Source organism: Labeo rohita, chromosome 25 (assembly GCF_022985175.1).
Source record: "Labeo rohita strain BAU-BD-2019 chromosome 25, IGBB_LRoh.1.0, whole genome shotgun sequence".
In the NCBI taxonomy this organism is placed as follows: domain Eukaryota; kingdom Metazoa; phylum Chordata; class Actinopteri; order Cypriniformes; family Cyprinidae; genus Labeo; species Labeo rohita.
In genome coordinates this window covers 7,454,304-7,556,696 of record NC_066893.1, presented here as the reverse complement: position 1 = coordinate 7,556,696, position 102,393 = coordinate 7,454,304, and the positions used below count along the sequence as shown (strand labels likewise).

Sequence of the window (102,393 nt, the reverse complement as noted above, 5' to 3'; positions counted from 1 at the left end):
TTGCTAAGAACTTTATTTAAACAACTTTAAAGGTGATTTTGTCAATATTTTGGTTTTTTTGCACCCTCAGATTCCAGATTTTCAAATAGTTATATCTCAGCCAAATACTGACCTGTCCTAACAAACCATACATCAATAGAAAGTATAAAAAACCCGTATGACTGGCTTTGTGGTCCAGGGTCACATATAATAAAAAGAACAGTTGTCTCAATTTCTCAATATGCAATGAATCTTCAATATTTAGGAACGCAGCCAGTATTCAGTTAACAAATGTCACCACATAACAAATGTACTAAAGATTTAAATGCAATTTAATTGCTTTAGGTGATAATAAATAATAATGAAACAACAATTTCCCCATAAAAATGGTAGAACAGCTCCCAATTTTACTCCAGACCTGATCATTTTGTCAGTGTTCTAAAATTAGTCAAACTGTATTACGTTATGACAGGAAATCCTGTCACTTTGGCCAAACTATCAGTTTCAATAACCTGTTACGTTTTTATGGGCTTAATGTTTATCTATGAACTTCAGGTCCAAATAAGGAACTGTCTGTGTGAGCTGCCACCTTATAGGACAATGGCCAGGTTAAGCGTATCATAAAAGCCTTTGCCACAGTTGCTTTTCATTCAGAGCTTCCCAGCGATTCCAGTGTACATTTCTGCAGTATATAACATGGCAGAGGAGGGTCCTGTACTTTCTATTCAGCCTTTAAGCTGCTTGGTTGATGAAAAAACTGAGGTAGAAGTTAAGCTCTTACCTGCCGATTATAAAATCACTCTTCACGCTCTGATTCACTCTGAAGATGGAGTCGATTGGGAAGCGTTCGGCCGCTACACCAGTGACTCTTCGGGGACTGTTAAAGGTACATTGCTTTGTCTTAAACTTTAGTAAAATTAGGTTTTGTTAAGTGTTCTCAAATGATTTACTGAATTATTAATACACAGTTTCCAGAGATAAAAGTCTTGGCGGGACATTTGAGGGAGTTGAAGCCATGGGTCTGCTGTGGAGTATGAGACCAGTTCCTGAAAGTAAACCAGGTCGCCGGTAAGCAAATAAAGTGAGAGATAAGCAACCGCACTACCAGGTTCTTATTGCGTGCATGTTTTATGGAGTTCTAATGGGCATCTCATGTTCACCCTTCAAAATCACCCTATATCGCTGTTTTACCTTTTTTGTTGAGGGTGTTTGATCTTCTTTGCATGTTCACTTTGCAAAGACTGTGTCGGTACTTCTGCAGCGATGTAGAATGATTTTGAAATGATTTTTGAAGTTGAGGGAGAAAATACGATTGGAGTTTTTCGACATACCCTAACTGTCTTGAGTCAGTATACACAGAGTTCAGGCAGAGCAAGACAAGACAAGCATTTGAAATTAAAAAGTATTTAAGTTAAAATTTTTAAATAAAAATAACCGATCGTTTTACTAGATTAGACCCTTCTTCCTTGGCTGCGCTATAACAAAGACTATTAATACAATAGACCAATCGCAGTGTTGCCAAGTCTGGTTTTCCCACGGAACTGGGCTACTAAAAACTATTGTTGCGGGTCGTTTTTCATGTCCACGGGTTGATGCAACCCCAATAACCTGATATTTACCAGGGGAATCCTGCCAAAATACGTGTCTTACTCTTTGGAACGTGATTTTTACTGGGGGACCCTCCACTGAAATGCGATTGGGCTAGTTTTGAGTAGCAATTGAGCTAGTTCTGTTGTGAAAACCTGGCAACCCCACTGCTATCAAATTAGACGCCATTGAATTTAACGTGGATGAAAACGAAGCTGAGCAGTGTTGCCAAGTCTGCGGTTTTCCCGCGGGAAAGCGATTTTTACATGGGGACCCCCAACCAAAATATGATCGAGCTGGTTTTGGGCTAATTTCAAATAGCACATCGGCAGGTTTTGTTGTGAAAATATAGCAACCTAGAAAGTGCTGCTGTGGATAAAAGCGAACCCCAGAAATGTGATATTTAGCCCCTGGAATGCAAATTTTACCAGGGTAACCCCGCCAAAGCATGTGTACAAATCCCCCCCCCCAAAAACCCCCACTGAAATGTGATTGGGCTAGTTTTATTGTGAAAACCTGGCAACCCTGCTGGAATGCAACTTATACCACCAGAACTTCACCAAAAATGTGTATTTTACCCCGCGGAACACGATTTGTACCGGGGGACCCCCCACCAAAATGTGACTGGGCTAGTTTTGAGTAGCAATTGGGTGGATTTTTGTTGTGAAACTCTGGCAACCTTGTCTGTGAGGGACTGATTTACAGTTTGTACAAAGACACACACAATATAAAGGTCCTAGATCATGCAACTTTGCAACTTTTGTCAACCCACAGTTTTTAAAACTGTTTTTAGGAGTTTTTGTCTACTGTTTTTTTTTTTTTTCCCAGAAAGATGTTTGGTCCGCTGAACAAGTGGTATTGTCATTAAACAACGGTGCAGTCCACTGAACACTCCATACTTCAGTCCCTCACAGCCTCAATTTCATACCTGTCAAAAAAAATTAAATATGGTGCTACCCTGACTGAAGTCCATATGTCTTTGCAAAACTGTAAGCTTGTATTTCTTGTTAAAAATGAAATGAGAATTTTTTCTGAAAGTGTTACATTATCAATAGTGTCATGATGCATGAATCTCACACAGAAGTCACTTTCAAACAAGCAGCTTTCAGTTAGTCAATGCGGTGAATTCCTCTGACCAACTTGAACCTGATGTAAAATCTGCATTGGAAAATGTTTTACCCTCACGCGCTGACTTGACAGATGATTCTGATTTGAATTGACAGATTTCAGAAGAACGATGTCCAGACACCCATCAAAGTGGTCATTTCCGTGTATGAAGGACACCTTGCTAAGGGCTTCAAGCATCGCACACCCCTCACAACAGCTACTGCTGAACGCTGGTATTTAGCCCCTGAAGTCCAGAGGGTTGAAGTGACAAAGGGTGAGATAAAGGGGACACTCTTCATTCCTCCAGGTATGGATTAGTGATTAGATGCAGTCCTTGCCCATATATCATTAGTAGAAGTTACAATTATTTTTAATTTTAATTACATTAAATTACAATAATATAAATAACAATAATATACATTAAATAATAAGCAAATGTAATCATTTTTAAATTAATATATTTAATTATAATATAAATGTATTTGCCTTTAAAGGATTGGTTTACTTCCAGAATAAAAATTTCCTGATAATTTACTCACCCCCATGTTATCCAAGATGTTCATGTTTTTTTTTTTCTTCACTCGAAAAGAAATTAAGCTTTTTTGAGGAAAACATTTCGCCATTTTTCTCCATATAGTGGATTTCAATGAGGATCAACGGGTTGAAAGTCCAAATTGCAGTTTCAGCGCAGCTTCAAATGGCTCCACACGTTCCCAGCCAAGGAATAAGGGTCTTATCTAGCAAAACGAAGTTATTTTCTAAAAACAATTTTTCATTTATATACTTTTTAACCACAAATGCTCCTCTTGCACTAGCTCTGTGATTACTGTATTACGTAATCACACTGAAAAGGTCACGTTTTCCTTGAAAACCTTAATTTCTTTTCGACTGAAGAAAAAAGACATGAACATGGATGACATGGGGGTGAGTACAATTTTGTAGTCTGGAAGTGAACTAATATTTTAAAAGTTTGGGGTCAGTAAAGTTTTTCAGTACATGAAATATGTATTTTATTGTGCCTAGAGAGAAGCATTTATTTTAAAACTAGCCTACCCTGTAACCTTGTACATGTAGATGTATGTAAATCATTGTACATTCTGTCTACATTTATAGAGAGTTAAGGGACTCCCCATTTATATGCGCATGGTTTTGTAATGCAGGTTCTGGCCCCTTTCCTGCTGTGCTGGACCTCTGGGGAGGGCAGGGAGGTCGTGTTGAATACTGTTCAGCGCTCCTGGCGTCCCACGGCTATGTCTCACTGGCCCTGGAATATGTCGGGCTCCAGAATTCTGCAGGACAACTCCAACACATGGACAACACTTATTTTGAGGTACATGTGTGCTACAAACAACTGAAAATATAACTCTGATTAACAGATAGGTAAGTAATTAGGTCAAAAGTTTACATACACCTTGCAGAATCTGCAAAATGTTAAGTATTTTACCAAAATAAGAGGGATCATACAAAATGCATGTTATTTTAAATTTAATACTGACCTGAGGATATTTCACCTAAAATATGTTTGCATATAGTACACAGGAAAAAATAATAGTTGAATTAATAAAAATGACCCCGTTCAAAAGTTTACATACACTTGATTCTTAATACTGTGTTGTTACTTGAATGACAACAGCTGTGTTTTTTTATTAGTGATAGTTGCTCATGAGTTGTTCCTTTGAGATCCATCTTTTCACACTGAGGACAACTGAGTGACTCATATGCAACTATTACAGAAGGTTCTAACTAGGGCTGTAGCTATCGATTATTTTAGTTATCGAGTATTTCACCGATTAATCAAGTAATCTTTATTAAAGAGCAATACTAAATATATTGAACAAAACTTAATAAAAAAAATAATAAAGAACAAAACACTGTCATGTTGCTCAAAGACGCAAAACAGTGCTGTGGCTGTGTTTGGAATGGTTATTTGTTGGCAAAATAGAGCAAAAACAGGCAATATGCTGTCTAAAATGTAAATCTCTTAATACAAACTTCTTGTTTATTGATGAACTGTTGCAGTATCACATTTGTAATCATGCTGAGGCACTCTTAGTTTGATTTCACTAACTTTCTAACTTTCTGTGTGTCACAGAGAGAGAATGAGACAAGCAACATAAATGGCACTTAGTCTTTCACAAACCATAGTTAACTTAGGGACATCATAATTAACCACCATTAATTTACAGTCTTAAATATGTCCAGCGTTTATTGGTCTGTGCGTCAGTAATAATGGTCCGTGGGGAAACACAGTGTTCCGTATGTGAATTTGAGTTACTCAAGTTACTCGAGGAATCGTTTCAGCCCTAGAGCAAATGCTCTATGCTTCCAGAAGGAAACACAATGCATTAAGAGCTGGGGGGTGAAAACTTTTGGAATTTGAAGATTAGGATAAATGTAACTTATTTTGTCTTCTGGGAAAAATGTAAATATCTTCTGTAGCTTCTGAAGGGCAGTACTAAATGAAAATAAATATGATATTTAGGCAAAATAAGAAAAATATACACATCTTCATTCTTTTCAAAAGTTTTCACCCCCGGCTCTTAATGCATTGTGTTTCCTTCTGAATCGTTTGAACCTTATGTAAAAGTTGCTTATGAATCTCTCACTTGTCTTCAGTGTAAAAAGATGGATCTCGAAATCATAGTCATTGGAAAGGGTTCAAATACACAAAATGCTGAAACACCAAAGAACTTGCAGGACCAGTTAAAATTTTGGAATAGTTAAGATATTTTATTGTTTAAGTTGATGTTTTAAGTTGATGACAGTTTTTTTTTTTTTTTTTATTTTAGACTGCGTTCACATTTCTACAAAAACACCCGAAAGTTCGTCCTGACAGAGTGGCTGTGATGGGGATGTCATTCGGTGTCCCTGTAATGCTGAGTTTGGCGGCATACTCTGAATTTGTGAAGGTAAAATCATCTTAAGTTCTCATTTGCATTAATACAGTAGAGATTTGATGCAGATTCAGTCATGCAATGTATTTTTCTGTTCTATAATGACAACTTTTCAGCCCAAGTGTGTGGTTTGTGTGAGTGGGAGTCACATCATCCCGCTCAATGGATCTTTGGCAGATATCTATGCAGCACTGCAAGAGTGAGAAATACTGTTTTCCCATTACAGGCATGATTAAGATACATTATACATAAGTACACACCAGTCAAAAGTTTTCGAACAGTAAGATGTTTTTTAAAGAAGTCTCTCTCTCCTGCTCTCCAAGCCTGCATTTATTTGATCCAAAGTACAGCTAAATGTTGAAATATTTTTACTATTATAGTTTTCTATTTGAATATATTTAAAAATGTAATTTATTCCTGTGATCAAAGCTAAATTTTCAGCATCATTACTCCAGTCTTCAGTGTCACATGAAAAAAAAGTACTTTGTTTTCAACATAATAAAAATAATAAATATTTTTGAGCATCAAATCAGAATATTAGACTGATTTCTGAAGGACAATGTGACTGAAGTAATGATGCTAAGAATTTAGCTATGAAAGCACAGGAATAAATTACATTTTAAAATATATTCAAATAGAAAACAGTTATTTTAAATAGTAAAAATATTTCACTGTTTTTACTGTAATTTGGATCAAATAAATGCAGGCTTGTTGAGCAGAAGAGACTTCTTTAAAAAACATTCAAAAACTTTTGACTGGTATTGTATTTACCAATAACATCTGTCATTCTGTCAATATGAAGGAACATAGACAAAATCCGCTATGATGAAAAGATGAGAATAATTTGGCGGGATCTGTTGCTGCCAGTACCAGATGACCCTTCCATGAAAGTTAAGGTATGGAAATGATACATTTACTGTGTAACTGGTGCGGTTTTGTACTATAATAAATCATGTGTTTGCAATTAATGTTTTTACCAGATGGGTGAAATCAAATGTCCTATTTTATTAATCGCTGGTGAGGACGATCAAAACTGGCCGGCTCCAGAAGCTGCAGCGGATGTGAGTCGATTAGTTTAATACATTAAAGTGTCTAATCTCAGGTCAGTGATTTAACCAATCTCATTTCCTGCTCGGCAGATAAAGAAGATGATGGAGGAGGCCGGGAACAGTCATCTTCTAACGGTTCTCTCGTATCCTGGAACCGGTCATCTCATTGAGCCGCCCTACAGGCCTCACGTCCGATTCAGTGACTTCAAGCTGCTGGAGGCAAAGACCAAAGGTGAAAGTCTAATAGATACATATAGATAGATATAATCGAGCTAGTTGTTTTACTGTGTTTAAGTTGTTTATTGCCCTTGTGTTATATTTAAAAAAAAATCCTAAGTGTATATGACTTTCTTTTTTCAGACGAATACCATCAGAATTTTATTAAAAAATGTCCTGGGTCTTCCAAGTTTTATAATGGTAGTGAATGGGTGTTGAGATTTTGAAGTCCAATAAAATGCTTCCATCCATCATGGAAAGTACTCCACATGTTCTGGGGGGTTAATAAAGGAATATTGATGCTTTTGTGTAAGAAAAATATCCATATTTAAAACTTTATAAGCTGTAATCTCTTTTGTTTACAGCAAATGAAAACTAGTCTCTTGGCTTAAATCGAAATCCTCCAGCCTTTTTATTTCCTTTTACAAATCTTTGTTTTGTACTTCTAATTTGTGACCGGTGTTTTGTTTTGCTGTCTTCTCTGTGCTTCTGCATTCTTCACTTCTCACCAGAGCTTACATTGGACTTCAAAATCTCAACACCCATTCACTGCCATTATAAAGCTAAGAAGAGCCAGGACATTTTTTTAATATAACTCCGATTGTATTCATCTGAAAGAATAAAGTCAAATAAACCTAGGATGGCTTGATAATGTTTTAATAATTGATATGCTAAATATTATATAACATTAGTATGATTTTCAAAAGTCTATTCAACAACATTTTTTTATTTCCATTAGAGTTTAAAAACTGGTTTTATTTTGTATTATATCAAATATAACATTTTAGAATTTTACATGTAATAATAAATAATATGATAAATATTATATAAAAATTAGTATTTGGTTTTCACAAAAATGATAATAGTTTAAACAATATTTTATCTTTTTATTTAAATGTAAAATTGTGATATTTTAATTTGTTATTATTTTGTGCTTAAAGGAGGAGTCCACTTCCAAAACAAAGATTCACAGATAATGTATTTACCCCCTTGTCGTCCAAGATGTTCATGTCTTTCTGTGTTCAGTCGTAAAGAAATTATGTTTTTTGAGGAAAACATTTATGAATTTTTCTCCATCTAATGGACTGATATGGTGCCCCGATTTTGAACTTTCAAAATGCAGTTTAAATGCGGCTTTAAACAATCCCAAATGCAGTTGTAAATTATCCCAGCTGAGGAAGAAGGGTCTTATCTAGCAGAACGATTGGTTATTTTCATAAAAATAACACAATTTATATAATTTTTAATGTCAAACGCTCGTCTTGTCTTACTCTGCCTGAACTCTGTTTTGTTCCGGTTCATGACAGTTAGGGTATGTTGAAAAACTCCCATCTCATGTTCTACCTCAACTTCAAAATCGTCCTACATTGCTGTTTTACCTTTTTTGTTAAGGGTGTTTGATCTTATTTGCATATTCACTTTGCAAAGACTGGGTCAGAACTTCTGCAGCGATGTGGGATGATTTTGAAATGACTTTTGAAGTTCAGGGAGAGTAAGACAAGACGAGCGTTTGAGATTAAAAAGTATTTAAATTGTATTTTTTTAATTAAAATAAAAAACTGATCGTTTCGCTAGATAAGACTCTTCTTTCTCGGCTGGGATCATTTACAACCGCATTTGGGATCGTTTGAAGCCGGATTTAAACTACATTTTGGAAGTTCAAAATCGGGGCACCATATCAGTCCATTATATGAAGAAAAATCCTGAAATGTTTTCCTCAAAAAACATAATTTCTGTACGACTGAAGAAAGAAAGACATGAACATCTTGGATGACAAGGGGGTGAGTACATTATATGTGAATCTTTGATTTGGAAGTGGACTTCTCCTTTAACTGAAATTTAAACAGTAAAGCAACGCCAAGATCATGCGTTTGATTCCCAGCAAAATTCCCATTAAAATTCATCATATTACACCTTCAACACAGCATACATTTCTTCGGAAAAAAAAAATAAAAAAAGTGTCTGCTCTCAGAGAAAAGTGACATATTACAATTTTTTTTTTTTTGGGTCTGTGCTCCTTCCTTTAAAGCAGGGGTCACCAAACTTGTTCCTGGAGGGCCGGTGTCCTGCAGAGTTTACCTCCAACTTTCCTCAACACACCTGCCTGGAAGTTTCAAGTATACCTAATAAGATCTTGATTAGCTGGTTCAGGTGTGTTTGATTAGGGTTGGAGGTAAACTCTGCAGGGACACCGGCCCTCCAGGAACAAGTTTGGTGACCCCTGCTTTAAAGAGATAGTTCACCCAAAAATGAAAATTCTGTCATTAATTACTCACCCTCTTGTCGTTCTAAACCCATAAGACCTTCGTTCATCTTCAGAACACAAATTAATGTTTTTTTTTTTTTTTTTAAATAAAATCCAAGAGCTTTCTGACCCTGCATAGACAGCAACAAACTGACATGTTCAAGGCCCAGAAAGTAGTAAGGACATTGTTAAAATAGTCCAGTGGTTCAACTGTAATGTTATGCAAAGAAAACAAATATAACGACTTTATTCAACAATTTCTTCTCTTCTGTGTCAGTTTTTGACGCGCGTTAACAAGAGAAGCACAAGGGACTATTTTAATGATGTCCTTACTACCTTTCCGGGCCTTGAATGTGTCAGTTGTGTTGCTCTGTAAAGGGTCAGAAAGCTCTCGGATTTCATCAGAAATATCTTAATTTGTGTTCTGAAGATGAACAAAGATCTTACGGGTTTAGAACGACATGAGAGTGAGTAATTAACAACAGAATTTACATTTTTGGATGAACTATACCTTTAACCATGACATTTCTGAGTCAAATTGACCTGCTAACATCACAATAATAGTAGGAATTTCACAACATCTCAGATCGTTGAAACGTTGGAGGCATGTTCATGAACCTAAATGAGAAATCATTTCACAATTTAAAGAAAAACATCCTAGTTTAACCAGTATTTCCCGCAACTCAAAAATGTGTTGCGGGTCAAATTGACCCGGAACATAATATAAGGGCTAGTCTAAGGATCATCTGTCATTTTATTATTATTTTTCCACACCAGTATGCTTTTAAATGGGAAGTGAGATGTCATATACATAAATGGATAGTTGAATGTGTTGTTTTTGGCATGTGCGTTGTATTTCAGGAGGTTGAAATGACTTTGCTTTGTATTGTAGTGGTGGTGCTTTGGGGAGGAGAGACAATTCCTCACAGTCGAGCTCAGGAGGAGTCCTGGCAGAAAACTCTGGCTTTTCTTGAGGAGCATCTCTATGACAACAGCAGAGAAGATGCACACTGCTGATCCTGCATATACTGTATATTTAACTGCAAGACTAATTCATCTTCATTGTGCTTTTATACAGTAATACTGAATAGATTAATAGTATTATTTGTATTAATGTAATAAATTAATATTTAATTAATATAAGTATAATATATGTTGGGCAATAATAGTAATATTTCTTAATAATGAATAAATAATTAGGGCCAGGCACCTGTTTTGTATCTATTTTCTTCTTCTTCTTCTTCTTCCAATCAGTAAGTCTGCGGCAGCCCATAGAACTGCTTGCGGGAAAGTTATGAAATGTGGCACAGATAGGGGACAGTCTCAACATTAACCATAGCAAATTTGGAGTCTCTAACTCAAACTCTCTAGTGCCATCAACAGGTCAAATTTGCACTCATGTTTTTGCTCATTTTTGAAATGTGAGGTCTAGAAGCAAAATTCTTTATTCCTCTATGCCGAGTTAAAGGCATACCAAAATTTACATTTCTACAGGTCAAGATTTTTCGTCAATCTACTTTTTCGCAATTTTAAAGTCTACTTTTTCGATCTCATCCTAGACGGTTTGTCCGATTTTCACCAAAATTGGCTCAGATCATCTTGCTGGCAAAAAGTTATCAAAGCTTTTTGATATACCAAACTGTTTTCATAAGGCATGTTAACAAATTTGACAAAAAATGTGCAAAAATGGACATGAGGCTATGTCTTAGCAATGTTTTAGTGGATTCAGACTAAACTTGGTCCGTGTTATACCAAGTATGACGTAAGGGCACATGAGTAGTTTCTAAACAGTGCCACCTACTGATCAAAAGATATAAAAGTTCATCATTTTTGTTTATATTTTCTGAACAGTTTGACCAAAAATCATAAGAGTAAACTCTTTAGATTTGGAGCCACATACCGACTCAAACGCTACCAAACTTTCCTATGTCAGCCATAAAAAACCATTATACTCACTTCTGCTGTAAGTGAAGCTGGATCACGAATGATTTGCGTGAACACAGACAGATATATGTAGATCAGGAGGCACATTCCCTTCACAAACAAACGTAATCTACTGCATCTTCAGCAGCTCAGATGTCAGGAGTAAATGACGACCACTATGTTCATTATTACATCCAGTAACACAACACCTCAATCGCTCAATCAGAGATATTCTTGTCTAACTTACATCCCTGCTTCAGCATCAAAACAATGGAGGTCGGTCTGTTACAGCTGATTTAATGCGGGTCTGAGGTAAGACGTTCATGTCAATCAACTATCGTGTCACACCGACAGGCATCGGAGAATGGCTCGATTTGAAAAATAGGATATTATTTTTACAGATTAATTAAAAACCACTGCATGGATTTTTATCATTATAGGGTAGATTTGTACACACACTGGCAACACACATTAATGTTCAAACAACATGTAAAAGTGAACTTCGATCATCCGATGACCCCTTTAATAAAAACACAAATTTTATTCTTTTAATTATTAAAGATTTATTTTTACCATTTTCACATTTATTTTTGATAGGACAGTATAGTAGTGACAGGAAAGTGGGAGAGAGAGAGAGGGGGCGGGATCGGGAAAGGTCCACGAGCCAGGGCTCGAACTCGGGACGCCCAGAGCGCAATGGCGCTACATGTCGGCACACTGCCCAGAAGGCTATCGGCGCCAGCTGTTCTTTAATTTTGAATTACAGATACTGATCTATATTTTAAAATATTATAGTTAATTCATTATTTGATTTAAATAATTGTTAGAAATTACTTTTTTATGTACAAATATCTGATTTAAGTTGATGTTAATTTGTAAACCTTGGGATGTTAGAGAAAATAATCTTCTAATCATGAAATTAAAGTACAATTTACTACCCAAAACTAGGGGTGTAACAGTACACAGATATCACGGTTCAGTACGTACCCCGGTTCGAGGGTCACGGTTCGAAACGATTTCGGTACAACAGAAAAAAAAAATCATTTATTTTAAAAAGACAGTAGTACAAATTACAATTTTTTCCACTTACATGAGAAAATACTAAATATTATATCAAATTAATGTCATATATAGGCTATAAAATCTGCAGTACATATATACATACAAGGAATAAATACTTGAAATATATTTAATTTAGTTAACTGATAGACAAGGGAAAAAAACTGTGACACGTAACATAGCCTATATTTCAGTCTAGTTTTGGACAGAAAGGAAACTCAAATGGCAGAAAGCGACATTCTATTTGTTTTTTGTTTAAGTTGATTTTGCTAGTATGAGGAAAGTTGAAGTAATCGTGCCGGCGCACACAAACACAAAACATATCAGTTCCAGGCTTCTAGCATTGCTAACTTGACAGCGCAGTTGGTACTTTATCAAAATAAAACAGTGAACCAAACATGAGCGCACCCGCCTCACTGTCACCGTTAGAACACGACTGAAGTACAAAGTTTATAATTTACATAAATAATAGTTCAGCATTTGGATGCATCTCAAATATGGAAATATTATGGCATATTTGGATTTGTGCCGAATGAGAGAGGTAGGATACAAGAGCACAAATCTCCATTTCGCAAGCCTTTAAAGTAACGTTACACTCCTTTGTCAGTAAAAGGCACGTTCAGAATCAGCACATGGTCACTGTCTAGTGGTCTTTGTTTTCAAGTGTGCAACTCCTGGCATTCGCTGTTCTCAAACAACGTTGCATTACTGCGGGCGCCCCCTTCTGGATTAAGGGTGAATTGCCTGTATTCGTTGTAAAGCCTCATGCACCGAACTGAGATGCCTGTACTGTGACGGTTCGGTACGAATACATGTATGTTTACACCCCTACCCAAAACACAAGAACTATGTACATCTTACTTGCATTGATGTATAATATTAAAAACAATTTCTGTTTTCAGTGTGATGGTGTAATTAAAAATGTCAATAACTAGCCTACCCTTCAGTTTCTGTTAGTTGTCTCTTCGTTTTTTTAACTCATGAGCTTGAATATGGTGTCGCACACGAGCTTTTCAGTTATTAAACACACGTTGAGTAATTTATTGGCTGACTGGGCCTGAATCTCGCTTATGCTTGAATGAGTCTTTTTCCAGCCAGAAAGTGTGCTGTCTTGGTGGGCTCCTTGATCAGGGCAATCAATGAAATGTTTATGTGTTTTTATTTATTTTATTTTTGTCTAGCTTCAGTTGATAAGTTGTGTGTTTACTTCTTTTGATACCAAAAAACTGTCACAAGCTCCCGCTGCGTCTGGGATCAAAGAGCGACGTGTGACGCTGCCGTTGCTGCCGCCAGCTCCAGACAGCCTGCCAGAGTATCTTACATGAGCAGATCTGGGGCCGTTTCACCATGTGTAGCCATTGATGTTGACGCCAAACTGTGACGATAACATTTGTCTCATTTGTCAGTGTGCAGAATGAGGCTGATATCGGAAGTGACACATCTCATAATCACAGCTGTGCTTTTGTAGTCTGTTCTTTCTCGAAGTATTTTAACTTCCACAAAGGACAACAGTCACATAACAACTGATCAGAGGAAAAAACAACAAGAAGAACAACAACTGTGTTCCTAGGACTAGCCTCTTTGTTTATACATATTAGGTTTGGGCCACACAGCTGTGATTTCATTGCACCAGATTGCCACGAATTTTAAATGTTATATGTTTATACTGAATTACAATATTTATATATTACCATTTTACATTTATGCATACGTTGCATTTTATGAATTTCATAAATTGTACTGGTTAAATTTAACTCAGTAGCTTATGTAGTCACAATTTTTATGTTTATACAGAAACTGTTTTTTTGTTTTTTGTTTTTTTTTAAAAGAAGAGAAATTCACTCAAGTAAAAGTGTGACAACTATCCCCAGTCTGTTAACAGAAAAAAAGAAAATAAATAAATAAACAAACAAGTTATATTTTGTATTATATTGTTTTTAAAATATAAAATTTTAAATTGTAATAAATAAATACATTTTGATTCATTTTACTAAGAAATATTTGTATTATATAAAATATAACATTTTTAAAAATTAATTTAATACAGTTTAATATTATTATAAATATTGTATAATATTTTTCATCATATAAAGCAGACAGAAAAATATAATTTTAAATTTTATTAGGAAGTTATCTTTTGTTATATCAAATATAACACTTTAAAATGAACATTATTTTGCTAATGAATATGATAAATATTATATAACATTATTTTAATCATATAAAGCAGATCAAGTAATACATTTTTATTCATTTTACGAGTAAGTTATATTTTGTATTGTCATTTTAAAATGTAATGAATAATTTGTGAATTATTTTACAAAAATATTTTGTATCATATCAAATATAACATTTAATAATAATACATTTTAGTAATATTATTCATATTTTATAATATATATTTATATATATTGTAAATTAGATTTATTAGAAAGTTATATTTTGTATTACATTAAATATACAATTTAACAAAAAAGCAGACAATAAACATGTAATAAATATTTTTAAATCATTTTACTAAGAAGGTATATTTTGTATTATGTCATTTTAAAATGTAATAATTAAATATATATATTTTAATTTTACTGAAAATATAATGTATTATATCAATATAATGTTATACATTTTAAATGAATAAAATAATAAAAAATTAAATTTTAATAATATGATAAATAATGCTTATTATATAATAAATAATTATATAATATTGAAATCATATAAAGGTGACAGAAAATAATAAATCATTATATTATAAATATTTTATAGTATTTTTCTTATAAAGCAGACAGAAAAATGTATAATTTTTTATTTTATTAGTAAGTCATCTTTTGTTATATAAATTATAACATTTTAAAATGAAATGAATTTAAATAAAATGATAAATATTTTAATCATATGAAGCAGACAGTAAACATGTAATAAATTTTTTAATTAATTTATCTAGGAAGTTGTAATAAATAAATATTTTATTATTAATTATTTTATTTTACTAAAATATTTTGTATTGTATTAAATATAGTATTTATGTTTATTTAATACATTTTAATAATATGATAAACATTATATATATATATATATATATATATATATATATATATATATATATATATAAAATATTATCAACATTATAAATTCAAATTTACTACATGTTGATATGATAAATATTATTATATAACATTTTATATATACATAATATTTAAATCAGATAAAAGTAATTGAAAATAATTTAAAATTTAATTAGGAATTTAAATGTTATATAAAATGTATAAAATATATAAAACATTTTAAAACGTAATGCATTTTAATAATATGATAAATAATTCTATATAAATATATTAATCATATAAAATGGACAGTTAATGTAATAAATAATTTATGATTCATTTTACTAAAAAAAAAAATAATAATAAAAATTCCATTTAATACAATTTAATAATTACTATGATAAACAATGATAATTATTTTAATCATATAAAGCAGACAGTGAGGATTGTTAACTATGAACAATATATATATAAATATATATATATATTTTTTTTTATAATATTGAGCTTATTATTGATTTTGTTACTATTCATGTTCACAATCAAAGCGCTGATCAGATATTTGTCTGTCAGTCTTGTCAAAATGAACCCAAGCTCTGAATCAGACACACTATTTTTCTTCAACACAAGATGAGACACGTCTTCATACCCCGGCTTTGATTTGCTATGGAAGTGTGAGCTGCTAATCAAAAGTGCTTTTGCATTAAAAAGGATGAGAGAATCATGTCGCATAAAATCTCGAAAACCTTTTAACTTATTCCAAACGGCATCGCCAAATAATTGACTAACTGTGAGACGGCAAACAACAACAAAGCGGCGGTTTAAAGACTAATAAACTCACGGCACGTCGGATATGTAATCTGATTAATGATGTGTGATGATTTGCATTTCCACATTGGTCAACACTATCTTAAATGCATCGCACTGATCAAATGAACTGAACAGGACGAGGGCGTTTATTTAATACTTTAACTCGCATTCCAAACATGTCAGCCTTGGTGAAGGTTTGCTGCGAAGATTTTGATTGATACATTTGCATTTTGTCTGGGTCTGTAAATGTCTACAGATGCCAAAAACAGCCTCGAGGGAATGACAAATGTGTTGGCTTGGTTGGTATGCGGTTTCTAACCACAGCTGTTGACTCGGAGATCATAAAAAAAATCTGCCTTTGAAAAGTTTAAAAATGTATTTTTGTGATTTGTAGGCCAGATGCACTGTGTTTATCAGTATCTGTACCGCAGCCACTGGCGTAAATTATATTCGGGCAATAATTTGTAACAATAAAGAAGGTGATGTTTGAGAGATTCCTGTCCTAAATGTGCCTTAAAACTAGTTTTACCCTAAAGAAGTGAGCGGCGCTTTTGACAGAGATGTTTAAAAATGACGTACGCTCGCTTGAGATGAAGACACAATCATTGCAGTGGAAAATGAGGTATTTCTAAGACCATGTTTTATTGACATAGATAATCTTTCAGATGAGTATAAAAAATGTAAAGTTTGGAAAAGACACCTGTTAGTCATTTTCTCTTGCTCTGGGCTGACCATTAGACCTTTTGACCCTCATGAAAACCAAGAAAAAAACTTGCCTTTAAAATCACACGAAAACAATTTATTTTAGTTTCACTTTCAGGCATGAAAGCGTCAAATGTTGATGTCTTTTAAAGACTAGTTTACTCAAAAATGACTGAAAATGTACTCACCCTCAGGACATCCAAGATGCAAATTAGTTTGTTTGTTGATTTGGAGAAATGTTGCTCACCAATGGATCCTCTGCAGTGAATGGGTGCCGTCAGAATGAGAGTCCAAACAGCTGATAAAAAACATCACAATAATCCACAAGTAATCCACACAACTCCATTCCATCAGTTAACATCTTGTGAAGTGAAAAGCTGTGTGTTTATAAGAAACAAATCCATCATTAAGGCATTTTTAGCTTAAAATGGTCACTTCTAGCCAAAATACGACTCCATAATCCATAATAATGCTTCCTTCAGTGAAAAAGTCCATCATCTGTTGTCATCTCACGTCAGAATCCACCCACATATTTGTTTAGAGCTGTTGTGGACTGTTTTTGCTTGGAAACAGTGCTTGATCTGTACATATTTCTCTCCTGATTCAGACAAGACGACTTCCAGAAAGCAATATTATGAATACAGGACTCGTCAGAAGCAGTTTTCATAAACGGGGCCTATTAAATTTTTTTTTAACAAAATCAAAATGTTTGGTCTAAAATTAATGAAATATATAATTACAGTAAAATAACACTTTATATTCTTAAACTTCCTATTGGCTAAAATCACCCCACTCCTACTATTTTAACAAACTTGTATCATCCACTAGTTTAGAGCCTCATATTATAACCGTAATGTTATGAAGCAACTTTTTGTACGAAAAGAAAACAAAAAGAATGATTTTATTTAACAATTTTTGGTCTTCTGTGCAGGGTTGCCAGGTTTTCACAACACTCAAAACACCCAATTGCATTTCATATTGCAGGGGCTAAAATAGCACTTTATTGTGGTCACTTCAACCTGTGGACATGAAAACCAATCTGCAGCAACAGTGTTAAGGTGACAGTTCACCCAAAAATGAAAATTCTGTCATTAATTACTTATTAATTAAATTAAGATATTTTTGGTGAAATCCGAGAGCGGACTGAGCCTGGAAAGACAGTAACGCAACTACCGCACTCAAGGCCCAGAAAGGTAGTAAGGACATTGTTAATATACTCCATGTAATGTTGTGAAGCTACAAGAATACTTTCTGTGCGCAAAGAAAACAAAAATAATAACTTTATTCAACAATTTCTTCTCTTCTGTGCAGGGTTGCCAGGTTTTCACAATATAACTTGCCCAATCGCATTTCAGTGGGGGCGGGTCCCCCTGGTAAAATTCGCATTTCAGGGGCTACATATCCCATTATTGGGGTTCCTTCAACCCACAGACTTAAAAAAAACAACCTGTGACAACAGTGTTAAAGGGATAGTTCACCCAAAAATAAAAATTCTGTCATTAATTACTCACCCTCATGTCGTTCCAAACCTGTAATACCTTCATTAATCATCAGAACACAAATTAGGATATTTTTGATGAAAATTCTGTCATTAATTACTGACCCTGCATAAACCTGACATTAATCATCAGAACAAAATTAGGATATTTTTGATGAATCACTTTCTGACCCTGCATCAAGGCCCAAGGCCCAAGGTAGTAAGGACATTGATAAAATAGTCCATGTGACATCAGTGGATCAACCGTAATGTTATGAAGCTACGAGAATACTTTTTGTGTGCAAAGAAAACAAAAATAATGAGTTGATTCAACAATTTCTTCTCTTCCATGCAGGGTTGCCAGGTTTTCACAATAAAACCTGCCCAATTGTGTTTCGGTGGGGGCGGGTCCTCCGGTAAAATTTGCTTTCCAGAGGCTACATATCCCATTATTGGAGTCGCTTCAACCCACAGACTTGAAAACAACCTGTGACAACAGTGTTAAAGGGATAGTTCACCCAAAAATGAAAATTCTGTCATTAAGTAGTGGTTCAACCATAATGTTGTGAAGCTACCAGAATACTTTTTGTGCACGAAGAAAACAAAATTAACGATTTTATTCAACAACTTCTGGAAAGGATTCAAACACAGGACACCCGAAGCACAACTGTGCCATATGTCGGCACGAGACATGTTTTTTTAAAAACTGAAACATGCGGCTCTCTTATGCAAGATGCAAGTGCAACAGTGATAGATGTTTTTTTTGATGTAAACAAGATTTTCTCCACATTGATGATCTCTTTTACCACAATATTTTAAATGAACATCAAATTTTTATTTGACAGCCCATGGACATGACAAATAACCTGTGACAACAGTGTTAAAGTAGGCCAATTCTGCTGAAAAACCATAGACTTGGCAACACTGCTTCCATGTCAGTCTTCGACGCGTGTTTTTAATGCGTTTTAAAATGCGTATATTTTATCAATGTTCTTACTACCTTTCTGGGCCCTGAATGTGTCAGCTGCGTTGCTGTCTATGCAGGATCAGAAAGCTTATCAGAAATATCTTAATTTGTGTTCTGAAGATGAATGAAAGTCTTAAAGATTTGGAACAACATGAGGGTGAGTAATTAAAGGAGAAGTCCACTTCCAAAACAAATATTCACATATAATGTACTCACCCCCTTGTCATCCAAGATGTTCATGTCTTTATTTCTTCAGTCGTAAAGAAATGTTTTTTGAGGAAAACATTTCAGGACTTTTCTGATATGGTGCCCTGATTTTGAACTTCCAAAATGCAGTTTAAATGCAGCTTCAAACGATCCCAAATGCGGTTGAAAGAAGGGTCTTATCTAGCGTAACGATCTGTTATTTTAATAAAAATAATACAATTTACATACTTTTTAATGCCAAACGCTCATCTTGTTTTACTCTGCCTAAACTATTTTTTTCCGGTTCATGACAGTTAGGGTATGCTGAAAAACTCCCATCTCTTGTTCTTCCTCAACTTCGAAATTGTCCTATATTGCTGTTTTACTTTTTTTTTTTAAGGGTGTTTGATCTTCTTTGCATGTTCACTTTGCAAAGGCTGTGTCAGTACTTCTGAAGCGATGTAGGATGATTTTGAAATGATTTTTGAAGTTGAGGGAGAAAATACGATTGGAGTTTTTTGACATACTTGAGTCAGAATACACAGAGTTCAGGCAGAGTAAGACAAGACGAGCATACACTAGATAAGACCCTTCTTCCTCAGCTGGGATCGTTTACGACCGCATTTGGGATCGTTTGAAGCCGCATTTAAACTGCATTTTGGAAATTCAAACTCGGGGCACCATATCAGTCCATTAAATGGAGAAAAATTCATAAATGTTTTCCTCAAAAAAACATTTCTTTATGACTGAAGAAAGAAAGACATGAACATCTTGAATGACAAGGGGGTGAGTACATTATCTGTGAAACTTTGTTTTGGAAGTGGACTTCTCCTTTAATGACAGAATTTTCATTTTTGAGTGCACTGTCTCTTTAAATCTGCACATCTCTACTAGACTGACACGTCATTATTTGGTGCTTTTAGTGCAACAACTTCAGTCCAAGGACTCAAATTTTATAGTGGACATCAAGTGGGCACCCAAAACACTCTAGAATTGTTTATTTTATTATTTGGTGCTTTCAGTATAACATCTAAGCACCGCCATTAAAAAAGTAGACGCAATGACTCCCCTGTGCATTTTAAGTCCAGTACTTGCTTTATAGCTGCTTCTTACAGCTTGTTCTCAATGTACTTTTCATAATGATTCTTGGGAGACGTCCTGAAATATTCATTCCTACATAAAGTTCTCACTAACCAACATTCATTTCATTCTTCCAAAGCAAATGCTTTATTAGACACACCTTCAAAAGCAGTTAAATCCAAGCATGTAAACTCGTGTTGCTTCAGATATTTTCATGTCAAACAATTTCTATCTCTGATGTGACATTAACCGCGTTGACAAGAGCATGTCCCGTAATGAATCCAGCCATCATTCCCTCTCAAACAGAATGCTGTATTCTGTACATGACAAGCGTAAATCAACTCTCAATGCAACATAATCCTTTTTTCCTCACACAGCCTTGGGGCTTTTCTTCCTTCTCACACACACGGGAGCTCAGGTGTGTCTTTACAGGCTCCAGCTTTCAGAGTTATTACCACACAATCCATCGCTGGCAGCTACAGGTACGCACACACAAGCCCGGAACCACAACAACTCTACGCTGAGATCATCAGCAGAAGACCCCGGCTAATCACCTTCAAACTCTCCATCCCGCTGATGTGGTGTAAGTGTTCAGTCGCTTTTGTTTAACCAGCTGTGCTGCTGCATTAAGAGTAATACTATGATGTGCAAATTGTAAGTCGGTGCTCTATTGTTTTCTGTAGGGTATTTGGACTGTGATGAATCATTTCTGGTAGAAGTCAAAGCTGTTCAGTCAAGTCCTGTCCAACCACATGCTATTTGTCTTCATCTGCTGAGGTATGTGTGGAAAATATTCTGTCAAAGCTGATGTAATGATTTCTTGGTTTAGAGTATTTGGGTTATATGTGGTTTTATGTGCCTTAGTATTTAGTTTAAAATTTAAAAATGTGTTATTATTGTGTTATTGTGTTATTATTTTTGTTGGGATAGTTTGTGGGTTTATTTATTTATTTATTTATTGAGAGAGAGAGAGAGAGAGAGAGAGAACAACCTCAACAAAATAAGAATTGTTAATGTGCAACCTTTTATGTTTAGTCATTTTTTTATTAATTTAAATTTTATTTGTATATTTTATATTTTCTTTACTTTATTTGACTTTGTGTTTTAGCATAATATGTTAGCAACTTTTATAATTTTTTTATAGTATTTTGAGTCAAGTCATTTTGTTTTGTTTTAAGGTTTTAGTAACTTCTACATTTCATTTTACTTTTAATATGGCCATTTAATGTGTTTTGATAACCTATATTATTATTTATTTGCAATATAGTAATTTAGGTGTATTAAAATATTAAATTAAAAAAATCCCACATTTTTGAAAATATGGAAAATAAAATAAAATAATTTATTCACTCAGCATTTTTTTTGAGAGCGAGACAGAGAGAACATAACCTCATCAAAATACGAATTGTTAACATTTAATAATTTTTATTTAAAATAATTTTATTTGTATATTTTATATTATCTTTATTTTATTTGACTTTGTGTTTTAGCATAATATGTTAGCAAATTTTATATTTTTTTATTGTATTTTGAATCAAGTCATTTTGTTCTAACTTTCGTTTTAATGTTTTAGTAACTTCTACATTTCATTTTACTTTTAATATGGCAATTTAATGTGTTTTAATAACCTATATTTTTATTTATTTGCAATATAGTAATTTAGGTGTATTAAAATATCAAATTTAAAAATCCCACATTTTTGAAAATATGAACATTATCTCATCAAATAAGAATTGTTAACATGTAATCATATTTATTTAAAATAATTTTATTTGTATATATATATATATATATATATATATATATATATAATATGTTAGCAGCTTTTATAATTTATTTTATTGTATTTTGAATAAAGTAATTTTGTTGTAACTTGTTTTAAGGTTCTAGCAACTTATATATTTGTAGATTTTCTTTTTATTTTATTTGACTTCATGTTTTAACATAATCAGAAGTGTTAATGAGTAATTTCATTCAACTAAACTAAATTTAATGTGTTTTATTAACCTATGTTTTTATTTAGTCACAATATAGTACTTTTGGTGTATTAAAAATATGAAATTTTGAGGGCGCGCAAGAGAGAACATAACCTCAACAAAATAAGCATTGTTAATATGCATTCTTTTATGTTTAGTAACTTTTTATAACTTTTTTATAATTTGTATTTATTTGCAGTACAGAAATGTAGGTGTATTAAAAATATCAAATAAAAAAACCACATATTTTTACATTTAGTCACTTCATGTTTTAGACACTAATATTTTATTTTATTTGTAATAGTGATTACAAATAATAGTGCCAAAGATATGTAAAGATATGTAAATATATATAAATATATATATATATATATATATATGTATATTTACATATATATATATGGCTTATCAAGATGCTGATTAGACAGCATGATTACTGCACAGGTGTGCCTTAGACTGGCCACAATAAAAGGCCACTCTAAAATGTACAGTGTTACTGTGTTGGGGGGGTCCGAAAACCAGTCAGTATCTGGTGTAACAACCATTTGCCTCACACAGTGCAACTCATCTCCTTCGCATGGAGTTGATAAGGTTGTTGATTGTGGCCTGTGGAATGTTGGTCCACTCCTCTTCAGTGGATGTGCGAAGTTGTGCGATATTGGCAGGAACTGAAACACACTGTCGTATACGCCGATCCAGAACATCCCAAACATGCTCAATGGGTGACATGTCCAGTGAGTATGCTGGCCATGCAAGAACTGGGATGTTTTCAGCTTCCAGGAATTGTGTACAGATCCTTGCAACATGAGGCCGTGCATTATCATGCTGCAACATGAGGTGATGGTTGTGGGTGAATGGCACAACATTCAAAATGCCATCAATAAAATGCACCTGTGTTCGTAACATATGCCTGCCCATACCATAACTCCACCGCCACCATGGGCCACTCGATCCACAACGTTGACATCAGCAAACCGCTCACCCACACGACTCCATACACGCTGTCTGCCATCTGCCCTGTACAGTGAAAACCGGTATTCATCCATGAAGAGAACACCTCTCCAAAGTGCCAGATGCCATCGAATGTGAGCATTTGCCCACTCAAATTGGTTACGACGACGAAGTGCAGTCAGGTTGAGACGCCGATGAGGACAACGAGCATGCAGATGAGCTTCCCTGAGAGAGTTTCTGACAGTTCGTGCAGAAATTCTTTGGTTATGCAAACTGTCCGGGTGGCTGGTCTCAGACGATCTTGGAGGTGAAGATGCTGGATGTGAAGGTCCTGGGCTGGTGTGGTTACACGTGGTCTGCAGTTGTGAGGCCGGTTGGATGTACAGCCAAATTCTCTGAAACGCCTTTGGAGATGGCTTATGGTAGAGAAATGAACATTCGATTCACGGGCAACAGCTCTGGTGGACATTCCTGCAGTCAGCATGCCAACTGCTTGCTCTCTCAAAACTTAGGACATCTGTGGCATTGTGCTGTGTGATAAAACAGCACATTTTAGAGTGGCCTTTTATTGTGGCCAGCCTAAGGCACACCTGTGCAATAATCATGCTGTCTAATCAGCATCTTGATATGCCACACCTGTGAGGTGGATGTATTATCTCAGCAAAGGAGAAGTGCTCACTAACACAGATTTAGACAAATTGGTGAACAATATTTGAGAGAAACAGGCCTTTTGGTTACATAGAAAAAGTTTTAGATCTTTGAGTTCAGCTCATGAAAAATGGGGGCAAAAACAAAAGTGTTGCATTTATAATTTTGGTCAGTGTATATATATCTATATCTATATCTATATCTATGTCTATCTATCTATCTATCTATCTATCTATATAATATTCAGTTAATTAGAGGTAATTAAATTAAGTTAATGAGAGATAAACTGTCCTGTCTGGATTAAATAAGTAATCCTATATTAAATTTTAGCACAATTTGGTTAATTTGAATGCAGTACCAACTACTACAGGCCATGCTGTGTGCGTTGCTTAAAAGCAAATCTAATGCTATAATGACAATCCTGTTCTTGCATGTTTTAAATTCTGTGTTTCATCACAACAGAAGCCCACCTGTACTTCCAGGGCTGTTGCCACATAAATGCATTGTGGATTTTCTTGAATGAAACTGGACTAGTGCATTGTGCTGAATGATCTATGCTGTGTTTTAAAAAAAAAGACTCTTCTTCTTTGTGCCATAGACATAGTTAAAATGATCAAATTACAGGCTCATCTCACAATACTGAAGTTAATGGAGGTCTTTTAGAGCAGCAGCTCTAAAGCAGCAGACCCAGATTTTATAGCAGACAAAAAGTGGACACCCAAAAAACAGTCCCATTTTTTATTTATTTTGGTTTTAGTAACCTATTTTTTTGCAAGTAATTTAGTTGTATAGGGTTGCAAGTAACATGCTAATCATGCTAGAAACATGCTAGCAACATGCTAGTAACATGCTAATCATGCTAGCAACATGTTATTAACATGGTAAAAATGCTAGAATCATGCTAGTAACATGTTAATCATGCTAGAAACATGCTGATAACATGTTAATCATACTAGAATCATGCTAGTAACATGCTATTCATGCTAACACCATACTAGTAATGTCCAAATCATATTCAAACGTACTAGCAACATGCTAGTAAATTGTTACTCATGCTAACAACATGCTAGTAACATGCAAATCATGCTAAAAACATGCTAATAACATGTTAATCATGCTAGAATCATGCTACTAACATGCTATTAATGCTAGTAACATGCTAATCATGCTAACACCATACTAGTAACATGCTAATCATGTTAGAAATTGCCAGCAACATGCTAGTAAATTGTTAATCATGCTAACAACATGTTAGTAACATGCTAATCATGCTAGAATCACAGTAGTAACATGCTAAAAACATGTTAAAAACATACTAATAATATGTTAATCATGCTAGAAACATGCTATTCATGCCAGTAACATGCTAATAATGTTAACAGCATACTAGTAACATGCTAATCATGTTAGAAACATGATAGCAACATACTAGTAATTTGTTAATCATGCTAGAATCATGCTAGTAACTTGCTAATCATGCTAGCAACATGCTATTAACATGCTAATAATGTTAAAATGCAGCTAGTAACTTGCTAATCATGCTAGAATCATGCTAGTAATACGCTAATCATGCTAGAAATATGCTTACATGCTAGTAACATGCTAATCATGCTAACAGCATGTTAATAACGTGCCAATCATGTTAGAAACATGCTAGCAACATGCTATTAACTTTTTAATCATGCTACCAACATGCTGGTGACTTACTAATCACATGCTAGTAACACTCTAGCAACTACCCCAAGTACCCTAGCAACTGCAAAGAAACACTTTAGCAACCACTCTGAGTACCCTGGCAACCACATAGCAACATTGTACAACGACCCCAGGTACCCTAGCAACACCTTAGAAACTACCCCAGGTACCTTAGCAACTGCATAGCAACACCCTAGCAACCACCCTGGGTACCCTAGCAACCGCATAACAACACCCTAGCAACCACCCCAAGTTACCTAGTAACCACATAGCAACACCCTAGCAACCACCCGGTTGCCATAGCAACTGCATGACAACACCTTAGCAATCACCCCAAGTACCCTAACAACCACATAACAACACCCTAGCAACCACCCCAGGTAGCCTAGCAACTAACTTTAAAACTACTTTAAACTTCAAACTAGTTAAACTTCAAACTGGAAACCTTCAAGCTTCAAGCTTTTAAAAACTACTTCAAACTTCTTCAAGCCAACTTAAAGTTTGTCTGCGAACTTTACTACCTAGTTTATGTATTAATCTTACTGTATGATGCAATTTTTTTATTTTATATATATATTTTGTTTTAGTAATCTATTTTTTTGTTGCAAATAATTTAGTTGTATTAAAATATATATTTTCTACAGGAATAAAAATATAACATTTATAAATTAAAATAAATATATTTTTACATTTATTAGAAGAAATTCTATTCATATCCAGCTAAATGACAAATCAAAGTACAGAATATCCAAATATATTCTGATTAATAGTGCAAATAAAGTGCTGATAAATGCAGTCAAGATGTTCTCAAGGTGTTCATCTGATTGCTCATACTTGACATTTTGATTGCAGAATACTCAATGAGGAAAACGTTTTGACACCTTGCTTTAATTAAAGCGGTAGTAAACCTTGGAGCAAGGGCTGACATATTTCTCACATTGATTTTGTATCACATTCCTCCTCCTCCATTCATTCATCCATCCATCCTTTCTCTCTCTCTCCTCCTGCACCCTTTTGTCCCACAGGTCCAGATATGCTGATCCGATTGAAGACATCAGCATTCCTGCTCCTCTGTAAGTCTGCTCGAGTCTTTGACATTGCTGCAAGCTGACAGTGAAATTACCCCATGAGCCCAATCATGGGAAACATGTGATCACTTGCCACCCTTGAATTGAATTTTTTCCCCCCACTTGTTGACACATGAATCCTCTAACATGCAAGTTGTCTTTAGATGTATATTTTTCTACATATTTCTTTAATTTACATAGCAAAACCAGTTTGAACAAATCACTGTCACTTGACATTTAGTAGTTGTTCTGGCTCATACTTGTGTTAATTTTGCCCTGGTTTTATTCTGGAGAATTAGTGAAGTAATTCAAGCGATAATTACTTTTAAGCTGCAAACTGCAGTCTAGTTTCTAGAGAGAAATAAAAGATTATGTTCTTATGTAATTGTTTTTGTAAGTAGTGCAGGGATGATGCATTTTTGTAGGCCGAAACCCCGAAACAAGTTAGCCTTTTCAGTTCTGAATGGGTTTTGGTTAAATGCCTGGAACAAATATCTACTCAGAGCCTTATTGTGTTTATAATCACACTCTTAAACTATTCTAACTAAAACTTTTAGAGAAAATGTTGCTAAAACTAAAAGAGTTGCTTTATATTTTGAATGCGTTTATCTGTTTAGTCACGCCAGGGGAGTTCGGTCCATATAAGCTGTGAATGATCTGCATATTCAGGCCATTTGAGAGAATAAGTTTGGAGACTGGCTGAATATTTAAATAATCATTAATTCCCTTGTTATTTGAGGTGTAACATGTGCCTTACATAATAAAATATTGGGAATACATATGTGACTGTCCATAGACAATCAAACGACGGTAATTTTCTGCAAATCTGTGCCCGTTACAAATGGATTCAGGCAAATGGATCCAGAGCAGCTAAGAATCATTATTATTTTTGTGCATTCTCAAAAGTGAAAAGTGCACTGTTGCTGCCTCAGTTACCGAAAATCATTGTTTTTCATGGATACTAGTTCAACTTAAAAAAAAAGTTTTCTCAAGCAAACCCATTTTTTAAAGTCCACAGAAAAATGTTCTTCGTATAATTTTTGGCATAGACAAAGTTTGTTTATATGGAAGCCCGTTTCCGCCATTAAATAAAAAATGAAAAAAGTTGTGACTTTTTATCTTGCAATTCTGACCCTTTTCTCAGTTATGACGTCAAAATTTCAAGATATAAAATCGCAATTGCAAGTTAAAAATTCACAACGGCAAGATGTTATAAAGTTAGTCAGTTATATCTCGCAAATCTAACTTTATTTCTTGCAATTGCGAGTTTATATATTCTGCAATTCTGACTTTATAACTCGCAATTATGAGTTTGTATCACGCAATTCTGAGAAAAAAAGTCAGAATTACCAGTTTATATCTCATAATTATGACTTAATTTCTCATAATTTGTGAGATATAAATGAAACTCTGAGTATTTAAAGTATTTATTTCTTGCAATTGTAAGTTTATATTTCGCAGTTCTTTTTTCTCACAATTCTGAATTTCTAACTCACAATTGTGAGTTTGTATCATGTAATTCTGAGGAAAAAAGTCAGAATTACCAGTTTATATCTTGCAATTATGACTTCATGACTCGCAATTGCACGTTTATATCCCACAATTCTGAATTTTTATCTTGCAATTGTGACTTTATAACTCGCAATAGCAAGTTTGTATCATATAGTTCCTAGAAAAAAGTCAGAAGTAACAGTTTATATCTCGCATTTCTGATGTTATTTCTCGCAATTACAAGTTTTTGTCTCACAATTTTTTTTCCTTGCAATTCTGACTTTATAACTTGCAATCATAAGTTTGTATCATGCAATTCTGAGAAAAAAGTTTGAATTACCAGTTTAGATCTCACAATTATTTTTTCTCAAAATTCTGACTTTATAACTCGCAATAGCAAGTTTGTATCATGCAATTCTGAGAAAAAAGTCAGAATTGCAAGATAAAAGGTCACAACTCTGACTTTATTTCCTGCAATTGCGAGTTTATATCCCGCAAATCTTTTTTTCTCACAATTCTGAGTTTATATCTCGCAGTTGTATTATGCAATTCTGAGAAAAAAGTCTAAAATACCAGTTTATCTTACAATTATGACTTAATTTCTTGCAATTGTGAGTTTATATCCCACAATTCTGAATTTTTTTCTCGCATTAGCGAGTTTTTATCACGCAGTTCTTAGAAAAAACTCAGAATTACCAGTTTATATCTCGCAATTCTGACATCATTTCTCGCAATTGTGAATCTCACAATTCTGACTTTATAACTCGCAATAGCAAGTTTGAATCATGCAATTGTGAGTTTGTATCACACAATTCTTTTTCCTCACAATTCTGAGTTTATAACTCACAATTGTAAGTTTGTGTCATGCAATTCTCAGAAACAAGTCAGAATTAACAGTTCAAATCTTGCAATTATGACATTTCTCACAATTGTGAGTTTATATCGCGCAATTCCTTTTTTCTCATAATCCTGTTTTTATAACTCACAATAGTGAGTTTGTATCATTGTGAGATAAAAGGTCCCAATTCTGACTTTATTTCTTGCAACTGCGAGTTTGTATTATGCAATTCTGAGAAAAAAGTCAGAATTGCCAGTTTATGTCTTGCCATTCTGACATTATCTCTCGCAATTGTGAGTTTTTATCTCACTTTTTTTTTTCTCGCAATTCTGACTTTATAACTCAAAATTGTATCATTCTGAGTGAAAAAAGTCAGAATTACCAGTTTATATCTCACCATTATAACTTCATTTCTCAGAACTGCCAGTTTATATCTCGAAATTCTGACTTTATAACTCAATTGCAATCACGCAATTCTGAGAAAAGTCAGAATTGCAAGATGTAAACTCATAAATGTGAGAAAAAATGTCAGAATTGTGAGAGAAGAAGTCACAATTACCTTTTTTTTCAGTGTTGGAAACAGGCTTCCATAAGTTGTATGTACAAAACAGGAAGAAGTCCATTCACGTCTTTTTTTGACCTAAACAGTCTTAATTATCAAGCCGTGGGCTGGGCCTGAGCAATATGAGGTCATACTGCTCAGGCCCCACCCACAACTGCTGACAGACTGTCCTGTATTAGCATATTTCCACCCTCAGCCATTTGTACGCTGTCCGCCATTTTCACCATGCTCGAGCAGCTATAGCGACCACAATGTCTCGTAAGCAATGCGGGTACTTTGTAGTTGGATGTAGAAGTAAACATAAGAGTCTTCATTTTCTCCAGACATCAAAGCCACTGAGGACGCAGTAAATTCGTTTAGTTTTTGATGGTAATGCGCCACTGAATACACAAAAAAGAGGGGCGGGGTAAGCAGAGCTCATTAGCATTTAAAGAGAGGCATGCACTGAAACGGGTCGCTGTGAACATAGCTGTATTTTACAGTGTAAAAAGGGTGTTTTACACTACCATTGAGGAATTTTAACCAAAGTATGTTACAGATATTTCATGAAGATCCTAAAGAATAATACCAACTTTGGCATCCAATGTCTCCTTAGCAGGTTAAATCGGATGTCATCAGATGTCTATTTTTCAGTTGGTAGGATTCTTTAGAGTCTTCATGAAATGTCTGCAACATACTATGGTTAAAATTCTTCAGTGGTCATGCAAAACAACACCCTTTTTACCTTGTCTAAAACAGCTCTGTTCACAGTGACTCGTTTCAGTGCATGTCTCTTTAAATGAGCTACTGCTCACCCTGTCCTTTACCCATTTTTTATGTATTTGTCACATCATAAACAAAACTAAGCCACTGCATCCTCATTGGCTCTGATGTTGTGAGAAAATGAAGACTCTTACGTTCACTTTTACATTCTTTAATTGAGGGGAAGGAGCATTTTTAGTCTAGAGAGCATTTGATTAGAGACCAATTTGGAGTACAGGATGAGTCATCAATATGCAGCTAATGTTATTACTTTAAGTTTACCTAATGTGAAACCTGGTATAGCTGAACCTTTTTTATTTTTAGTGATAGCTGCTCCAGTCCGCCTTCAGGACGAATGTGTGGGGAATTCATGTTATCCTAACCTCGGTGACCTCATGGTGGGTCGTGCCGCCCAGCTCACGGCTTCCTCCACCTGTGGACTGCACAGACCACAAAACTATTGCATCCTGGGACACCTAGAGGTCAGTTGTCAAAAGCGCAACACTTCAAGAGGTCCGAATGTCAGTGTTGTGGTTTAAAATATGTATGTCTTCAGAGTATCAAACCAGAAATGAAAGAGCTGCTCCCAGAATGCTGCTCATGGTTTGCAGGGAAAGACTTTGCTGGATTTTGGTAGTACACATCACTTTGAAACTCGGAAAAAATATTTGAAAAAAGATCACAAATTCAAGGTTGTAAATTCCCAAGTCCTTGAACCCTAAAGCAAAAGCATTTCCCTCAGGACTCCGAATACAGTTTTCTCAGACATATTTGCATAACATCTTCCCAATCCAAACTACCCAGAATACAGTTCCATCCTAAAGTGATCTCTTTTCAGCACCCACACTGAGATTAAAAAGAGACGGCATGCTTTTTTCTCTTTTTTCAGTGAGGATTGACAGCGCTCTGGCCGACCCTTTGGGTAATACATACTACAGACAAGTTCTGATGTGCCTCCCTGAGCTGTCGTATAGGTCATTACCTCTTCTCTGCCACAAGACTAATTTATGCCTGTTTCCATATTCCCCTTTCCTCCCTCCCTATACCCTCGGCGCTGTCTATGCAGGTGATAAAGCTGGTATGTGGGTGTGTCGTTCAGCACTCATTTTGTATATTTACACTACTTTTTTTGGCCTGAAGAGCGGTGCCTCCAATAACAGACAGTATAAATAAAATGAAGCTGCATAAACACTGCATGCATTTGGTTAAGATGGTTTCTCAGGTGTTAAAATGAGATTACTGATGTGATGGACAGCTCTTGTCCATACATGCCCGCAACGAAGACGTACCCCCGCATATCCCCCCCTTACTGTCACCACTATATTCAGGAAATTCTTGTGAATTTGTGCCAGGAGACACTAATTACATAGAATAATACATTACTGCATGCGCTTCTGCGACTCACTCCCTGCTGAGGATAAGAATAATTCACTCAGGAAATTCCGTTTTTATTTGTTCATTTCCTCATGTTGTTCCAAACCCGTAGAAGCCTCTTTCTTGCATGGAACACAAAAGGTGTTTTTTTAAAACATCCTGGTGGGTCTTTTCAATATAATAAAAGTGAATGAAGACTGCGGCTGTCAAGCTCCAAAGTAAACCCAATAAAAGTAGACTCTGTGCACTATATTCCAAGTCTTCTGAAACCATTCGCTGGTTTTGTGTGAAGAACAGACTGAAAAGTCCTTATTCAATGAAAATCTGGCAAGTTCTTGGCAAGTTCATGAGAGAAGTAGTGCTCAATCTGTGAACAAATCATTGTTTTCAGGCCAGAGAAACTATATTAGTTCACTTTCAGAATAAAGATTTTTTTTTTTGAAAAGAAATGAAGGTTTTTGAGGAAGACATTCCAGGATTTTTCTCCATATAGTGGACTTCAATGGAGATCAGTGGGTTAAAGGTCCAAATTGCAGTGCAGAGTCAAAAGGCTCTACACAAACCCAGTCGAGGAATAACGGTCTTATCTAGTGAAACGATTGGTCATTTTCTGAAAAAAATAAATATTTATATACTTTTAACCACAAATGCTCATCTTGCACTAGCTTGACCTCGCACATTATGTAATCATGTTGGAAAAGACACGTGGTCTGTGTACTTTGGTTTGAAAAGCTCTTTCTCATTTTCTCCTCCAACTTCAAAATCATCCGACGTCCTTGTTTTACCTTTTTTTCTAAAGGGTGTTTGACTTTCTTTGCACTTTCGCTTTGTAAACACTTGGGCAGTACTCCGTGAGGTTGAGCTAGTGCAAGATGAACACTTGTGGTAAAAAATGACCAATCGTTTTGCTAGACAAGACTCCTTATTCAATGCTTATTCCTTGGCTGGGATCGTGTACAGCCCTCTGAAACTGCACTGAAACTGCAGTTTGGACCTTGAGCTCATTGAAGTCCACTATATGGAGAAAAGTCCTGGAATGTTTTTCTCAAAAACCTTAATTTCTTTTCAACTGAAGAAAGAAAGACATGCACATCTTGGATGACATGGGGTTGAGTAAATTATCAGGAAATTTTTATTCTGGAAGTGGACTAATCCCTAGTTCCACCAATAAACAACCAAACATCTGGAAATAAAGCAAAACAACAGAGAACAAAACCTATCAAAGTAGTCCTGAGATTGCCATGCTTGCTATTTACAGCTATGATCTGACATTAATTTGATCTCAAAATGCTTATTAGCAAAAGTTCTTACCCCACCACCTGACTTCATGGAGCTCTCACCTAATGAGCTGATGATCTGAATCAGGTGTGTTAAATAAGGAAGACATGCAAAATGTGCAGAGCAGTGGGTCCCCAGGACCAGGATTTAGACCACTTAAGCCGGGCTCACACTAGGATTTTTAGCCCGATTTTGCCCTGATTTCCCCTCTCAAGAATCGGAGCAAAAATCTTGTTGAGCACCTCGATCGGTCCAGATGTTCGTCACGGATTATCTGGTAATGTGAAACGTTCACAGATCGAATTTTGCACCTCCCGATCTGCTCTCACACAAATCGAGGCCGCCCCGATCATATCAAACATGTTTGATATATAGGATTTTAAATTGGGATGATCACAGCTATGATTACGTCAGTACTTTCACAACAGCCAATGCGCGACCGCAAAACAGCTGCTGTACGGTCCATTGGATAGTGAAGATGGAGGAAACTGCTTCTTATGTTTTTGTAGTAACACTGTTTGTATAATATGTTGAAAACATACCACAACAACAAGCTCTGGAGTGAAATCGTCTGTTTTCAACCTACCGGGTGAGTGCGTAAAGCTGCTAGCACGCTAACTAACAATTGTAAACATTAGACGTGAGGCGCTCCCTCCATCATGATAATCTTAATAATATCGTGTAGTGTGTGATGCGCCACAATTTTCAAATCTTGTGTGCATGTTTAAGATTTTAGGGAAGATAATCTGCAAAGATTCTCCTTATGTGTGCACTGCAACCAGATTTCATAATTGCTTGGGATTTTAAAAATCCTGTAGTGTGAGCCCAGCTTTAGTGATTGCTGTCGGGATGTGAAAAGACTTTCAACCGTCATAACAAAAATGTTTTTGAACCAAATCACCTACACTGCCTTTAAAGGAGAAGTTCCAGAACAAAAATTAACATATAATCTACTCACCCCCTTGTCATCCAAGATGTTTTTTGAGGAAAACATTTCAGGATTTTTCTCCATATAGTGGACTTCAATGGTGCTCACGAATTTGAACTTCCAAAATTCAGTTTAAATGCAGATTCAGAGGGTTCTAAATGATCTCAGCTGTGGAAGTAGAGTCTTATCTAGCGAAACGATCGCTGTTATTTTCTAAAAAAATATATATATATATATATATATTTTTTTTTTACAGTTTATATAATTTTTAACCTCAAATACTCATCTTGTCTAACTCTAATTTGTGTAATCCGGGTCAATACAGTTAGAGTATGTTGAAAAACTCCCATTTAATTTTCCATCCAATTCATAATCACCCTGCATTGCTGTTTTACCTTTTTTGTAAAGGGTGTTTGACCCTCCTTGCATGTTCACTTTGTAAACACTGGGTTGGTACTTCTGCAGCAATGGAGAAAATAAAATGGGAGTTTCTCGACATACCCAAACTGTACTGACCCGGATTACACAGAGTTCACATGTGCATCACAGAGCTAGACAGGATGAGCATTTAAGGTTTAAAAGTATATAAATTGTCATTTTTTTCTAAAATAACTGATCATTTTACTAGATAAGACCCTTTTTCCTCAGCTGGGATCATTTAGAGCCCATTGAAGCTGCATTAAAACTGCATTTTGGAAGTTCAAACTCACAGGCACCATGTAAGTCCTCTATATGGGGAAATATTCTGGAAAGTTTTCCTCAAGAAACGTAATTTCTTTACGACTGAAGAAAGACATGAACATCTTGGATGACAAGGGGGTGAGTAAATTACCTGTAAATTTTTGTTCAGGAAGTGAACTTCTCCTTTAAGCAGAAAGTTATGTTGTTGTTTGTGAAATGCACCCCTGAATGAATCTGATCTTGTTCTCGGGTTCAGGTCATTGACCAGCCTAAAAACTGTTAATGGAGTAGAAAACCAATTTTTTTGTTAATCACACTAAAGTTATTACACATTGCCATTTAAAAGACATTATTGCCCTTATCTCAAAACTCAGAATGAGCGCAAGTGCTTCATCTGTGACTCCAGGAGCCCCTACAATCTCCACCATAATTCTAACAGCCACCGCATTGAGAACATCATCACCACCTTCCAACCTGAACGCAAGATGAGTTGGTGGCAGTCGGAGAATGGTGCGTTCCATCTTTGCATGAACTTCATGTATCGTAAAATACTACTGGTATTAAGCATTAATTTCACTTAATTCCAAAATCCCAGGTGTGCATGAAGTCAGCATTCAGTTGGATCTGGAATCAATGTTTCAGTTTAGCCATCTGATATTGACGTTCAAGGTATGTTCAACACTTTCCATATGACAGAGCTAATTGATATTTTATTTGATAAGAAATACTCTTAAACAGAGTTTCCGGCCTGCTGCCATGTTGGTTGAGAGGTCAAAAGACTTCGGGAAAACCTGGAAGGTTTTTCGTTACTTTGCGGAGGACTGCGCCAACTCATTCCCCGGTATCTCTGAGGGGCCAGCAGATAGTCTTGATGACCTTATCTGCGACAGTCGCTACTCTGGGACAGAGCCGTCCACCGATGGAGAGGTATAGTCAGAGCAATCCCAAATTAATCCAACCTCTTCAATTACTTTCAACTACATTTCAAGTTTATTCTTCCTGTGCTTTCCATCCAGGTGGTGTTGAAAGCCCTGGATCCCAGTTTTGACATCCATGATCCATACGACCCTACTGTACAAGGTTCATATCTCGTTTGAAGATGTTTTGTTTGTTTTAGAAATACGACAGTAATAAAAATGTCAAGCCAGGATGATGCCTAAAGGCATGTCCAACAAGCGAAAGGCCTCGATAACTAAATGATGAGCTCACTGTGAGCTAGACGCTTTGAAAAATTCACTGTAAAAATAATTTATGCTGTTCAAACTTGTCATAGTGAGTTCCACTGATTCTTTGAAGGAAAGTTTCTTTTTCAGGAACCAGATCTTAAGTGATGTACTGATACTGATGGCCTATATCATGGCGAATACCAATAAAATCTCTGACTTACTTCTCATGGACTTCAGAGTTGATCACCCTGACGAACCTGCGAGTAAACCTCACCCGTTTGATCACGCTGGGCGATACGTTGCTCACGCGACGGAGGAGGAACCCACAGGATAAATACTATTATGCCCTCTATGAGATGGTGGTTCGAGGGAGCTGTTTCTGCAATGGCCATGCCAGTCAGTGCATTCCTGTGGACGGCACACGTGGAGATACCTTCAGTGAGCCTGGCATGGTGAGCATACTCCTGCAAGAACGAAAATCACATTTGAGACCCATTAAAATCTGAACTGCTTTTCCGAGACAGCATTGAAATTAAATGGAGATTAATGGAGACATTACATTTCTCCTGAGCACGGATAGACTCATAAGTGTCTTATTTACGCTTTCAGAAGAGATCTTAAAAGAATAGTTCTCCCAAAAATGAAAAATTCTGTCATTAGTTAATAACCCTTGTGTCGTTCCAAGTCAGTAAGATCTTCGTTCATCTTCAGAACAGAAATTAAGATATTTTTGATGAACTTCCAGAGCTTCCAACACAAAATTAATATAGTATAGTCACATTCTTTTTTGCTGACACCATTTCTAAAAAAATAAGTATAAATGTATTTAACCTTTATAGGGCAGTTATCAATAATCACTACCTGTCAGGCTTCACTGTAGTGAAAAAAGGTCTTGCTCTGCTTTTATATGAGACTGCTTTTATTCTTAAATTAGTAGCTTAGTTTAAAGAAATTATGCATGCTTTATAATAATTGTCTTTTTTATGATCCTTTGATTTTCACTTCTTCTGTCTTTGCTCAAGGTGCATGGTAGATGTGTTTGCCAACACAACACCGCAGGGTACAACTGTGAGCGCTGTCAAGACTTCTACCATGATGCCCCCTGGAGGCCAGCTGGAAAAACAGACTCGGATGTTTGCAGAAGTATGCGGCACTTAGCCAGACCGTTGATAGTTTACACAAAAATGAAAAATCTGTCATTAATTACTCACTCTCATGTCGTATCAAACATGGAGAACCTTTGTTCATCTTTGGAACACAAATTAAAATATTTTTGATGAAATCTGAGAGCGTTCTGACCCTGGAAAGACAGTAACGCAACTACTACGTTCAAGGCCCAGAAAGGTAGTAAGGGCATTGTTAATATACTCCATGGGACATTAGTGGTTCAACTGTATTTTATGAAGCTACGAGAAACTTTTTGTGCCCAAAGAAAACAAAAACAATAACTTTATTCGACAATTTCTTCTCTTCTGCGTCAGTTGTGGTTTCATAAAAGTATATTCGTAGCGTAATAAAATTCAGGTTGAACCACATGGACTATTTTAACAATGTCCTTACTACCTTTCTGGGCCTTGAATGTGTCAGTTGCATTGCTGTTTATGCAAAGTCAGAAATCTCTCGGATTTCATCAAAAATATCTTAATTTGAGTTCCGAAGATGAACAAAGGTCTTACGGGTTTGGAGCAACATTTGAAGCCCATATGTAACTCTTCCTTTAATGTTTTAGGGTGTAACTGTCATGGTCATTCGGAGAAGTGTCACTTTGACTTAGCACGCTATCTGGCCACTGGTGGGGTTAGTGGTGGTGTGTGTGATGACTGCAGGAACAACCGTGTTGGATCCCAGTGTGAGCTGTGTGGGCCATATTACTACCAGGACCCTCAACGCTCTGTGGACGACCCCAATGCTTGTATACGTGAGTGACCTGGTGAATAATAAAATTCTCTAGACGTACTAAGAAATCATTCTGCTGTATATTTTTATTGTTGTCCTCTAAAATAATCATTCCATTAGGTTCGGTGGAAAGGGTACTTAGATGTTTTTTTTTTATTTACATTTATTCATTTAGCAAATGCTTTTATCCAAAGTGATTTACAAATGAGCAATACAAGTGATTAATCATAAAGAGCCAAATAACAAAGTAAATAACTTTTCAAGATGCAGTTAAGTAGTCCCAGAAGAGATGAGTTTCCAGCTGTCTCTTCAATATAAGCATTAAAGATGAAGGTGGGAAGATCATTCCACCGGAAAGTGACTTTGTCTCTCTGCGATGGTATCACAAGGTGTTGCTTACCCACCAACCTCAGGGTTTTGGAGTGGATGTAAACTTGTAAGAGCAAGTACACTCTAAAAAATGCTGGGTTAAAAACAACCCAACTTGAGTCATTTGGCAACCCGGCGCTGGGTAAATATTGGTCAGAAGACATGCTGGGTTATTTTGAGCCAGCTGGTTGGGTTAACTCTTTTACCAAACATGCTGGGTTGTTTTATATAAGTCAACTATTGTTTAAAAATTATTAAATTGCTGGTTTAAAATGAACTGCAACTGAAAAAACACAGAATTACTAGAGGCAACAGCAATAATCAAAAGATGAACATTTATTATACAAGAACACATGGACAAAATACAAGACAAATTGAATTTATTTGGGCGAATACAGCATAGTTTATAATATTACATACATTTAAACTCCTTTAACAAGCATTTTAGACATAAAAATGTAACATTTAAAAGTAGAATTTTAGAGACAGGCTCAACCCAGCATTAAAAAAATGACCCGGTAAGTTAAGAAGTTACAGAAAAACTACCCAGCACCTGGTTAAAAATATTAAAAATAACTCAATAAAATGACCCAACGGGCTGATCCCAGCATTTGGGTTATTAAAATAACCCAGCATTTTTAGAGTGTAGGAGGGTGTGGGGCCTGTGGTTGATCTGTAAGCAAGAATTAATGTCATTAACTTGATGCTGCAACTGATAGCCAGTGCAGAGAGATAAAGAGAGTGCAGAGAGATTCTGATGTTTCCTATCCAGCTTGCGAATGCAATCCTGATGGCTCAGTGGACCGTGGTCTGTGCGATCCAGTGTCTGGCCAGTGCGTATGTAAACAAAACGTTGAAGGAGAGCGTTGTGACCGCTGCAAGTTTGGGTTCTACGGGTTCAGCTGGGATGATCCTAATGGCTGTCAGTGTAAGTATTTATTTGCCCACAGAATGGGACTCAACTGGTGCATTACATACTCAATAATGTTTGAAAGTGAGTTTGAATATCTAAATGTTTTTGCTTTGACCTATTTGCAGAAGGTATGCATCTGCTTAAAAAAATTTTATCTAATGCTTCTTCTCTTATACATGTTCAGTGTGTAGGTGTAATTTTATGGGAACTATAAGCACTGGCAACCCTTGTGATCAGACAACGGGAACATGCATCTGCGAGCCATTTGCTTTTGGCCCACAGTGTGACCAGTGTCTGGTGAGATTAGACCACAGTATATAAACTTCATGAAACAGTTTACCTAAAAATTAATTTCTGTCATTAATTACTTTGTGTCGTTCCAAACCTGTAAGACCTTCGTTCATCTTCAGAGTGCAAATTAAGATATTTTTGATGAAATCCGAGAGCTTTCTGACCCTGCATAGACAGCAATGCAACTGACACGTTCAAGGCCCAGAAAGGTAGTAAGGACGTTACAACCTTTCAGTGGTTCAACCATAGTGTTATGACGCTATAAGAATACTTTTGGTGTGCAAAGAAAGCAAACATATCAACTTTATTCAACAATTTCCTCTCTTCCGTGTCAGTGCTTGACGCACTTTCACAAGAATACCATGGAATTGTTAAATAAAGTCATTATTTTTGTTTTTGTCTTTGCATACAAAAAGTATTCTCGTAGCTTCATAGAATTAAGGTTGAACCACTAATGTAACATTAACTATTTTAACAGTGTCTTTACTACCTTTCTGGGCCTTGAACGTGGTAGTTGCATTGCTGTCTATGCAGGGTCAGAAAGCTCTCAGATTTCATCAAAAATATCTAATTTGCGTTCCAAAGATGAACGAAGGTCTTACAGGTTTGAAACGGCATGAAGCTGAGTAACTAATGACAGAATTTTCATTTGTGACAGCGGACCACAAAACCAGTCATAAGGGTCTATGTTTTGAAAATGAGATTTATACATCACCTAAAAGCTGAATAAATAAGCTATGATGAACATTGATGTTTGGTTTGTTAGGACAGGACAATATTTGGCCAGGATACAACTATTTGAAAATCTGGAATCTGAGCGAGCAAAAAAAATCAAAATATTGAGAAAATCGCCTTTAAAGTTGTCCAAATGAATTTCTTAGCAATGCATATTACTAATCAAAAATTAAGGTTGTGATATATTTACAGTAGGAAATTTACAAAATATGTTCATGAAACATGATCTTTACTTAATATCTTAATGATTTTTGGCATAAAAGAAAAATCAACCATATTTGACCCATATTTTTTGCTATTGCAACAAATATACCTGTGCTACTTACGACTGGTTTTGTGGTCCAGATTGACATTTTTAGATGAACTAACCCTTTAAATAGTCATTTATGATTGGAAATGTTAATATTCTACTATGTTGTCCAATTTTCCAGCCAGGTTACTGGGGTCTGGGAAACACAGTCTATGGCTGCTTACCCTGCGACTGTGACATTGGAGGCGCATTGAGAACTAAGTATGATACTACAGTTTCTTTTCTAGAGCAAACCACTGATTAATTGTTTACAAGTCTGTATGTGCATATTCACACAGATGTTCCTCAGTGGATGGCCAATGTGAATGCAGGCCTAACATGGTAGGCCACAAATGTAGTGAGCCGGCCCCTGGATATTTCCTGGCTCCACTTGATTTCTATATCTATGAGGCTGAACATGCAGCACCTCTGGTGAGAAACTGGGACTGTCCTGATATGATTGCACTACATTATATTCTTAATAATTCATAAGAATGAAGAGACACTCATGACCATCATTTTGCTTCCACAGGTGGAAATCTCTCCATTTATACAAGCCCCTCCATTGGTGTACCCCCTAGAACAGATACCTGTACGACCAACCAAGCTCCCTCTCTGTCCCTTTGTTTCGAAACCCTCCCCAGTACCTTATAAACAAACCGAACCCCCAGTGGTGAAGCCATCTCCAACCCCATACAACCCCCATGTCACACTACCCATCTGTGAGCACTACTACAGACAGAGGGGTTATGACTTCAAGATCAGTAATGGCAGGGTTGTGGTGGTCAAACGTGAGAAACGAAGAACTCGAAGACGAAGACAAGGCCAGGTAAAGCTTGAACTGTTACATAAACATCCTGTCCAAGTTATATTGCTATTTATATTGTCTTGGTTGATTCTGTGCAGAGGACAATCCCCTTTGAACCAGGCTCACCTCTTCAGATCATCCTGCGACAGCATGCACCAAATCAACCCATCACTTGGACTGGACCGGGTTTTGTGCGAGTTCAGGATGGGGCTGGACTTAGGTTTAATGTCAGCAATATACCAGCTACTCTTGACTACTATGTAGTTGTCCGCTATGAACCAGAGGTTGGCCAGTCTTTTCATTCAATATTTGAATGTGAATGTTTGTTTGAAATGTTTTGGTCGACTTCACATTTATGTATTCTAAATGTTGTCTTTGCAGTCCACCGATGATTGGACAGCTATCGTGAATGTTGTATCATTTGGATCAAGAGATAGACATTGTCCATATGACCCGTCTGACAAAATGTTTACTCTTCCAGGCTCTGGAAGGTGAGATTTCTGTAGGGTATATTTTGCATTTAACAGCTTTTCACCGTGTGCTAATTTAGTAAAGGAGAAAAGTTGAAAATTCTGGCATTGTTTACTTATGCTCATGCTCTTCCAAACATGTAAGATCATCTTTTCTCTGCAGAATAGAAAAAGTGAAAAATGTAGGGTCAAATTTTGTTTTGGACCCCATTAACCTCATCTAACTACATTTTAACTCTTCACATACAGGACAGCCACTCTGGATCTTCCAGTATGCCTCAGTGATGGTAATAAATACCATCTGGATGTCACTTTTAGAAAGAATCCCAGTGCCGACCCTCAGACCAGCTCATACATCTTGATTGACTCTGTAAGATTTCAACCATCATCTTTTTACAAGGAAAGATGAAATTGAAAATTAGCTACCTTTTGTTTAGTGTATTTATTTACCCATATTCACTTTCCATAGCTGGGCCTCATTCCCAAAGTGGACACCCTGTCAAACTTCTGCTCGCAGTCATATCTAGCACAGTTACAGCAATACAGCTGTATTGAGTTGGGCGCACAGGCAGGACAGCACATCCTTCCTGAAGTATGTGAAAAGCTTATTGGAAGTATGTCAGCTTTCATTCACAACGGTGCACTGTGTGAGTATCATCTAAATTTAAATGACATATACACAGATCAGGGATAACATTATGACCACTGACAGGTGAAGTGAATAACACTGATTATCTCTTCATCACAGCACCTGTTAGTGGGTGGGATATAGTAGGCAGCAAGTGAACATTTTGGCCCTGTCCCAAATGGCACCCTAAACCAGTGGTTTTCAATCATGCTCCTGAGGACCCACTGCTCTGCACATTTTGTATGTCTCCCTTATCTGACACACTCAGTTCAGTACATGGATATCTCTCCTAACGAGCTGATGATCTGAATCAGGTGTGTTAAATAAGGAAGACACACAAAATGTACAGGGCAGTGGGTCCCCAGGACCAGGATTGAAAACCACTGCCCTAAACCCTCGCGGTCTTCCTCTTAGTCCGCACTTAATGTCCGCACGTAATGTCACTTTGACTGTCGGGTAGAAGCTCGCACCAGTGCAGGCTTGGCAGAAGTGCATATTGAGGGTGCATAATGGTTGCAAAGGGGGAGCTCACGAGCACTCTGCTGAATGCTAAAATGACGAATAGGACATCCTGTGGTCTTGTGGACTTAACGGAAATGCGCATGCGGCACCCCTTGGAAGTCCGCAAGACCGCAAGTGCACGTGAAGTGTTCCATTTGGGACAGGGCCTTTGTCCTCAAAGTTGATGTGTTACAAGCAGGAAAAATGTGCAAGCGTAAAGATTTGAACAAGCTTGACAAGGGCCAAATTGTGATGGCTGACGACTGGGTCAGAGCATCTTCAAAACTGCAGCTCTTGTAGGATGTTCCCGTGGTCAGTGGTCAGTATCTATCAAAAGTGGTTTAAGGAAGGAACAGTGGTGAACCGGCGACAGGGTCATGGGCGGCAAAGCCTTATTGATGCATGTGGGGAACGAAGGCTGGCTTCTGTGGTCCGATGCAACTAATGAGCTACTGTAGCTCAAATTCCTCAAGAAGTTAATGTTGTTTCTGATGGAAAGGTGTCAGAATACACAGTGCATTGTAGTATGCTGACCCTTGTCCATGCCCAAAAGTGCCAACAGTGGGCACATGAGCATCAGAACTGGACCACAGAACAATGGAAGAAGGTGGCCTGGTCTAATGAATCATGTTTTCTTTTCCGGGTTGCATGTGCATTGCTTACCTGGGGAACACATGGCACCAGGATGCACTATGGGAAGAAGGCAAGCCGGCACAGGCAGTGTGATGCTTTGGGCAATGTTCTGCTGGGATGGGGCTGGACTTAATGGATTTAATGTCAGCAATATACCAGCTACTCATGACTACTATGTAGTTGTCCGCTATGAACCAGAGGTTGGCCAGTCTTTTTGCACCCTGTCATCCTTGTGGATGTTAGTTCGACACATACCCCCTACCTAACCTTTGTTGCAGACCATGTACATCCTTTTATGGAAACGGTATTCCCTGGCGGCTGTAGCCTCTTTCAGCAGGATAATGCACCCTGCCACAAAGCAAAAATGGTTCAGGAATGGTTTGAGAAGCACAATGAGGTTGAGGTGTTGACTTGGCCTCCAAATTCCCCATATCTCAATCCAATCGAGCATCTGTGGGATGTGCTGAACGAACAAATCAGATCCATCGAGGCCCCACCTTGCAACTTACAGGATTTAAAGGATCTGCTACTAACATCTTGGTGCCAGATAGCACAGTACCCCTTCAGAGGTCTAGTGGAGTCCATGCCTCAGGGCAGTTTTGATAGCAAAAGGGGGACTAACACAATATTAGGAAGGTGGTCATAATGTTATGCCTGATCGGTGTATACACATGGATTTAATTCCATTGCTCCATTGCCATTGGTCTGAATACTTTGTGTATCTGTGTTAATCAAACAGCTTGCAGCTGTCATCGTGTTGGAGCGTATGGCTCATCTTGCAGTAAATTCGGTGGACAGTGTCAATGCAAACCCAACGTTATTGGCCGTTGCTGTGATTCCTGTGCTTCTCTGACATATGGGCTTGGACCCAATGGCTGCTCGCGTAAGCCCTATTCTCATATTCTGAATATTTTTAGAACATTGGTGTAAAATAAATTCTTTATCTTGGACATATTATTTGTCACTGACCCCCTCTAGAATGTAACTGTGATCCGTCCGGCTCTACCGCTGAGCTGTGTGACCAGACAACTGGTCAGTGCTCATGTCGGGAAGGAGTAACTGGTCGTCAATGTGATAAATGTTATCCTGGTTACTACGGGTTTCCCCTGTGCAGACGTTGCCAATGCAACGGGTTGGCTGACATCTGTGACCCCGTAACTGGAAACTGTTTGGACTGCAGGGAACACTCCATGGGACTCCACTGTGAAAGGCAAGAGATCAAATAGTGAAATTGCGAGGTTTAAGCAAAGTAAATGAATTCCTGGAATTAAGATCATTTTCTGTTCTAGGTGTAAGGATGGTTATGTTGGTGACCCTGTCTCAGGGCAGCCATGTGAGCCATGCTTATGTCCAGATGCGAATGGAAGTGGGCGTTTCTTTGCCATTTCCTGCAATAAGGATCCATACTCTGGAGCTCCATACTGTGAATGTCTGCCTGGACATACAGGTACTTGTTCACTACTTCTTACACAGGCCATCAAAGAGTCTTCCAGTTACCTCTTTGATGCAACACACAGTAAGAGACGTAAAGATACAATACACCTAAAAAAATCACACCTATTATAAATATTACCCTTGTTCTTGCAGGCCTACACTGTGACTCCTGTGCTCCTGGTTATTATGGTGACCTAAGGTTGCCAGACAGCCGATGTGAAGAATGTTGTTGCAACAATAACATCGATCCTCGTGATGGTGAGGCATGCGATGCTGTAACTGGTGAATGTTTGCGCTGCTTACACAACACAGAGGGGCCGCGCTGTCAGAGCTGCAAACGTGGATACTATGGCAATGCTTTCGCTCAAGACTGCAAAGGTACAGGTTTAAAAGGATATTTTTTTCTCTAATATAGTTAATGTGGCCCAAATATCAACCAAGGAGAATTTTACTTGTTTCACGAATTCACACTTACATATAATGAATAGATTTATGCAATAGAAGTTTATGCGAATTCAGCGTGCTGTCTGAGGGGAAGGCTCGAAGCTCTGAATTTTGGCCCGAACCCAGAGTACCCATGTACCAAAAAGCATGCAGAAATTTCCTCTCCCATCAGCGCTGTTTTTGAATTGCGCTCTTGCACTAATTTGCTGTTTTGACAACCTGGCCCTTAGTCAGATTTTCATGCTCTTTCAGTCACGTAAACTGTGCTTTCAAATTCCATCTCCGTTATCACAAAACCCAAGACAAACAGCAAAAACAGCTCCAATCTCTGTGCCCTCGATTCACTGGTTGTTGATGTTTGTGTATGTCGTGAATAAAGATGCAACCAGAAAAACGGCCTGAAGGGAAACTGGTTCTCTAAGAACCACCCTGCTGGCTAGTTCCTAGAACTAAGAAAATCGAAAGATAACTACAGAAAACTAAGAGAAAACTGTTAAAGGAGAACTCCACTTCCAGAACAACAATTTACAGATAATGTACTCACCCCCTTGTAATCCAAGATGTTCATGTCTTTCTTTTTTCAGTCATAAAGAAATTGTGTATTTTGAGTTAAACATTTCAGGATTTTTCTCCATATAATGGACTGCTATGGTGCTCCGAGTTTGAACTTCCAAAATATACTTTAAATGCGGCTTCAAACGATCCCAAATGCGGTTGTAAACAATCTCAGCTGAGGAAGAAGGGTCTTATCTAGCGAAATGATCGGTTATTTTCATTAATGGCAAATGCTCATCTTGTTTTGCTCTCCCTGAACTTGTGTATTCTGGTTCAAGACAGTTAGGGTATGTCGAAAAACTCCAATTGTATTTTCTCTCTCAACTTCAAAAATCATTTCAAAATCGTCCTACATCGCTGCAGAAGTACCGACCCAGTCTTTGTAAAGTGAACATGCAAAGAAGATCAAACACCCTTAACAAAAAAGGTAAAACAGCGATATAGGGCAATTTTGAAGTTGAGGGAGAACATGAGATGGGAGTTTTTCGACGTACCCTAATTATCATGACCCGGAAAAAAAACAAAGGTTGGGAAGAGCAAGACAAGATGAGTGTTTGACATTAAAAAGTATATAAATTGTATTATTTTTATGAAAATAACCGATCGTTTCACTAAATAAGACCCTTCTTCCTCGGCTGGGATCATTTACAGCCGCATCTGGGATCGTTTGAAGCCGCATTTAAACTATATTTTGGAAGTTCAAACCCGGGGCACCATATCAGTCCATTATATGGAGAAAAATCCTGAAATCTTTTCCTTATAAAACATAATTTCTTTATGACTGAATAAAAAAAGACATGAACATCTTGGATGACAAGGGAGTGAGTACATTATCTGTAAATTGTTGTTCTGGAAGTGGACTTCTCCTTTAATGTGGCCCAGAATAAAGTTTAATATTAAAGTCATAATCAAACAGAGTCCAAGTGATTATCGAAAAAATTGGACTTGTATGGCGGGCAATCTTTTGGTTGTTAATTGGTTGGCTTAGGTTGAGCTGTGGGTGTTGCATTCAATAATGAATGTAAGCATGCAGTTGATTGGGAAGAGATGAGGTTTAAGTGGATTAAATGACTAGCTTATGTCACCAGATAGAAGTCTGTCATTTTCACTGTAGATCCAGTATGACACTTTGATGAAACATTAGAAGGTCAAAAAGAAGAAACTTATATGAATAGAGTTTTTATTTGCCTTCATTATGTTTTTATTTGCCCTTGTGAACAGTGTCTTCATAAACAACATATGTCTTGTTTTTAATGTATTTTTAGAGTGCTCTTGTGACCGGAGGGGCACAGATGACACAAAGTGTCCAGCTGGAAGTCCCTGCTTCTGTGACCAGGAAACTGGCCAGTGCCCGTGTCGCACAGGTGTCAAGGGAACCCTCTGTAATGAGTGTGAGGATGGATACTGGAACCTGGATGGAGAATCTGGGTGCCAGCTCTGTAACTGTGACCCAGAACATGCTCTCAACTACATCTGTGACAAGGTTAGTATCTTGTGTTTACATAATCATTCATACAACAAATTCTCTTAAGAAGAGGTGTCTCATCATGTTTTTTGGAGTTCACACTTTCACTTTATGTCCTTCCAGATCACAGGCCAGTGTTTGTGCCAGCCAGAGTATGGAGGCAGAAAATGTGACGAGTGTGGGCCGAATCACTTTGGAAACCCCGATATACAGTGCATGTGTAAGCTATTGATAAACGCAGTGTCTCATTCCCTTCCAAGTCACTGTCTGCTGACTAAAATAAAATGATCTAATTTTTTTTATTTAGCTTGTGACTGTAACTTGGAGGGCACCATTTATCCAGCTTGTGACCCTTACACTGGTGAGTGTTTGTGTAAGCCAGGGGTGACGGGCCTTTTCTGTGACGACTGCGCCCCGGGCCATGAAACAAACTTTCCTGCCTGTGAACCCTGCCATGACTGCTACCACCTCTGGCAGAAAATTGTCTCAGATGTTAGACTAGCTATTGAGAGGACAGAAACTATGATGCCGTGTCCTGAAGACGATCGGCCTATATCAGAACTACAACACTTAAAGACTTTGTTGGAGAAGCTGCAGAGTCTGGCTAACTTGACCGCCAAGGATGAGCTTGAGAAGCTAAAGGAGCTCTTGGCACGTATTAGGTAATATAATTTTACACAATTTAATTGATATACTACAATATTTCTGGGTTAATCACACAATGCTCATTTTTATTCCAAATCTATTAATTCTTTTCAAATATATTCTTAAAGAAGAAGTCCACTTCCAGAACAAAAACGTACAGATTATGTACTCACCCCCTTGTCCATCCAAGATGTTTAAATCTTTCTTTCTTCAGTCATAAACAAACTGTTTTTTGAGGAAAACATTTCAGAATTTTTCTCCATATAATGGACTTCTATGGTGCCCCAAGTTTGAACTTCCAAAATGCAGTTTAAATGCAGCTTCAAATGATCCCAAATGCGGCTTTAAATGATCCCAGACAAGGAAGAACGGTCTTATCTAGCAAAACAATCGGTTATTTAAAAAAAAAAATACAATTTATATACTTTTTAACCTCGAACGCTCATCTTGTCTTGCTCTGCCTGAACTCTGTTTTTCCTTGTTCACGACAGTTAGGGTATGTCGAAAAACTCCCATCTCATCTTCAAATTCCTACATCGTTGTTTTACCTTTTTTGTTAAGGGTGTTTGATCTTCTTTGCACATTCACTCTGCAAACACTGGGTCGGTACATCTGCAGCGATGTAGGATGATTTTTAAATGATTTTTGAAGTTGAGGGAGAAAATGAGATGGGATTTTTTCGACCTACACTAACTGTTTTGAACCAGAGATGCACAGACTACTCAAGCACATCGCAGAGAGAGAAGAAGAGCATCTGAGGTTAATAAAGTATATAAATTGTATTTTTTTTTTTTTAAATAACCAATTGTTTCGCTAGATAAGATGCTTCTTCCTCGGCTGGGATTGTTTACAGCCACATTTGGGATCATTTGAAGTTGCATTTAAACTGCATTTTGGAAGTTGTTACTTCTGCAGCGATGTAGGATGATTTTGAAATGATTTTTGAAGTTGAAAGAGAAAATACGATTGGAGTTTTCGACGTACCCTAACTGTCTTGAACCAGAATACACAGAGCTCTGGAAGAGCAAAACAAGATGAGCATTTGCAATAGCTAGATAAGACCCTTCTTCCTCAGCTAAGATTGTTTACAACTGCATTTGGGATCGTTTGAAGTCGCATTTAAACTATATTTTAGAAGTTCAAACTCGGGGGACCATAGAAGTCCACTATATGGAGAAAAATCCTGAAATGCTTTCCTCAGAATAATTTCTTTACAACTGAAGAACGAAAGACATGAACATCTTGGATGACAAGGGGGTGAGCACATTATCTGTAAATTTTTGTTCTGGAAGTGGACTTCTCCTTTGAAATTTTATCTTATAATTTAATTTCTTTCTACTCACTCCTCAGGAATGAAACGGAGACTATTGACCCAAACATAATCATTATTGATCCAACTGTACTGCTCAACACTGACATCGACAATATCCATCTTGAGTTCAATAGACTGTTGAAGAATCTCAGGGAGAAGACAAACGAGATTCCAGTGACAGACTCAAAAGCTATTAATGGTTTGTAAATGAAAAGTGTTTATCTCAATGATTACCAACACAAAAAGTTGCAGAATCACAGTCATTTGTGAACAATATCATTATAATATTGAGCTACTATGCAACTATTGTGTGTCATTTCTAGATATTTTGAATAAGATCAAAAAGCTCTATGACGAATTCACTGACAGTGAGAAGAAAGTGGAAGCAGCTAAAAAGGTCCAAGAAGCCTCCAGGAAGACAAGAGAGAATGCTACACTGGAACTTGCAAAGTGTCGCATAGGAGAAATGGATAAGCTGGAGAGGAAAGTAAAAGCTCTGAGTGTTGCCAACCTCAACGAAAAGGTGAATGAACAGTAAAGCTAGGTTTTTGCAGTTGGAAGAAGGAATATATGTGCATTGCAGTGACAAATCTTTCTGTCGTAGGTCTGTGGGGCTCCAGGCGATGCAGAATGTGAGAAGGCAAAATGTGGTGGAGCTTCATGTGGGAAATGTGGGGGGCCGGCCTGTACAGGGAGTTTACCCATCAGCCTCGAAGCCTTCAAACTGGCAGATATGACTGAGAAGAACATAACTGATCTGCGCAATAAACTCAAGGAAGCTGATGCTAAGGCATGTTAAAAACATACCAGTACCTTTCTACTTTATCATTTTAATGCATATACTTTATAGCAGATATTGCTTTGTGATTCAAAGTGTCTATATTGGGGTCATTTTTCAGAAGCCACAACAGCTTTACTATAATTTTATCTTTTACATGTAAAAGTTAAGCCTTGTTCTGTTTTCTTTTCTACTTACAGCTCATGAGCACCTCAAAAATGACTAATTCAATCAAAGATCAAGCTGAGGACCTGATGAATAAAATGAACCAGACTAAGACCAAATATGAGAAGGAAAAGATTGACACCAAGAACCTCATAGAGAAGCTCAAGAACTACTTGAGAGGTACTGCATGTAACAAATCAGTTTCTAGCTTCTGGTAAAGCTTGCCTGGTCTTTGATCATATCCAGTCAGAAAAAAAAATGGATAGTCATTTCGTTCGGTTCACCTCAGGTCACTCCCAGGCAAATCAGTAGTAGTGTTTTCATTTTGGGAAGCACAAAATCAAAGGCACAAGCTTCTCTTTTTCATACAACAAAAGTAGACAGTGACTAGTGTCAATGACAAATGTACCATAAAAGTAGTTCTCGAGCATGTGAATTGAGGAACAGATTGAAATTTGAAGTTGTTATTTGCAGTAATCCTGCCGTCAGCTATAGCTCTCAAATCCTATTCACGCTTGTGCTAACCTTGTGTTTCACAAAACATCTTTTCCTGTGAAAAACATCACACTGTGAAAAAAGCTGCCCAACCAATAAGACTTGTAGTTTTGATCACATGCCCAAAGCCCCTGCTGTTACATATTCTACAGCTTGGTGACACTAGTGATGGGTGAAAAGAACCTTTTTGAAGCTTTGAATCAATTGAACCAATTGTTTCGCAACATGACTCATTTTGATTTGCTCAAAACACCACACACTGGTGACACCTGCTGGTCAAAACTGTGTAAATGCAACAAAAACTCATGCCAAAACATGCTAAAAAACAGCTTTTACAAACCCAATGCAAATGTTTTCTTGAATTTAACTGCAATTAATTAAAATACCATTAAATATAAAGTGTCTGTATAGTATGTGGTTTTTTTTAAATAATTATGACTGAATTGCACAGCTTGTTTTGTTTGTTTTATAGAGAGCTCATCTAAACAAGTCAGGAAGAGACTATTAACTACTACTCATCCTTTTATTTACATAAACGTCTAATTAAAAATGTCTACAAATCAATAAAACTGATCAGGTAAAAATCCATAGACGCTGGTTCAGTGGTTCGCCACTGGGGGTGATCTCAATAAACTCGCATGATTCATGGGTTCACAGAGATTGCCCCCCAAGGGCAAACCGTTGAAATTTCTAAATGTTTCGGAACACTCATGACTAGGAGTTAACAGTTCACGAATTTGTACTGAAAATTTTCCGGTGTGGGACTTTTATAATAAATGTCGTTTTGACAGTCTTAGATGTGGCAGGGATCGTAAAATTTTAAAATCCCTAGTAGCCGGGGAGGTACTTCTCAGATTTTGGTAGTCTGAAAATTAATTTAACTAGCCCAATTAAAAAAAGACATTTTATTTTAAATATACGCAATAGAAATTTTATAATTTATAAGTTAATGTAAAAACTGCATGTTTGCACACGTCTTTTTTAAATGTTGTGTGTTGATTATTGTATTTAAAAATAAATAGTAATTAAATTTAAGATGTTGCAACCTTATAGTAGTCTCAGCCTCAGACGTCACACATACGGAACACTGGCTAATGTCCACTTGGCGTGACCGCAAACTCCCTCATCAAAGAAGAAAGCTGTCGTGTTTACAACTGTGACAATGAGTGCTCATAAGTACCAACTAAACTCTGGATTTTCAGAAGTACGTGAAATACTTAAATTTCATGGCATACAATCTTTAAAATATGTCCAAGAGTTTTACACACAACGGTCTGTTATTGTTGTGTTATTGTTGTATAGTTGCATTTCCACGCCCCTAAACATGACGCGCCACAAAACGAAACTTGATTGGTTGCTTTACCTGTCAGTCAAATGGCCTTTTGGGCAGGTCTTGACCATTCAAAGCAGACAAAGTTCCCAGACCTTCAGCCGTCAGTCTGAAGGCTACGCGAGACTAATTTTAATTCTAACTGTATTTAAAGAAAGAGCAACTTGTTCACTAAACCGTTTAATTAAAAAAAAAAAAAATTTTGGTTGCACTGAAATCATACCGAACTGTGACGTCAAAACCGAGGTAAATACCGAACCGTCATATTTGTGTACCGTTACACCCCTACTCATGACGTAATGAAGCATCATTTACTGAAATCACCTGACTTTAGCAGTTTGATATGTACTCCGAACCATTAAAGGAGCTTCATTAAAGGAGAAGTTCACTTCCAGAACATCAATTTACAGATAATATACTCACCCCTCTTGTCATCCAATATGTTCATATCTTTCTTTCTTCAGTCGTAAAGAAATTATGTTTTTGACGGAAACATTTCAGCATTTTTCTCCATATAATGGAGAATGATGCATTGCCCTGATTTTGAACTTCCAAAATGCAGTTTAAATGCAGCTTCAAACGATCCCAAATGCGGTTGTAAACGATCCCAGCAAAGGAAGAAGGGTCTTATCTAGCAAAACAATTGGTTAGTTTCATTAAAAACATACTATTTTTAATCTCAAACGCTCATCTTGTCTTTCTCTCCTTGAACTTTGTGTATTATGGTTCAAGACAGTTAGGGTATGTCGAAAAACTCCAATCGTATTTTCTCCCTCAACTTCAAAAATCATTTCTAAATCATTCAACATAACTGCAGAAGTACCAAACCAGTCTTTGCAAAGTAAACATGCAAAGAAAATCAAACACCCTTAACGAAAAAGGTAAAACAGCGATATAGGGCGATTTTGAAGTTGAGGGAGAACATGAGATGGGAGTATTTCGACGTACCCTAACAGTCATGAACTGGAAAAAATCAGTTCAGACAGAGCGAGACAAGACGAGTGTCATTAAAAAGTATATAAATTGTATTATTTTTATGAAAATAACCGATCGTTTCGCTAGATAAGACCCTTATTCCTTTGCTGGGATCGTTTAAGCATTTTGGAAGTTCAAAATCAGGGCACCATAGCGCTCCATTATATGGAGAAAAATCCTGAAATGTTTCCCTCAAATAACAAAATTTATTCACGGCTGAAGAAAGAAAGACATGAACATCTTTGATGACAAGATGTGAGTACATTATCTGTCAATTTTTGTTCTGGAAGTGGAGTTCTTTCATGAAGCAGTGTTTCAAAAGCAGCCATCACTAGATGGCGCTCAGGAACAAACTATTTTGCTAAGCAACAGTGAGTAACTGAGAAGAAATTCGGAAACTTGTCTCTGTTCTCTTGTATTTGGTGTTTTTCAGTAATTACAAAAATCAGAACAGCTGTTTGAAAACATGTTGACTTCTTTGCTAGTGAAAGTTGTACACAGCTACCCATGTAGCTGTATTTCTGCTTTTCCATAAGCAAGTTACAGAACCTACTGTCAGACAGTTTGCCATTTTTTTTCAGCCTGTCTACCATATTTTCACACTGGTCTGAACAGACGAACCGCATGCAAAAATATTTATGTTAGTGTGAACTGGCCTTCAATTGAACTTAGTCCATGATCACAAAAAAACAAACTTAACAATTTAACCAAATATAGACTTATGTTTTCATTTGACATGGTAAAATGTACATTTATTTGAGTGTTGTACCTTAACAGATGAGATGGTGAGGCCAGAGGACATTGAGAAACTGGCCAATGCTGTGTTGTCCATTCAGCTGCCCAAGTCCCCTGATGAGATCAAGGACATGATAGAGGGCATCAAGAGGATCCTGGCAAACATCACCGACTTCGAGGATGATCTAGAGCACTTGGAAAAACAAGCCAGAATTGCTGAAGGCATGAAGGAGAGGGCCAAAGAAATCTTGTGAGGCTGCATTAATGAAGTCTGTGTGTCAAAGCTGTAGTTTTTACCATTTACCATAGTGCTGTGGACACCAGCATCACTAATCCTGTTTGGTTGTTGCATAACCAGGAACAGAACCAAGGCTATCAATGTGAGCGAGATAGAGAAAGCACTCAATGATACAGCAAAGCTCAATGACAAGATATTCAATTATCTGGACGAGGCCGGAGAAAACAATGAGATTATCAGGGAGAACATTAATGAGGTAATGGTTTATTTTGCTTAACAATATATGCATGTTTAAAGGAATGTTTAAGTGAGTAATTTTATCATTTTTTACTCGCCGTCATGTCATTTCAGACATGTATGGCGTAACCTTGTTTTGAGATATAATTGCTACTTTTTGCCCTAATGAACTGCTTCGTAAGAATATTTTCTCATCACTTTTAAACAGACTGAACCTAAACTAAAAAATATAGAGGATAGTTTGAATACAACTCGTGCCAAAAAGTTACTGGATGAAATCAAGGCCTTGAAGGATAAGACGGAGATGAACAGAGCTCAGGGGAAGGAGGCCAAAGATGCTGCCAATGCAGCGCTCGACAGTGCCAAAGACGCCAAAAAGGTAAGTCTCACAGGAACAACTACATATATTTATTTAAATAAGCAGTATTTTGGATGTACAAACACGGTTACTGTTTAAAAGTGTACTAATAGAGTGGATTGCTTTTCTGCATTGGTAGGATCTTGAGGAACTGAAAGAGCAGTTTGAAAAATTAAAACGGAATAGCACAAACCAGAACCTTAATGAAGAGGCTAACGAACGTCTGAAGAACATCACAATGGAGGCAGAAACGCTGGCTAAAAATGTGGAAGATAAAATGAAGAAAATTGAAGGTACAGTATGCATCTGGATTTAAGAGTATTATGAATTTCAATATCTAGGTGTTAATTTCTTGTTAGCAATAGGAAATTCTTCTTGATCCTTGTCTTTTCAGACTTGGAGAAAATGATTCTGGATGCAGCTAAAAGAAAAGAAGAAAGGATGAGAGATTTGGAGGCACTCCAGAAGGAGGCAGATGACTTGAGGAACTTTATTGTTGACAAAGTGGATAAATACAATCTGTGCTCCACTTAAGCCTGCAAGGGCTTCCCCTCCTCAAAATTAGAGGAAGCCGTTTCAGTGTTTGCCATGGGAAAATGCCGAAGGCAACGGACTAGGATTATGGGATAAGCGCAGTCCTTTTATCCTGGTCCTTTATGGGTTTGCTGACTTTTTGTTTACAATCTAGTGCTATGAATTGGTTCTCATCATGCACCAGAAATGGCTTATGATTGTATTCTCGTTCTGTCCAGTTTTTTTTAAATCTCAAGTATTTTATTTATAGTATATTTTTAGCATATTATGGGCCAATCTTTATTTGAGGATCTTACATAGGTAGTGCATAACCCTGACTGTCCACAGGAGGTCACAAGAGTAAAATTTAAAAATGTCGGCTACATCACGCAAACCAAGCAGTATTGTTTCCTTGCTGCTTCAATCTTCAGTGCCACAGCTAAACAAATCATATTTTACTTGAGTTATCAGCTTGATGAACTGAATAAGATAACATAAAAAGAATGTGTACCACAACTGTTATGAGCCAGATTTTCAAATGAATCATTCAGAAAGACTCATGGGTTTCGTTTGAATTAGACTTAAGAAAATCAAAGAAGAAACTTCAATTATTGTTTAAATCAGTTCTGTTCAGGTCTTTCCAAATTGGCTTATGCCTGAGCTGTTCAGGGATATTCCTCTAGGTTTCCTCCAAAAGTATTTTCATTGTTTTTGGTTCACTGATAAGTAATTTAAACCTCTTGATTAAAAACCTACTTCATTATTACTTTCAGAATTGAGCTGAACAGCTGTTCAATGTTCATTTAGATAAGTCAGTCAAGTTTAGACGCCTGCTGCTTGTGGAATGTGTTCGTTTGTCTCTCGCAGGAGGTGGAGGGTCTGTGCTTTTGTCCTGTGGTGTTAACAGCCTCTCCGTTTACTATTGAATTGCAAAACCAAAGGTAAAGCCCCACTGATGTTATTTCATTGGTCTGGCTGAGTGGATCTTCCCCCCTTTTTAACTACTTTATTGTTGTTGGGACACATTTCGTCTGAGACCCAATCTTCATTGGGTCAAGATAAAGGGAACCTAATGTAGTCTGATTGATTCAGCCACATTACTAAGTATTTTCTGACTTGAAACAAACAGGATGATTTAGATGTTACAACTTGAAATTACTTGACTGAACTTTTTTTGGTCAGACAGTCTGCTGAATGCTTAAACTGTGTCTTTCAGGCTTCAGAAGGATCTGCAGATATTAGTTGTCACCTCACCTAATCTCTTCCTGAAGTCTACAAAGAGAAAACAAAGAGAAACACTACGTGAGCTGGTTAAAGGTGACAGGATGTAGGATGAATGACCTTAAAATGTAATCAAGTTAGGTTTCACTTTTTACAATGTGTGCTTTCGGAGGACTTACCTCTGAACATCGAAATATCGGAATATACTGATAATCCAAATCTCTGGTTTAATTCCTAACGTCTAAACTGACTGATTTCTGTGTTTTTCTACTTTGTAATTATTACACTCATTTATCTCAGTCAAGACAACCACCAAATCCACATCAGTTCCACATGAACCTCCTGCTCTTTGACTCACCTTTAAACTGTCTAATTACTGAGGAATCCTCCCTTATTTAAGGCCATTTCACTGGGAGTAAGAATAGCTGTTAAGGTAATTGTTAAGACTTTGTAATTGTATGTGAGAAACTAGTTTACTATGAAAAACGTGAATTTAATCTTTTAATAAAAACATTTTCCGTTGCAACCACAGAAAGGTTTTGTCTTTCTCTTAACATTAACAACAAATACCACATAGTACCAAGGTTTTCTCGAAAATATCTCTGGTGAAAAAACCAGCATATGCTGGTAGGTATGTTTTGATGCTGGTTTAAGCTGGTCCTTTGCTGGTTTATGCTGGTCCTTAGCTGGTTTAAGCTGGTCCTTTGCTGGTTTTTGCTGGTCATGTTGCTGGTCAAGGACCAGCATAAACCAGCTAAGGACCAGCTTAAACCAGCATCAAAACCTACCTAACTAGCATATGCTGGTTTTTTCCACCAGGGATACCACCGTTGTACCATTTTAGTACCTTGGGGCACATTTTTTAATACCATGGTGAAATGATTATAGCAGTCTGTGGTAGCATTTGATATAATTATCATTATTAAAACGTGGTATAACCACAATTAAAGTAAAATTACGATAAATTCCTCTGGCATTTTGTCGTTCCCAATATACAAATGGAAAACTGTGCAGCATAAGCAGCCAATATGACTATATTACCAAACTGGAGCAAAAGATTTTAGTCTTCTCATTCATTTTTTCACTAACCCGTACAATCGCTCCCTATTTGAAGAAAGAAAAATATCTGAGGTACCGTTTCAAATCCCTTCAAATGGCGCATTTTCATCACTTTATGCAAGTATCTGCTATTACTGTTGTTCATTATGTTGTATATTAGATTCGAGTAGTTAAACTTACACTTAAGTGCTATTTTAATTACTTTTATCCGTTTTTGACTGACCGTTGCTTACCTCAAGACCACCTCCGTCAATGGGGGAGGGAGCGCGCGAAATGAGCTGAAGCGTTGTGCGCATGCGCGGTAGATTAGCGGCTGAGGAGAAAAAGTTCAGCGCAGCTCCAGCTGCAGTAAAGCAGCGGCACGGTCTGCAGGGATCAGATTCAGCGCTGCAGTTTCCAAGCAAAACCAGGATTACTGCACCCAGGCTGAAGAAAGAATCTAGAAACATGCTGTTACAGCTCGCAGCCCTTTTAAGTAAGTCTCATTTTTGTTTTGTTGAGGCAAAGTCTCTTTATATAGAGGTTTTCCCTATTTTAACTGGCACAAAGCATAGTTTCTCAAACTTTTTAACGGTTATTTAATCTATTTACTGTAAGTACATCACTTACAGTTTTCAAAAGAAAGTACATATTATAATTTATGTAATTTTACAAATTCTATGTATTTTAAAACTTTTGCCTGCTCATTTGTGAATTTTTATAACTTTTTTTTTGCATTTAAGGTTTAACATACTTACACTACCAGTCAAAACTTTTTTTGAACAGATGTTTTTTTTTTATTTTTTTTTTTTTACTATTTAAAAAATAGTAAAAATTTAAATATATTTTTAAAATTGATTTCAGTGCTGAATTTTTAGCATCATTACTCCAGTCACATGATCCTTAAGAAATAATTTCAATATTCTGATTTGCTCCAAAAAAAAAGTTTATTATTATTATTATTATGTTGAAAACAGAATTTTTTCTGTTTTTTTTTTTTTTTTTTTTTTTTTTTTAGAAGATCAGCATTTATCTGAAACAGAAATCTTTTGTGACATTATACATGTCTTTATTATCACTTTATGATCAATATAAAACATCCTTGTTAAATAAAAGTATTCATTCCTATAATTTCTTTTCCAAAAAAAAGGCTTTTGAAAGGTATAGTGTATAATGTTACAAAAGCATTTTATTTCAGATAAATGCTGATCTTCAGATCTTTCTATTCATCAAAGTAAAAATAATAATAAAAATAATAGTAATAATAATAATAATAAAAATGTTTCTTGAACAGCAAATCAGCATATTAGAATGATTTCTAAAGCATAATGTGACACTGGAGAAACAATGCTGAAAATTTTGCTTTGATCACAGAAATAAATTACATTTTAAAATATATTCATGAAGAAAAAAGTTATTTTAAATAGTAAAAATATTTCAAAATTGTACTGTTTTTGCTGTACTTTGGATCATATAAATACAGGTTTGGTGAGCAGAAGAGACTTCTTTAAAAAACATTAAAAATGTTCAAAAACTTTTGACTGGTAGTGTAGTTAATTTAAATGTAATTTATATCAACTGCCATGATGCCAACTGCATCTAAATATAGACAGCAAGGTGGCTTATGGTCCATTTTATATATATGTAAGTATGTATGTCAATTTAGCAGTCTCTTTTGAGCTTTTCGAAAACTGAAACATAAAGAACCTTGAAGATACAAACAAACAAAGTCTATATGCTTCTTCCACAAAGTTTTAGGGGCATGGGCTCTCGCAGATGTGCCTGAGCTGGGAGATGTTTGCACAGAGGGAAGCTGTTATCCCGCCACAGGAGATCTTCTCATTGGAAGAGCGCACCAACTCTCGGCCACTTCCACATGCGGTCTCCAGAAACCTGAGCCTTTTTGTATCGTCAGTCATTTGCAGGTAATCTATATGTTAAAACCATTATCCTTCAATAATAAGTACTTCATTAGTAAGTCTCAGAAAGATTGACTTCTTGACTTTCAGTTAAAATTCTGATGTGTTAACATCATTCCATTGTGGTGGAAATTACAAGGACTTGTTTTTCAATTTTTTCAAAAAGTTGCAAAGACAAGCATTAATTTTATGGTAACGTCATGACGTCAATTGATATATGCTCATCCGAAATGAAAGCTGCACCCCTGTGGGTTTTATTCTTGGCCTGATAATTGTATTTTAATGCCACAACTGAGAATTTATGCATTTTATTTCCACTCTATGGGATTTCTCCCAACACCCCTTGGGGCTTTTATCTGGAACATCTTCTGAAAAAGCTATTGCGGTCTTGTTATTTCATGTGGGTGTTTTTGGAACAGAGATTTGTTTCCTGCGACCCTTGAATGTCTAGACGGCTTCCTTCTAGACAAAACGGCTTAAAATGTTTGACGTAGAGCTATTGAACATCTTATGTGGGTCTTCTGAATCTTCAAAACTCCAACCTGGAGGTTTATAGGGGTTCGATAATGCTATGGCTGAATGATAATCATTCATGCCAAACCATAATAGAGAGATAATTGCTTCCAAGTTTTGTCACAAGACCAAGAATTTCCATCACCATTGTATCAGTTCTTTTGATCAGCAGTCTTCAGTTGATCTTCATCTCTATTCACTTGTAATCATCTAAAACTAGGTGGTGTCATCAAAGACAAACCTTTGCAGCTGAGGTCAGAAGTCATTTTAATGCACTAGTCACATTACAACACCATATATGTCCCAATTTTCAAGCTAATTTCCCTCAAGAGAGCCCAATTGCTTTAATAGGGTTTTAATTAAGAGAAAATTTCACAAAGCACCTCTCAACATCTGGACAACACATGAAACCAAAGTTTTCTGTAAACCATCAGACTTTGAAAAAGCTGCATCATGTAAGTCAGACCAAGTGGGTTGACTTGTTTCAGAATGACCATTACATTCATTCATTTCATTTTGGAGGAGTTCTTGCGTCATAAGAATGCCATTGACCTTATCTGGCTTTTCCACCCCCTCCATCACAGGAAGAGAAGAAGTGCTTTGTGTGCGATTCCAGGGAAACCTACGACGAGAGCATGAACCAAATAACCAGCCACAGAATCGAAAATGTCGTGACTACGTTTGCCCCGAACCGCCTCAAGACTTGGTGGCAGTCGGAAAACGGTGAGTTGTGTTGTGGCTCCAAACTAAACAATTGCTCATCTTCCTTTCTTTACAACACTATTCAATACTATTTTAAGAGTTTGTTCAGTCATGGATGTGAATGACTGCACTATTCATGTAGTTCCCATGGGAATGTAGGAAGGCTGTGAAACAAGGTCTTATTAGAGGGAACTCTCTCTCATTAGTGTGTCCGTTAGTTCCCCTATAATCAGGCCAATGGAGGGACTAACTGCTTCAAAGCAGTTGTGTAATTGCTGACCAGTTAGGGTGATGACCAGTTTTTAAAGTGTGGAATGACATCTCTTTTTCCCTTGGGAAAGAGTTTTCTACCTGCCAAATGAAGATTGTGTAAATTATCTTACACTGTGTCAAACCAAAATAAAAAACACAATTGTGAACACAATTTACTAATTTATTCCCTCATTTTACTAAATCGTGTGTACAATTTACCAATTTGTTCCCTCGTTTTAACTAATATGTGTGCACAATTTACTAATTTGTTCCCTCGTTTAACTAAGTTGTGCAAACGATTTACTAATTCGTTCCCTTGTTTAACTAAGTTGTGCGCACAATTTACCAATAAGTTCCTTTGTTTTACTAAATTGTGCACACGATTCAATAATTCGTTCCCTTGTTTTTACTAATTTGTGCACACAATTTACTACTCTGTTCCCTCGTTTAACTATGTTGTGTGCACAATTTACTAATTTGTTCCCTTGTTTTACTAAATCGTGCACACCATTTATCAATTCATTCCCTCATTTTACTAAATCTGTGCATATGCTTGTGTGTGCGTATAATTTACAGATTTACTAATTTGTTCCCTTGTTTTACTAAATCGTGCACACCATTTATCAATTCATTCCCTCATTGTACTAAATCTGTGCATATGCTTGTGTGCGTATAATTTACCAATTTACTAATTCGTTCCCTTGATTTACTAAATTGTGCACACAATTTACTAATTTGTTCCCTTGTTTAACTAAGTTGTGCACACAATTTACTAATTAGTTTTCCTCATTTTACTAAATCGCCACACTATTTACTAATACATTCCCTCGTTTTACTAAATCGTGCACATGATTTACTAATTTGTTCCCTCATTTTAATAAATCTTATGCATGATTTACTATTTCATTTGCTAGTTTTACTAAATCGCAGATTTTATTGTTTTACTAATTTGTTCCCTTGTTTTACTAAATCTTCACCACAATTTACCAATTCGTTCCCTTGTTTTACTAAATTGTGCACTAGATTTACTAATTAATTCCCACATTTTACTAAATTGTGCACACAATTTACCAATTCGTTCCCTTGTTTTACTAAATTGTGCGCACAATTTACTAATTTGTTCCCTTGTTTTACTAAATTGTGTGCATATAATTTACTGATTTACTAATTCGTTCCCTTGCTTTACTAAATCGTGTGTACAATTTATTAAAGGCATTAAAGGTGTAAGGAAAATATGTAAAGTATGAAAGTATGTAGAGATTTTTCCTTTTCTTTATCATTGATGCTTATATAACTTGTGTGACCTTTAAATTCTGGATGTTACGTTTCACAACCTACAGCAAAGGCAATTTTTGGTGAATAATGACTTAAAGTTTATACTGTTCCTCACACAAACCTGTCATATAAGTTCAGAAGAATTTCAAGAAAGCGTATTTTACTTGGGAACATTCCCGTTTTCCTAAAACCAATGAAGACACGGCTGAGTTGCGAAACATCTTCAGCCAACATGGAGAAGGTCCAGCTGTTTCAAGCTATCAGAATGTACAGTTCTACAGGCCATATGTTCCTCGATGACACGAACAGACAGAGGAAATGGAAATCCAGAGATTTACTGGTTATTGCAGCGGAGGAGTGTGAAATGTAGTGGGGACAGGAAACGAGGGGCCATGAATGCAACCAGAGAAGCCTGTGAATGTATAGTTTAGGAGAGAGTATGGGGTAGGAGGACAGAGAACTACGTACCCATGAGAGATACAGCAGCCAACTGGGCCAAAAGCCTGGGAATACAAGGGGAGATTTCCTACTTAATTAAAGATATGACTCTGTTTATTCTGATTTTTGATGTTTATAGACCCCCAAAGCACTTTCCCACTAAAAAAGCAGTTGTAACTAAAGAGCGGTGGAGGTTTCCAGTACTATTAGTGCAATTGCTTCTTAATGTAGAAGCTGCAGATGTTCCAGTTAAAGTTGTGCAATTTGTACTGAAACTATATTGTTCAAGCCTTCCTCACAGTTTCATCATCATGATGAAGAAAATCTGTAAAATAAGGTCCAATTAGTTAAAGGGATAGTTCACCCAAAAATGAAAGTTCTGTCATTAATTACTCACCATCATGTTGCTCCATCCAAACCCATAAGACCTTCGTTTATCTTCAAAACACAAATTAAGATATTTTATTTGGTTCAGAAAAGAACTGTTCCATGAACAGTCCTTAAAAGAACCTTTAGTGGAATGGAAAGGTTCTATTGATGTTAAAAGTTCTTTATGGAACCAAAAAAGAACCTAAAGAAGAGTTTGTCAATGTAGAGAAATACAAGTCTTTGTTCTAAATCATGTCTTTATCTCTCTTTCTCAGGCCTGGAGAACGTCACAATCCAGCTTAACCTTGAGGCAGAGTTCCACTTCACCCACCTCATCATGACCTTTAAAGTAAGTGCTGAGGGGACAGCGATGTGTGTTTTGGGGGGAAGGTGTCGCCACAGCCCCTGGCTGAGGTGAGATTTGCGGTCGTTAGGAGAGAATGTGGGAAGGGAATGGGGGTTGGTGTGGATTTTGCTGGCAGGAGGGGAAGTGTTGCTTAGTGTGTGGGAGCCGTGGGAGGTCTGGGATCAACCCAGCTGTGCAGCCGACTGAGACGACTGGAATGCTTCTGCTAAAGATTACATTTCAGCATGATCTCACTTCAGCAGTACAGTTCAAAGATATCAGAGAGTGTGTATGAAACGACTGGCATCAAGAGAGCAATAGTGCCTGGGATGTTTATTGCAAAAATTGTGGGGAAATTGTACAGGAACAAAAATGTAATTATGGTTTGTTTGTTGTAGTATAAAATAATATAACATTACTTTTGATCCAATACCCAATACCTTCCAGACCAGTATTGCCAATATACCAGAACTTTAATTAAATAGAATTTTTCATAATTTCTACAAGTTCAATTTCTAACCATTTAACATTATATCTTAAAAATATTATTAAAAAATTTGTCACAAATTATGAAACTAGTAATGACATCAAGGTTAATATTGTTAACCAAAACTAAAATCATAAAAATAACTCTCTAACTAAACTAAAACTGATCAATAAAATGAATGAAAACTATATAAACATATTTAAAAAATGACAAGTATACACAACAAAATTTCTAAAACTTTAACTAAAATGAGTGAAAACTAAAAATATAGAAATAAAATAAAAATAGTAACAAAAACTGTAACTTTGATACTAAAATAACACTGGATGATATAACACTACCTTATTGGCCTGTATGTTTTTCTGCATAATTTATTAATTCTTCAGTTTTAAAACATTTTTCTTCAGCAAATTTTAAAATAAATGTACATTTTTAAACTGTAAATTATAATGTTGAGATGCCAAATTTACTAGTTTAAATTTACAAATTTACAAATTTACTTTTTTATTTTGGATTAGACAAAATAGTATTTTAATTTCATTCATTTATCTGTTGTTAGCTAAAAAAAAAAAAAAAAAAAAAAAAAAAAAGAGTTATTGTTAACTTGTTGTTCTGAGTTAATGTTAACTAATGCAGTTAACTAATGTTACATGCATTTAATAATAATAAATTATGCTTAATTACAAACAACTAACCTTAAACTTAACCCTATAATATTTAAATGCAGTTAATTAATATTACTCATTACTGCTTTGTGTAATTACACTGTAATAACTTCACATTAAAATGAACTGAAAATAAAAAATGAGTATAGATACTATATAGGGTTCAATCTTTATGATATAGGATTATCATTCATACTAGAAATATCAATCCCAAGTTGACAGTGTCTTCTGGTGATTCCTATCTAGACGTTCAGACCTGCTGCGATGGTGATCGAACGTTCTGCGGACTTCGGGAAGACTTGGCAAGTGTACCGTTACTTCGCCTATGACTGCGAGTCCTCCTTCCCCTTCGTCTCTCAAGGACCCATGACCAAAGTGGACGACGTTATCTGCGATTCTCGCTACTCCGACATTGAACCCTCAACTGAGGGCGAGGTGAGCTCTGGAAATGCACTGTACTCCTGGTGAGCACTTGCTTATAGACTCGATTTTCCATTGACTCTTGTTCCTTTGGCTTTTAAAGGTCATCTTTAGGGTTTTGGATCCGGCCTTCAGGATTGATGATCCCTACAGCCCCAGAATCCAAAGTAAGGATGCAAACAAAAACTTTTTGACTTACATCCTTGTGGCCTAATAGTCCAACCAAATTGCTGTATTGCTAACTTCTTGCTTCCTAACATTTATAGACATGTTGAAGATCACTAATCTGAGGGTGAAGTTCACTAAGCTGCACACTCTCGGGGACAATCTTCTGGACTCACGTATAGAAATCAAGGAGAAGTACTATTACGCAATCTACGATATGGTGGTCAGAGGAAACTGTTTTTGTTATGGTCACGCATCTGAATGCGCCCCCATCGATGGAGCTGGAGAGGTCGTGGATGGCATGGTGAGTTTTATGCCCTGCAAAAGCCATTTGTTATTGTAATTCAAGATATTAATGTTATTTATTTATTTGTTTGTTTATTTATGTTTGCATTTTATTATTTTTTATTTTTATTTTTTATTATATATATATGTATATATATATATATATATATATATATATATATATATATTTATTTTATTTATTTTTTTTTTTTTTTGCTTTTTCGTACAAATATTCAAAGCTTCATGTAACATTTTTTATTCGTTTTCTAAATTTTCCTTCCAGTCATCAAAAATTACAATTACATATGAGATGAAATTATTAAAGTTTAATGCAGTATTACACCAGAATGAATTGTAGATAAATAGAGCAAATTTAATAGGAAGTTGATTTATGTCACATTTAAATGCAGCAGATTTTTTTGTGGCTTTTTAAACCTCTGCTTTGAAGAAAACATCTTACAACACATACATTTGTCATGAAAAGAAATCAGTTGAAGTTCTTTGTCATAAAGTTGTTACTGTTACAATTTTTAATGGTCATAATTATTTTTGTATAATTGTTACTACGTTATAGTTTTTAAATGTAATTTTTTGTCGTGCAGTTGTTTTAAACAATTCTTTGTCATGAAATTGTTACTGCATTATAGTTTTTAAACGTAATTCTTTATTGTGCAGTTGTTTTAGACATAATTCTTTGTTGTGCAGTTGTTACTGCGTTAGTTTTTAAACATTATTCTTTGTCATACAGTTGTTACTGCACTATAGTTTTAAACATCGTAATTCTTTGTCATGCAGTTGTTGCTGTTATAGTTTTTAAATGATTCTTTGTTTAGTTGTTACTGCGTTATAGTTTTTAAACGTAATTCTTTATCGTGCAGTTGTTTTAAACAATTCTTTGTCGTGAAATTGTTACTGCCTTATAGTTTTTTAACTTAATTCTTTGTTGTGAAATTGTTACTTCCTTAACATTTTTAAACGTAAATATTTATTGCGCAGTTGTTTTAAACATAATTCTCTGTTGTGCAGTTGTTACTGCGTTATAGTTTTTAAACGATTCTTTGTTGTTTAGTTGTTACTGCGTTATAGTTTTTAAATGTAATTCTTTATTGTGCAGTTGTAGTTTTTAAATGTTATTCTTTGTCATACAATTGTAACTGCATTATAATTTTAAATGTCGTAATTCTTTGTCACACAATTGTTACTGCGCTATAGTTTTAAAAGTCTCAATTCTTTGTCGTGCAATTGTTACTGCGTTATAGTTTTTAAACTGAATTCTTTTTCATACAACTGTTAATGCGTTATAGTTTTAAACATCAAAATTCTTTGTGCAATTGTTACTGTTATAGTTTTTAAATGTTATAATTCTTCTGTCATATAATTGTTACTATGTTATATGTTTTAAATGCCGTAATTCTTTGTCGTGCAGTTATTACTTGTTATAGTTTTTAGTTATATATTTTTTATATTTTATATTTAGTTATATTTTTAAACGTGATTATTTTTCATTATTGTTCATATTATTTTTTATATATTCAAATTGTTACTGTCTTATAGTTTTATGTATGTAGGTTTACATTTGTATTTTATTTTGTTTTTTATTTTAATTATTATAAATGTTTATATTTTTTTATTATTATAATTCTTATATTTTATATATTATATATATATATATATATTTACATTATATATCTATATATCTCTATCTCTCTCTCTCTATATATATATATATATATATATATTTTTTTTTTTTTTTTTACTTCTTTGTACATATTATTTATTGTTATGCCAAGCTCCATTTAACACTTTTTACACTTTTTCAAAATTTTTCCCTCCAGTCACCACAAACTGACTGTGATCACATATCACATAAAATTAGGAAAATTTAATGCAGTATTATACCAGAGTGAATTGTAGATAAATAAAGCATATTCAATAAGATGTAGTTTTTGATTTATGCTACATTTAAATGCAGCAGACCTTTTTGTGACTTTTTAAACCTCCGCTTTGAATAAAACATCTCGCACACATTTGTCAAAAAAAAGAAATCGTTTGAAGTCCCATCACAATCTGCTGCTAATTCAGTTTGGATCTGTTTCACATTAGTATGAAAGTATGCGGACCGCCTCGTGGTTTCATTATTGAATAGTTTACAGTGCAAATATTCATGTGGCAGAGAAAATGCACGCAGAGTTTCTTATTTACAAACCTTTTTTGTTTCATTTATGCTTGAAATTGTAGTATGTGTTTCTGCGGTTTTTCTATCAGAGCCAAAGATGAAATACACCAAAGGAACGTGGTTCCTGTTTAGTCTGCCGCCTCCTCTGTTTACAATCTCTGTGTAGTGGGATGTGTCTCAGTCTGTTGGAGCTCTTACTAAAAGTAATGAAGAGATATTACATCCATATCCATGTCTCGCTACATTTCTATGTGCAAGAATTTCATTCAAAGGACTGAAGTGACTCTACATCTTCTCCAAGAACAGAGCAGTTCTGTGAAAGCTCACATATAGACTGCATCTAGATCTGTGTCTGTGCCAGGACTGGAGTTTGTTTAATGTAGACCAGATGCATCCAGTATAAACATTTCCTGTTGCCATCTGGTTAGGGGCCGGATTTGTAGATCGTTCTGAGCAACTTCATCTTTTTTCTGTTGTATGAAGAAACTTTTCCCTGTTAGGGTCAGAGTAGGAAATTAGCTCAAATTCATTTTGAGGACTTCTGTTTATAATTTGTGGTGCCTTTAAATATACTGTTCCACACACAGTCTCAATTTGATTACATTTATTTTGTTCTTGGTTATCATTGTTATGTCTGTTTTGCCGTAGGTCCATGGCCATTGTATGTGTAATCATAACACCATGGGTCTGAACTGTGAACGCTGTCAAGACTTTTACCATGACCTGCCCTGGAGGCCCGCAGAGGGACGCAACACCAACGCCTGTAAAAGTATGTTCTGCAATGTTCATTTATGGGTCAATTAACTTTTGCTCATTTTTGTCCGGATCTATTAATTTATTTCAAAATAGCTTTTTATGACAAGGTTAGTTCAGGTTATAAAAACGTAGTGATATTTATGAATTATTTATTGTTTACATAGAACTATTGTTTACATAGAACCTTTATTTTGGACGTTCTTATATTGCAAATCAAGTAAGTTTTGTAACATTCTTTTTGTCGCTGCTTAATAGTTTTTAAACTTTAATTTTATAATATTGTATCAGTGTTATTGCATGAGCGTTTTTAAACAACGTTCTGACGTTCTTTTTGTAGTACAATTGTTACTGCACTGTAGTTTCTAATGAAGTTTTGATATCAATATTTCAACTTTGGTACATTACTAACTCGGATAAGTTAATTTTTCTGTAGCAGGATAAATATATTTTGTAACTGTTGTAACTCCTTAAAACAATATAGTCAAAAATTCTTTGGCATGCAATTGTTACTGCAGTATAGTTTTCAATGCTCTAATTCTTTGTCATAGAGTTGTTACCGCGTTAGTTTTTAATCATGATTTGTACAGTAATTACTGTGTTTTAGTTTTTAAACTTAATTCTGTGTTGTGCAGTTGTTACTGCATTATAGTAAAAAAAAAAAAACGTAATTCTCAGTCATGCAGTTTTTGCAGCGTTACAGTTTTTAAATGTCGTAATTCTTTGTCACACAGTTGTTACTGCGTTATTGTTTTTAAACATTGTAATTCTTGGTCATGCAATTTTTACTGCATTGTAATTTTTAAATGTAAGTCTATGTTGTGCAATTGTTACTGCGTTACAGTTTTCAAAAAAAACTAATTCTTTGACGCGCAGTCGTTATTGCCTTACAGTTTTTAAACGTAATACTTTGTCACACAGTTGTTACTGTGTTATAGTTTTCAAACATCGTAATTCTTTGTCGTACAATTATTACTGCATTATAGTTTTTAAACATCATAAATCATTGTTATGCAGTTGTTACTGTTAAAGTCTTTAATGTACAATTGTTACTCTGTTACATATTTTAAACGTTTCAATTCTTTCTCGTGCCGTTGTTATTGCATTATGGTTTTTAAATAATGTACTTTTCTGTTACGCAGTTGTTACTGTGTTACAGTTTTTAAACGTCATAATTATTTGTTGTGCAATTGTTACTGCGTTTATAGTTTTTTAAACATCGTAAATCTTTGTCATGCAGTTGTTACTGTTATAGTTTTCAAATATCGTAATTCTTTGTCATGCAGTTGTTACTGTGTTACACTTTTTAAACATCGTAATTCTTTCTTGTGCAATCATTACCGCATTATGGTTTTTAAACATTGTAATTCTTTGTCGTACAATTATTACTGCATTATACTTTTTAAACTTCTGAATTCTTTGTCACGCAGTTGTTACTACATTTCAGTTTTCAAACGTTGTAATTCTTTGTTGCGCAGTTGCTACTGCGTTATAGTTTTTAAACGTTGTAATTCTTGGTAACGCAATTGTTGCTGCATTATAGTTTTTTTAAACGTCATAATTTTTTGTGGTACAGATGTTAGGGCATTATATATTTTTCAACATTGTAATTCTTTGTTGTGCAATTGTTACTCCATTACAGTTTTTAAACCTAATTCTTTGTCATGCAGTTGTTACTGTGTTACAGTTGTTAAACATTGTAATTATTTGTTGTGCAACTGTTACAGTGTTACACTTTTTAAACGTAATTTTTCGTGCAGTTGTTACTGCATTATGCTTTTTTAACATTGTAATTCTTTGTCATAGAATTGCTACCACATTATACGTCGTAATTCTTTGTTGCGCAGTTATTACTGCGTTACAGTTTTTAAGCATCGTAATTCTTTGACGTACATTTGTTACTGCATTATACTTCTTAAACTTCAGAATTCTTTGTCACGCAGTTGTTACTATGTTACAGTTTTCAAACATTGTAATTCTTTGTCATGCAACTGTTAATGCACTATAGTTTTTAAACATCGTATTTCTTCGTCATGCAGTTGTTACCGTGTTACAGTTTTTTTAATATCATAATTTTTGGTCATGCAATTGTTGTTGCGTTATAGTTTTCAAACATCGCAGTTCTTTGTTGTGCAATTGTTACTGCATTGTAGCTATTAAAAAGTTATTTGTTACTGCATTATAGTTTTTAAACAATTCTGTCTTCATTTTTTGTTGTACAGTTGTTACTTCATTATCTACCATTTCCTCGCTAACATGTCCTTGCTTCTTTCACAGAATGCAACTGCAACCATCACTCTGATTCCTGTCATTTCGACATGGCTGTGTATCGGGCCTCGGGTAACGTGAGCGGCGGCGTATGTGACGACTGCAGGCACAACACCATGGGTCACAATTGCGAGCAGTGCAAGCCTTTCTTCTACCAAAATCCGGAGAAAGACATCCGCGACCCCAACATCTGCGAGCGTACGTGTCCCCTCTCATTTCCTCTCCTGTCATTTCCTCTGATTTTTTTTCCTCTTCAAACAGCCAATGCTCCTCTACCTGTCTGGTCTAGTTTGTGATGTGAGTCTGGTCCAGCTGTTGCTTTGTTCGCTTCTGCTCGTGGAGATTTGGGAGCAGAAACACCTGGGCTTTGAAGTGGTCCGTCACTACAGGGCAAAGCGCCGCCCTTTTCGTCAAACCACACGCGTCTAGGGTTTCACATTCCTCTTTTTTTGTGGTGACTGAGGTTTTTTAGTTGACCACAAAGCAGAAATGTGGTCTATGAGTTTTACATCAAACTTTTATAACAACTTAGATTACAATTCATTAATATTAATCCAATTACTAACATGGAGTAACTTTTATAATATATTAATTTGATTCAAATGCATTTCTGTGTGTATTTTTAGCTGTTCACAGTTCCTCCCATTGTCTTTAAGTACACTGTCTGGATTTGTCTTTTCCAGCCTGTAACTGCGATCCGGTCGGCTCTCTCAATGGTGGAGTGTGTGATGCGCTGACAGACGTGTCTGTTGGGCTGATCGCGGGTCAATGTCGCTGTAAGCCTAATGTGGAGGGTGAACGCTGTGACCAGTGCAAACAAGGCCATTACGGACTCAGCGACGACCCTCTGGGATGCCAGCGTAAGTACATACCTTACACACTAAAGTGAATCCAAATCATTCATCAGTTAATGTAAAAATGGTTGTGAGTTCTCAAATAAAAGTTTCTTTTGTTTTGTTGTTACCCAGCATGCACATGCAACGCTTTGGGAACGGTTCCAGGTGGAAGTCCATGCGATACAGACTCAGGAAACTGCTACTGTAAACGTCTGGTTACCGGAAGGAACTGTGACCAGTGTCTGGTGCGTGCTCTGCTTACTTTATGAGTTCATTCATATTTTTGTATTGTATATTGTACAATAACCATGTCAATGATTTTAAAAGCATAACATTTTACTTTTATACTAATTAAAGAAGTTCGCTTCCAGAACAAAATTTGACATATAATGTACTCACCCCCTTGTCATCCAAGATGTTTGTGTCTTTCTTTCTTCAGTCGTAAAGAAATTACGTTTCTTGGGGAAAACATTCCAGAATTTTTCTCCATATAATGGACTTTAATGGTGGTTGTGAGTTTGAACTTGCAAAATGTAGTTTAAATGCAGCTTCAAAGGGCTCTAAATGATCCCAGCCAGAGGAAGAAGGGTCTTATCTAGCAAAACGATTGGTTATTTTCTAAAAAAATTAGAATTTATATAATTTTTAACCTCAAACGCTTGTCTTGCCTCTGCACTGTAAAAAATAAAAAACACAATTTGTTGAGTCAGCTTAAAATAATTTGTTATCCTGCTGCCTTAAAATTTTAAATTCAGTCAACTGAAATAAGTTTAGTCAACCTGAAATGTTAAGTTGTACTAAGTAACAACTTAGATATTTGTGTTTGCTAAACTTAACAGATGGGTAAGCAACCCAGCTGCCTTAAAATTTTAAGTTGATTCAACTCAAATATCTTAGCTGTCACTTAGTATAATTTAACATTTCAAGTTGAATAAACTTTTTTTGAGTTGACTGAACTTAAACTTTTAAGGCAGCCAGGTTACAAATTATTTTAAGTTGACTCAACAAATTGTTTTTTACAGTGTGCGAAGCACATGCAAACTCTGTGTATTCTGGTTCAATACGGTTAGGGTATGTCGAAAAACTCCCGTCTCATTTTCTCCTCCAACTTCAAAATCGTCCTACATCGCTGCAGAAGTACCGACCCAGTGTTTACAAAGTGGACATGCAAAGAAGATCAAATACCATTTACAAAAAAAAAAAAAAAAACAGCGATGTAGAGCAATTTTGAAGTTGGAAAAATGAGATGGTAGTTTTTCAACATGCTGAGAATAGACGAGCATTTGAGGTTAAAAAGTATATAAAATGCACATTTTTTAGGAAAATAACTAATCGTTTTGCTAGATAAGACCCTTCTTTCTCGGCTGGGATTGTTTAGAGCCCTTTGAAGCTGCACTGAAACTGTATTTTGGAAGTTTAAACTCTGAGGCATCATTCAAGTCCATTATATGGATAAAAATTCTGGAATGTTTTCCTCAAGAAACATAATTTCTTTACGACTGAAGAAAGAAAGACACAAACATCTTGGATGACAAGGGGGTGAAATTACCTGCAAATTTTTGTTCTGGAAATGAACTTCTCTTTTAATGTGACACATTTGATTAATCCTGATACTTACTGCAAAAGCCATTTTGTTTGTGTTATATTGCTTACATTTTTATTAAATTAATAAATGTGCATTTTATTTTATTTTATTTTACAGATTTATAGCATTCAGTTACACCAGAATGTGATCATTTGCCTTTAAGAGCTGCTGTTTACATTTTGCTTCTTGTGAGGTCTGTCATAAACCCTGTGGTGTTTAAATGGTCTTTTAACAACTCTCTCTCTCATAGCCTCAGCACTGGGGTCTCAGTAACGACATGGATGGCTGCAGACCATGTGACTGTGATCATGGTGGTGCAGTCAACAACAAGTGAGTAAAACTACTCTGTTCTGTAGTGCCTGAATCTCTCATTCAAATACAGTTTTTATTACTGTTATTATAGTTTATAGGGTTAAGGATTTGACCAATTATAGGGCCCTGTAATTTCCGCGATAAAGAAAACGCGGACGGAAACACGGAATCCGGTCTTAAAAAAGGAATTTACTGTATAATGCGGAGTATCACAGAATTTGCTAGAAAAAAGTAGGTCAGTACGCTTAAATCAAAACATGATATGGACTAGTGTCTGTGAATATTAAGTCGCAAAAAGACTATTTTAATATAAATCTTGCACGTTCTGTGTGTCTCTGTGTCGTCAAAGACGGTAACTGAAGCTAAACAGATGTTTAACCAGACAAACTAATGGAAGAAACACTATGATTACTCTACTTTTAAAGCATGAATTTGATTTGAACAATAGGTCTACATAATATTCTCAAATGTGGTTAATAGGGAATATATTATATTAGCCCTACACTTACAGTATGAAATACTGTTTAAGCCTATAACATTTTACATTTACACCTTTTATCTCACAATTCTGGCTTTTTTCTCACAAATGCAAGTTTATATGAGTGAGTCTGTGTATTCTGAGGCAGAAAAAAAGCCAGGAGTGTGGGATATAAACTCAAAAGAGATAATGAGGAGTTGATTTTTCTTAGAATTGTGACATATAATTTCGGAATTGTGAGAATAAAGTTAGAATTTCTTTTTATTCCACAGCTTCCATAGACGGACACTTAGATATCAGATAGGCTCCGCCCACAAAAACGTTATTACTGTTTGCCAACACCGGATTGGTCTATGATAGAAACTTACAGTTCTTCACAATAACCTGTCAAAATAAAAATTTGGATTAACTTTAGGAAACTGTGACAGAAATATATTAGTTAATGTAATGATAGTACTACTACCTACTTATAATACAATTATTATTAAAACATTATTTTTTAAAGAATATTTACCTGAAAAATTATTTACCAGAATTTATTTACCAGAAAAATGCAAACATACAGTAAAAAAAATAATAATAATAATAATAATAAAGTATGGTTCTTTTTAAAATATAAAATTAATCATTTAAAGATGTTTTTTTATTATTATTATTATTTTAATTTAATGACCCCTTAAAGTCCCAAAAAAAAAACTAATGGAAAACAGAATTTGTTAAAAAGAAAACTAAATTTGAGAGAAAAAAAACATATTTCATAGGGCCTTAAAAATGAATTTTTTTGTTTAACTTTTAATAAATTGCTTTTAAATAGTGTAAGTTTCGTGATTTCAGTTAATTAGACATGCTTTTGCATTAATAAAATTTAATTTAACCATTAAAACAGTCTAAAAAATTATTATATTTGTATTAATATTATATCCATTATATTTGGATTACATAAAATAAAATTTTAGGAAAAAATAAAACGAAAAAAATATATATATATAAAAAATGTCATGACTAACCCCTAAGTCAGTATTATTTATATACTAGTATAGTGTTAATTTTAATTGAGGTTTTAGTCATTTTGTTATATGCTCTTGTTATTTTTATTTCTTTTTTTTTCTCTTTTTTTACATTTATATTTCTGTATAGCTTTAATTTTTTACATTTATTTTAGTAACTAATTTATTTCAATTAGTCGCCAAGGCAACATTTCTGTTTTTCCTATTTTTCTAGAATTGTATTATGGAATATAAGTTTTTCAGCTACCAATTTTGAATAGGTTTTGTTAATAATAAAAACACTACCCTAAGTATTAAACTTTTCTTGTATATCATTATAGACATTAAATGATGATTTAACTCATGTGGCTTGCTGAGGAGAGTTGAGGTGTTACTTTTATTGTGATCAGACTTGGACTTAAAAAACTTACATTCTCTTCAGAACTTGTAAATATCTTCTTTCTCTTTCTACTACTCTGTTCTTCCAGTAAGTTGAATCAGCCTGTTGAGAAACTACTGGCAGGAGGCCTGAAAAAACAGTGAAAATAATGTTTCTTAGTCTCAGATTAAGTTCTGAACTGGCAGTATTGTTCAGTAAGAAAACTGCATTTACATGAGTTACAAAGGCAGGCTTTAACAGCGGTCCAACAAACAGATGGGTGCTGTTTCCCAAAGGTTTTGTGTCTTGAATGTTTGTGTGTGTGTCAGTGTTGAATATGTCCTTCAGAGCTATTTTCCTCCAGATCTTCCAGAGGAGACATCTAAATTTCTTGATGTTATTTCTTTTCCAGTTGCTCTCCTGAAACCGGTCAGTGTCAGTGTCGCGAGCACATGTTTGGCAGACGCTGCGACCAGGTGGAATCTGGTTTTTACTTCATCGCTCTGGACCATTACACTTATGAAGCAGAGGACGCCAAGTTCGGACCTGTAAGTGTCCTCGTTATTCCCATTTGTCAAAGTCTTTGAGTATTTGAATGATAAATCTCTATATATCTTTCTATCGGTAGGGTGTGACGGTTGTCCCAAGACCCCAGCCTCAAGACAGATCCCCTACTTGGACAGGCATTGGTTTTGTGAACGTTCCTGAAGGTGCCTATCTTGAGTTCAGCATCGACAACATCCCCCACTCTATGGAGTATGACATTATCATCCGATATGAACCTCAGGTGACTTTCTCTACAGTATAATACTGGCACTGACATTTGACTAGTACAGCTTAGAAATGTCTAACTAAAGACATCACATCATTACATCATCTGCTTGCTCTTTCATGGTTTGTAGCTGCCAGAGCAGTGGGAAGAAGTGTTGATGACTGTCATCAGACCTCGCGTCATTACCGCCGACAGCCGCTGTGCAAACACGATGCCCGACGATGACAACCAGGTGGTGTCTCTGCATCCCGGATCCAGGTATGAGAGAAGAAAGACAGGCCAGCTGACGTGCACCAAAAGCTAATTTAATTATTTAAGTAGTTTACATACAAAGTCAATGCAAAGACACCAATAGACGTTAATTAGTGCCGGGGCGACGCAAATGACACGATTACCAGCAAATGTGCATGACAAGTTGTAACGAAATAATAATTAAACCCAAATACAAACAAATTAAATAAATTAAAGTAAAATAAAAATTAGGAAAACACATAACGGAATTACTAGAAATTTTACTTAAATTTAAAAACTACAACAGACTATAAAAACGACAACAGTATATAATTGATACATTTTATAACTATTTTTACAGTCTGTAGGGTTTGGATTTGACCAACCCAACTCATTATTTATATACTATTAATGCAACTATTATTGCAATTAAATTAAATAATGCAATTAGTATTTTGAATGATCTTTTATTTTATATATTCAGTTTTATGTTTAATTTTACTTTAGTTTTAGTAATTTTGTCTTTTTTTTTAATAAATTTACTAAAAAGAATTCATTTTTATTCAGTTTTAGTCATTTTAGCACATCATCTTTAACATATTTATTTTAATAATATATATATATATTAGAATATTAGAACAATATTGTATATTAGAATTCAAAATATTATAACAATATTTCAAACTAATAAAATGACAAAAATGCATAACAAAAAAAAATACTAAAAATGTAACTAAAATTAAGAAGCTAATTCAAAATAATAATAAACCTACAACAGTACATAAATAATAATAAAATATCACTGAAAAGCTATAGTGATTAACATTTTGTTCATTTAGACCAAATTCTAAGGCAGCATCTCATTTATCTTGTACAACCTTTGCCAAAATTAACTATGGTTTTATTATAGTAAAAGTGTAGAAACCATGTTTTTTTGGGGAGTACTCATTACCATTTGTATAACTTGAACTACAAGTACCATGGTTAAACTATAGTTAGTGTTGCAAAACCATGGTTAATTTGTTGTCACCATTGTTTAACTATAGTAAACTATAGTAGTTTTTTTGGTTTTATATGTAGTAAAACCATGGTTAATTTTCGTAATCCCAAAATGCATTGCCACAAATCTAGAGAGGTGTTTATTAAAAATATATTTATTGCATTCAAAGCTCAAAAATAACAATAATAAGTATTTAAATGTGTTAAAACCCAAGATTTTTGTGCTTATTGCATTTAATTCTTATTAAAGTATCAGGATATTAGCTTAGCAACATGCTAACATAAAACCCCATTGAAGTCAATTGCATTGACTTTGTGCCTGTGTAGAGCGTTCCAAATCACTTATTATGAGCTGTCACTTCAGTTAGTTCAGTGCAGTCTCTTCAGCAAAATTTAGGCAATTTTTTTTCAAGGAAAAAAACCCATTGTGTATTGTCAATAGTGTAGTTATGTATGAAGCCCCTGAAAGCACACGTACATCTCGGAGACGTCTATTTGACATCAGCATTTCAGCGTTTCTTATCAGATGTCAAATAGACGTCTATTAGATGTTTTTAGGGTGTTTATAATTAAGATTGCATGTAAAACTGACATCTTACAGACACCTGTCAGATGTTTGTACACAGCAGATGCTTTCCAGATCAAGTGATGTTTAATAGACATCTTGCAGGCATATGTGTGCTATCTGGGGCACAGCTAAAACCCACATAGCACACATACGTCTGCAAGATGTCTGTTAAAGATCACTTGATCTGGAAAGCGTCTTCTGTGCACAAACATCTGACAGATGTTTGTAGGATGTCAGTTTTACATACATTCTAAATCATAAACATCTTAAAGACATCTAATAGACATCTATTTGACATCTGATAGGAAACGTCCTACAGACGTATTGCAGGTGAGCAAACACTCTAAAAAATGTGTCTTGCAGATGTAAATACAGACGTCAAATAGACGTCTTCATGATGTATGTGTGCCATCAGGGAGCAAAGTCACTTTCAAACCAAGCAGATTTCTGTTTGTCAATGCAGCAAATTCACATGACCAACTGAGAAAATCTTTCGCCCTCATGCAAAACTGTATACTCTATAGATTTTTTAAGGACCCACTTGGGCTTCTTCTATATTTGCACACACACTCCTAAATACATTTTACATTTAGTGCTGTTTTTCTATTTTATCTATTTTTAGTCGCAAAAGTGAGTAAAATACACAAGGACACTTATTTTGGAATGTGATTTACTACTGTAGAACTGTAGAATGCGCCAATTTCGATTGAAATGCCTTGATTCTGACTGGAAAAATTTGCTGAACATGTTGGGAAGGCTAGGTTTTGTTGAAACTGAGAAGGTGAATTATCTTGATTTTGTCGAACAGGTATGTGGTGCTGTCTAGGCCTGTGTGTTTTGAAGAAGGCTTGAACTACACCGTGCGTTTGAGCCTGTCTCTCTACTCGGCTCTCAGCGATGTGCAGTCACCGTACACACTCATCGACTCGGTAGGCTCCCTCTTTTACCCTGTCAAACAATCTCAATTACATTGGAATCTTCAAATGCTGATCAGTCGATTTCTATTCTTGCCCTCAGATCGTCCTCATGCCACACTGCAAAAACCTGGATATTTTCTCTGGCTCTGGATCAGAGGGTGGAGACTTGGTGACCAACAGCGCCTGGGAAACCTTCCAGCGCTACCGCTGTTTGGAGAACAGCCAAGCCGTGGTTAAAACCCCCATGACTGATATCTGCAGGAATTACATCTTCAGTGTGTCAGCTCTTCTGCACCAGGGAGTTAAAGGTACAGCTATAACCTCATAATAAATTACCTACCTTATAGTAATCAATTCAGACAGTGTAAATATGCTTTCCACTGAATCCTACACAATGCTATATTTTATAGCGATAGGGTTGAGATTGTGTCTGTCATACCAGGGCTTTACTATTACTTTTCTTTTTAGGAGCATTTGTGCTCCTAACTTAAAAAATGTAGGAGCACAGTCAAAATTTTAGGAGCACCTTCTAATCAAATCTAATAAAAAATTGGCCTTTCCATTACAAGGTGATATTTGACTCCTGAAAGTGATTTACAGGGGAATTTTGTTTTTACCTTTGTAATGGCATTTTTCTGACTTTATGAAAAGTATGTCATTTTTTATGTCAAACTCTTTAACAATTATATTTTTAAGCTTTTTAAAATGTCTAATTAAAACAACAGAATAAGAACAATTACCAATCAAATGAGATCACTATTAACAAAATGAATTTGTACTACAGAGGTGTCATAAAGAACACAAAAGTGGCTTGTAGGTGTATTTTCATATGTTTAATGGTGCTCAGAGGTGGCATAAGTGCAATCAAATTCATAAATTCATGTGGAGATTAATGTTTTAAATATAAAATTTTGAATATAGAAATATTAAATGATTTAAATAACTTTAAAATAATTTACTAAAAATTAAATTAAAACTGCCAGTAGGTGGCGGCAAGTCACTAATTTAATTACTGAATCATTCATTCATTTGATTCGTTCAAACGGCTGATTCATTCCGGAATAAAGCAAGTCTTTATGAATGGGAAATTGAATCATTGACTCACTAGATTAGTTTAAAAACACACATTCATTTATAAACGAAACACCGCTGTGTTTGAATGGAGATGAGCAGAGGCTCAGTTGTGACTTGTTTCAGACTATTTTTGATGACGAAAAAATGAAGGAAAATCAGGCAATAGTGTTATACTCAGACAATGTAAGCCACTTAATATTACCTTCTTATTTAACTGTTGTGTTAAATCAATATCTCATTTACAAACTCCCTTAAAAATCATTAAAAACTGTCACTCATCTTAGTTCATCGCAATTTCACAAAGTTCCATTATAATCAATGAAGCTCTCTACATTGCACAATGAATCTCTTATGTACACTCTCTCTACACTTTGTTTATGAAAGGATTTGTGAGATTTGTCTGTGATACATTACTCAACATTGCAAAAACATAGAAATCTTTAAAGCTCCCCTCAGCGCAAACACAAATATGCTGATCGGGTCAGTCGCACGTGGTTGCACGCAGTTGCAAGCTGGGCTTTACCCAGTTCAATGGCTCTGTCCCAAGGGCTGATAAACGAAACACTATTGCCTATTTAAAAAAGGGGGCGGGACTGCTTGATATGTCCGCCCTGTCTTCCTGTTTCAGTTGAAATTACATCAACACAAAATAAGGCTGCCTGTTTCAAAGCACTTCAGTGGACCTTTAAGGACCTGCTGGGTCTTTCTTTATTCACACATGCATTTTACAGTTTGCACACATCTATTTTTAGTTTCAAATGCTCACACTATACTATACAGAATTTTCTAAGTCTAGTTCTGTTATGGCATTATTAACTTGATCCTTAAGATCTTTCCACTTTGTGCACACACATACAGATTCTCAACCTGTCATCATCGCACAATTTCGGCTCCATTCTCTAACCACATAAGAATCCCCTTTTCCCTTTATGATAGACGCGCCAGTCATTCTGTCATCGTTCATTCAGCTTTCATTTTCCTCAGTCTGCCGTCTCTCATCAGCGGTGCTTTCCTGCCTCGTGTCAGAGCTTGTAACGGGGCCTCTGGCATAATTATACTGCTCTACATGCTTCCTGTCTGAGACTTTACAATTTCATCAGCTGTCAGGACAAGAAGAAAAGCAAAAGACATAGCTCGAGGCGTAAATCAGAATGCAAGCTTTTTTTTTGCTGACTATAAACATCAGTGTGAAAATGTTACGCTTGATGAAATCAAACAGCGTAACACACTACTACTGGAAAGACAACTTCAAGTCAGGCTTTAGGAAAGTGTTACTTGTCAAGCTTTATATGATACATAATGTAAAAAATACAGTTAAACTCACTTCTAGGAAAAGTAGGACACATTTCAAGGCTACACTTTAATACACTACCAGTCAAAAGTTTTTGAACTGTAAGATTTGTAATATTTTTAAAGAAGTCTCTTCTGCTCACCAAGCCTGCATTTTTGTGATAAAATACAGCAAAAGCAGTAATAGTGTGAAAAATTGCACAATGAAACTTTCTATTAGAATATATTTTAAAATGTAATTTATTATTATTGTCAATATTTAAAACAGTTGAGCACAATTTTTCACTATTCCATAGATTTATCTGAAATAAAAAAGCTTTTGTAACATAAGACACTACACTATAAAAGCTTAGATTATAGAAATGATTTACTATTATTTAGCAAGGATGCTTTAAATTGATCAAAAGTGACGAGAAAGACATTTCTAATGTTACAAAAGATTTATATTTTAGATAAATGCTGTTCTTCTGAACTTTCTATTCAGCAAAGAATCTCAGCTGTTTTCAATATAATGATAATAATAATAATAATAATAATAATAATAATAATAATGTGTTTTACGTAACAAATCAGAATATTGAATGATTTCTGAAGGATCATGTGACTGGAGTAATAATGCTAAAAATTCAGCTTTGAAATCACAGGAATAAATTACATTTTTAAATATATTCAAATAGAAAACAGTTATTTTAAGTAGTAATTGTTTTGTTTTTTTGTTTTTTTCAAAAATTTTACTGCAGTTTGGATAAAATAAATTTAGTGGTGGTGAGTTTCCTCTTTAAAAAAACATTCAAACTTTAAAAAACTTCAAAACTACATTGAAGTTGATGTAAGAAGTTTTTTTAACTTAAATATACAGGTAAGTATATATATACACTACCGTTCAAAAGTTTGGGGTCAGTAAGACTTGTAATAGTCTTTAAAGTAGTCTCTTATGCTCATCAAGGCTGCATTTATTTGATTAAAAATATACAAAAAAAAAAAAAAAAAGTAATATTGCAAAATGTTTTTACAATATAAAATAATGTTTTTTATTTTAACATACTTTAAAATAGAATTTATTCCTGTGATGAAAAGCTGAATTTTTATCAGCTGTTACTCCAGTCTTAAGTGTCACATGATCCTTCAGAAATCATTCTAATATGCGGATTTATTATTAGAATGATCAATGTTGGATAATATCAACAGTTGTGCTGCCAAATATTTTTGGAACCTGTAATTTTTTTTTTTTTCAGGATTCTTTCATGAATAACAAGTTTAAAAAGTACAGTGTTTATTCAAAATATAAATATTTTATAACAATGTAAATTATTTATTATTAACTTTTAATAAACTTTTAATTATTAACTTAATACATCCTTGGTGAATAAAAGTATTAATTTATTAAAAAAAAAAAAAAAAAAAAAAAAACAATAAAAATGTACTGACCCCAAACTTTTGAACGGTAGTGTATATATATATATATATATATATTAAATATTTAAATACATTAATTATATCTGATGATATAAGTACGTAAATAAATATATAAAATAAATAAGTTATTTTATTATGTATTGATATTGTGGTGAATAAATGAAAATAACTGAATATTCTTCCTTTGGTTTAGTGAAAAAGTACATTATTTTTATTTCTCTGATTTGTAATAAATAAATAAATAAGTTGTTTCAAAGCAACTATGTAATCAACTATGCATCAACTATTAAGGTTTTTATTATCTTTTTTTTTACCATCTGACATTTTTGGAGGTGGTTTCACACAAAACGGTGTGATATAAAAGCCAGCAACCTGCTACATTTTGGAAACTGTGTCTAGTAACTAGAAAAGCTACACTATTTTGAAAAGTTTGTGTAAAATTTCCAAGCTCTTTTGGCCTGCACCACTGACTTCTCAAAGCCTCCTGGGTTTTGTGGGTCTTTCATGGTGAGATGATGTGCCAAGTCACTAAACAAGCATTTTTATGCAAGTGGTTTGAACTCGGAGCCACTGAGGTGTTGAGTTGAACTTCAGTGTGATTTATGAGCTGTGCACATCCACCAGAGAGGCTGTTTTGGACCTGAGCCTATTCTGAACTGTATGCAAGCTCCAACCTGTTAATACTGATATTAAAACTTTGGTAGCCAAAAGTTTTTTTTTTTTTTTTTTACAGCCATTAAGTAATATGATGGATAATTTACATAAATGTAGTAGAGAGATCAACCAAACAGAGTCCATTTTGACATATTATCTGAATTCTTAATAGTTTTTGTTGTTTTAGATTATGAAATATCTGTAGATGATGATTAATTGTGCAATAAATAGTAAATGTTAAAGGGAACCCTGGGTATTAAGACTTGTGTGGCTTAATATAACGTAAATGATGTTTCTTACTGAAATATATTAGAAAACCGACAAAACATTTATGTTATTTAAAAAAATCCACATAGTTTTATACATATTTTGGACTATGGGGGGGCGCCATTATTTCGATGATGTAAAATGGTTGCACTCAGTGAGCTACTGCTGCTACCTGTTGCTATTTTTACTCCAACACAATAAATGATTAAATATAAATGTTTATATCCTGCCAGGATGGCATCTAGCGTTTCTTGTCTCTGCCGTTTGTAAGCTCTTTCAGTAGCTGTGGTCTACTAAAAGCCTCAAAGGCATCAGGGCTAAAGTGGAGAGAACAAAGACACAGGTCTTTAGGACGTTTTATCCATCCGCAGGCATCTTCCCTTTCTTTTCTGCTCTTTTTATTGCTGCTTCTCTTGTTGCCTCTCGACTAAAAAATCACAACCAAAAGCCACACAATCAGTTTTTATTTTCATTGTTGCGGTAAAAATAGCAACAGGTAGTGCCAGTAGCTCACTGAGTGCAACCTTTTTACATCATCAAAACAATGGCGCCCCCCATAGTTCAACATATGTATAAAACAATGTGGATTTTTAAAATAACGTCACTCTTTCATAGGTTTTCTACATATTTTTCAAAAACACTACTATTGTTCAAGTCATTTAGGGTGAATTTCGGTAAACTGAAGCGCTTTTTGCCATTAAGATGACTGGGAAGAAAGACCCAGTGATCCTGAAATTAATCCTGGGGCCAGTTTTGCTAACAGCTTGCTCCAGAGCAAACCGTCTTATGGCATTAAAATTGTTCTGTCAAGTTTTACCAAAGATGAATTAGTGCTGAAAAGGTGTGGAAACAGTTATTTTTGTGCCTGACCTTATTAAAGGAGAAGTCCACTTTCGAAACAAAAATTGACAGATAATGTACTCACATCCTTGTCATCCAAGATGTTCATGTTTTTCTGTCTTCAGCCATAAAGAAATTATGTTTTTTGAGGGAAACATTTCAGCATTTTTCTCCATATAATGGACTGATATGGTGCCCCTGAGTTTGAACTTCCAAAATGCAGTTTAAATGCGGCTTCAAATGATCCCAAATGTGGTTGTAAACGATCCCAGCTGAGAAAGAAGGGTCTTATCTAGCAAAACGATCAGTTATTTTCATTAAAATAATAACATTTATATACTTTTTAATGTCAAAGGCTCCCCCTGTAAATTATCTGGAAGTGGACTTTTCCTTTAAATATGCATTTTAATGTCAAAATGTCTTAAACTATTTTGCACTTGAAATGGCTGCAATTATGAAATGATTTTGCACTACCTAACTGTCTTGAGCCTGAATACACAGAGTTCAAGTTGCTAGGAGGAGGCACTGCAGAGAACAGAGAGCGCATGGTAGAAAGGAGAGTGGATTTTTGTCCACATGTATTAATTTATTTGTAAAGCCAGAAAAACACATTATTCAAACATATCCTTATGTTATTTTTAATTTGCTTTAGGAAATAAAAGACGACTTGGAACCTTCAACTAGGAGTCATGCAATACCAGGTCTATCAAAACTTCTAGCAAACCTTAATTTTTTGGCCTCTGGTTCTTTTTTAACGTACTGTGACTTCTTTATTTCTTTATTCTTTATTTGCGACTACATTGATTTGCACTGCACTTGGTATATTGTGTTGGTCGATATGTAAATGAGACGTTGCGTCTGCGTTTTTTTCATTTGTGCATTGTTAGTAAATCACCTGGAGAAATTTCCCTTCCCATTTACGCTGTCATGGAATTGCGCTCTCGCGCTAATTTGATCTGTTTAGTAAAACAATTTTTTTTTCTCCTCTGTTTCTCTCAGCCTGTCAGTGTGACCCGCAGGGGTCTCTCAGCACGGTTTGTGACCCAAGCGGTGGCCAGTGCCAGTGTCGTCCCAATGTGGTTGGCAGGAACTGTGACAAATGCGCCCCAGCGACCTTCCTTTTTTGGCCCGCAAGGCTGCCGGCGTAAGTACAACTTATCAGTCTCACAATAGTACAGATTGCATCATGTATTTCTAAAAAGTCTTTCACAAGCATAATTGTGGTCTCTTGTTGGTTAGCATGTGATTGCAGTCCTGAGGGATCCATCCACTCTTTCTGTCACGAGGCCACCGGTCAGTGTGAGTGTATTCACGGAGCGTATGGGCGGCAGTGCGACCGCTGTCTGCCTGGATACTGGGGTTTCCCTAACTGTCGCCCCTGCACTTGCAATGGCCACGCCGAGCAGTGCGACCCGCTCACGGGTCAGTGTCTGTCCTGCAGAGACTACACTACTGGACACAACTGCGAGAGGTTAGTTACTGTGTTGTTTGTTCAACATTACAGGTCGAAATTATCATGAATGTAGCCTTTCATTCATAAAATCTCTTCTGCAGGTGTTTGAGCGGCTATTATGGTGACCCTGTCCTGGGCTCTGGAGACCACTGCCGTCCCTGCATGTGTCCGGACGGTCCCGGCAGCGGGAGACAGTTCTCTGGCGCGTGTTATAAGAGCCTCGACTCTAACCAGGTGTTCTGTGTCTGCAACCAGGGATATAAAGGTAACCAGGTTTATGTGATTTAAAGCATCTGTCAAGAACACTGTAAATTTCCTGTATCATGACACATGCTAGAACTTGTCCTATAGTTTACAGTAGCGTTCAAAACTTTGGAATCTTTTATGATTTTTAATGTTTTTGAAATAAGTCACTTATGCTTACCAAGGCTACATTTATTTACTGATAATGCAGAAGAAACAGTAATATTATTTATTGCTCATTTATTGATCAAAGGTGAATTTTCAGTATCTTTACTCAAGGCTTCAGTGTCACATGATTCTTCAGAAATCATTCTAATATGCTGATTTGCTGCTCAGGAAACATATATTATTATTATTATTATGAATGTTGAAAACAGTTGTGCTCCTTTATATTTTTGTGAAAACTGATACTTTTTTTACTCAGGAACATTTATTTTGATAAATAGAAAGTTTAAAAGCACAGCATTTATTTGAAATCAAATTCTTGTGTAACAAAATAAATGTCTTTACTGTCACTTTTAATTAATTGCCTCCTTGTTGAATACAAGTTTTAATTCCTGAATAGTAGTGTATTGGTTTCGACAAACATAATAGACCGTAAAAACTGTTTTTTAAAACAGTTTGACACTAATAAAAATGTTTCTTGAGCAGCAAATCAACATATTAGAATGATTTCTGAATGATCATGTGACACTGAAGACTGGAGTAATGATGCTGAAAATCCAGCATTAATTACAGGAATAAATTACATTTTAAATTCAAGTAGAAACCAGCAATTTGTAAATTGTAACTAGATGAGTAAAGTTTGAGAACAAACTGTGAAGTTGGTATGAGAAAGCCTAGCCTGAAAGTTTGAAGCAGTTGTAAAATTTTGAAGTTTGAAAGTTTAGATCAGGGGTGAGTTTGGGCACCCAGGTGTAGATAGATTAGAGAGATGTTGCTAAAATGTTGCTAGCATAATTTTAGCAAAATTAGCGTGTTGTTAGCATGTTTCTAGCATGATTAGCATGTTGATAAAATATTTTTAGGATGATTAGCATGTTTCTAGCATGATTCACATTTTTCTATCATGATTGGAATGTTATTTAACATATTGCTAACATAAATGAAAAAAAATCCAGCTAGAAACCTGCTAAAACAAAGTAAAACCAGCTGATTTAGTTTAAAACCAGCTAAGACCAGCTGATTCAGTAAAAATCCAGCTAAAAAACTAGTTAAAACCAGCTGATTTATTTTAAAACCAGCTAAGACCAGCTATTTCAGTAAAAATCCAGCTAAAAACCAGTTAAAACCAGCTGATTTAGTTTAAAAAAGCTTAAAACCAGCTAAGACCAGCTGTTTCAGTAAAACCCAGCTAAAAACCAGTTAAAACCAGCTGATTTAGCAAACAAAAAAGTTAACAACCATCTGAAACCAGCAAAAACTAGTTGATTCATTAAAAACCAGCTAAAAACCAGCTAAAACCAAGTAAAACCAGCTGATTTAGTAAAAAAAACAACTTAAGACCAGCTGATTCAGCAAAAAACAGTTCAAGCCAGCTGGTTTAACAAAAAGCTAAAACCATCTGACTGGCAAAAAAAGTTATCAACCAGTTAAAGCCATCTAGAAACAGCGTAATACCAGCTGATTCAATTAAAAAAAAACAAACATCTAAAACCAGTTAAAACCAGCTGAACCAGCTAAAAAAGTGAACAAAGTTAACAACCCAGCTAAAGCAAATAAAAAAAGAACATCTAAAACCAGTTGATTAATTTAATTTTAGCTGTTTAAAAAAAGCTAAAACCAAGTGAAACCAGCTGATTTAGTAAAATACAGCTTAAAACCAGCTAAGACCAGGTGATTCAGTAAAAAAAACCCTAAAAAACAGCTAAAACCAGCTGATTTAGCGCAAAAAAAGTTAACAACCAACTAAAACTAGGTTCATTAAAAAAGTAGCTAAAACTAGTTGATTCTTTAAAAAAACAGCTAAAAAAGGCTTAAAACCAGCTAAGACCAGCTGATTTAAAAAAAAGCCAACTAAAAATCAGCTAAAACCAGATTTAGCATAAAAAAGTTTAACAACCAGCTAAAGCCATCTAAAACCTGCTAAAACCAGCAAAAATAGGTGGATTTATTTAAAAAAATGCTAAAATCAGCCTTGGCTGGTTGTCTAATCTTAGCTAAAAGCTGACTTTTTAGCTGATCGGACTGGTCTTAGCTTAAGTTTAGACCAGCCTAAAGTGGCTAAAACCACTTTAAAACCAGCGTGGGAGACCAACCAACCAGCGTAGGCTGGTTTTAGCAGTTTTTCAGTAGGGAGCTGTTAAGCTTTGCTATAGCAATAGACAGTTTAAATACACCATAAATACCCCCTCAATGAAAGTCTACAAGATTTTTGGTGGTTTTGATAGTCCGGTTTACAAAAACCGTAAGTCGGATGAGTACAAAAAGACATAGCAGTCTGAAGGTCTGACCCAAGTTTAGTGGTTTTATCTTGATTGTAGCTCTAGGATGAGATACTGTCTCAAAAGAAGAAGCTTAAATAGCATTTTAGTAAGCTGGCTTATTATTTCACAATATTTAATTTTTTACTATATTCTCGATAATATAAATGCAGCCCTGGTGAGCAAAAGAGGTTTGAAACATTTGTGAACGGTAGTGTATATGGAAGAATATGGTCATATTTTCTCTTGTAATATGTAATTTTGTAGCATTGAGAGCTGTAATTCAACACACTTCCTATTGTGTCACCCATAGGTGCCAGGTGTGAAGAATGCGCCCCTGGTTATTACGGAAACCCACACGAGGTGGGCGGAGAATGCCGGCCCTGTCAGTGCAACAGCAACATCGACATGACAGACCCGGAGTCCTGCGACGCCCGTACGGGCACCTGTCTCAAATGCCTGTACCACACAGAGGGCGAGGATTGCAACCGCTGCAAGCTGGGCTATTACGGCAATGCACTAACCCAGAGCTGCAGAAGTACGTTTATGAAGAAATCAGTGTTTCAATACTGTACATCTAGTACGCATGGCCACTGAGTTTCTAATGTTTTGTCCTGGTCTTTCTCAGAGTGTGTGTGTAATCATATGGGCACTGTTGAGGAGACGTGCCCCTCTCCGGGTAACTGCAACTGTGACTTAAACAGCGGCCAGTGCCAGTGTCTTCCCAACGTGGTGGGCCAGCACTGCGATCAGTGCGCGCCGGACACCTGGAATATAGCTAGCGGGAAAGGCTGCGAGGCCTGCGACTGCGATCTCAACCATTCCTTCAGCTCATCATGCAATGAGGTCAGAGCACCTTCACACAGATATGCCATGTTTGGGAATGTAATAAACTACACATAGTGATTAATCTGTGATTTGTATCCTCTGTGCTGTAGATTATGGGCCAGTGCTCTTGTAAACCCGGGTTTGGCGGCAGAACCTGCCGAGAGTGTAGAGAACTGTTCTGGGGGAATCCTGAGGTCAAATGCCACGGTGAGTTTAGAAAATCTGAAAATATGAGTGCAATAAATGTAAATGACCCAGTCAATTATGATAATAATTTGCAATGCATTTAACCTAAAATAATGTATTACAGTGTATTATTTATTTTTTTGTATTATATTTAGACAAGTTGTCTGTAATATTTGTTTTGATATTAATTATATTATTATTTCATTCATATTATATTATGAAAAACTAACATTTCAAATGTTCATGGTCAGTATGTTTTTTTTTTAAAGAAATTAATACTTATTATTAATACTTATTATTCAGCAAAGATGCTTACGTTTGATCAAAAGTGACAGTAAAGACATTTATTATGTTACAAAAGAATGCTGTTCTTTTGAACTTTTAAAGAATCCTGAAAAAAAGTATCATGATTTCCCAAAAAAAAAAATATTATACAGCACAACTGCTGATAATAATAAACATTGATAATAAAAATAAATATTTCTTGAGCAGCCAATCAGCATATAAGAATAATTTTTGACGGATCATGTGACACTGAAGATTTCAGCTTTGCATCACATAAATAAATTCTATTTTACAATATTTAAACAGAAAACAGTTCTTTAAATTTTTAATATGTCGTCACAATATTACTGTTTTTACTGTATTTTTGATCAAATAAATGCAGCGTTGCAGTCAGCTCACAATTCTAACTTTTTTTCTCAGAATTGCATGATACAAATTCATAATTCTGAAAAAAGTCAGATGTACGAGATACAGAATTGTAGAATTATATCACAATTCTGTCATTTATTTTTTTTCTCACAAATTGCAAATTTATCTTGCAATTCTGTCTTTTTCTCACAAATGTGAGTTTGTATTTTACATTTCTGACTTTTTTTTCTTGCAATTGCAAATTTATATCACAATTCTCAGAATTGAGTTTATATCGCAAGTCTGACCTTTTTTATTGCAAACTGCGAATTTATCTCGCCATTCTGATGTTTTTTTCTCACAATTTTGAATTTATATTTCGCAATTCTAACGTTTTTCTCGCAAATGTAAGTTTGTGTCTCGCAATTCAGACTTTTTTCATACAGTTGCAAGTTTATATCTTGCAGTTCTGATTTTTTTCTTACAAATGCGAGTTTAAATCTTGCAAGTCTGACTTTGTTGTCGCAATTGCGAGTTTATATTTGACAATTCTGACTTTCTTTCTTGCAAACTGTGAATTTATCTTGCAATTCTGACGTTTTTTCTCGCAAATGCGAGTTTGTGTCTCATAATTCTGACATTTTTTAATGCAATTGCAAGTTTATATCACAATTCTCAGAACTGTTAGTTAATATCGCAAGTCTGACTTCTTTTCTCGCAAAGTGAATTTATCCCATAATTCTGACTTTTTTTCTCGCAATTTCAAATTTATATCTTGCAATTGCTTTTTTAAATTTAGTGGCAGAAATGGGCTTCCATATGGTTATGACAGTAATCCGAAAACTTATTTTGTATTCAGAAAATATCACACCAATAAAATGTGCAGAATAAGTCCAAGGAAATGGGAAATGTAGTTGTTTTGATTTCATTTTAAAAAGTAAACCCCAAATAACACAACTAAACTCATTTTGCTGACATTGCAAACACGCCAGTTGTGAGTTCTGCCAATACCCCAGACCATAAAAACTGTAGGCAACCCAGTTTTGTCGGAATGTCTAACAGAATCCATTAGCCCTCGGCCCACACTTAGATTCGCCCCAGATGTGCACGACCATGACAAACTCGTGGGTGGATCTGTCGAGGCCTTGCAATATCCCCTCTACTCCCACAATGCACCTTTGTATTCGTGGGCTTTCCCCTTACGGGGCCATTAGTGTCCGCCGCAGTGCTCCTCCTCAGAAAAGAGGCTTTGTCCTCTCTCTGACTGCATTTGTGGCTATCTTTGGACATCTATTTGAACTTGATGAAGAATTTGAGGTCCTGAGCAGTGACTATCTACAGATCTCCTTCAAGATCATTGTGACGCATTTTATGAGAACTTCACTACAATCTCAGCCCAATTAACAGCTCATTTTCAAGGGTGATGCATGTAAAATACGATCCACCATCAGCATTTTCAACACTTTACAAGTTGAGATTTCCAGCGAACAACTTTTCTTTTATGGTCCATGACATTTTTTGCACAAACTATTCCTCTAAAAGCCATTTGACCAGGTTTGGACTCTCTTTAAGCAGATAAAGCGGTGTGCTAACAGAGATCTGTTCCACCCCCACACCCCTCCGATTGTTTGTAGAGTCCTGATGGAGCAGGAAGCCCCCTGTGTTCCTCTAAGATCCAGTTACCCCTCTTTAACCCTCGTGTTGAATCGCCTTCAATATGCTCTTCCCTCTTTCAGCACAGGATTGAGCGTTTGTTCAAACTGAGCTGTGCTTCATGTGGTTTCCTGGTAAATACTAGTTTGATAATCTTGCGAAATCCCTTGCATTGCGTTTTGCCCAACCACATCTGTGTAGGTCTTGTAGGTTGTAGTTTAACTTGCACATTTTGCCTAGAGGTGTCTATCTAGTGTTTTAAACTAGTGGTCAGGCATTTTTATAAGTGAAATGTTCCTTGAATTCCACCTAAACTCTAAACGCCCTTGTGAAAGGACTGATAGCCAGACATATTAGTTTCAACTCGACCAAAACGTAACGTTTCCTCCCATGCATGGTGATGAAAAACAGATGGAAAGGATACATACATTCCTGGATCAGACAACCATGTAAAACATGCTTGTAAATGAAAACGTACCGACAGTTAGATTTGAACGTACTGTAGATCTTTAGTTGGTTTGAGACTAAATTTATCAACAGAAATTGGATGTTGGTCATGGCTGGTTACTGTTTACACAAATCTGGCAAATATATCACGAACCCAGAAGTTGGTGCGTTTTTAAAGGCATAATTTCCTAGAGCTTGTTAACACTTTCATGAATGTTTAACAGCAATAAAATGGACTTTGTTATTACAGAAGTACCTCCCGAGTGGTTTAGCCTGGGAGTCTGTGGTTCTTTTCGGCTGATGTGAGGTTTTAAAGATTTACGTCCCCATGCCTTAGCCATATATGTCTATGTAAACGATTGCAGAGTATACAAACGCACTGCATTGCATTCAATCTTACACCCAGCTTTTGAACAATAAAATGCAGGTGTGTTCCTCAGGCACTAAAAGCCAGAGTTTTTGTGTCTATTGTAAGAGTATAAATCGCTACTAAATACTACCCATCACTAACACAAAAGCACCTACGCCTGTTACCGTCTTCAGGGGTCACATTCACGGTATTGTCCCAACAAGAAACACCCCCGGTGCCGCCTGAGGCCCCTTGGATAATAGCAGGGATTAGCCTCCGAGATAATTCCCTATCTCTAGTAGCTTGTATGCATTAGCGGCCTTAGGTGAAGGAGTCTTTTCCTGTGGAATGTGTGTGTAATCACGTCACACTGGAATGCGTTTTAAGTAAATGAACCGTCCCAGACAGGGTCCCCATTCACATATTGTATGTGTCACATGTATTGTCCTGGGTTTTCCTTGGGGGTCAAAAAAAAAGTGCTTGTCTCTGGTTACCTATTTACCCATAAAGACATGCACTCTGTTACAAATCCTAGTGAGCTACCAACCTACCTAGGCAGCATAATTTTTCTGCCTCTAATGCCAAGTTTACACTGAAAAGGTGGCACAGAAGTGCTTCTGAACTGGCATTTAAGTCTTTACAAAGACTGCACAATGCAGCTGAGAGGTGGCATGAATGCATTGACACTGTAATTTTAATGGTATACTTGCATACTAGAGGATGATGTGGTTTAGAGCAGGTATAATTTAGTCTAGCTTTAATGTAGCCATAACTTGTAAGCTGTGTCAGGATGCCTTAAGATAATTTGTTTTGCCAAAATTTAAAGCATCCTACTTGGAGAAGACAATCTCATGGTGAGATTTTTGTCTGATTTTGTGTTTACGAATTGCAGATTCATAATCTATAATCCTAATTCCTGCAAATGCAAATTTTGTTTAGATTTTTATCTGAATTTATATTTACAAATTGCAAATTCGTAATCCTTGCGAATGCAAATTTAGTTTTGAGCTCAGAGTTTCTGATTTGAAAAACATGTTGAAACATGATGGATGCATGTAAGGTCATTTTGTTAAATGAAATTTTTTTCTACATGCAATAAAAGTTGCTAATACAAAATATGATAGTATTGTACAATTACAGTAGAATATATAATGATTCAGGTTATGACAACTTCATGAATTGAATAAAAACACAAAAAATGCCTTAAGATTATTTGTTTTGGCCAAATATTAAAGCAACGACAATCTCATAGTGCAATTTTTGTCTGATTTTGTGTTTATGAATTGCAAATTCCTAATTCATAATCCTAATTCCTGCAAATTTGAATTTTGTTTTGATTTTTGTTTGATTTACAATTGTTATTGTAAAATAAGATTACTGTATCATGAAATAAGATTTGGCTTTATCCTTTTATAACTTACCAATATTGCAAAGATATCTACATACTTGTAGGCTTGGTAGTCGCTCAGTCCTGTGTAGTGGCACTGGCATGTGATTATTATTTAAATTTTTGAAAGGGTAATGAATGTTTTTTTTTTTTTAATAGATAAAATATAACCTCCATTTGGATCATCTACTGCTCAGTTAGTTTTCCTGTTGTTCTAAGTTTTTGTCATAGTATCGGTTCAGTAGTAGTATCGTAATATTTTAGTCAGATATCATGACAACACTAATGTAGAGCATTTAAAATCAGTCACTTAAGCTACAAATCTGGATAAGATGAAGTTATCTTTGCCGCAGTAGGCAGCTAACTTGTTAACTAGATTTTGGAATAGTACTAAAAATATGTGTTGAAAATAAAAAAATAGAATAAATTGATAAAAATTGATAAAAAATAGAAAGGGTTTTTAGATTCTTTACATGTTGAACATGGTCTTGATGAAGGTTAACAAGGATGTTACAACTCCTAGAATTATTTTGTGGATGATTATGTTTGTTTAAGGGCCTCACGTTAGGTCATTGCTAGCGTGGTGTTTGCTAAGTGTCTCGTCTGTCATTGTGGGGCACTTATTGCCTTTTGTTCACCAAACACTCGGAGTCGACGCTAGCAGTGCAGCCCTAAAGTGCGCAAACAATCTTTTCCTTCATTCTTGCACTCCTCCCCCTGACTTCATCACTCACTCTTTCAGCTCCAGGCTAATAAGGTCACAGTAACTCAAAGTTTGCAACTGTTGACAGAAAATGCCATAGTCACTGAGCTGTTGTCTTAAACATCTTGCTCATAGCATGCTTTTGTGACCCAAACTTTGCTTCTGGTAGACTTAAAATCAATAGAGTAGGTTGTTTCTGATAACAAGCAAAATATATAACTCTGCTTTGCGTAAATCAGACGGGCTGACTGAAAATGCTAATTCATTCTCTGCCAGTAGGAGGTGCTTTTGGAGCAGCTTCCCCGGTAACTATCCAGACCAATAGACAAACACCGACCAGAAGTTAACTTTGGGTCAGGCGCATGCGTCTGATGAAACTGTCAATAACCCTGAATGAACTTCCATGTGTTTATTGCTGTACTTAAACCTTGGTGTTCCTGTTTTTAGCATGTGATTGTGACCCAAGAGGCATCGCGGAGCAGCAGTGCAACAAGGTCACAGGTCACTGCGTTTGCGTGGAGGGCGTTTCCGGGCCCCGCTGCGACACTTGCGCTCGAGGCTACACAGGCAAGTTCCCAAATTGCGAGCGCTGCCACCAGTGCTTTGCCGAATGGGATGTAATTGTGGGCGACCTCACCAACCAAACCCATAGACTGGTCCAGAAGGTCAATACCATCAAAGCCACCGGCATTACAGGACCCTACCAGACCACCATCAATAACATCGAAAGCAGCTCCAACTCAATCCGCAACATCTTAGCCCAGAATCCAGCCACTCAGCCTCTAACGGAGATCCAGGGACTTCTTGAACAAGCTACGTAAGTTGCTCAGGATGTGGAAGCAAGTGTACATACATCTCGTCAGGTCTCATGAGAATAATCTGTTGAATTTATCTTCTCTCTTAAGTGCCTTGATGGCTGAAATGAACACCAACCTTAACCTGACGGAGGAGACCTTGTCCGAGATCTCATCCGACAACAACAGCACGGATACCAAACTGAACTCCCTCAAAGAAGAAGCCCAGAAACTAGAACAGACGGTGAAAGAACTTCTGGAACAGGTGGAGTTTGTGAAGAATTCAGACATTCGAGGTGAGTAGCATCACTTAAGCATCACTTTTGTTGAAAAGACCCAGACAAAGCAACAAAGCACCATGGTTTTCCATCCACAGGGGCCAGAGCCAGCATGAATCGATACTACGAGCAGTCCCAGATGGCGGAGATCCGTGCGAATGCCTCCACCATTGACCCAGACAACCTGGTCAATCAGTCTGCTACCCTGCGGACAGAAACGGAGGACTTGATGAACCAGACCAAAGAAGAGTTCATTCAAAGGCAAGATGAGTATTCGAAGAAACTGGATAACCTCGCTGGACAGCTGGAGACTCTGGACCTCTCTGAACTTAGCGAGAAGGTAAAGTAGACAACGGATTGATGTCTCTTACTGAAATATGTAGTAGAAAACCCATGATAGATTTACGTTATTTTAAAACATTCACATCGTTTTATACATATTTTGGACTGGGCGGCACCATTATTTTGCTGACGTCAAATGGTTGCACTCTGTGAGCTACTGGCGCTACATGTTGCTATTTTTACCGCACCACAACTCAGAATATAAAATACTGATACGATGCCACATCCTGCGGCTTTTGGTTGCAATTTTCAGTCGAAGGGCGACAGGAGAAGCGATGTAAATCTTCACTGCTTTCCTTGCAATAAGAAGAGGAGAAAAGAATGGGAAGATGCCTGTGGACGAATAAAACTTCCCAAAGACCTGCATCTTTGTTCTCTCCACTTCAGCCCTGATTCCTTTAAGGCTTTTAGTAAACCACAGCTACTGAAGGAGCTTACAAACAGCAGAGATGAGAAATGCTAGATGCCATCCTGGCAGGATGTAAACATGCCGTATCAGTATTTTATTTTCCGAGTTTTGTTGCGGTAAAAATAGCAACTGGTAGAGTAGTACCAAAATATGTAATGTAATGCAGTGTTGTGGCATCCTGAAACTCATTGAATTTATTGTGAGTGACAACACATTGACCGTTGGCAGACATGTCAACGTGTCTGGAGCGGTCGAATGTGGCATCTACTTACACATATCTATGCTAGTAACTGCACAGCAATTCCCTTGGAATCACACATAATTCTCCAGTATCGTAGCAGTGAGTTTTGCACATATAAATATAAAAACCTAGTTTTAACTTTGTGATCTCTCTCTGGATAGACATGTGGCAGTCCAGCTGGCTCAGAGAACTGTGCCGACTCCCCATGTGGAGGCCTGAGCTGTGTGGATGGGGAAGGAAACAGGAAGTGTGGAGGAGAGGGATGTGAAGGCCTCACCACGTTGGCCCACAATGCCTGGCAGAAATCCAAAGACTTTGACCTAGAGATTATCAGTGCTATGGAGGAAGTGGACAAGCTCTCCAAAATGGTGAAGTTTCTCAGATGATACTGTATCTGCTACTGATATGATGAAAGACTGTGCAATGCATTTTTCTAGAAATATGCTTCTGTTCGGAACTTCTCACTGTTGAGCACTTGATAACTGCTGAATGCTTTTGTGTAGACATTGTAGGCATTCATTTAAGAATTTCTTCTTTAAGAGTTTTAATTTGTATGTTCAGGTGTCAGAGGCAAAAGTAAGAGCAGATGAAGCAAAACTTAATGCTCAAGAAGTGCTTGCAAAAACCAATGAGACTAAAAAGCGCGTGGACAGCAGCAACGAGGAGCTACGCCAACTCATCAAACAGATCCGAGACTTCCTCACTCGTAAGACACGCTAAGCAAGTTTCCTTAAAATTAAGTTGCTTGGATGATCAGATCCTTGAATTTTAACTCCTACTCTATCTGGTTCTCCAGAAGACGGAGCGGATCTGGAAAGCATCGAGGTTGTGGCCAATGAAGTTCTGCAGATGCAGATGCCCACCACACCAGCCCAGCTCCAGAACCTGACCGCAGAGATCAGGGAGCGCGTAGGAAGCTTGACAGACGTCGAGGACATCCTCAACCAGAGTGCCGCTGACATCCTGAGAGCAGAAAGCCTGCTGGAACAAGCCCGCAAGGCCAGGTCTGACTATAAATTGTTATATATAGTATAACATATATAATATTTTTATATTAATCAATATAAAAATAGTCGTTAGTGGTAGGACTAAAATTGATATACTTTTTAACAACAAATGCTTGTCTTGCACTAGCTGGACTTCACGCATTACATAGTCACATTGGAAAGATCACGCTTAATGTACGTGGAAGTACCAACCCAGTGTTTACAAAGTGAATGTGCAAAGAAAGTCAAACGCCCTTTACAAAAAAGGGAAAACGATTTTGAAGAGATGGAGTTTTTCGTCCTACCCTACCTTTTTGAACAGAGCGAAGACACATGACCTTTCCAATGTGATTATGTAATGCATAAAGACCTAGTGCATGAGTAAAAAGTATAAAAAATGTTATTTTGGTTTGAAAAAGACAGATCGTTTCGTTAGATAAAGACCCTTATTCCTCGGCTGGGATCGTGTAGAGCCCTTTGAAGCTGCATTTTGGACCTTCAACCCATTTGCCACCACTGAAGTCCACTATATGCAGAAAAATCCTGGAATGTTTTCCTCAAAAACCTTCATTTCTTTCCGACTGAAGAAAGAAAGACATGAACATCTTGGGCCACTGGTTGAGAACCACTGCACTGAAATGTACCTTATCTATGGAATGTGGTAGCATTGCCACCTAGTGGCCAGATCATTGAATAACATGTTTGTATATACTCTAATTTTCACAGGAAGGAGGCAACGGATGTAAAAGACACAGCTGAGATGGTGAAGGAGGCCTTGCAGCAGGCTGAGCGCGCACAGAGTACAGTAACCGAGGCATTGAAACAGGCCAGCGCTGACATCAAGGGAACACAAGACTTGCTGGTCACGGTAAGTCTACATTACCAAAGAGACGATTTTAGGCTTGCTTTGGTCATTATCAATGTGCTACAATTTGGAATTCTTATTTCAAGCCACTTTATGTGACTCTTTTATACAAAAGGTGGAATCCGAGACGTCTGATTCGGAGCTAAAACTGAGTAACGCCACCCGAAGGCTCCTGAAGTTAGAAAGCGACGTAGCTCTGCTAAAAGAAAAGGCTCTTAACACCTCCACCAGCGCCAGCAGCACAGAAAAAGAGGCTGAGAGCATCAACGAACTGGCTGAGAAGCTCAAAAAGGTGCTTGAATTACCTGGACTTGTTATGAAATCTATGGTATATATGGTAAGGTTTGCATTTGTAACCTCCTGTGTTGTGGTGGACTTTTATGCAGGATCTGGATTCAGAGCTGAAAGACAAGTACAGTAGTGTTGAGGAGCTGATCACGCAGAAGGCTGAAGGAGTGGCCGAGGCCAAGAAAAGAGCGGAGAAACTCCAACAGGAGGCTAAAAATCTGCTGCTACAGGCCAGCGACAAACTTCAGCTTCTAAAAAGTGCGTCTATAGTGCATTTTGATATTTTATGTAAAGCAAATATTACTGCATCAGCATGAAAAGTGTTTTCTGAACTAAATTTCTGTTTTTTCAGATCTTGAGAAGAGCTATGATGAAAATCAGAAGCTGCTGGAGGACAAAGCCAATGAGCTGGTGGATCTGGAGAAGGCTGTGAAGGAACTGCTTCAGGAGATCAGTCACAAAGTCACCGTCTACAGCACATGTCTGTTTTAACACTACAACAAACTGCTTTAGGAACATATATGAAATTACCTTCTGTGTCAAATCACTGAGAAGGTTTTGTGAGTTTTACATCTGTTACAGCTAGAGTTTTGCCCATATGTTTATATTTGAACATTGTATGGAGGGGAGTTAAACACTTTTATGACCACAAGAGAATGTAATTTCGATTATGTTATGAAAACAGACCAAAGAGTGAATGTATGATATGCCCAACATAACTATGAGACTGCAATTATTAAGAGCTCATTGTTTCAATTTAAGATTAAAATAAAAGGTAAATAATATAAAAGTGATTTTTTTAACTTTTCATTTACTGATATTGGGACCAACTTGTAATTTCCATGATAATTCAATCAGAATAAACTCAAGTTAGTAAAACAGTGTGAAACTGTGTCATTGTTACAGTGTGAATACAATCTGAGCACATCTTTGCATTCTTAAGATGGAAATAACAGAGGAGACTTGAGTATTGTGGAAGAATCACTCTTTATTCAAAAATATTGACTGCTGTAGACCAGGGCTGGTCCTGTACTGAGATGATGAAGCTTTTAGGCTGTGATTCACTTTGTTCATTAAAATAACCAAATCATAAGAGTCATTTGCTCGTGAATCAGACACTGCTTGTGCTGTATATGTTATTACATTATAGTGAGTTTAAGTTATGCTTAACTAACTTCATTAAGCGAAAGACTGTTTTAAACTGTTAAATTCGAAATTTGTGAGTTTTTTTTAACGATTCATTAAAACAACCAAATCATAAGAGCCATTTGCATGTGATTCAGACTACGCTGATTGATCTGTATGTTTTTTAATCACTATAAAGAAGTAGTTCATAAGAGTCATTTGCTTTTGAATCGCTATTTCATTATACTGAGGTTATGTTTATCAGGATTTAAGGATTTATCAGACTGGTCTAATCTAGTATGTTCAAGAGCTTTTTTTTCTTTTAGATGATTTAATAACCAAATCTAGTTATTTGTTAGCGACTAAACTACTGATTACCGCAAGACGATATGAAGACACATTTTCTTGCTGTTACTTCATAGTACAGTCTTTTATCTCAGTACATTCAATTTAGACTGCATTCACGACACGTTAAATATGATTTCTTTTGGCGTGTTACTGTAGATTGGAATAAGCATCACTGGTTATGAACGGGCCGTAACAGACGCACCTTAAGACACGGATAGTTATAGGAACCTCAAGGCACCATTACAGTGCCTTAAACCCCCAGTGAGCAAGCCAAAGGCGACAGTGGCAAGGAAAAACTCCCTACAAAATGAAATGTAGGAAGAAACCTTGGGAGGAACCGAGACTCATCTGGGGGGACCCATCCTCCTCTGGCCGGCACATATAAAAATACTGCCTATTTTACCTGTATTTCACAGGACTTACCTGTACTCTACAACACTTACCTGTATTTCACAGGACTTACCTGTACTCTACAACACTTACCTTTAGTCTACAACTCTTACCTGTACTCTTCAACCCCCCTAACAACTGTCCTGAATGCACCTGTATGTTGGCCATGGCATTGAGATGGTCCTGTGCTGGTCTGTGGCTGTGTGTGCTGAACTAAAGGGTGATTGGGCTTTACCTGTTTTGAGAAAACTATCGTCAGTGCTTATCAAAATGATCCTGCAGGCCCCCACAACTGCACATTATGTGTGTCTCTGTTACTGAAATATCAATTCAGATCTCACAGTGTCTACAAATGACCTGATGAGATGAAACAGGTGTGTAAGTTGAAAGACAAACTAAATGTGTAGTGGTGGGGGCTATTGGTCACCTACCTGTACACTTATTACCTGTGCATTCTTACCTTTACTATACAACACTTACCTTTGCTATATTACTCAATACTCTATAACTCTTACAGTGAAGCTCCAAATGTAGGTTCTGGAGGAGACTCATCATTCATTCCTGCTGATCATTATTATGAGCAGCTGTTATTGCGTCATCCCAGCGTCAATTCTTCAGAATCCCTTCACCTCCCTGTTTCCTCCTGTATTTCTGTTATTCTTCCTCTATGCAGTACCACAATGTGGTGATTGAACTCAGAGCTCAAGCTGAGCCTTGAGTTCGAGGCCTGAGCCTCCACTGACAACAACAAGCCAAGTTGGTTTGCCATTATCCATCAGGACTGGATGGGCAGGCAAACTCGTGAATAGTATTTTTCCATCCTTTAGTGCAGTTGTTTTCAGTTTTGATCCAGTCGTGTTGTTTGTGTCTTTTGTCTGACACACTCGTTTCAGTTCATGAAGCTCTCTCAGGATTGACAACCACTGCTGTAGTGAAATACTTTTCTCCTACAGCACTTACCTGCTCTCTGATGAAAACAAGTGCTCGGTGTAAAACTCAGTGTTCGAATCACTTACACAGTGTTCAGCAGCACATCTCTGACTCTACAACAACATTTCTGGAAGATTCTACACCAGAAATCAAATGTGCAACTTAATAAATTAATTGAATATATAAATGAAAATATCAATTTTGTTTACTGTGTAATGTCAATGGCAAGATGCTGAGCGCCATCTCGTGTCTGTATCATCATACTGCAAACTTATTTTCTGATCCAGTCATTAGATTATAAGCAACAAAACGTTTTGGACTGAGGTAAAGTGATCTAAAAATGTTTATAAAAGTACAAACAGCAGTAGTGCTAACGAATAGTCTAGCTTTGGCTCTTCGGGTGTCATGGAAACAAATCTACATATCAATAATAAACGTGATTTGGCTCAATTCGCTTCATACGGAAGCACCATTAACGATTAAAATGACTGATATGCAAATGAAACCATTTCCACAATATGAAAACGCTAGTAAAGTAATAATTTGATCACGGACTCACCAGCAGCTGCAGATACAGATGTGGAGACTGAAGCAGCACAAGTTCAACCGTCGATGATTCAGTTCAAACCGCGCACTGTGACGTCATAAAATGATAATAGAACGTTCGCGCTCCCCATTCAACTCAATTTACTCATTCACTGAACAGGGAGAAATATCAACAAATACATAAAACACTTCCTGTTCCCCCAAAATAAAAAGACCCATTCCAAAACTGATATAAACATCTAAGTTCAAAACTAGGTTTTCAATAAAAACTATAATACTTAAAACATGAACTAATGAAAATAAAATGAAAAGATTAAATTGCTCTATTAAATTTAGCTTGCATTAAATCATTTTTTTACGCGTTTTTACAGCGTTGCGCATTATAACCAATCACACAAGACTCTGTTGAGTTTAGAATGCAGCGGCCAATCAGAAGCGTTCAGAACTGCTGAATTGCTGAAACCTGGAGTTTTGTTTTGACTGAAACTTGCGAATTCAACAGCGTGCAGATGTACGAACTATGCAAGTAAGAGATTCATTTATCATACAGTGCATGGACAGCTTCATTGATTATAAGAGGAGTTATGAGTGCTTAAATACTAGCTAGATTGACTGTGCTCATTTAGAATGCGTTCTTTCACTGCGTGATTCAGTCTAATAAAATGCATTTTCCCAAAATTCAGGATAGTTAATCAATACCACACAAAGAGTGCCATT

At 36.1% G+C, this 102,393-nt stretch overlaps 3 protein-coding genes across 3 annotated transcripts; all 3 read left to right on the top strand.

Annotated features, from left to right (window-relative positions):
* Positions 1-644: 644 nt before the first annotated feature.
* On the top strand, positions 645-10,248 carry acot19 (acyl-CoA thioesterase 19). The gene is made up of 10 exons (XM_051100361.1): positions 645-865; positions 948-1,047; positions 2,790-2,980; positions 3,834-4,003; positions 5,463-5,582; positions 5,684-5,766; positions 6,370-6,463; positions 6,548-6,628; positions 6,707-6,848; positions 9,970-10,248. Exons 1-10 carry the CDS (start codon positions 676-678, stop codon positions 10,092-10,094), a joined length of 1,296 nt encoding a protein of 431 aa, XP_050956318.1. The 5' UTR covers positions 645-675; the 3' UTR covers positions 10,095-10,248.
* Positions 10,249-20,818: 10,570 nt separating this feature from the next.
* lamb4 (laminin, beta 4) lies at positions 20,819-56,665 on the top strand. The gene is made up of 36 exons (XM_051099045.1): positions 20,819-20,908; positions 21,009-21,102; positions 26,621-26,668; positions 30,619-30,776; positions 34,930-35,065; positions 35,151-35,224; positions 35,294-35,482; positions 35,572-35,635; positions 35,959-36,173; positions 36,744-36,864; positions 37,451-37,639; positions 38,759-38,914; positions 39,084-39,196; positions 40,357-40,436; positions 40,514-40,646; positions 40,747-41,043; positions 41,121-41,306; positions 41,404-41,513; positions 41,742-41,862; positions 41,962-42,139; positions 43,994-44,137; positions 44,233-44,464; positions 44,544-44,701; positions 44,842-45,066; positions 46,953-47,170; positions 47,276-47,372; positions 47,460-47,814; positions 49,148-49,308; positions 49,433-49,632; positions 49,714-49,899; positions 50,088-50,232; positions 53,630-53,837; positions 53,946-54,081; positions 54,271-54,441; positions 54,560-54,713; positions 54,815-56,665. Exons 3-36 carry the CDS (start codon positions 26,629-26,631, stop codon positions 54,952-54,954), a joined length of 5,490 nt encoding a protein of 1,829 aa, XP_050955002.1. The 5' UTR covers positions 20,819-20,908; positions 21,009-21,102; positions 26,621-26,628; the 3' UTR covers positions 54,955-56,665.
* Positions 56,666-57,575: 910 nt separating this feature from the next.
* lamb1a (laminin, beta 1a) lies at positions 57,576-99,192 on the top strand. Its single transcript, XM_051100071.1, is given in 34 exon segments — positions 57,576-57,688; positions 58,945-59,117; positions 60,209-60,347; positions 62,936-63,009; positions 64,405-64,593; positions 64,682-64,745; positions 64,845-65,047; positions 67,853-67,973; positions 70,235-70,423; positions 70,909-71,085; positions 71,194-71,306; positions 72,897-72,976; positions 75,214-75,349; positions 75,430-75,588; positions 75,704-75,831; positions 78,180-78,300; positions 78,389-78,596; positions 84,829-84,947; positions 84,949-84,973; positions 85,069-85,300; positions 85,384-85,547; positions 88,262-88,486; positions 88,577-88,794; positions 88,887-88,983; positions 94,582-94,951; positions 95,040-95,224; positions 95,305-95,546; positions 96,360-96,566; positions 96,760-96,904; positions 96,995-97,202; positions 97,911-98,052; positions 98,165-98,341; positions 98,436-98,595; positions 98,690-99,192. Coding segments are annotated over 34 exon segments (5,358 nt in total). The 5' UTR covers positions 57,576-57,660; the 3' UTR covers positions 98,830-99,192.
* Positions 99,193-102,393: the final 3,201 nt, after the last annotated feature.

Excerpts from the sequence above, each read along its gene's own strand:
- acot19 (XM_051100361.1), top strand. The coding sequence starts at position 676 with ATGGCAGAGGAGGGTCCTGTACTTTCTATTCAGCCTTTAAGCTGCTTG. Across the intron at positions 2,981-3,833 it reads GACACTCTTCATTCCTCCAG|GTTCTGGCCCCTTTCCTGCT; the intron begins GTATGGATTAGT and ends TTTGTAATGCAG. Across the intron at positions 6,849-9,969 it reads GCTGGAGGCAAAGACCAAAG|TGGTGGTGCTTTGGGGAGGA; the intron begins GTGAAAGTCTAA and ends TTTGTATTGTAG.
- lamb4 (XM_051099045.1), top strand. The coding sequence starts at position 26,629 with ATGCTGATCCGATTGAAGACATCAGCATTCCTGCTCCTCT. Across the intron at positions 35,483-35,571 it reads AGCCGTCCACCGATGGAGAG|GTGGTGTTGAAAGCCCTGGA; the intron begins GTATAGTCAGAG and ends CTTTCCATCCAG. Across the intron at positions 40,437-40,513 it reads GGAGGCGCATTGAGAACTAA|ATGTTCCTCAGTGGATGGCC; the intron begins GTATGATACTAC and ends ATATTCACACAG.